This window comes from Peromyscus californicus, unplaced genomic scaffold (assembly GCF_007827085.1).
Source record: "Peromyscus californicus insignis strain IS unplaced genomic scaffold, ASM782708v3 Scaffold_5__1_contigs__length_169319896, whole genome shotgun sequence".
NCBI lineage: Eukaryota > Metazoa > Chordata > Mammalia > Rodentia > Cricetidae > Peromyscus > Peromyscus californicus.
In genome coordinates, this window is record NW_026294573.1 from 128,623,853 (window position 1) to 128,768,031 (window position 144,179).

The 144,179-nt window shown below is 44.4% G+C and overlaps 3 protein-coding genes and 4 non-coding genes across 8 annotated transcripts in view; 5 read left to right on the forward strand and 2 right to left on the reverse strand.

Annotated features, from left to right (window-relative positions):
• The window catches only part of Dnajc5b (DnaJ heat shock protein family (Hsp40) member C5 beta), a 241,546-nt gene extending 202,432 nt beyond the window's left edge, over positions 1 to 39,114 (forward strand). Inside the window, exons 5-7 of the mRNA XM_052717461.1 lie at positions 22,332 to 22,545; positions 25,689 to 25,860; positions 36,788 to 39,114. Coding sequence (XP_052573421.1) covers positions 22,332 to 22,545; positions 25,689 to 25,860; positions 36,788 to 36,882 — 481 coding nt within the window. The 3' untranslated portion in view covers positions 36,883 to 39,114. The remainder of the gene's footprint in view (positions 1 to 22,331; positions 22,546 to 25,688; positions 25,861 to 36,787) is intronic.
• Positions 39,115 to 56,411: 17,297 nt separating this feature from the next.
• Positions 56,412 to 56,484, reverse strand: Trnar-acg (transfer RNA arginine (anticodon ACG)). Its single transcript has one exon. It is a non-coding gene; the product is annotated as a tRNA-Arg (tRNA).
• Positions 56,485 to 56,803: 319 nt separating this feature from the next.
• Positions 56,804 to 56,896, forward strand: Trnay-gua (transfer RNA tyrosine (anticodon GUA)). Its single transcript has 2 exons — positions 56,804 to 56,840; positions 56,861 to 56,896. It is a non-coding gene; the product is annotated as a tRNA-Tyr (tRNA).
• Positions 56,897 to 57,243: 347 nt separating this feature from the next.
• Positions 57,244 to 57,332, forward strand: Trnay-gua (transfer RNA tyrosine (anticodon GUA)). The gene is given in 2 exon segments: positions 57,244 to 57,280; positions 57,297 to 57,332. It is a non-coding gene; the product is annotated as a tRNA-Tyr (tRNA).
• A 121-nt stretch (positions 57,333 to 57,453) lies between these two features.
• On the forward strand, positions 57,454 to 57,526 carry Trnaa-agc (transfer RNA alanine (anticodon AGC)). Its single transcript has one exon. It is a non-coding gene; the product is annotated as a tRNA-Ala (tRNA).
• A 9,314-nt stretch (positions 57,527 to 66,840) lies between these two features.
• On the forward strand, positions 66,841 to 113,004 carry Trim55 (tripartite motif containing 55). 2 transcript variants are annotated; one of them, XM_052716884.1, is made up of 10 exons: positions 66,841 to 67,266; positions 67,774 to 67,946; positions 74,315 to 74,480; positions 76,848 to 76,943; positions 88,300 to 88,533; positions 88,794 to 88,816; positions 88,901 to 89,025; positions 90,383 to 90,627; positions 91,861 to 92,151; positions 112,178 to 113,004. In XM_052716884.1, the coding sequence occupies exons 1-10, from the start codon at positions 67,099 to 67,101 to the stop codon at positions 112,298 to 112,300; spliced, it is 1,644 nt and encodes a 547-aa protein (XP_052572844.1). In that variant the 5' UTR covers positions 66,841 to 67,098; the 3' UTR covers positions 112,301 to 113,004. The 2 variants fall into 2 exon arrangements, with proteins under 2 accessions (XP_052572844.1, XP_052572845.1); XM_052716885.1 differs by lacking the exon at positions 91,861 to 92,151.
• A 1,071-nt stretch (positions 113,005 to 114,075) lies between these two features.
• On the reverse strand, positions 114,076 to 116,962 carry Crh (corticotropin releasing hormone). Its single transcript, XM_052716473.1, has 2 exons — positions 115,837 to 116,962; positions 114,076 to 115,186 (listed from the first exon to the last, which is right to left on the reverse strand). Exon 2 carries the CDS (start codon positions 115,170 to 115,172, stop codon positions 114,594 to 114,596), a length of 579 nt encoding a protein of 192 aa, XP_052572433.1. The 5' UTR covers positions 115,173 to 115,186; positions 115,837 to 116,962; the 3' UTR covers positions 114,076 to 114,593.
• Between the last annotated feature and the right edge of the window lie 27,217 nt (positions 116,963 to 144,179).

The window sequence follows — 144,179 nt, forward strand, 5'->3', positions numbered from 1 at the left end:
CCTCCAGGCCACCATTTGGATCCAGTGTTTAGAAAATGGCGGAGGCTGATTAAGGTCGATGGAGATCTTCTAACACACATTTCACTTGGAGTTCTAGGGACAGAGAAGTCCTTACTGCTTTGTTTACCATAAGAGCTTTAGAAGTGTGCCTAGCAGTGGCACAGCCCATGACTAATGAATGACCTCCTTGGAACATCACTGAATCTCTCCTAAGGTTTCAGGCTAAGCTGGTCTGTGGGGACATTGGCAGTGGGAGTCAGAGCAATTGCATTTGAGGTTTAATAACTACAAAAATGAGGAGTTAAGCTACATCAAACTTCCTTTCCATTCTTAAAGCTCAATTTACAAATATGACTTTTAATTGCCTTTATTAATTTTGGAAGCTGAGATTTCAGGTCATATCCTAATTAAGGCATTAATTATGCTGAGCTGCTTGCAAGTTTAGTAATCACAACATAAAGTCTTTTCATGTAATCAGTGTCTTGCCATTAATTTGGTTTTAATGTCAAACAAATATTATTTTTCAGCTGATTAGGGTACTAGCATGCTGCCCAGAGCATCTACTTCTATCTAAATTAGACATTTGTATTCTGCAAGTAATTCAAAATGTAGGAGCAGGCTGCAAATCCACTGAGAGTATTATTCTTATACTCAGAGATCTGGATTGAAGCAGTGAGAGCATAGTGAAATGAAAGGCCAGTTAAATGTAATAAAATTACCAACTGCTGATCCATATGCTGCTTGACCTCCATTATAATCCTTGGTTGTCCTCTTGAAAACAAGATGGAGTTAGGAAGTTTCTTCTTTTACCTTTATTCTTACTTTTGAATAGATATTAAACAATATATTCATTGAGTTAAAATAAAAACATACATGTTCCAGGTTACCTCCTTGCATACCTTTGTGACGAGACCTAATGCCTATATGAGCACATAGAACTTCTATGTGGGCAAGATGGAGTAGAATTCCCTCTCCCTGCCCTTCCTGATATGCTTGGCTGCAGTTCTTAAGAATGATACAAGAGACAACTAAACAGAACTTTGACAGCTAGAAGGGGTGAACTGGCTGATGACCTCAGGATCAAAGGATTAACACAGCCACGAGCATCCTATGACTCTTCCACTCCTCACCTATCAGAAGATAACCCAGTCAGGGTGTTTTCTCAGTTCCCACCTGTTCTTGCAGCAGAATAAACCCAGGTAGCCTTAATCTTTCTCCAATTGAAGACATCACCCAATAACCCTAGACAATCCCTGCATGATAGAAAGATTGTCAATTAAAAGTCCCTTGACCATAAGGATAGGGAAGCACTTTCATGTCTTATAGCCTGAGGCTCCCTCTTCCACTCAGAGGCTCCGTTTGGCAGAGGACACTAGTGCGAGGACTTCTACAGTAGTCCTGAAGTGTGCCTTTGTCCAAGGAGGTCAGAGATTCCCTTCCCCCACCTAAAAGCAACTCAGCCTAAATGAAGTTCCACTCAGCTTCCCAGGTACTATAGAGAAGGATGCCAAAAGGCTCAAGGAGGGTGGAGAGTTGGCTCAGCAGTTAAGATCACTGCCTGCTCTTCCAGAGGACCCAGGTTATCCAGCATTCACGTGGGAACTCACAATGGCTGTAATTCTAGTTCCAAGTAATCAAATACCCTCTTCTGGCCTCAGCACCCACACCAGGCATATTTCTGGTACACAGACATACAGGCACATACATACACATAAAATATATACATCCATACACATAACAATAAAGATTTAAAAGAAGAAAGGCTCATGGGAGACAAACTAGTAAAACAAAATAGCACCATAAAAGCTCTGAAAATTAGATTCTCATTGGCACTACCCACAAAAGTAGACTGAGACCTACTTGTTAAACCTAAGCGGGTGACTATTTGTTATAATTTTTAAAAAAGTAGAACCCAAATTCTCTTAAAGTTACAGTCAAGATATCCAGACAAGATTTAAATCCCTTTCATAAAATGAACTAAGAAAGTCACAAAGTGAATGAGAAAGGTCACCTGACTCCCATACTGACAGGAGACAGAGACTGAAAGTCAAACCCTGAGGGGGGTGGGGAAGGACTTCACAACAAGCTACAGATGATTATGAAACAAATGAAACTAAAAACCACAGGAAAGAATGCTCACAGCCAAGAACCAAATGGACTTTTCCAACTGAGAGGTAACAGAAGCAATGGTAGCAGGTTGAGCTGGGTAACAGTGGGGAGGACTCAGAACAGAATCCCCAGATTCCAGGGTGAATCAGTAAAATTTACCAGTCTGAACAACAGAGAGAGAAAACAACCAAGGTTTGGGATCCATGGCTCAGTAACAGATTCCTGTGCAGCACTGGAGTCTCGGGTGGAAAGAAGAGAGAGAGCGAACTGAAGGAGTATTTGAAGAATTAATGGCTGAATCTCCCCAAATTTGGAAAAAAAAAAAAAAAAAACAAAAACCCTATGGTTATAAGAACCCAAGTGAACCCAAATAGGCTAACAAAAGGAATCTAACCCAAACACGACATCATTAAACTTCTAAAAACTAAAACCAAGAAAGAGACTTGAAAGAGAATATACTGTCTATGGTGAAGCAGGACCTGGAGTGACAGTCCTGAAGCAACAGTCTGGAAGGACGCGGGCACAGCACTCTTCAAGTGCTGAAGGAGAGCCGCAAATATGGCATCCTGTGACGCTGTATTTCAGCTATCGGGAAATTAAGCAAGTTAAGAAGTCCTCAGACAAAAGACATCCAGAAGAGTTTATCACTAGTAGATCTACTCTTAGGGAATTTCATAAACTTGTGTGTGCCCATACACATGTGAGCACACACATGCACACAATGCATGCCACATACACACATACACACACACACACACACACACACACACACACACACACAAATTTAAAAAGAATTACTTCGAAAAGTTTTTCAAAATACTGGAAATAACAAAATGAATGTCATATCATCAAGAAAAAATGGAGAAAGTTGAAATCAGAGTAAAATAAGACTACCCTCCCTATGAGTTTCCTAAATTATGAACTGTTGGATCAAAAGTTACACTACCACATGACACTTTTGATGGTCCTAGATGGCAGTGAGATTTACACACTTTACTAAAATTAAGAAACACTAATACCAATATAGTCACAGATTATTTGAGGACTCCCACCAAAAACTACTAAGAGAACTATGTAATAACTCTACAAATAATCAACATGTAATCCTGAAAAAATGCTCAGATAGCCCACAAGAAGACAAAAAATAGAAAATGGGAGAGGAAATAGCAAACAGAAAACAAAACAAAGAAAAAAAACAGACTTAATCCTTAACACAAGATGTATATTGTCAGTAGCCAATAACATATATCTCTTTTCTTAAACAAATTCAAATATGCTATCCATCCCAGGTCATTCATTACATTTTAACAATATACCTCAGCAATGATCAGCTCAAAAAGGCTCTTAATCATTTTGTTAACTGCCATGGTACAGATGCCCCATGGCCTCATCAGTTTTCTGTTGACAATTGTGGTTTTGGTGTGACATGTGCCCCATAGTTTCTATGTTCGAAAAGTTGGTACTTAGCTAGCGGCACTGTTTTCGGAGGTCACAGAACTTTTAGGAGGTGGAAGCTTGGTGGAAGAAGTGGATCGTTGGAGGTGGGACTTGAAGTTATGAAGTCTGGCCCTACTTCCTGTCCGCTGACTGCTTCCTAGGTACAGATGCCATGTAACCAACCACCTCACTCTGCCACTGTGCCTTATCTGCCAGGAGGGACTACATTCCACTGTGCTGTAAGCCAAACTAAACCTCTGCTTCCTTAAGTTCCTGTCTGCCAGGTGTTTGCCTGCTACAGCAAAAAAAGGTAACCAATTAGGTGGTTGCCCTTCAAGGCTGTGTTGTTAAACAGTATTTGAGCTTCTCCTAGAGAGAAACCCCATTGTCCCAGAAAATCGGGGAGGGGTAGAAGAAATGAAACAATCTTTGTTTCCGTTCCCTTCCCAGTTATTGTGGGTTCTAATCCCAAACCCCCAAAACAAGGATCCAAAGGATCCAGAAAAACCATTTACTTGCTCAGTCCTGGTTATTTCTGATTAGGGATCTGAAATTATAGCATCCTCACTGCAGATAAACAAGGACATGGGATCTCACTCTCTGGATGGAAGAAGGAGATACGTCCTCTAAGAGGGGTATACGAAATTAGAAAGGAAAGTTTGGGCACCTTTAGTCCTTTATTCCTTTAGAGAATTACCACAAATGACTGCTTCAAAGACCTCTCCAAGCCCCTCCCATACCTGTGGGTAAATCCGTCTCAGGGTCTGAAAAATGCCTTTTCCTCCTAATTTCTGAAATTCAACCCTTCATTAAGTAGCTGATCTAGTAGAGTGCCTTCTCCCTCAAAGACAGCTGTGGGAGGGGACAATAGGAAGGCTTTTACTCTGTCAGACTATCAGTCACCTAAGTAAGCTCTTGCCTTGTTGAGATTTTGTAGAAAGAAATGAGACCATTTTTCTCAAAGTCTGCGGAGCCCTTTGTGAGAAGGCACAGTGGAAATACCAGGTGCCATTGTGATCGAGCGAATCTCCTCGTCATCCTTCTCGGTCTAAAATTAGCCTGCCATTTGGTGCTACTGTTCAAAGACCATTCATCTAGCCAGCACAGGTGAATGCTCGGGCTGCGTCTAAGTGACATATTAGGGAAAGTGAAACCCGTGGCGCGTCTTCTGTCACCCTCAGCAAAGAATAAACTGTCTTTAGCATTGAGGACTTTTATCATTCCAAAGACTTTAGTAGCCGAGGCTCATTTAATCCAATCTTCTTACAGATCGGCGAAAGCATTTCATCTTTGCCAGTGTTTGCAGGAGATGAGCAATGTCTATTTATTCCATCACTTAGAAGTCCTACCACCTACTTAATGTATTGTTGGAAGGAGGCCCTGTGAAAATGCTGATGCCCCCAGAGTGTCAAAGGATAATCTCTCTTCCCCTCATTTGTCCTAACTTTAGCAGGTTTTGCCTTCCCAACTTAGTTTCTCTGAGTCAGTAGAGTTCGTAGGAAGTTCCTGAATGAAGCTGGTGAAAGAGAAGAGAGATGTTAGTGAAAAGTGAGGTGGCCAGACAGCCGGGGACTTAACAGGGACTTGAAATGAGGGACTCGGGTATTTTCAAGTGACCATTTCCGCTAACTCAAGAACCTGAGTTGCAGTTTCTACCACCCAAGTTATTCTCCGGAACCAAAGAACCAGGTCGTTCCCACTCAGCGGTGTCCTCCAAGCCAAGCTTCCACCCTGCCAATGACACCACTTTGCCAACAGCTCAGTGGGTGTGTCTGTGGCCACTGCCTGACTCTGGCTCTGGCCTGCCACTGCCGCTCCACTGCCACTCGGTTAGATACAGCTGCCCTGCATCTGTGTGCGTCGCCCGTGCGTGGCAGACAATGTGGGTGTTCCCTAATAGCCACCTGAGGCTTCAGGTCCTCTGACGACTTCTGGCCCAGAAGTCTCCCCTAGTGTTGAGACCTGAGCCTCTAATCCCTGGTGGTGGGCTGTGACCTGGGGAGGTATGGAGCTGAGTATAGAGACTGATTCCCCCCTCTTCTTATGTGTTCTGTTGAGCTCCCTAAGGGTAGCTCTCATTTCCTATAGGACCTGGATATGTGCTCAAGGATGAGCCAGAGACCAGCAGCAGGGATGCTCTCTTCAGAATCCCAGTCCTCTCTGACAGGTGATGCTCCTAGGTCAAGGTCATCATGCCTCCTTCTTTCTTGTAGATGGATTCTTTTCCACAAGATTTCAGTCCCACACCATGCTCAGATGGGCATCTTCAAGGCTGCCCCACTGGTTCTCCATGTACTCATTTGAAGGAAGCCCTGGGGTTGGCTTAGATTCCTTTCTCAAAGGCTGCTGCCCCGACTTTCCAAACGTGGCCTGATACGTCAGATTTCCAGCAGTGCGTGAGAAGAATGTGTGCAAGGATTCAAAGGTGCCGTCCACCTGTAGTTCTGCAGCCAGGCTACCTTAAATAACTTGAACTGGGTAAACTGGCCAAATTTAACACTTCAGCCCTGCTGCTCCCGCTGCTCAAAAATCCGTCGCTTGTGTGGTTAGAGTCCCCCTTCTCGTTGACACCAATGAGCATATAAGCATTCTCACTCCAAAGCCTCTGGAGTGTTGTTCTGTACCTCACACTGCAACGTATTATAACAGAAGTCAGGAGGGCTGATGGAACTCTTAGAGATCTCAACTAGGTCTAGGGAGTCTCTCTGACAAGAGCAGTAGCTTCATCCAAGCAGGTTTTGTTCATTATCCCATGAGTACTTACCGAGCACCAACTATGTGCTGGACTCTCGTCTAGGTACTGAGAAAATAGCAGTAAGCCAGTTGGATCAAATGCTTGCCTCGTGCAGCCTGTATCTGGGGAGGCTTACTAATAAGCAAGGGAGCCGTGCAGCCCGACAGATGTTAACTGCTGTGGAGAAAAGCAAGGCGTGGCAGGAAGGTGGGCACATTAGGCATGACCTGGAAACTGCCTATCCTCTTCAAAGTGTTCCACATGGATTTTCACACTAAATTCTTCTAAGTATGAAGTAGTGGTTAGGAGTGCAAAGTATGAAGCTACAGAAGCCAGGACTTAACCTCTTTTCCTCAGCCTTATTTTCTTCAAAAAGTAAAGTGGATAAAAAGTACTAACTTGAGATGGCTCCTGAGAATCATAGAAGATGCCAAGTGCCAAGTGGTTCACCCAGGTCAGAGGGAGAGTCAGATAAATAGACCCATTGAACAGAGTCATCAAGCTCGGCCAGGACACGGGACAAGGCAACTCTGCTAGGAGCATATGTGTGATATCATATTTTGAAATATTTAGTTTCCACAGAAGACATTAAAAGATTGGGGGCCGGAAAAGATGGTTCAGAGGCCGAGAGCACTGGCTGCTCTTGCAGAAGGTCCCAGGTTCTGTTCCCAGAATCCATATGGTGGCTCACAGTGTCCACAACTTCAGTTCCAAAGTATCTGACACTCTCTTCTGGCCTCTATGGATACCAGGAATGCATGCAGTGTGGATACGTACACACAGGCAAAACACACATCATCTTTAAAAGATTGCTACAGTTGCTAGGGGTATAACTCAGTGGTGGAGCACTTGCCTAGTAAGTGCAAGATGCCAGTTTGATCCCCTAAACCACAACAAACGCACGAATGAGTAAGTAAATAAGTAAATGTAACTGCTATTTAGCACGCTGGTGCTGACCGTACTGTGAAAATCGCATCCCTTGAACGTTTAACCTTCGCTTTTTTGTACTAAGCTAAAAATGAGTTTCTCAAATTTGTTTTACGGGATTACAAAAGCCAAACAAGTTAGAACTCAATTGAAGGAGTTAGAGAAGAAAAAAGAAGCAAAAGCAAAACTTCAATTGAGGTCTAACTTTTTTTTTTCCAAAAAAAAAGCAAAAGAAAGAAGGGAAGAGAGAGGCAGGAGACTAAACCATGGGGTGCTCAGCAGGTCCCCTTTCCTGCAAGGCGGGGCACTTTCTAAAGGCTCCATGACTTGCTGCTGTCCCTTTGCACCCGGCGCCTGACGCCAGACCGCCTTTTCCTTTTCTGCACCTCCCACTCCGTCAACTTTCTTAAGGGCAGACACGCCCCTCCCACTGAGCTCCCAGCCCCAGCCCCATGCCGACATTTGCCTGATGAAAAACTGAAGCGATCAGCAAGTATATTTTGATTGTGTGGTTCTGCCTGCGCACTCCTTGATTGTGTTTTTATTTTCAGCTCTTCAGAATCGTTTCTCAAATGATATACTTAACCATCTTGCCAGATGAGAAGTAGTCAACTAACCCAGCAAATGTAGATGGGGGCAGAAGGTCAGGGAAAGGCCATGTCTTCTGTTTGGGACACAGTGAGAAGTAAACAGGAGGTGAGGGAAAGGACCCAGAGTCAATTTAGAGAATGTAAGTTTGAAGTGTTCAAAATCTCACATGCTGGTGTGGTTGCTCACACTTGTGTTCCTACTATTTGGCAGCAGGAGGCAGGAAGAAAGGTGTGAATTCAAGGGCAGCCTAAATTCCATAGTGATTTCTAGACCCTGTCTCAAACAACAGCAACAACATCTTATATGTTATATAAATGCTAATTTAAAATGTTTAATTTTTGTGTGGGGTGTGTGTGTGTGTGTGTGTGTGTGTGTGTGTGTGTGTGTGTGTGTGCACGAGTGTATGTATATGCACCATGTGCGTGCAGAAGATTGTGGAGTCAGAAGAGGGCATTGGATGTCTTAGAACTCCAGTTATAGGTGGTTGTGTGCCATCATATTCGTGCTGGAAACCCAGTTCAGGTCTTCTGCAGGAGCAGTAAGTGCTCTTAGCAGCTGAGCCACCTCTCCTGCCATAAATGTTACTTTATATTTACACTAATATTTATACTTTTAAGGTTATACAGAAATAAGATAAAGAAATTGAAAATACTAGGTGTCCATAGCCTGCCTGGTACAAGAGCCTAGCAAATGTCAGCCCACTGATTAAGAAACCACACTAAGATCTCATTCTTTCTTAGCTCCTCGGAGGACAAGGACAGCCAGATGAAAGGAAATTGGTTTCACACATCACTGAAGTCCCCATGCTCTGTGGACCAGTTTAACCTCTTGTTGACAAGGTATCAAGTGTCTTTGTTCACAGAGCAGCAGGGAATTCAAACAATGCTTCTATCTCATTCTCTGTCACATGGAACTTTCTGGAAAAATTATCCCAAATTCGAAGTTGAGAGTCTCCTGAGCGAACCAAAATGAGGCAATGGCTGGTTTCACAAGGAGCAGGAAGAGTGCCATTTCTGTCGCAACTCCAGTCTGTGGTGTTTTTCCCCATCTTTATTAGCAATTACAGGTAAAGAGAGAGGCTGCTCGCGAATAAAGCGTGACTGTCAGGGGAGTGCACAGCTAATAGAAGAATTGTAAATATTTGCAGGGCAGAGTGATGATTCAAGCTCACAAGATTAATTGAAATTAATCTCTATCAGGCACTAATTTGTTTCCTGAGTTCTAAAAACCTTCCACTAAGAAGTATGCAAGGCCATGCTGGAGACAGTTGGGGGGGCGGGGGGGCACGTGACCTGCCTTCTCCTGAATGTCTTCATCTACTCTATCCTCTTGGCTCTTCTGGGAGCACCAACCTGTCCTTCCTCAGCACTGGGAACATTACAATCAACGGCATTTCCACTCACTCAGTATTTATCCCATGTCACATGCTTATGTTATACTGGGGAGCATACTGAATTTTTTGTTAATATGAGGCCTGTGTTTTGTTGTTACCTCTCATCATGGTCTCTCTGATTTTGTTCCTGATTTGCTCATTATGGAATATGTATCTTGCTAAGTTTGTTTCTGCACAGTAAGCTCTTTAAACGGGAGGGACTACATGTCTACATACTCACGGCAGACAGAACACGGGAGCCTTTGGCAATCAGCAGAGACAAACGGAGTTCATATAAATTAAAACCAAGAGCTTCCCATCACTTATTCCTAGCCTCTTCCCATCACTCACTCCTAGCCCCTTCCCATCACTCATTCCTAGCCTCTTCCCATCACTCACTCCTAGCCCCTTCCCATCACTCATTCCTAGCCTCTTCCCATTACTCATTCCTAGCCTCTCCTTCCCATCACTCATTCCTAGCCTCTTCCCATCACTCATTCCTAGCCTCTTCCCATCACTCATTCTTAGTCTCTCCCCATCACTCATTCCTAGCCTATACACTGCTAGATGCTAGAGAGAAAAATCACAGGAAATAGAACTAATAGTTATAGTTGAGTAATAGAAAAAATGAGTAGATTTTTGCTACAAATCAGGAGCTTTGAAGAAGTCTATGACAAAGATGGAGATCTACACGAGATGTTAGAGAAAGCTCCCTGTGAAAGTGAGAGTGGAGGTGTGGGTGGAGGCCGGAGGACAACTGTGAGTGTCATTTATCAGGCATTGCCCCTGCATTTTGATGAAGCAGTCTCTCACTGACCTAGAACATGCCAAGTAAGCTAGTGGGTGAGCTCCAGAGTTTTCCTAGTTCCTGCCTCAAGGCTAGGATTGCTAGTGGGCACCAACCAGACCCAGGTTTTGCTTTTGTTCTGTGTCGGTTCTGGGGTGCATTCAGATTCTCAGCAAGGGAAGCTCTTTGTCAACAGAACTACCACCCCAGCCCTGCAAGAACAGATAAATATTAGTATGGAAAACAATCTTCATCGCATGTCCCCTGTCCTCATCCCATACTTGCTTCCCAGGTCAACAATAGCACTGGAAGAACTGGACGCCATTCCAGTTATCACTAACAATTTGGGTACCAGAATGATCAGGAAATAATCTTACTTGCAAAGAAGTATTCTTGATTGATGTGCCTGGTGGCTTACTGGAAGACTCAAGGACTTACTCAAATCTACTCAATCTAGTTCAGCAATTATAAGGATGGAACATAGTGGTTGTGGAAACATTTGTAGGCAAATGTTTTGTCACTGCATCCTTGGTCAATGGGGAACAGCTCACTAAGAAGCATGGGAGGTTCTATTATGGAAGAATCATGGAATGGTAGAGAATTGGATGGTCTAGGGAATGAGACTTTGGAACAAGTCATGTCATGGCCCTCAGTAGCCAGAAGCCACTCCCATGCCTAAAGTTGTGCTCCCATTTAGAGAAGACCCACGAAGGCCTGGAGTCACTTCTGACTGATTTCAAGCTCTGTGTATGAATGCTAAGGACAGGCAGAACTGTAAACTGTCTAGATGAGTGTCAAAGACATGCCTTAACATACACAAGACCATTTGCAAAGACTATGAAATTTCTGGTGCCAGGTAGACAAAGAATTCCATATCTGATCTTCTAGTTGATTATTAAGCCTATGCATACAAACTTTACAAGTTAGGTCAGAAAAGTGACTTTAACTAACAACTGTAACAACAACAAAAATCACAAGGAAAGAGAGAGTCTGGTTTGTTGAGTTGCTGCAAATATCCAGTTTGAAATGTCTAGTTTTCAAAATAGATGAGGCATGCAAGTAGGGAAGTATGGCTTGTACACAGGGTGAAAAATTGCGACAGAGAATCGGGAGGAGAGCTGTGATACATAGGAGAGCTGTGAAATATTGTCTTCTAGATGGCTGCTGCTCACATACACTCATGACAGCTGTGGTTACCTGTGCAAGACTTGCACAAGGTCAAGCCAGTCAACATTTCTGCATGGATGGGGGAAGGGTTTCTTAAGTGCCAGCCATAGCCCAGGAGCTACTGCCAGTTGATGGATGCTGAGGTAGGAAGAGTCACTTTTTTAGGAGATGTGGCCACTAGAAGGTTGTCCATGCCCACTGGATGCTCCCACACCATGCACATATATAGTCAGCACTAGTTGAACTCAGAGACCTAATAATAGTAATAATTAATAATAATAATAATAATAATAATAATAATAATAATAATAATAATAATAAATGACAACAACAGGGGACATGAAGTTGAGAGAGAGATGGGTTGAAGTGGAGGGTCCTGGGTAGTTCAAAGGAGGTAGTAGATGTGGATGTAGATGTAACCAACCTTCTTATTAAATAAGAAACACAGAACCAATGCAAAGAAGAAAGCCAAGAGGTCAGAGCTAAGAGCTAAAACCTTACCCTTCCTCCTGCAGCTAGCTCAGTTGGTAGAGCATGAGACTCTTAATCTCAGGGTCATGGGTTCGTGCCCCACATTGGGCGCCACGTGGATGCATTTGGAATACATTGTACATATGCATGGAAAAATTAAATTTTCCAAGAGTAAATTTAAAAAATCTTTTTTAAAAATCAAAGAAAGTATACCTTAGAAAGGTCTGACTTGGGACATAACAGCACAGTAAAAACTCTAAATCAGCTAATTCAAATTTACAAAGGCTAATAAGGAAAATGGTGTCTAAAGAATGAATAGAAAGGATGAGAATAATGAATCATCAAACAGAGAATGTCAATAAAGAAACAGAAATCACAAAAGGAATCAAGCAGAAATTCTGGGATTGCAAGTTCAATAACTTCAGTGAAAAGTTTAGTAGAAAGGCATGATGGGAGATTGGAGATGCAGAGGAAATGCTCACTGACCTCAAATGCGGCCTACGATCATCCAAAGTGAAACAGAAAAAGGAAAATTAAGAGTCCAAGAGACTGCTGGGCACCAGGTCTCACAGCAGCACACAGATGTCAAGTGTCTGAACCTGTTTTCTGTCACTCGCCCGTGGGCACACTCTATTTCTTTATGTGGGCTAGGTTTTCCTACAGGAGTCAACTCTGAGCTGGCCACTTCCAAATCAGGTGGACAGCTGAACAGAAAAACAAGTAGCAAGCTGAAGAGAGAGTGCAGGTGGGAAGGGCAGGTGGGCAGGCTACGGGAAGACTCGAAGCAAAAAAGCCACAGGTGTGTCTGCACCCTGCGGTCACGTTAGAGGAGAAATGTACAAGCTGGGAGTGGAGGATGCAGAGCTGGAAGAGCAGCCCAGGACCCGGTGTGGAAGTTTGAAGTGGGAACATAGGTGGACCAATGGCTTTCAGATTGAATATGTCATTAGACCCTTTATCAGGGAAAGCAGGTCATCAATTTTCACATCAGGTTAAACTAGCTTTATGCTACAGTTATAAATCAGAAGATAGATTCTGTATACAAAAATACAACAAAATGAATTTCCAGTAAGATAATAGCAAAATTATAAAACCAATGGTTCTCTGACTTCAGTGTACAGCTGAGTCAGCTGGGTGACTTTACAACCATGAGAAACTCCAGACCTGAAGAACCAGACACTCTAAGATCAGGGCCAGCATGTGTGAGTCTCCTAAACAATACTCCTTCACACATGGTTCTTAGCAATGGATGTTGAAAACTGTCCAGGCCAAGGAGAAATGACAGGCCCGGAAAACTACAGGGACAAAAGATTGCCAGTCTATCCTTGGTCCCTTGTGACAGACAGCCCTCCTCCGGTTTAAGGGTAATGAGCACAAACTTTCTGGGTTCCGTCCACTCTCCAGTCACGGTTCCTGGAATCTGGGCTACCTGATGGTCCATCCTCCTCCTTCCTTCACTCACTTGTAATGCGCTGGCCCCTTGGTACGAAACACCGCTTTTGCCAAACTTGGCAGCAAGAGCCCCTCAAACACCTTGTGCCTGCCTGCCTTTCCCCATCCTAGCCTCTCAAGCCAGGACCAGAAAAGAACTGAAAAGACATTCAGGAAGCCTAGAGAAGAAAGGAGCTGCCATCAAACATTGCAAAAAGGTCAAGTGTAAGAGGGATAAAAATAAGCCTGTGCGTTTTCATCCAGAGTGTCATAGGAGGGAGAGTAAGTTGGGGAGAGAACTGAAAATAGAAATCAGGTTACAGTGGGTTGAAGAGGGAATGAACATCGAAGAGTGACCTTTTGTGTAAACTGTGCTTTGAAGGAGTGTTATGGTAAAGGGGAAGAGAAGAACATTTATAAACAAAGGGAAAGATGAGGAAGCCAGGCCTGATGGCAGGGGTCTGCAATCACAGGAAAACTGAAGTAGGAAGACCATGAGTTCAAGGCCAGCCTGGGATACATAGTGAGTTCAAGGCTAACTTGAGTAAGTTAGTGAAACCATATCTCCGAATACAAAGAAAAATGGGGAACTCTTGGGCTACAGATTGGCAGTACACACTTGCCTAGACTTTAAAACATGACCTAGCAAAGTGTGATTAGTGCCTTGACCTTAAAACGTGACCTAGGCACGTTCTATTACTGAGGAGAAGGGACTGGCAGAGACATTACTGAAAACACTAGAGTTGGGAGTGGGAGCCTAAGATGCTTTAGGATCCACTCAGGTGAGCAGAGGGAGGGCACAGTGGGAGGAGAGGGAGACAGCGGTGTGCTTACTCAGAAGTGCGGAGGCTGAAGAGTGTGGATTGCTTCTTTCTGGTAATCTTTTTATCCTTCCCAAGTCAGAGGTGGGATGCCTGTTGAGAGAGGATGGGGGAATTGGGAATAGAGGCGTGGACATCTCTCTTGAGGCCATGAAATGGAGTTTACTGAAGTTGAACTTTGACAGGCAGGCCTCATGGGAGACCAGCCAAGGGACAGAGTGTATATTTTTACTGCTGGTTGTTCACAGGGTTGTAAAATCTTGTCCAACAATGCTGCGAAGCCTGGAAATAGGAGAGCCAGCCATAGTCATCTTCTTGGGAGTGTGACAGGAAATCATTTGAGGAAGTTGGTAGGATTTGAGGAGGGTTCAAGTGTATGCTTCTGATGTTCAGAAATTAAATCAACAAGACCTCCAGTGTATAAGAAAAAGGTCCTGTTAGGTTTTGAAAGGGAGTTTAGGGGAAAAAAGTTTTAAATGAGAGCTTGACCCACAGATGCATGAGAGGACGATGCTGTGTGTTTACACTGAAGGGCTTTGAAGAGGAGAGACTGACAGGCGTCGTGCGCTGCCAGCTAGGCCAGCTACAGGTGTTACTAGGACCTGCAGGGAGCTATGGGCAGTTCGTGGTCCCTGCAGCTTGATTCAGAAGGGAGCAGCCATCTTGACCTGCTGGGTGCTCTCACTAGGACCAGTGGTGGGAGCTCCAACCGGAAGCAGGAAACAGGTACCAGGCTGAGGAGGAGGTATGACCAGCCATTTCTCCTCCAACCTAGAGCTTTTGTCTCTCAACAGTCACAGTTCAGTAGAGGTGGCCGACCTGAGAAAAGAATGTCTTTTCCCTCTAGAAAACGGTGAAGTTAGAGGCCCAGAAATTGTTGCTGGGGGCTTGCTCCATATGCAGAGGTGGACAAACATACGCAGCCTTCAGACTCTCTGCAAGCTGAGGCAGGAGACATCATATGCAGCATACCAAGATCTTAGTGGTGTCCGAAGTTCAGGGTCTCTTTCTCAGATTAGCATTTGTACAACCAGAATAGAAAGAAGCCTAGAAAAAAATAGAAGCCTAGAGAGTTGGAACATATTTATCTAATATGCTAACGCAGACACTCTAGTGGGTTCCATTTTATCAGGGTTTCATTTTCTCTAGGTCCGGGAAATCCATAGAAGACCATTGCAGCAACCAGGAATCTGAAACACAGTGCCACCAATAGGCATTTGGACTTTTGGAAAGCCTAAGTGTTGATGTGTTTTTAAAACACTCATAATTTTTTTTAAAAATTGAAAAAGTCAAATTCACGAACATCTCTGGTACAGTGGCATCACCATCTCAACTGCCACTAGAGGGCAGCACTTGACTCTTGATGCGGTTCTACAGTGCACAAAGTCTCAGACACAAACGTCTTTGGCTCCTCCCTGTCCTTGTCTCCCGCTCAACAGTCTGAATCGCAAATGTGACTGTGGATCCCACAAAACTAGGAGAACTTCTTTAACAACAGTGGGGGGGACTGCTCAGCTATTGCGTCTGCAGCTGTGGGGAAGTTGCAGGGCTGTGTAGTGTGGCCTTTCGCCTGCCCCCGTGGCTTCTTGGTGCTGAAAACACTTGAGTCATGCATTATGGTAGCAGGTGCTCCAGAAAACAACACACAGCAGGGGTGGATTCAGCATCTGCATCTGCGATGCGAAGCCAAATGGTGTCCTGGCCTTTCTATTTTGTCCTTATGATGTCCTTATACTCTTCTGGCCCCGTGGAGCCTGCTTCCTTGAACACCACAGCATTCTCATTCCAATCTCCTCTCAGCAGCCCACGGAATTAAATCGTCTTGTGTCGAGGGCCGCTGACCAGGGAGCAACATACAATGTAGTTGTACAGGGTTCTGGGAGTTAGAGAACCAAACAAGGGAAGGTATGATCATGATAGGCAGCAAAAGCAGCTGATGACTGCTTGGTACAAGGTTGCACCGGAAACAGTCCCTCCTGCACGAGGTCCACATGCTGACAGCTAGGAGGCACCATACTGAAGGACAAGGGCTAGGGAACCCCAAGAGCAGAGAGGGTCAGCAAAAGCAATACCACTGGGTCCACAGCAGAGTCTGCTCGGAGAACTTCCCCAGGTCTTGCGGCTCAGGGCTGAGACACAGCCCTGTGGGTGTTAATGGCCAGCAGATGCCAATGAGTTCTTGCAGGATGTGTAAAATAGGAAGGTTCCAAGTGACTAAAAAGCTGCTTGTTTGGGCTATTTTTAAAATAATCGGATGTGTAAAAAATTTGCCTTTGGCTTTGGCAGGCTTTGAGCTAATGGGTCTCAGCTGCAGGGAAGGAAGAGCCTGGGGTCAACCAGCAAGCTCATTAGTTGCGCAGGCTAGGAAGCTCGTGAGATTAGCAAAGAGTTGGAAGAGGATAATCCGGAAGTTCCTGGCCATCACTGACTAAGTAATCCCTACTAGTTCTCTTGCCTGTGAGAGAAACAGGAAAAACTGGGAGGAAATAAGTGTCTCAAAAGCACTTGACAGTGAAGAGCTACTGACCGCTCTGCAGTCTGAAGGGAGAGAGGCTGCATGGCTGAGCAGGCTTCTGACAACTCCATAGGAAGGGAGAAAACTGTATAAATGGCCCAAAGATGGGAATTCTGAAGTTGTATTGCGACACTAGAATACCACAACTCAGGACCAAGAGTACCAGAAGCAAATCATCTGTGGCTGGAACACCATTGGCAGACCTCAATAAAGGTGGCCCTATGGTGACCTCTTGAATCAGGGCTGGGGTTCTGAGTCCTTTTCGATAATGTGTCAGAAGTGATGGTGGTACAGGTTTATAATCCCAGAACTTGGGAGGTGGAGGCAGGGAGATCAGGAGTTCAAGGCCATCCTTGGCTACCTATTGAGTTCAGGGTCAGCCTGGGAGACAGGAGAGCCTATCTAAAAACAAACGACCCACCTGCTTCTGTTTTGCATCTGGTTTTACGTGAGCACTGTTTAAGAAATCTGACTTCTCCAGAACATCCTCTTTTGTCCTGTGGGGTAACCACATGGGAGAGGGTACTCAACTGAACTTCCCCAGAAAAGGAAAGTAGTGCTGAGAAAAACCGTTCCCACCTCTTCCTTTCTGACTGTAATATTGTAAGTAAATAAATAAAATGCTATTGTTTTAAAGGCTTTAAGTCTTAAGCTGTGGGCTGTTAGGCATGGGTAACCTCTGGGCTACCACTAAACTTTTAGATACCTGTGTAATGAAGAAAATCTTGGTTCATTATATTGGGTTCAGATGATCCCCCAGACATCTAAAAGTAGGAGATAAATTGCCGTGCAATGTGAGATTACATCTTGATCTTCAAATTGCTACTGGGAATATTAATATTAATTAAACTAATTAATATTATCACACAGAGATTGTGAAAGCCAAGACAGCGGAGTTAGAAGTGAGGCAATAGAACTATGGGAACTTCAAATGTTAGAATTATCAGATGCGGGTTGGGGATTTAGCTCAGTGGTAGAGCACTTGCCTAGCAAGCGCAAGGCCCTGGGTTCGATCCTCAGCTCCGGGTGAAAAAAAAAAGAATTATTAGATGCAGATTTCAAAACAAATATGATTAAAAAGATGAAAGACAAGATTGAGAATTTGCACAGAAAGTCTCTGCAAGTTTTGTGACTATGTGTGAATACATTTACAGGCTAATGCTATCACATTTATACCCAAATGTAGAAGACCCAGCCTGGCCCGAGCTCTTGGTCCTGTGTTGGATGCCGACCCAGGAACTCAGACTTACCTGTCATATACTCTGCAACTCCAGAGCAGAACTTTTTTTTTTTGGGGGGGGGGGCATTGAGACAGGGTTTCTCTGTGTAGTTTTGGTTCTTGTCCTGGCTCTTGCTCTGTAGACCTGGCTAGCCTCGAACTCACAGAGATCTGCCTGGCCCTGCCTCCTGAGTGCTGGGATTAAAGGCGTGCGCCACCACCGCCCAGTGGGACTGTTTTTCTAATTAAACTTTTTTTCATACACTATAGTTTGGTCAGTTTTTCCCCTCTCCCAATCCTCCTCCTAACTTCATGTTTGTGTTCTACCCTCCAACATGCAACACTTTCTCTGTCTCAAAAACTAAATAAATAAACTCCTGTAACACAAAAAGAATCAAACAAACAAAAACCCAACAAGATTTTTTAATGTCAAAATTAAAAGAAACAAAAAGCCCAGTTGGTACTGACTCTAGCCCAGTTGGCTCTGCCATGGGGGTAGTTTTAGAATACAGGAAGAAATCCATGGCTCCATCTTCTTTTCAGCAGCATGCAGGCAGATTTCTGAGAGATCAGAAGGAGCACAAGTTTCATGGTCCAAAAGAAATTAAGGTATCTTTGAAATGGTAGCCACAGAAAGAATCTGAGGAAGGGGGGGGGGGCATGTATTGAGCAGGAGAAAGGCATCTGAAGACACAGCCATGCACAGTGGAATGTGGCTGAGTACGCCCCCAAAATTCTCCTCTGACATTCCAACCTATGGAGGAAGAGCTGGGTGAACCCATCAGGATCTGCCCCAGGAGACTGGAGGCTGGGGAGAGTAGGAAGTAGGTCTGATCCGAGAGTGTTAGCCATGGCCAGTTTATCTCCCTTACGGGACACTTGTGGAAAGCACACAAAGGATTGGAGATGAAGTCCAATTCTAGTTGAATACCATACCATTCGTACGCAGAAAACTAGAAATACCTTTAGCACAAATACCTTTAGCACAAACAAGCGATTGTTCTATTTCAATGTAGTCCAAGCTTCCTCAACCCTTAGGTCGACTCCGTGTTTGCTGGCTCTGGAGATAATCCCCAAGAAGGTGGGACACTCAGTGACTTCACCTGCTTCAGCAGTTGTAAGATTTTGGCATCTGCCCCTGCTTTGCCGTCTGTGCCAAGGAATCTCAGAGCCAAGAGCGTCTGCCAAGAAGAGTCAAAACACCCCTGACAGCCAGGACTTGGCCTTGCTACAAATGGAGGCGTTCCAGCCCTCCAAATCAGCCAACACCATTGTTAGAGGGGTGTGATAAATGGATTGAGTGCATCTGCCCTTGCGAGCTGACGGAGATCCAACAGGGTAAAAAATGACAGGAAGCCAGGCTTCTGGCAGAGTCTGGGTAGGGTGTGTAGTGTCCCACTGAAGCCTGGAAACAAGGCAAGGCCTATCAGAACCATTTTCCAGGGAATCTTTCCCTTCCAGGCAGAGGTCGTAGCCCTTCCATTTGATTGGATGACACGTGGTGTCTTGAGATCTAACCCGGAGAAACACTATGCATGGTGAGAATTCCAGGAGTGTTATGCCATAAAGATACATGTGTTTGAAGAATCCACTTGAGAGGCTGAGACAGTGAACACTGTATTTACTCTGAAGACATTTCTTTAAACTTCTCTAACCCCCTCTGGCTCAGTGACAGGTCATTTAAGGCAGCAAAACCTGAATTTCCAGATGTCCCAAAAGAACAGATTTGTCACCAGAGCTTCAAGATGCTTTGACAAAAACGTATATTTATAATAAGCAAAAATAAAGCAAAGAATCACCTATAATCCTAAGTACTGTTAACTTACTGTTAATAAACACTGTCAATTTTAGTTGTTACCTTCCATTTTCCTATTTCCTACTTTTTTTAACCTTTCTCTCTTTTAGACCTCTCTCTCTCTCTTTCTCTCTCTCTCTCTCTCTCTCTCTCTCTCTCTCTCTCTCTTTGTCTGTCTGTCTCCTGCATGCCTGTGTGTGTGTGTGTGTGTGTGTGTGTGTGTGTGTGTGTGTGTGTGTGTGTATGTCACAAGGATATCAGGTTACTAAATCACCCAGTGGTCAGTTCTGAGTCCCTGGCTTTCACAGCCTCCCTGCATCAGCCTTCTCAGGAATTGCTTGTCTTTTAAATGCTCTTCCCTTGGATCCTAAGACTGTGCACTGTCCAGATTTTTCCTTCTGTTTCATTGATCCTCACTTTTTATTGTTCGTTTTAAAATGTTTTTGATTTCTGAGACAGATTGGCTTTGAACTCAAGAGCCTCCTGCCTTGACCTTTTTGGTCCTGGGATTTTAAGTACGCCCACTCTACATGGCCAGTTTTTCTTCAATCCTATCCCAAGGCTGTCTTTGAACTTTGTGGACTGCTTTCTTTGGACTCTCTTGCAAAGTTTCATGATTGTAAACATCAGCTGCCTACCAAGAACTTCCCAATGTGTGTCTCTTACAGTATCTTCCTTCTGAACTCTGGATTTACAGCTCTCTAGATCCACTGAGAATTTTAATAGGCATCTCAAATGTCCAAAATAGAACTTTTAGACCCCATCAAAACTTTCTCACTACAAAAAGAGTCCCTGCTATCTCATTAACCAGTAATTCCCAACTCTGTTTGCTCGGGCCAAACTTCGCTATCATCCCCTCTTTCTTTCCTCCTCACATCCAAATCATCAGCTGTCACTCAAAGTTTATCAGGAACACACCACGCTTTGTTTCGTCCTCCACCACCACTCGAGATTCTGCCTGGAGCACTAGAAAAGGCCCTAGAAGCAACTGCCCACTTTGGCCTTGGCCAACTTTCGGACTGCACAAGCCTTCTGAAGACAGAGTTGGGTATATTGATGATTGCAGAGTATCCTGGTGGGCTCTCATGTCACACAGACTAAAGCCAAAATTTTGTATTTTAAGACACAATAGAGCAGAATGTAAGAGCATATGACCTAAGAGTCAAATTGCGTGTGTTTCAAGCCTAGATATGACTTTTAGCTGTGTGATATTGGGCAGGATACTTCACTTTTTAGCATCTATGTATTCTCGTGCATGAAATGGGGCCACTGTAATCCCATTCTCATGCTTGTTGTGAGAATATTTAAACCAAGCTCACAAGTGATGGCAGACAGTAAACACTGAAAAAGTTAAAAAATGACAAGGTAAGCATTTGGGCTAGGAGTAAAGACTTCCTTATCAATTCTGAATTTAAAAACCATGACACCAGTAGTTTCAGCTGTAAGAAATTAATGATACTCCAAACATCTCTGAAAGCAAAAAAAAAAAAAAAAAAGCAAAAACAAACAAACAAAAACCAGTTTGGTCAATGAAACTTAAACTAATAAACTCTGATTAGTCTATCCTCTTTCTTTATTCTGAGTTGAGGGTTAGAATGGACTATCGACCTCGGTTTACCTTTCCAAGTATTCTGGTTCTTCTTCAGCATCCTTGATCCTTACCTTGTGTAGACTTCCATCCACTTCTTAATCAGCAAATTCTAATGCCTAAAATAGTGTGATTTTTCGGTTTAGTTTACAGGTTGGCGTTAATATGTGGCACTCTTCTGTTCTGCTCTTGGGCTTTTAGGAAAGCGCTAAAACGAACCATTGTGTCTGACTCAATACGGTACCCAGCAGTGCTTGACACCTATCCACACCCGGGATGGGCTTGCAGGGAAGAACAGTCATGTGGAACTTTAGCTGAGGGTCATATAATTGGCATTTTAGTGGGGAAAGAAAGTGAAGCCTCAACTTTGAACATGGCTTTAATCATTTGAATTGTTTCTTGAGGGAAGTGAGAAAAATGGCCGCTGACTGGGATGCCACATGGCTGACTTGTTAAATCCATTACACAGGTTGCTTTTTATAGCTGAGTATATTTAAGAACAATCCAAGACATCTCCCAACACAGAACACAGACCATATCCTCAGGATCAGCTTTATAATCCCCATGGGAAAGAGGAAGAGCCTTATACCCATAATTATATATGCCCAGACTGTTGGAAGTGGAAAGAACTCTGTAGAAAGAAGTCAATTGTGTACTTAGAAGCAATATAAATCATGGGTTTGTTTAGAAACATAAAAGGTGGAGGAGGTGGGAATGGGAGGTGGGTTAGAGGGGAAAGCTGGGGGGTAGGAAGAAGGAGGACAGGGGAATCCGTGGCTAATATGTGAAATTAAGTTAATTATAAAATAAAAATATTTAAAAAGAGAACTTGATCACAGCACCCAGAAATTTAAAAAAAAAAAAAAGAAAAGAAAAAAACCTAAAAGGTGATAAAGACATGCAGGGGACTTATGAAGGGACCCAAATATTTGTTCATGGTAATATAGATTTAAGAGTTTTTATTTTATTCTTTAACTTTAAGAATATGTAACATTAATTTCTGCCACTGTAGGTAGCTCTACAGGTTCTAAGTGGAATTTTAGTGTAAACCAGAAGTCATAAAGACCTCCATATGTTGGGGTGGACTGCAATCACCTTCATTTGCCAGTAGAAAGCTGTTTCAGGCACAGCTTTTACTTAGTGAGAATTCTTGGAGGATGTGAGGGAGAAAATCGGACTGTTTCTGCACATTGGGAACAAATGACGTCATGTAATGAGAACTTACTTTTTAGGCAAGTGTGAAACTTAGCATCCCACAGTATGTGTGTGAATAAGAGATGTACAAATGAACTCTGCCCCTTATAAAATGTCATTGTAATTTTTGATAAACAGCTAATGCTTTTCCTCCTTACTTTTAATTTTAAAAGAAAATTAGCCCTGAAATACCATCCAGACAAGAATCCAGATGACCCATCTGCTGCTGAGAAGTTTAAAGAAATCAACAACGCCCACACAATCCTCACCGACATGTCAAAGAGAAACATCTATGACAAGTATGGATCGCTGGGACTCTACGTGGCTGAGCAATTTGGAGATGAAAACGTTAACACATACTTCATGCTGTCAAGCTGGTGGGCAAAGGTAAAATCACTTTTTCTTTCTTCAAAAACAATTTCCTGGAAGATCACAGTATTATTCAACCTCTTAGACCCTATCTCAAAGAAAGACCAACCTTCCTTCTATTAAACTCTTGTAAATAAAATGAGACATCACTTCCACTGAAAGCTGTTATTTGGGGACCATTTTTCATCAGTCCATCAATTAATTATGAAATCCAACATGACTTAACAGACTTCTAGACATTAATTATATTTGAGTTTGGAGCTTCAGGTTAATTCTGACTGCTCCCCTCTTCTCCCGTGGTGACTAATTAGGAACTGACTCATTGCTCAAAACCCAAAATAATTTATTAGTGTGACAACTACTTAATAAATGATTATAAGACAAATTTAGCCGTACTTTACTATCTATAGCGTAGGCTCCATCAGCAAAGACAATACCTAGGAGGATGAGGGTAACTGTGTCACAGGCTCAGCTGGAGCCTGCCTTGAGGCAGCAGAGAAGGTGATGAGGGGAGGTGAGAATTAAGTAGTAGAGGACAGAGAATTGGCCAGGGACAGAGAAACTGATAGATACCTGGTTAAGAAAAAGACAATATAAAGGTTTAATAAATCAGAATTTTAGTAGTAATCTTCTTTTCCCCGGAACCCCTAGTATACGTATGTGTGGTGATGGCTTTATATTTCTAAGAATTTTAATATTCCTTCTGATAAAAAGTAATATTTTACATATAGAACATACATATGTTCCATTAAGGTGTTTTGTGGGCAGTTGACATTCACATAAGTTGTGGTAAGTAATACTTTTTTTAAAAGCCCTGTTCTCCAGAAAAGGCAGAATTATGAATTATGAGCAGAATTTTGATTGCCATTTTCTCCCCTTTCCCCTTCCTATATGGAAGAATTTGATAAGCGAGAGCGCATGGTTTTGTAGGTGAGCACAGAGAGGCGGTCTGTACACAGAGCCCCACTTGCCTTCTGCTGACTTCCCTCGATCCCCACTGACCTTTCTCTGTGGGGAACCTGGGAGAAAGAGATGGTGCTAAGTGGATTTGGAGCGCAGAATAAGAAGGAACACTCTGACCACGTCATAGGTGAGGGCAGACTAGTAATCATATAACAAAATGGGCTTTTGAAGGGTTGCCTAGGACCCTTTCTTCCAGGCACGACACTGTTCCCATGGAAAGAATCTACAGACCCACTAACCACACACATTTACCTGATTGAATATTGTACCTTGTCTGCCTAAAGATGAGAATGGATTGCCTCGTCCGGGAAGGTGAAGAAGCTGATTAAAATTCCTATAGATAAGCCTCATCCACTCAGTAGCAAAGACATATGACGCAAAGCAATTAGTCATGGCTCTTTAAAAAGAAGTATATTTTCCTTTTCTGCTGTACCAAAGCTCAGTTGTGTAGTACTCATCAAAGTGGCATTAAGTATGCTCCATATGCATGAATCAATGTACCTTCAAGATGCACATTTAAAAAATACCAGCTACCTGCTTGTATCTAATGGTGTAGTAAATGTGGTAAGGGCTGAAGTAAGGCTGTTTCCCACAAAAGGCAACTTCCCTGGAGAAAGAAACAGGATAGGGATGAAAAGGAGATTTTCAGAAAACAATATGGAAGCTGCACAGTACAAAGAAAGCGGGTAGGTATAGGTGAAGAAAGGCACAGGTCCTTGAGGGCCATGGCTGGGGAATGCTCACAGGAGAGTCTTGGAGGCAAGTAGGGGTTTTAAATTCCCCTGAAATGATGAAATCATACAACATACATAGCAAAGAGACCATGAATGTATGTGATCAAAAGTCCCCCTCTGCAAGCCATCCTCAGGCTCCATCCCATTCCTGGAGCCGGAATGAGTAGATGGGTGCACCACCCCCACTCATTGATTATATAAAATCTGCATTAAGATTTAAGATGTACAAACTTCTTTACGTATTATAATAAATTTGATTTTTCTCAGTTGACAAAAAAAATGGGATTTTTCTTGGAATTTCTGATTGGGAAAGTCAAGAGAAAAATGTTTCCTGTTTAATGAGCAAGGCATTTGTGCTTGTAGGGAATTCTTGGTGCTGTTCCCTGGGAGGAACGAATAATTTGCTTGCCTATTATTTTGTATACTCATTAATTCAGTAGAACTCGGTGTCTGCAACAGGTCAAGTACTAATCCACCAGCCACACGGGGTTGAAGGATGGCTATTGGTTGTAGCCTGGTATAAGGAGACTGACCCTTCAGCTGATCTGTGTTCCTACTGTCAGCAAAAACAGAGTAGAGATCTAAGTTCATACGGCATACAGCTGGGATACGAAGGATAAGGTGGTCATTGTTTCACAGTGGGAAAAGGTACCATAAAGGTGACTTTTGAGGTGTCTTAGACAACAGGTGGGTGTAAACTGAAGAATGGGCGGGGAAGTCTGGCAAGCAAATCCATACGGAGAGTCCAGCCATATGGCAGGAACGGGGTTGTGCCAGTACTGGGAGAGTTAGGCACCCGATGCACGAGTTCCAGAGAACCAGTGTTTTGCATAGTCCACTTCAGCAGCCTCACACAGGGTGAAGTCAAAGGAGGCAGGCGTGGGGGCAGAGCAGCCAACAGGAGGCTTCTAGAGTGACACCAGAGACACTGAGCAGAATCCGCAAAGCCCCCTGACCCACCATAGGGAAGAGAGTGAGGACTTAGGGGTCTTCTGGAGAGGCTATGCAGGATCAGATTACTAACCGGGATGTGGGGTGGCAGGGGAAAGAGCATTTAACCCTGCCATGCTTCTGTGGTGATGATTGACTTCCATTGAACAAGTCAGCGGGGCTTGACCAGCAGATGTTCTGTCCAGTGGCTGGTCTGGTTTTTGTTTTGCTTTGCTCACTCTTAGTATTCACAACAGCCTAAGAAAAAAGAAGAAAGTGTCAAATGTCATTACTTTGACCAAAAGTAACTTCCTCTAGGTCTCATTTGTACAAACGTTTGTGAGAAAACAGTTATTTCTAAGGACCTTAAAAGATGGTTCCTGCAGGGGTAAGGATAAGGGTGAGCATGTGGCATGCAGGGTACTCTGAGATGTCTTTAAGCCTCTGAGGTACAGAGTTACAGGCTTTGTCTCTGGGGTCGTCTTCCTCTCCATGGCGCTCACTCCGGATTTGATCTGCCTCTGCTTGCCCTAGACCCTGTTCATCATCATCGGCCTCTTAACAGGCTGCTACTTCTGCTGCTGCCTTTGCTGCTGCTGCAACTGCTGTTGTGGACGATGTCGGCCCAAATCATCAACAGCAGAAGAGGACTTCTACGTGTCACCAGAGGACCTTGAGGAACAAATCAAGACTGACATGGAAAAAGGTAGGGCAAGTGGAGAGTAGAGGTCATGGGCATCATGTTACGGAGCTGAGTGGGTACTAGGTCTTACTAAGGTAACAGGTCCAATGGCCATACAGGGTCACTCCCCAAGACTATCAGCTTTGGTGGGTATTTGGGAGAAGATGAAGGGCATTGACCTTGACTGAGCATAGAGAAAGGCTAAACTTCACAATATTAGAGAGAAATTATTAAATGCCCATGATGATGTAAAACAAGTATAGTTCTCCTCTTTACAAGAGAAATGGGCTCTGGGTTCAGGAAAGTTAGGGTGAGAGTGTCCAGTGCTGGAGAGCTAAGGTAATTGATTTTTTTAAACTCTTCAGGGGCTACCACCCAGCTCCCAAATAAACACATGGAGACTTATTCTTACTTACAAATGCCTGGCCTTAGCTTCTTAAATTATCCCATCTACCTTTTGCCTCTGGGCTTTTACCTTTCTCTATTCTGTATGTCTGTCTTTATTTCTTACTCTGTTGCTGGCTGTGTGGCTGGGTGACTGGCCCCTGGCATCATCTTCTCTTTCTCCTTTTCTCACTCCTCCCTCTTCTTCTCTTTATTCTCTCTGCCTGGCAGCCCCACCAGATGTTTTAGACAAGCACAGTAACACAGCTTCACAGAGTTAAACAAATGCAACATAAAAGAATGGAACACCTCTTTGCATCATTAAACAAATGTTCCACAACTTAAACAAATGTAGCACATCTTCAAGTGATACTCCACAACCAGCTAAGGTAGAAATTGCTCCTTGGAGATACACGTCAGTCTTTAGGATACCTGTTGAAATACACAGAACTGACAAGTCACAGCCTTGACTTCGTATTGCTGTGTGATGATCTGGGAGTGGAGCAGGAGGTAGACTCCTCCCCTTCCTCAGGATGTAGCTTCTTTGCTCATACGCACATTCACAGATAGCCTCACAGCAGTGTGAAGAATGAACTCTGCTCAGCCACCTCTGTCTGTCCATCCGTGTGCATACAAATCTGGGCTACATTACTTCATTCTTCAAGTTCATACTATCCAGAAAGAAAGAAAAAATCTGTAAAGAAAGAGCTCACAGAATTCAAAACACCAAAGAGATTTTATGTCTTTGGACAATGTCTTTGTTAAGCAATCTAGGGTCGGGCCAGCCATTGTACTGCTCTGCCTTGAGGGCATTCTCACTGTCTTTTTCTCCTGTGAACTACGTTACCATCTTGGGGTGCAGACTTCATCACTAAATCCTACTGCCCAGTCCCCCCAAACAACTGAAGGGATTCCTTGATCATTGAAAGAAGCACGCTGTTTTCAGGGCTGCTGGAACCAGAACGGAGCACTCCTCTGGTTCTCTGGTCACACTGAAACAGAACCTCTTGTGAGGGAGGTACTTAAGAGTTAAGAACAAAATGCCACACTTCGTTTCTGTGGCAACGACTCATTTTCTCTGGCTGTAACTTACCAGGAAAACCAGTAAACTGACCTTGAATGGAACTGAAATGCCAGTTCCTGCAAGGGAAGAGACGGGGTGTGTGGCTGGTCTGTGAGGTGTCTCTGTGGGTGCAGCACTACAATTCCATGTCGGGGACTACTGCGGTGACACATGATCTTTCTCCCTGTTACCCCCATCAGTCGGCCCAATACTCAGCCACAGGCAGCACAGGGAGAGACAGTGAGATGACAGAGTCCGCTGCTGTGGTGACTTTCTTAACGTTCTCATCTTTATTCTTTTTATTCTGGGTAGAATCAATTTTACACTTTTTTGAGTCAGAATGCAAACTAAAGAGTTTCATTGTGGCATCTTCCCACCTGTCACTGCACTTCCAATTCTTCCTTAACTTGTAATTTGTAGTAGGAAAACCTAAATTAGGTGAATTGAACCCAGATCTCCCGAGTCCAGCGTCCACACTTACCTGAAGAGCCTCGCTGCCCCTCCTGTGTTAAGTTGGATAAAAGCTCCAGCAGGTCATTTCAGTAGACCTTGGTGGAAGATCTCTTTTCTGGAACAGAAACTTAGACTAGGTGCCAGGTTCTCCCCAGGGCTTCTCCCTGCTGGGTGATTGGTGATGGATCTCTGTTCCTCTCACTGTTCTGACACTCCAGAACTACCAACTCCATTACAGAGGTCAGATCCTAATCTTTACCACAAAGGAGCGACATTTTCTTATTTAGAAATATTTGAAAGATCTTAGGCTAGGGCGACCCAGGTTTTATGGGTCCTGAAATTTAGGCAATCTCGGCAGGGCTCTTAAACACACACACACACACACACACACACACACACACACACACACACACACACACACACACAGAGTTCTGAACATGAGTATTTGCTTAAAATGACAGAAAGGAATCACAACAAAGTAATGAGCTTAAAAAATGGACAAATACCATGTATGTCACAAAATCAAGGGAAAAAATACAACCATGAGCTACCCAGCTCATCTATATGGTATTTTCCTATGGCTGCATATTCTTTGATTGCATGTTCATGTAACATAAATGTACTATATCATTTTCTGTTGAAAACATAAAAATAATTCTGTCTTTATTGTGCTTGACCAAACTTTACTTTTTTATTATTGATGGATTAGAAAAGTTTCTTCTAGCTTTACAACTCAGGTTGACAGGGTGTGTGAGGTTAGAGATTATTGTCAAATTTGGGAAGCCTGTCTAGTTTATTTAATACATATAAGAATTAAGAATTGGAACAATTTTCCACAGACAACTTCTTTACTCTGTACATTTCAAACCTTGTTAGCGTTACAACACCTAATCCTCCTGCAGTCAGAGCCCAGAGGACACATTCATATGATGTGTCACAGTCTCTGGCGTGGGTTTTAGTGTCCTCCCAGCACATGCATTGACACAGTGAGCTGGAGGAATATTCTTTTTTTTTTTTTAATTTGTATTTTTATTTTGCAATACAATTCAGTTCTACATATCAGCCACGGATTCCCTTGTTCTCCCCCTCCCGCCCCCATCACCTTCCCCCCAGCTCAACCCCCATTCCCATCTCCTCCAGGGCAAAGCCTCCCCCACGGACTGAGATCAACCTGGTAGACTCAGTCCAGGCAGGTTCAGTCCCCTCCTCCCAGGCCGAGCCAAGCAACCCTGCATAGGCCCCAGGTTTCAAACAGCCAACTCATGCAATGAGCACAGGACCTGGTCCCACTGCCTGGATGCCTCCCAAACAGATCAAGCCAATCAACTGTCTCACCCATTCAGAGGGCCTGATCCAGTTGGGGACCCCTCAGCCATTGGTTCATAGTTCATGTGTTTCCATTTGTTTGGCTATTTGTCCCTGTGCTTTATCCAACCTTGGTCTCAACAATTCTAGCTCATATAAACCCTCCTCATTCTCGCTAATCGGACTCCCAGAGATCCACCCGGGGCCTAGCCATGGATCTCTGCATCCAGATTCCTCAGTAGTTGGATGGGGTTTCTAGCACGACAATTAGAGTGTTTGGCCATCCCATCACCAGAGTAGGTCAGTTCGGGCTGTCTCTCGACCATTGCCAGCAGTCTGTTGTGGGGGTGTCTTTGTGGATTTCTGTGGGCCTCTCTAGCACTTTGCTTCTTCCTATTCTCATGTGGTCTTCATTTACCATGGTCTCCTATTCCTTGTTCTCTCTCTCTGTTGTTGATCCAGCTGGGATCTCCCACTCCCCCAAGCTCTCTTTCCCTCGACCCTCTCCCTTCATTACCCCCACTTATGTCCAGGCTGTTCATGTAGATCTCTTCCATTTTGGAGGACTATTCTTTAAGCCAGTCCTACACCTGTTTGGGTAGCAATAACTAGCTAAACCCAGACTTACTGCAAATCACAAAATCAAGTCCCATTGAATTCAAACAGAACTCCTCCTCAATTCAGTTTTCCTTTAACTAAATCTCTTAATAGGTCTTTTGTATCCATTGTCAGAAAGAGATGCCACAAGAAAAGTCAGTGTGGAAAGAGACAGGGCTTTTTCTGACTTTGACAAAATGTCTTTTGAAGTCTGTCTCTGCAAATAGACCCCGAGGTTCTGCATTGGTCTCTGGGGTCGCTGGGCTTAAGTCTTATTAGCTGTGCACTGAACCCAACATTGCTCTCTAGTGCGAACACCTGGGGGGTGAGGCTATGCTTCATTTGTGGCCAGTTGCCATGGTTAGGTTCAGATTCACATTCCAGATAATGTAATTTAATTCAGAGACATGTGTAGCCTACTGACAATTTTAATGCAAATTAAGACTGGTAAGGTGGGAGACTAGACCCTATCTGAGGACTCTGCTTTCTGGTCTGTGGTCCAAATGATGGTGGTACTGAACACATTTCCCTGGGAAGAGGAAGGAACGGGGAGCTAAGATAGAATAGTGCATGGATTGATAGGCTAAGAGGGGTTTATATAACTGTCCATCTAAGTGCTATACATCTGGTCATCCTGTGCTTAGAGATTTGACCCATAAATGAAGGTTATGACTGGAAATTTTTTTGCATGAATACTGAAAGGCAGCATTTCTTTCTCCTGTTAGTTCTTCATCCAGAAATGCTGAAATACGAAATACAATAAAAATTTATATGCGGTTATTCTACTTCCAGAATAAAAGTTAACGACTACTGGGTTTTTCCCCTTATACCTTACTGTACCAACCGAAAGGAGAACAGGAGTTTGCAAGAGTTGGGACTTCATGATCCTTCCCGTGCTCTGTGGTGGGTTTAATCTTGTGCAAGTCTTGTAAGGGCAGCCACAGCCTCTGTGAGTTCAGAGAAGCAATGGCCCTGTGAAGTCCAGAAAACACTGTTTCCCTGCAAAAGTTCACTACTTATGCTCTTAGACTCTTCCCAACCTCCCCTCAGCAATGATCCGGGAGCCTTGGGGAGATGGTATCATGCTCTAGAGCGGTGGTCCTCAACCTTGCGAATACTGCCTCCCTTTAACATAGTTCCTCCTGTTGTGGTGGTGCCCAACCATAAAACTGTTTTTGTTGCTACTTCAGAATGTAGTTTTGCTACTGTTATGAATCATAATGTAAATATCTGTGTTTCCTGATGGTCTTAGGCAACCCCTGTGAAAGGGTCACTTGACACCCCTCCCCAAGGGGTCATGACCTACAGGTTGAGAACTGCTGCTCTAGCAGCTGGACCTGTATTCACGTACATATATGGGAGTACTGTGTGCACTCCATGAGTTGAGAGAGAGAGAAGAGCACACGGAAAGTTGGGAGGGAAAAGCAGGCAGGGAAGGAATGGAAGATTCGATCAAAACACATTATATGCATGTGTGAAATCCTCAAACAGTGAAAAAAGGAATACCACAAAAAGGGAAAAAGGAGTTAACTAGAAAAGTACATTTCTGGTTGAATTAAGTGATTAACCCCTTCTTCAAATTTCACTTTAAAACATATTATAGGATGCTATATTTCTTAATTTGTAAAAATCTAAATTTGAAATATCGAATCTGTTGGCTCATCTTTAAAAACGTTAGAAATGTTAACTGGCTTTGAAATAGTGTAACAAGTCTGATTTTCCACATGCAGCTTTGTCTCTGCGTGTGTGTATGTGTGTGTGTGTGTGTGTGTGTGTGTGTGTGTGTGTGTGCGCGCGCGCGTGCGCGTATGCGTGCGTGTGCGTGTGCGTGTGTGTGTGTGTGTGTGTGTGTGTGTGTGTGTGTGTGTGTGTGTGTGTGTGTGTTTCAGTCACACCTACTGTTTGCTGCTGCTGAATTGTCAGGCGTCTTTGTCACGGTAAACATGGTACAGGTCTCTGCTGGGGTGTGGTGGTGCTGGGTGGGATTTTCAGGCAGAAAGGAGAGAGTTGTTTGGGTTGTTCTGTTTCTTTAGATGATGTTGAAGAATATTACCCAACCTCTATGATTTAAAAAAATGAAGGGTAGGGACTGGAGAGATGGCTCAGTGGTTAAGAACACTGACTGCTCTTCCAGAGGACTCAAGTTCAAGTCCCACCACCCACATGGCAGCTCTCATCTGTCTGGAACTCCAATTCCAGAGGACCTGACACCCATGGCAATACACTAATGCACATAAAATTAAAAAAAAAATGAAGGGCAGACAGTTCCAACAGTGCCGTCCTTCAGTATTTGCTGCCAGTTGGAGAACTCACAATTGGGTTCTCCTATCTTCCTTAAAATACCCTCCCAGTTGGAACCTAGGAGGATTGTAATGCTCTTGGAAATCAGTCAATATCAAAAGAGCTTATCTTGGGTGATTGTTAGTCTTTGAAGAATTAAAACCTAAACAGTGAAATGTTATGTCCCTTACTCTCACATGTTCACATTTAGAAACCCCACTCTGTGGGATTTTGAGAGGCATGATTAAACAGGCCATGCACTCCTTTGACATCTGAAGGCCACAGAGAAACCTGAATTCCATCAGCTGTGATAGAACCATATTCTGTGAAGTTGTTTCTCTCCCCCTCCCTGTGTGTGTTTAACTAAATTCAGGTTTTTTTCCTCTTCTGTGTGGAAACCAATAGAATTAAACCCAACCAGATCTGTCCAGGCAAACATTAACAATTTTTTGTGGATTGATGGCTTCCTTTCTATGGAGAGAGGTGGAGTAGAGAATCTAAAGGAGAGGAGAATTTACAGTACTGACCTTGGGTCTAAGAAAGTATGATTCAGAGCACAGAAAAATGTTGATTGCTTAGTTGTTACTGCCGCTTGCCTGGGTAGGACTCAAAAAAATTCACAGCCGCCGAGCAGAAGCAGCCATATGGCTCTTGTTCTCCGCCAAGATAGAGAGACAGCATCGCACATTGAACGCTGCTCAGCATTCATCACATCTGCCTGCCCAGGGAAAGGGCACAGAGGGAAATGTAAATTCATCCTCTCTCCTTTTGTGCTCCTTACTTAGTCTCCTTCTCCATGCAATGAGGAGCCAGTGTCTAAGAACAGTGCAAGGAAAATAACACTAGAAATCTGTGATGCTTCATACAAAGACATCATTGAGCATTAAGGCAGCAGGCCAGGGCCAGGGCAGTAGGATGGGGGGGCCAGCCCAGAACCGTCCCCAACAAGGCAGTTCAAAGTGCACCTTCGATGTTTGGCTGCCAAGATTCAGTAAGAACTGTGTGTGTGTGTGTGTGTGTGTGTGTGTGTGTGTGTGTGTGTGTGTGTGTCTGTGTGTCTGTGTGTGTGTGTCTGTGTGTGTGTGTGTGAATTGAGATCATCTTTCCATATCAAATATTTATTGTGCATTTGGTATCTGTTAGCAGACCTGGTTCCTGGAATCTTGAGGATTATAATCTAGCAAATAAGATTTAGAGGCAAATATTAAACATAGAAACACAGAGAGCTAGCCCATTTGCAGGCACAATAAATCTACCAGAAGAGAAGCACGGAGGCTGTCAAAGTGAACAGTAAAGGGCTTGACCTGTCTTCAGGCTAGAACAGCTTCCCCAGCAAAGTGACATTTAATGCAGAAACATAGAAGATCAAGATGTGGGAGACTGTGGAGACGGGAAGCCTTTGAATAAACAAATCTTGATACAAGAAATATTTGGTACAGTCCCTCCCTAAGTCCTGCAGATAAGATAGTGAACGGTATCATATACACCAGGCAAGGCAGATAGAATCATATTAGAGGGCTCCACCAAACAGTTTTATCACTGAATTAGTGTGCCGGACTTTGTGAAGGCGGTATTTACAATGCGCTCCAAACTAAGATGTGTTTATACAAGGAAGGGCTCAACACACCAAAATCACCAGGGGCAGCTGGATGCTCAACAGTCTGCCTGAGACGAACAAGAGTTCCAGGAACAGCTAGGAGAGAGGAAAGGGGGTCAAGAGAGAACCGCAGAGGCTCAGAGGGAAGTGCCAGTACACTCTGTAAAGAGACAGACTCAGGGGTGTGGTGCTAAGTGAAAGAAGCTAGGCACAAAAGACAAGCGTGCTGCGATTCCAGTGAGGTAAAAAATATTCAGGAGCGTTGAATTAGTGGAGGAGAAAATAGGTTGGTGGTCCTATTCACCAGGACCTAGAGGAAAGGGAAGAGCAAAGAGCAGTCCCACTGGCTTCCACTTTGGTCCAGGGAGACATTTGGCAACTACATAGAGGTGGTGAATTGTGTGTGTCCATTGTCTGAAAAACTCCCGGTGACAAGAAGCTCCAGGGGTGGAGGGGTGGAGGGGAACAGGCCTAAGCAAAGCAAAATACTAAGTGTGAGATGTGGGAAAGTTATCCCAGCCTTTTGTTGGCTAGTTGAGAGCAGCATACTGCTAGCTGCTGAGGCAGGGGGATGTGTCAGCCCCAATTCTGTGAAATGTGCTTGAGGTTTTTTTTATTTAATTCACTTCTTAGATCTTTTAATTGTCATTGTTTTATTAAACAGATACAAGCACATATTGTGACCTAACTTTTCACATCAGAGAAACCAACATTACTCTGATCTGTGGTGCTCCCTGTTCACTGTTGCTAGAGTTTTCCTGCCTGGCCCACAGTCTGGACAAATCTCTCTCACTCGCCAGTCCCAAGCCGCTCAAACCCGATCAAGTAAACACAGAGACTTATATTGGTTACAAACTGTATGGCCGTGGCAGGCTTCTTGCTAACTGTTCTTACAGCTTAAATTAATCCATTTCTATTAATCTATACCTTGCCACGTGGCTTGTGGCTTACCGGTACTTTACATCTTCCTTATCCTGATGGCGGCTGGTAGTGTCTCCCCGACTCAGCCTTCCACTTCCCCGCCTATTCTCCTCCTTCTCCCGCCTATACTTCCTGCCTGGCCACGGGCCAATCAGTGATTTATTTATTGACCAATCAGCAACACATTTGCCATACAGACCATCCCACAGCAGTTCACTTTTCCCTTCTTAGAAGGAACCGCCTTGAATTGTTGGTCATCCTCCCTACTATTACTTTTGGTATCACAATCGTATTTATATTCCTAATCAGCATACTGCTTGGTTTTCCACATCTTTGAGTTTTAAGTGAATGGTCTTTTTGTATGGTAACATTTTTCTGTAACTTTCTATGCTCCACTCAACACTATACTGCTTAGATTCACTTTGTTGATATGCGTGGCTCTCTCCTGGAACACCTTTCTATTTTCAGTCAGTCTGACTTTGGCTCACACTGAACTTCACTGTCTAAGCCACCAGTCCTTTTATTCTCACTGTTATAATATTCTGAGAAAGCATCCCTTGTTTAGTATCCATTCCACTGGTGATGAACACTGTGTAGGCCCCACTTTATTTGCCATTCCAAACAGCTGATAAGAATGTTCTCGTACTTATATCTCGGTATGTGAGTGCTAGGGGTGTTTGTGTTTACACACAGGACTGGAATTCCTTAGGCATGGTGTATGCAAACCTACAATATATTAAGTAGCACCAAGCAGTTCTGCAAAACTGAGGGATTGATTTACATCCTTACTAAGAGCTAATGTGAGCTTCTGATGCTTCCCATCCTTGCCAACACTTGACAATGCCAACCTGGAAATACGTGTCAGTCTAGTGTGTGGGGTATGGCATAGGGCAGCGGCTCTAATTTTTATCTTTGTGTTTACTAGTAAGGTTGACCGTTTGTGTGTATGTGTGGTATGTGTACGTGTGGTATAGGTTCAGGATATGTGTATGTTCATATGTGTGGAGGCCAAAGGTTGACCTAGGTAAATAAATGGCTCCTAAGGAACAACACCTAAGGTTGTCTTCTGGCCTCCACACATGCATGTATACCCACATAAACAGACACCTGGACACACAAACATACAACACCACCAAGGAGAGAAAGAAGCAAACAAACAAAAAAAAAAGAGATATGACTTTGTAAGAGAATCCAGTTGGTTCTTAGACCTGCGAATTCAAATACTGCTTTCCTACTTCTGTAATTTCATCCTGAAAGGCATATTATTAGGTGTAGGCTAAGTCTTCGCACTGTCCTTCATAGGTTTTCATCTTTTACCACATTTTCTTTTTGTGTCTGTGTTATGTTCTGAATAATCTCTTCAGATATGTCTTCCACTTCATGAAGTCCCTTTTAGCTTTTTGAAGCTCTTTAGTTTTTAAAATGTAATTTCAGGTACTTTAATCATTAGCTCTTTGTTGGTTTCAAAGTCTGATAACTTTAAATACATAATTTTTTATATTTTGTTAGATAAATGCAAAGAACGAAGTCTCTCTGGGTCTTATTTTGTCTTTTGTTGTTACTATAGGTTTTCAGTTTGTGTACATTGTTTCTATGTCTCTTTTTCTATGAGTGTGAGTTGTGTGTGTGTGTGTGTGTGTGTGTGTGTGTGTGTGTGTGTGTGTGTGTATGTGTGTGTGTGTGTGTGTGTGTGTGTGTGTGTATTGACTATGAGCTCAAGTTTCTTACAATTTTATAGGGACTTTTTAGTGCTAGGTGGAATGTGAAGTCATTCATTTCTGCTAGGTTCCTGAGAGTCCACCTTGCGTTGAACAACTTTATGGTGGATGATTTTCTGGGTGTCTTCTAGAAGACACGGGTACTGAAAAGACAAGGGCTGCCAACCTGTGTGCATATTAGTTTGCCATCAGACATTTCTAAGGAAGCTTCTTCAGCCCAGCACCAGAGCAGAACTCCATGGAGACTTGAGAGCAAGCGTGGCTACTTTGCACATGAGCTTTATGTGTTAAACATCCTCTTAGGCGCTCCACCTAAGCAAGCCCTGGGCTTTGACTCCTGGTCCAACAGGAGCCAAGCATGCAGTTATGGACTTCAAAACCCTAGGGCTCATCCTCCATAGGAAAGATATTTTTCATACATGTTGTTGCTTTCATGAAAAATGGAACCTGGAATGTGCAGTGTCCAACCTGGGTTTAGTTATAACCCTGTAAATAGCAGAATTTGAAGACTTCAGACAGTGTCTTGTGAGTTGATTTGCTTGTTATTTCAAGAGAACACCTGCCATGAGCCCATTATCAAAGGAACTTGGTAAAATAGGGTCTGATGGTTGCTTCTTTATGTTTTCCCCCCAGATACGGACTTTCCAGTTGTTCTCCAGCCTACAAATGCAAATGAGAAAACACAGCTAATCAGAGAAGGAGCTCGAAGTTACTGTACAGACTCTTGATGTTGAGCCCACGGAGGGTTCACGGCCCCTCTTCTCAGTTCAGCCATGTCTCTGGGTGGTCATGGGGGGAGGTGGGAACATGAAATGCTGTGAACATATTCACATTTGTATTTTATTTTTAGGTTAAGGGGAGGATGATTGCTACATAATTTTCTCAGACTTTCTCTTTGAGTAGAATTCCTAATGAAAGCATTCAGTTTGATGAATAAAGGCCTGAAGAGTTCTTTTATGCTGCTTGCATGAGGTAAGACTGTGGCAGTGGACAGTCTTTATGAATCCTATTGTAAGGTGAGCCAGACGTTATTCCTCACAGACAAAAGTTGTAGAAGAAAAGACTCTTTTTACCCACTTAACTAAACACAATAGTCACGCTTGCCACACACATCATAAGCAAAACCCTCAGAGGAGTTGAGGGATTTGTGTTTGTGGAGCTCTTTGTCGATATTTAAAATGGTTACAGAAATACGATCTAAGAGAGAAATGGCATTTACTGAAAATTGATGAGTGAAAACAGGAACAGATCGAGTTAGTGCATACTTCTAAACTGGCTTTTAAAAACAGCAGTAATCCTCAACCTGGGTAAACCTTAGAACCGAGCCAAAGGATCAGCATGAGCCTGACCTAGCCCCAAACAGTACATTGACCATTTTCTTCGTAAAATAGTCTGTGTATAACCTGCCCGTATGAGGCAGATAAGGAATAGAGACACACACAAAGTAAGGGATGCATCTCTGATGTCTACAAAGTTACAGTGCAAAGCATAGCACCCGTTTTTGGAAACTTCAGTATATTGAACAGCTCTGCGTGCTGGGCATCCTGAGCTTCAAAGTCACCTCGGTCTATGCTTGTTAGATTCCTTTATCTCCCCATGCTGAAGGGACCACGTGCTACTTCTAAAACGGTATAGCAGCAAGGCGGCTTGTGGCTTTGTCCTGAGCCTTTCTTAGTTCTTTATGTAATCTTCATTTTTCAAGTCCTTGTTACATTTTTGTATAACATTGCATAAAATGCCATCTTCTTTTCCTTTTGTTTCTTCTCCCCACCCCACCAAATTACAGTCAATTGCTGCTAAATATATATTGTAAGTGAAAACTAATGTCACTGCTCTGATAGTTCAGGAGTCGCTGAAACTCTGCTCAAACTGTGCAGCTCCTGGGGTTTCTCCCCCTCCACACTGAAGCAGAAAGAGTTGATTTGGAAGTTCAGAGAACTAGTCCTAACTAGTTGTGACCAGTCCTTGGGTCGCCGGCATAGGGATACAGATGCACACCACACCGGCAGCTTCCCAGAGAGTTCTTTTCAGAGACCTTCAACCAGACACAACAGGGCTCGTGGCTTAGACAGTGGATTTCAGGGTGAGCCAAATGTGAGGCAAAGTCAGACTGATTGAAAACAGAAAGTTGCTCCAGGAGAGGGTCAAGTACACCAACTAGGAGGTGTCAGGCTTCTCTAAGGGAGAGCTGCAATTAGGTTTCTTTACAATAGTTATAGGTGAGATTTGGGTGGCTTTCGAGTCTTATCTACAAAGCTTGCTAAGAAACCACTCCCTCTCTAACATTGCCCAAAGACTTTAATTTGTAACAGGATTAAAAGTCGAAGTATTTTTTTAATCAGTGTCTTAATTAGGGTTTCTCTTGCTGTGAAGAGGCACCATGACCATTGCAGCTCTTATAAAGGAAAATATTTAATTGAGGCTGGCTTACAGGTACAGAGGTTCAGTCTATTATCATCATGGAGAGAAGCACGGTGGCACACGGGCAGACATGGTGCTGGAGAAGGAGCCAAGAGTTCTACATCAGGATCAACAGGCAGCAAGAAGGGGGAGATACTGGGCCTGGCCTAAACATCTGAAACCTCAAAGCAGCCCCTAGTGACATACTTCCTCCAGCAAGGCCACTCCCCCTCCAGCAAGGCCACACTTCCTAATGGTGCCATTCCATATGGGCCTATGAGGGCTACTTTCGTTCAAACCACCACAGTCCACTCCCCGGCCCCCAGAGGCTTGTAGCCATAACATAATGCAGAAATGCATTCAGTCCAACTTCAAAAGTCCCCATAGTCTGTCTCAACCCTGTTTAAAAGTGCAAAGTCTCGCCGGGCGGTGGTGGCGCACGCCTTTAATCCCAGCACTCGGGAGGCAGAGCCAGGCGGATCTCTGTGAGTTCGAGGCCAGCCTGGACTACCAAGTGAGTCCCAGGAAAGGCGCAAAGCTACATAGAGAAACCCTGTCTCACAAAAACAAAAAAAAAAAAAAAAAAAAAAAAGTGCAAAGTCTCTTCAGAGACTCACGACAATCTCTTAACTGTAACCCTGTGCAAAATAAAGATAAAAGATAAAAGATCACTTACTTCCAACATATAATGGCACAGAACATGCATTACTGTTTCAAAAGGGAGGAAAAGGAGCACAGTGAGGAAATACTGGACCAAAGCAAGACCAAAACTCAGCTGGGCAAGCTGCACATCTCCACATCTGATGTCAAAGCGCTCTTCAGATCTCCAACTCCTTTAAGCTTTGTTGACTGCAACACACTTCTCTCTCTTGGGCTGGTTCCACTCCCTGTTAGCAGTTTTCCTTGGCAGGTATACCAGGACTCTGGCATCTCCCACATCTTGGTGTCTACAAGGCAATCCAGGCTTCTACTTAATGGCTTCATGAAAAAGCCTCTCTAGGCCTCCATGGAGGAGATTCCATAACCCCTTTCTTATATCCTTGACTCTAGAGCCAGAACCACATGGCTGAAGCTGCCAATGTCTGCTGCTTGCTGGAGCTGGAACATGGCCCCCTTGTTCAATTACATCTTCACCATCTTTCTGCTTTTGATGGTTTCCCTCACTGCCTAAGCTTGGCTGACCTAAAACTTACTCTGTAGACCAGGCTGGCTTCAAATTCAGAGATCTACCAGCCTCTGTTTTCTGAGTGCTGGGATTAAAGGTGTGCACCACCACACCCAGCCCTAAGCTTTCATGTAATTCCTTTTCACATGTTGGAAGCTTATCTGGGTGGGGTCTTGCTCTGAGGTCATCACTCCCTTTATTCCACTTAGCATCAGGCTTTTCTTTAACTTGTTTACACTTCCTGGTGCCCATTTTCTCCTCAAACTGTACATTTTGTATTTTTTTTTTCTAGCTCTGCTTGCTCCTTTTCATTATAGATCTTCCTAAGTGTGGCCACTAGTAAACGAACAACACAGTCAATACTAGTCTGTCTTGAAATCTCTTCTGCGAAAGCTCTTAATCCATAACTCTTCAATTTTAGCCTCAGGCAGACTTTTTTGGACAAGGGCAGAAAGCAGCCAAATTCTTACCAAGGTATTGTGGAGGCCCAAATTACTCAGGGTCAGAGAACCTGAGCTTGCTTTGCCCAGTAAGGCTGCGTAAGGGGATGATTTGACCACAGGCGTGGTTACCAGGTATCTGGAAGGGTCTACACCTGGCTCTATGATGTGTTTTGATCTTGCAAGGGAGAGGTTTTTTGCCTCTCCCCTTGGCCTGTTATAAAAAGCCTTTTGAATAAACCTTTGAGGCTGTTGGGTATTGATCTAGGCGTTCCCAAAGCTGCTCTGTGTTTCTTTCTTTCTTGTCAACTAGGTCTCTCTATCTAGTATATTTTTTCAATCCCTCTCTCATAAGAACCCTTCAAAAGGTCGGAGCCGGCCTCCCACAGATGGTGCCAGAACGTGGGACTTAGGTACAGAGGGTAAGAGAGGGAGGGGGCACCTTGGAAGCCGGGGGACATGTCCAGTTATGAATTAAAGTTTATGCGGTGGTATCCCATTCTTCAGGAGTAAGACTGTATATATAGAGCAGAATGGCTACAGTAAAGCTGAAGCAAGTAGTTAAAGGTAGGCTGCAGCAAGCATCTCTCTGTGTCTCTATGTCTACGTTTCACTGTTTCTCTCTTTAAAGCTGTAAAAACGTTTGGTGAAGTCTAGTTTGAGAAGTGTAGGCTTAGGTATATTATTAGGGTAGAATAAGCTTTAGGTCTAGGGATACTGTGAAGGTTTAATAAAGTCACTTAGGGTAAGAGCAGATTTTTCCCAAGTGGGACCTGGAGCGCACTAGGCAGGGTCCAGCACTGAGCAGACACTGCGAACCTGGCAGTCTGAAAACGAAAAGCCACTTCAGAGACAGAGCAGCTGCCCCAGGCAGGAATTGGTGGCTGAGACCCATGGGGCATCATAGCTTCCCAGGCAGCAGACAACAAGAGCCAGCCAGCAAAAGTAGAGGGGTTCTGTGTGCTTTCTTCCACGAAGGAGCCGTGCCACCAGAGAGGCAAATGGCAGGCAGCAGCTTGGAGAGACTTGCAGCAGAGACTTTGGACCCCAGCAGCTGGAGCACTGACAGCCAGAGTCCTTGGCTGCAAGTGCCCAGCAGAGACATCAGGGGTAGGAGCGGAAGCAGTTTGACACACAGCTGAGATTGACACAGCCCAAGCTCCGGTGACAGAATGCGGCAGAGCCTTGGGGCTACCCTGGGAGCAGCGTTTGGTTGTGCGAGCAGGGCAGGGTGCTGAGGACCCCTGGTAGAACAGGTAACGGAGCCCGGCGTACAGCAGCTGTGACTGGTTGTAGCTGGGTTTCCTCCTGGAGCCAGAGTTGCTGAATGAGTAGCCTCGACTCTTAGCAGTGGAAGGAACCTTGAGCTTGTATACTGTGAGGCGATTGAAAGCCCTCTAGCCTCAGGACACAGGGGTCCTTGGTGGATGTGCCTGTTATGGGAGGAACAGACGGACAGACTGGGACTGGAAAAAAAAAAAAAGCCATGCAGTTTCTGTTGCTGGCTGTAAGAAGATCTCCTGAAAAGGACTCTACCCCAGCCAGCTAGCAACTTTTGCCCTGGAGCGGTTTTCATCGGGGGAAAGCTAATTGAAAGTGTCTCTGTGGCTGAGAGTGAGGCTTCGGAGATGCTTGTTTTATCTGGATTTCATGCACTGAGGTTTCTGGGACCCAGTGTGCTGAGTGCTGGTGGCCTTACACTCACCGGGCTCCAAGTTTGGCAAGCTGGCTGCCCCGGAGGAGGCAGAGGACAGCCCAGGTGGGCTGAGTAAAAACCTCCGCTTGGGGAGGCCTGGCAAAGACACCAGTCAGCAGTCTGCAATCCTGCGAGCCATAGCCATAGCCCAGCGGCCCTGGAACCTCCCAGATCAGAGGGGCTGAGAGCTGGGACACAGGAGGGAAGGCACCAAGAATATGCTCACTGAGGCTGCTCAGAAAGATAAGGTTGGCGCCTGCCAGCCTGCCCATGGTAAGCAGCATTGGCAGCAGAGGGCCCCTGGCGAGGGCTCAGCAGACCAGCATCAAGTCCCCCAGACCTCAAGGGGACAGCGCTGGGACTCCCAGACCACACGTGGCCACCTCCTCTTTCTCCTCTTTCCCCCGTCCCCCAACCCAGACAGTGGAGGTGGAAGCCACACAGGCTGCAGAGCTGCCTGAGTGTGGCTGGCAAGCCCTCTCCTTTGCCTCAGATTCATTACTAAACATGGGTTTGAACCGAGTTGAGTTGTTGCCTTCAGGAGAGCTGCAACGAATTTTGGTAATGGGACTCCTCATATTTGGAACTGTTTACCTAAGAGTTATTACAACTTGGAAAGTTATATAAAGACTTCAGGGCAGCTGATGAACCAGACTCTGATCTTGGGCTGTCAGTTGAACTTTGAGACTAGTATTAGAACTGACTTTTTGAACTTTTGCAAATCTCAGAAATGGAAATGGAAATGAAATTTTGATTTCAGCTGTATACAGTATCAACTTGATGACTTATGAATTGTTTTGTGTATGCATATATGTTTTGTTAACTGTGGTGACTCATGAACTTTGTAAAAATGGAACCGTTTATGGAACTGTTATATAGGAATGAATAGAACTGGTTTTCTGTAGAAACAGAGAAATTTGTTTTCTCTACCCAAAATGAAGTTTAAAAAATTATAAAGAAAAGACGGAGTCAATATTCCTCAGTCTCTTTAATTTAAAAAAAAATTTCTTGTCTCTTGAGTAGACTAATGTTAATTTGTGTTAATATACCCTATGTCTTGTTAGAAGAAAATGTAAATAGTTCTGTTAAGAGATCACTTTTGGGAGCTGGGCGGTGGTGGCACATACCTTTAATCCCAGCGCTTGGGAGGCAGAGCCAGGCAGATCTCTGTGAGTTCAAGGCCAGCCTGGTCTATAGAGCGAGATCCAGGATAGGCTCCGAAACTACATGGAGAAATAAATAGTTCTATTGAGAGTTTGCTTTTGGATATAAATTTGTGAGAACTGTAATTGTGTATAGTAATATTCATGCTAGAATTATGATGTTAACCTGTTAGTATTAATGGTGATACTAAGGAAGTCTTCAGGTTTGATGCGGTTGCATCAGGCGTTTACTGATTTATTTGATCAGGAGTTTATTGATTTAAAAAAGGGTTTGGTGCAGCTAAGACTGCTATAGACATCTTAAACCCATTCAAAAAGACCATTCCATCTTTATCATCCTCTACTCCTTTACTGGGAGATATGGCAGCCATAGGGAGCAGGAGTATTGCTGTGGTTGTTCCAGCTACTTGCAAGCTCTTAATGGGAGCCTGGTTCAGAGCTGCATAGAGTTAAGCTTTGCACCCCCAATGAGATTTATATTATTAAGAAGAGGGAATTTGTGGAGGCCCAAATAACTCAGGACCAGAGAATCTGAGCTTGTCTTACCCAGTAGGGCTACTTAAAGGGATGATTTGACCACAAGCATGTTTACCAGGTGTTTGAAAGGGTCTACACTTGGCTGGATGGTATGCTTTGACCTAGCAAGAGGGAGGTCTTTTGCCTCTCCCCTTGGCCTGTTATAAAAAACCTTTTGAATAAACCTTTGAGGCTGTTGGGTATTGATCCAGGCCCTCCCAAAGCTATCCTGTGTTTCTGTCTTTCTTTTCATCAGCTAGGTCCCTCTTCCTACCTAGTATTTCTTGGACCTCTCTCCTCCTAAGAACCCTAGAAAAGGTGGAAAAGGTAGGAACTGGACTCCCACAGTCTCCTATAAGGTATCATAAGAACGACCTCTAGGCCACATATTGAAATTATTCTCTTCTGAAACCTCTTGAGCCAGGCCCCCCACAGTTCAAATTATCCTCATCCTCATCGTCTTCCATGTTCCTACTAGTATGGCCCATTAAGCAGCACTTAAAGCATTCGGTTGCTTTCCTAATCCGAAGTCCCCAAATCCACACTCGTCCAAACAAAAGCATGATCAGGCCTACCACAGCAAAATCCCAGTCCCTGCTACCAACTTCTATCTTGGTTAGGGTTTCCATTGCTATGAAGAGACAAAATGACCATGGCAACTGTTATAAAGGAAAACATTTAATTGGGACTGGCTTACAGTTCAGAAGTTTAGTCCTTATCTTCATGGTGGGCACAAGCCAACATGGTGCTGGAAAAGGAGTTAAGAGTTGTACATCTGGATCAACAGGCAGCAGGAAGAGAGAGAGAGAGAGAGAGAGAGAGAGAGAGAGAGAGAGAGAAAGAGAAAGAGAGAGACCTGGCTTGAGGATCTGAAACCTCAAAGCCCACCCCGAGTGGCCACAACAAGGCCACACCTACTCTCAACAAGGCCACACCTACTCCAACAAGGCCACTCCTAGTAGTGCCATTCTCTGTGAGTCTACAGGGTCCATTTTCATGTAAACTATAACAATCAGTAATTAAAATTGTACAGTACATTTATGATGGGACTCATCTAGGTCCAAGAGAAGAGAGAGCTAGGAGCAATACTATTTGTGATGGCTGTTCTTGGTTATCAACTTGACTACATCTGCAATTAACTAAAACTAGGGGGGCACAATTGTGAGGGATCTTTGTTAAATTTAAAGTGGAAAGATCCACTTCTAATCTGGATCTTTGAGGTAGGAAGATACACCTTTAATCTGGATCTTTTGAGCTGGGAAATCTCCCCTCTAATCTGGGCCATGCCTTCTGCTGGAAGCCTATATAAGGACATGGAAGAAGGAAGATTTTGCTTTTTGCCTGCTTGCTCTCACCTTGCTGGCAAGTCTAGTCCTTCACTGGCATTGAAGCCTACTTCTTTGCAACTCCAGTGTCTACTGAAGACCAATTGAGACATCCAGCTTTGTGGACTGAGCAAGTACTGGATTCTTGGACTTTTCATAGCCTGTAAGTTATTCTAATAAATTCTGTAAGTTCTGTTACTCCAGAGAACCCTGACTAATACACCATTACACATCATTTTAGCCCAATTTAGCACAACCTAATCACTGTCCTCAACATCCTTGAGGTCTTTGGGAGCATATCACCTGGCCCTAAGTGAGTAAACTTCATTTATTGCCTTTGTTATATAATACCTTTTGGGAAACACACATGTCTTTGTGGGCCATTTGACACCCCATTAGTAACCTCTGAAGCCTGAAGTTCCTGCTTTTCTGAGCATCAAAAGCAGATGGGGTCTCAGGGCCATAGCCTCCTCCCTTTCCCAGCCTTCTCTCCCTGTGGTACCACAATTTACTGTCTTTCTATCCTGCCTTATCTGTGACCAAGAAAGATGAGAATAAAATGATTAAGTTCTCTTTGACTTCATGTCTCTAAGTTCTGACCTCTAAGTTGCTGGGGACCAGATGCAGCTCCTGCCTTGAAGCAGCTTCTGGAACGTTAAGCATTCAGCAAATGTGAGCTGGTTTTATACAAAGTATGATGTGCCAAAGCAGACAAATGCAGTGTGACTTCTTATGCATATAAACTCTCTCACCCAACAAGACCCATGAAGACTCCCAGTATTAATAGCCCCAATAACTAGCAAGTGCTTGGAACTCTGTGACCAACAAATAAATACTACTTTGCATTTGGAGGAAACAAAAGGCTAAATAGCCCAATCTGTGGGTAATTTGGGCTTGACATTTCCTTCCTGTGTTCTGGCTACAGGAAGGCAGGCCAGGCTTATTCTGGATAGCAAGTTATGACCGCAAAGCTCACCTCTCTCTCTCAGATCTCTTTTTTTCACATGGAATTTTTAACTTCCATTTCCAGCTTGCTCAAGTATTTGGTCCAAAGGTGCTAAAGGTAAGAGCCAGGCATGATTTGGAATCAAAATCAAATTCTCAGAGAGCTTCTGGCCAATACTCTCAACACAGCTTGTTTCTGGCTACAGTGATATGAGGCAAATGCCTCTGAATGAGGGGTGAGTTCTTGAGAATGTGCCTCAGCAGCAGAAATAGGTTGATGCTTCACCTGAGAGGGTGACGTCTGAGAAAAGCGAGATGCTAGCCATCAGCTTTGGCAACGGTCATTCAGAGTCAAGTAGCCTTCTTCAGTGACTTCTGCCCTGGTGCCATGCTACCAGAGTGGGAGATTTCATAGGTGTCTACTTATTTCCTTGCTATTTTTTACCAGAATAGGATCTTTTTAAAAATATTTATTATTTGAGAATTTCATACAACATATTTTGATCATATTCTTTTGCCTCCCAACTTCTCATGATCCTCCCTGTCCTTTCCCATCCAACTTCAAGTTCTTTCTCCCTCTTAAAAAGTACAAAACAAAACAAAAATTTAAATCACAACAGAACTAATAGAATCTGATTTGAGTTGGTCAACTTCTCATGGGGATACTTGCTTATCCATAACCACTGCTGCCAGAAATTGGAAACGGCATAGATGCCCACTAACTGATGAATAGATAATGAAATGTGGTACATTTACATAGTGGAATAATTTATCTAAGAAGCATGAAACTTGCAGGTAAATGAATAGAGCTAGAAACAATCATCCAGAGTTAGGTAACCCAGACCCAGAAAGACAAACATTGCACACATTCTCGTATATGTGGATGTTAGCTTTTGATTGGATAGAACATATATGTATATGTACATTCATGTTTACAAATATATATATCATTGTTTAGAGTAATTGATGTGCTATTTCTATGTTACAAATGGTATGTAGGCTAAAGGCCATTTGGGAGGCTAGCCTGGAAACCCACGTACCTACCTGAAAGGGTACTGCTTGGTCCCTGAATTATGAAGAGGATTCCAGTTAAAGGCACATGATCTCTGTGATATGCATATGCAACCCCACCTCCTGCATATCCTGATTTCTTGCATTTGTGAACATGGCACATTTTATAGCAAAAGGTCCTGGCAGATGTGACCCTATAAACTTTGAGATAAGATTACTGTATATTTTCCAGACAGATCTGGTAAAATCACAGAAATCCTTAAAGTGTAGAAGAATGCTCTGAGAGATGCAGTGGGATCTCAAAGAGTGATCGAAGGCATGCCTTGAAGATGGAGCAAAGAAGCCATGAGCCAAAAAATACAGTTCTAGAATTGGGAAAACAGGTATTCCCTTGGAGACCCCAGAGAGAAACACTGTTAGATCAAAGCTGGGGATTGTGTAGGCCGCATGGGCACTGAGAGAGGTTTTCAGCAAAGAATCTTTTAATGGTTGGTCACAGCAGCAGGGTTCTGAGGTAGAGATCTCAGAAGCAGTCCACGTGACAAAGGATATCACTTACAGGCTTCTGAAGGGATAACGTGCTTGAAGACAATATATGGTCTATACTAAGGGGTAACTGGGGTACCAGGCATGGGAGTAGGATTATAATCTGAGTTTCATCAAGCTGAGCTGGGCAACTGCAGCCAGAAGCTGGATTTGCTTTCACTAGCCTACCCGAGGGTGGAACTTTCTAACTGTCACAGCAGGAAACCAGCCAGTTCTTTCCATGTGCATCTGAACCAAGAGCCAAGAGAGACTGCAGGCACAACCCCCCTCCCCCACCCCAGACACACACATGCACAAAGACAACATATGGAGACCCACCTTGCTCTAACAGACTGACTGTGGCCTGGGTCATACTTCTGCTGTCCTGAACATAGAATAACTTGAATATAGCTGGCATAGTGTGTTTATTCATTATCCTTCCTTCTCCATTTCCCTCCTGTAATTGCTGGTCTCTGACCTCATCTTTTCCTTTGCCCTTTTCCGTTCCTCATTCAGCTCCTGGCCTGGCCTCCTGCCCCCCACTTTCCTCTTTTTTTCCCTATGACCCCCCATTGTCCACTCTGTACCTACACACTTTCTTGTACCCTGTTACACCAGAGTGTTGTGAATCAACCCAAACCACAGGGGACTATTTAGCCAAGAATGACCTTGAACTCCTTAGCTTGACCTTCTCATTCCCCTGCCTTCAGTTCCCATGTGCTTGAACTACAGGTATGCACGCACACCACAGTGCCAGGCATTGTTGGCCCCAGGCTTTCATGTGTACTTGGTAAACACTCTACCAACCCAACCACACATCTCCTGTGTTGTCTGACCCATGCCTGGCCTTCTTCACTAACGCGATGCACCACCCAGGCATCTGTTTAGGAGCCTGAGCTGTTAGAAAGCGGCTGCTGAAGCTTGAGAAGGGGCTGGATCGTTAAGGTCCTTAAAATTCAATGTGGATTTGAGGTATTTGGAGGGCATTCCCATAAGTAGTCCAGACTTGTGACTCTACAGGGAACAGGCCGTGTTCACACGTCATTCGGATGCCTGAGTGACAAGAGTAAGTCACAGCTTCACGGTCCTGCTGAAAGAAGTGGGCCCTCATAGAGTCATACAGGATTAGACATCTAGTCCCCAGTGATAGGAATCCTAGCCACGGCCCCAAGATCGTGCATGCCCGGGCGGGACATTTAGTCATTTCTGCCTAATCATTTCCGGGTCATATGTCCTACGTAACCCATGTGCTGTGTGGTCACATAAATAACACGGTGTAACCACGTGATCTATGCACTTGTGTGGAGTAGTCACATGGGCCTTTGTGCGCATGTGTGGGGTGGTCCTTAAAAGGCGGGCCTCATGTACTCCCCAATCCCTTCTCCCACACGGGTCCTTTCAGCAGGCCTGCACACATTTATCCCTTTTCCTTTTCTCAATAAAACTCTTGCTAGTGGGTTCTGTCACATGGTAAGAGCGCCGCTAAAAACCATCACTCAGAAACAGCCAGGCTAGAGCAGGACAAGGACTGCTAAGTCACCAGAGGACCAAGACATGAACCTCTGCAGACTGCACACCCTAGCAGGGAGAGCTTGGAGCTTCCCTGAGTGAAATGCCATGCTACTCTCTTAGGCTACAGCTCTGAGCTGGAGTTAGATTGAGACCATAGCACAGTTTTGGATTTGGAAGATGAAGATGAATCTTCTAGAGCAGTGGTTCTCAGCCTTCCTAATGCTGAGACCTTTTAATACTGTCCCTCATGTTGTGGTGACCTCCAACCATAAAATTATTTTCATTGCTAGTTCCTAACTGTAATTTTGCTGCTGTTATGAATCAATCCCTGTGAAAGGGTCATTCAACTACCTCCCACACCAAGGAGTCAAAACCCATAGTATGAGAACCGCTGTTCTAGATCTTTTCTTAAGTATCTTCTCTGTGAGCCCTCCTCAGATGTCAGTATGGCCCCTACACCGTTGTTTTTTTTTTTCTCCTTAGAACCTTCCACTAATGTACTATCTCTGCACTTTGAAGATAAGGAATTGTGTCTGTTTTTATGCTTGACACGTAGTAGCTAGTCAGGGAATATTTGTGAAATGAGGATTGAACCTGTGCTGCAGAATGGAGAATTCTCTGTCTACTAGAAATAAAAAGACTGCTACAAGCTTTGCTCCTAAGGAAGCTTAGTGTGCTATTTTTTCCAAATTAATGTTTTGTGATATATTCTGAAATGAAGTAGGATAGAAGAAATATCCACTATCACTCGTCTCCTGGCCTCATGGTTCTAGAGCTGTGTTTTCCAAACACTTGAGTAGTGTGTCTCCCCTCAGTCCTCATCTGTACTTAGAGCTATGTCTGTTTCAAGAACATCATTCTTCTCCAAGCAGAGAAAAGCCATTGAGAAAACCAAATCATCCTGTCCAAACCCCTTTTCAGACTGCACAGATATCTGAGCACCAACAAACCATTGGTCTCCATTCAGTTCCTGGGTGGTTCTCAACTACAGATGGCCAGAATTGAGACCAAGCCCTGAATAACAGGCTCTGCTAAGCAAAGCTACTGCCAAGTTGCACCTGACTCCAAGTACCTGTGACTCCTAGCATTGTATCTCAAATCAGAGTTTATATTTGCATTTCCACGGTGCTAACAATGAAGTAGGAAACTAATGTATACCTGCCTATTGGTTATATCTCCCAGCACATGCCATTTCTGAGAAAAGCCTTTCTCCAAAAGGAGACCTAAATAGGGGTGTGTCCAATGAAAGGGTAAGCATGATGTGACTTTCTGGAATTGTCATGCTGGTCCAAGGCTGTACCCAAGATGCCAAATTATACTCTGAGAATGAAATCAGCAGTCATAAGGCAGCTATTAACATATTCTGCTCACCATTGCCTGCCAGCAGAGATCCTGAATAGCCAAAAATCTGGCCATCAGCTGCTCTAGAGCCTAAAACCCACCAGGCCCAGGCTCATTCTCAGGCCAGAAAGAGTGGTCCAACCTAGCAAGGGCTAGCTGTTCTCTGTTGAGTTGTCAACTCAGATACTGAATCCTCACTTCTAATGTGTCTGGTTGCTAAGTGTCATTTTCTCAGTGTTTATTTAATTATCACATTTTGGGTTTGGTAAAGAGTAATTGTTTTTTCCTGATACAAATTCTCACTCCTTGGATGAAATTGTAGCATTTTCTTATATTAAAAAGTGATCTGCTTGAATATGAATACACTTAACAAGGAATATTATTTCAGAAGCAAGCCTGTGAAGCTAACCTAAGTTTAAAAGCAAAACATAAAAGATACCACACAATGGGGAAAATCAGCATACACACACACACACACACACACACACACACACACATATATATATATATTTAGCATATATATGCTGATTAATTTGCTAGCTTAACTTCCCATTAAAAGACAGAGGATTTGAGGGGCCAACAAGATGATTCAGTGGGTAAAGATGCTTGCCAGGCAGGCCTTACAACCCGAGTTTGACCCATGTAGTTGTGAGAACCAACTGCGTGTCCTCTGACCTCTACACATGTGCCATGGTGTGCACATGCACCCCTCCCCCATCTCTCCTCTCCTCTCCTCTCTCTCGTATAATAGATATAATAAAAATAAATGGGAATTGATGGTGTTGGCTCTGTGATCATGGGTGCAGTTGTATTTTAAAATGATGCTGTATGTATTCAGGTTCTCTAGAGGAACAGAACACATAGAATGAATAAATGGTCCAGTTAGTCCCACAATAGCTGTCTCCTGAAAGAAAGTTCAAGAATCCAAAGGGTGTTCAGTCCATGAGGCTGGATGTCTTAGCTGGTCTTCAGTATATGTCAGAATCCTGAGGAAATGGGCTCTAAGACCACTAACGGGGTGCCTCAGCTGCAGGTACATGACCTGGCCAGCGAGAATGAGAGTAGCGGGCAAAAAGCAGAAGCTGCCTTCTTCCACATCCGTTATCTAGGCTGCCAAGGGTGGATCTTCCCACCTCAAATAATCCAATCAAGATAAACCCATGACAGGTGTGCCAGGCTGCCTGGGGTTTTTAGTTAATTCCACATGTAGTCAAGTTGACCACCAAGAATAGCCACCACAATGTAATTAATTCACATATTAAAAAGAAGTCTTCTGTGTATCGTGTGTGGTATCTGACCCCGACATTTTGAATGGGTTTAACTCAATACTCCCAACACACTAGGAGACAAGGTACTGTCACCACCATCACTTTTTCCTTCAGACTAAGCACAGGAAGGTCATGACGAAGCTTGGGCCCATCCAGCTAACAGGGGTAGGAACAGGCTGGCTGACCACCATAACCCACTGTGTTAAACTGTTCCTCCAGGATGCTCACATCTGCAGCGATATCGGCCAGCCCTCCTTGAAAAACCACCCTACCCTCATGGCCTCGTCCCCAGGGTCCTGTTTTCCTGTCACTGTCTTTAGCATTAACCCATTAACCGTTCTCTTCAACTGCCCTCTGCAGCTCAAGGAGACAACAGTAGGGGTCTCCCTTATTTTCTGGGTCTTCTTCGAGAGGCAATCTGAAGACTCCCCCTCTTCTCTCCCCCTCTCCCATTCCTTGAAGTACCACCTTTCTTGGGAAGTCTTTGTGGCCCCTTAGAGCTAGGTCTTTGTCACATTCTCTGATCAACCAACAGCTATAACAATCTCTGAGTGCATGTTTTATTTGTTTTTTATTTCAAAGGCAATTTTGGGGTCTGGCATGGTGATGCATGCCTTTAGTCTTAGAACTCAAGAAGTAGAGGCAGGCAGATGTCTGTGAGTTTGAAGCCAGCCTGGTCTATACAGCTCCAGGTCAACTAAGACTACAGAGTGGGACCTTGTCTCAAAACAGATTTGTAGTGGTTGGTTATATAGAAATATGGTTCTGGAGGTGTGGTTCAGTGCATGCCTAGAATACACAATATCCTGTCCCTCTCCCCAGCACCAAAAAAATCCTAATGGTTATTTTTAAAATTCTAATTCTAATTTGTATCAAGTTCCTTCCATAATTTCCCAGAACGTTTAGAGGGTGTTAAGAAAACCTGTAAACATTCAAGTTTCAAGCACACTCACCTCTTATCAGTGATTACACTAAGGGCCTGTGTAAGTTGACTGATGCAATCCTCACGGCAACTCTCTGGGTTCAGTACTACAGTTACCATTCCCCAGATGAAAAATTGGGGATCAGAGAGCCGTGAATCACAATAACAGGAAGCCAGCAGTTAGACTAAGGTAATCAGCCTTTAAAGTCTACCTGCTAAAGTACGATATTCCCTGATTGTGAATTCTATAAAGTCAGACACAACTTCTTAATGTGAGACTAGAGCTTGCATTCCATACATCCTGATTTATCCCTCCCCAACTTGAAGTGATTGCCATAGGTCTATAAACCTAACTTAATGTATTCTGCTCCATTATTCTGAGTCCATGAAGTTGGGATGAGAACATTGCTATGACATCTAAAAGTAAGGCATTTCAAAACCACTCAAATAATGAGTTGCAAAATCTTTTCATGACTTTAAATGTTATCTATTCATAATAAAAGCAAAATTATACCCATTTTCTCCATTGTACATAATAAGGTACAAATTGTGAACTTTCCATTAGTAAAAATATATCATCCTCCTGTCAAACTTCCAAATTAGTAATCTTTTATTAGTTTTTCATAATACAAAGGGAATAGAGCTTGGCAAACTTAGTTTTTCTTAACTTTAATGCTTGCCGCCCCTTAGAAGAGGGAATGCATGTGAGTGTGTGTGCACTAATGTACACATGTCACAGCAGCTGGCTTTGCTGCCGGTCATCTGTGTTTACATGGCCTTGTGAGAAGTTCCGCTCCACACTCCAGGTCTCCTGTGGCTCATCTCTCTTTGGCCCTCAGCTCTGTTGAGTGTACAACATGTGTTATCGTCGTCTATCTGTCTCTCCAAACCGTGTGCCCCATCAGGTCAGGGATTTGGGTCTTCTTTCCATCGTTCTGGAGTAGTGCCCAGCAGCTGTTAAATAAGTAGGTGGAGAAAGTGTCCCTGAAGAAAGGTTTCCTGCAGGAGCCTCCTCCCAACCCCCAATCAGACCTGAGGGAACAAAACAAGACAAGGGCCTCACTTTCCCTGAATCTGAAAGACTCAAAGTGAGCATGTGGTGCCCTGGGAGCTGGATGGAGGTCAGTCTAGCCATCTGCCGGAAACCCAAAGGACAAGTTAATCTTCTTGAAGGGTGTGAGAGCTGGGAGCTGTTCTCATTGGGATCTTGTTTGTGTCGTGATTTTACATGTAATTCAGAGTTTAGTTTATCATAACAATACAGCTAATCCTCACTATTCACATCTCACCTTTGTGGAGACAACACACTTCTATACTGATTGTATCATGGGAAATGTGTCCACATGCTCAGGTTCTATGGCTAGACCTTGAAGTCAGTCTGCAGCAGGGACAGGAGAAATGAAAGGAAGTTTATCTAATTCTATGCATGTGTGTCTTCAGAAAGAAAACAAAGACCCAAAAAAGCCATTAGGTGCAAAAGCTTCAGTGCTGCTTTAAATAAAACTGACAAATTGTGGCCATGTGACACATTAAAGAGGCTTGGGCTAGGGTCAGTGAATTGTGTGACAGTCACCTGAAAAAATCTGGGGGCAGGGAACTAACGAAAAGTAAGAGTTATCTTCGTAGGTTCATTCTGATATCCACTCCAAGTCCCCAGTGTTAAGAATGCTCACTTTCTGGTACACTGAGCATCTCTTTCTCTTAGGAAATTTTATGCTTGTTTTTAGGCGGAGCTTCTTTCCTGTCCCTGCTTTCTCAGGTGCCATAAGCTCAAGCAATGTGTCATGGTAGCAGTTTGGGGTTAGCATCTCCTGAATTCTTTCACTTACTTGCTAAAGTTTATTTGTAAACCTGAAACTAGTACAGCCCTTTCCCGTGGTAGGAGAGTGGTAAGCGGTATGGCACGTCAGAGCACGTTGTCCTGGCGATGTTGAGCAAGGTGACACTACCTGTTTCCTGCAGCTTAACTGGAAGCAGCTATCCTTCTATTCTATTGAACGCTGTGGATTTGGCACCTTTGTGCTCTTTGTTCATTTTGCCATTTAAAACGTTCAGACAGAGGTACTGTCTAACACCCCTAAGCACAAGAGGCTTTGCTACAAGAGTCCTTGGAAGGAAAACATCAGGTCCTCAGGCTGTGGTTACAGTGCTCGGGCCTGATCTTTCCGGAAAGGAGGTCCCACACCCTTGTAAGTGCCCTTCACCTACGCTCGCTCGCTCGGTGAGGAAGCCTCATACACCCATTGGTTCTGCCACAGTCAGGTTTGTTGCCGGGACCTTAGGAGAAGGGGTAGGCCTTCAAGACACTGACATTTCATCCTTTGTTTCCTAGGGACGCCCTTCATTATCGCCTCTTGTAGCTCACATGAAATTTTGTCACAAGAGCCAGAATCACACGCTTCCTGGCCTCCTCCTGTTCCGGATAAGCTGTTTAAGGGTGGTGGGTTTGATCGCAGTGCAATAACATAAGAACACTGTACACAAAATAAATAAATAAATAAATTAATTAATTAATTAAATCTTAAAAAAATAATTAGAGGCTCTTTGCTCTTAAATGATTTGGTTTGTCTATGAACTTAGGTAAAGGAGGGCAACACTCCCCCAACTGACACAAAAAGTAACTAAAAAAACAAAAACAAACAAACAAACAAAAAACCCTCTAAGAAACACGAAACACTATACAACTTTAAAGACACCAGCCCCTTCCACGTAAAAACTGACAAGTATCAAGGGGAAATAAAGAGAAAAACTCCCATCATTTTCAAATAACTCTATGCTTCTCCGCCCTCTTAAATCCTAGGTTCTTTTAACCGGCTTTAAGCAGGCCGCTGCACTGCCAATAGAACAATTAAAACAGCTGGCCAAGAAATAAAAGGGGGACACGACTGTTCCTCAGGGGCCGGGGGCTTTACTGTAGCTCTAAAGCAGGAGAGCACAGCCAGAGACATTCTGACAGCGGACGTGGCCTGCAAACCGAACCCGGCCTGTGAGGAGGGCGGGGGGGGGGGGGGGGGGGGGGGGAAGAGCCCCGGCAGCCCCGAGCTGATGGGGGAGAAGTGCAAGGAGCCCGGACCGTGCAGGAGCCCGGACCGTGCAGGAGGCAGGACCGTGCAGGAGGCAGGACGGTGCAGGAGGCAGGACCGTGCAGGAGGCAGGACGGTGCAGGAGGCAGGACCGTGCAGGAGGCAGGACGGTGCAGGAGGCAGGACCGTGCAGGAGGCAGGACGGTGCAGGAGGCAGGACCGTGCAGGAGGCAGGACGGTGCAGGAGGCAGGACCGTGCAGGAGGCAGGACGGTGCAGGAGGCAGGACCGTGCAGGAGGCAGGACGATGCAGGAGGCAGGACGGTGCAGGAGGCAGGACCGTGCAGGAGGCAGGACGGTGCAGGAGGCAGGACCGTGCAGGAGGCAGGACCGTGCAGGAGGCAGGACGGTGCAGGAGGCAGGACCGGGGTCTCCGAGGCCGAGGCCGCTTTGATGGTCAACAGGCGCTCCAGTTAGCCATTGGTCCCTTCTAAACGCCGGACTGTAGAGCGTCGCTGTCATCGGCGTGGTGGTAACATCCACGTAGCTCACTTTGCTCAAACTCACACCCTGCTTGGTGAAAAGACCCAAGTCTGGGTGGATTTTTTTTTTTTTAAATCTCTAACAACTGAAGTGGACACAGTATCATACAAAATGGCGACAAGCACTTAACATTTTACTAACTCACTAGACTTCCCAAGAAATGGCTCACTTGGGGGTAAATACTTTTATGAAAACTTAATTAAGAACCTTATTTAAAAGAAAAAAAAAGACAACTTTGGTATTCTTGGTGAGTTTCCCTGCACTGTGTGTTTGGAGGGGGAGTGATGGAGAGGTTCAGTCTCCACATCAAGGGCTGAGAAGAGCAGAGGCAGGGGCCAGGGCTTTGTACCGACAGCTCTACAGAAATGCAAACTCCACTGCTGCTCTTTGGGGATCGCCTGTTTCCGGGACCTGGGTTTTGTTCAGACGCGTTTGGTTCTAAAAGCCGAGGTGACAAAAACCTCGAACCAGGCAGGAGTCGAACCTACAATCTTCTGATCCGTAGTCAGACGCGTTATCCATTGCGCCACTGGCCCGTCGATGAGAGTAGCCGTGGGGGCTTTCGGGATGACAGCATGAGACAGTCCTCAACTGTCACCTAGGCGACGCGGGGTAAGAAAGGAAAAAGTGCCACAGGCAGGCCACGTGACCGACGAGAACCCGAGCCTAGGCTTCCCGGAGATTGGCAGCTCAGGGGGGCCAGTGAGGCGGAGCTGAGGTTGTGCGCATGCGTAAAACGACGTGCGGCCGGGAAAGTTGCGAGGCCTGGGAAGTGCGCATGCTCAGTTCCGTTTGTTCTTGCCGAACTCCCCACAGACCTGTTCAGTGTCAAGGGGCGAAAATGGCTCTCGTGTCCCTTCGATAGCTCAGCTGGTAGAGCGGAGGACTGTAGCTAACTCCCCGGCAGGAGACATCCTTAGGTCGCTGGTTCGATTCCGGCTCGAAGGAGGCCGTAACGTTTTCTCCAGGGTTTCTATGATCTGCTGGTCCTTGTCAACCATTACCTTCCCCATCCCTCTTGTTAGTTCGAGGACTTTCGCCCCATATCGGGGCTGTCCCCTTCCGCGCTTGCGCAACTTTTGCGACCCACCCCCAGCACCGTGCGAGCGTGCTCACTCGGGTTCCAGAGTGCGGCTGCCCTCCGCCGAGGGTCGCTTCCGTGGGCGCACAGGTCTGCGAGCTCCCAGCTCCAGGCACCGGGACGACTCTCCATCAGCCGGCCGGATCCGCCGCGAGCGCGGCGCGGGGCCGTGACGCGGTGTTATGGAGCCAATCCGCCAGTCAGCTCCCCGCTCCCTTCGATAGCTCAGCTGGTAGAGCGGAGGACTGTAGGTGTGTGCTCGCGGTCATCCTTAGGTCGCTGGTTCGATTCCGGCTCGAAGGAAAGAGCTGAAGTTTTTGGTTTTTCAATTCCAGCAGTAAGGCATGTGCAAACTGAAATTTCTTCGCCCAGCAGTGCTCCCGACCGCCTCTAGAGGAACAGATAAACCGTCATGACCAGCGGTGGGGGATTAGCTCAAATGGTAGAGCGCTCGCTTAGCATGCGAGAGGTAGCGGGATCGATGCCCGCATCCTCCAGTTCTTTTCTTCCTTGCCTCTGCAATTCGGCAGTTCTCCCTTTCCTTTATGGCATCTACCTCAAAGACTGTCCACCAAATTTAGCGAGGTGGCATTTCGACGTCACATTTTGTCTCAAATCCCAATCTACCCGGCGTGAACCTAAAGCTAAGCTGCCCCTCATTTGATGGCATCGCTATGTGGATGTAGCAGGACCTGGACTCGGAGCCATGTAAACCCTGAGGGCGCCAAGGAGGCCAAGGCCTGGGGCTGGTGCCCGGGGGCGCAGGGTCCACTAGCCTCAAAGGGGGAAAAGTGAAAATTTAAAAAAAAAGATATATATATATATATATTTAAAAGTTCGATTTAGGCTCCCCTTGTCAAAAGACAGACATACACACACACACACAGACACACACACACACATCGTACTCTGAAACAAACATTTAGATAGTGACATAACACCCAAAAACCATCATTTTGGTAATCGGTTATCTCTCTCCTATTTTCTAGAATAGACTCTCAACAGAGTTACTAAAGCCAGAAGCCATCTTGCAGTTCTCACAACACGGAGCACTGCTCTTTCAGCCAAGGTCAGAATTATTACCCTTTTGAGGATCACAATAAATCATGATTCATTCGTACACGTTAGAGTCCTGGGCAACTTGTGTGCTTTTGTTTCCAGAGCATTCAACCTGCTGAGATTTACTGCTGCCTTCCACTTTCTAGCTTGCCATTTTTGATCTCACTTTATGATTTTCAATAACATTTTTAATTGAATCTTTGACTCACTTAAATATATCTCCCTACATATAAATTATGCATTTTTTATTTGTAGTGTCTTGAGACCAAGCTTTAGCAACCCAGGCTGGCCTTGAATGGCTTCTGCCTCCGAGTGCTGTGATTAAAGGCCTGTGGCACCACATCCAGCAGGCCTGTATCTCTGGTTGTCTGCCTCCGCTTCCCCAGTACCGGGATTACTGGTGTTCACCACAATGCTCTGCCAATTAATTATTATTTGTGAATGGTGACAATATCCCTTCTGACTGTATGTGATGAAGAGAAAGGAGTGGACAAGTCAGGGACTGGGAAGGACAGCATGTAGGTCAGAATCCAGTCACATCCTGAGGTCAGCAACCCAGACAGGAAAACCACAGAGTTCACAGATGTAAATCGGGAGGCAGCATCACATAGTGGTTGGTCATGTGGACAGTGAGAGCCGATGGCCTGTCCTGCTCTGTAGGACCTTGGACAGGTTGCTCAGCATCTTGGTTATTTCCATTTCATCGTTTGTAAAACACGATGGTCATAACAGCACTTCCTTTCAATTAAGATAGAACTTGGAATCTCTTAGTACAGAGCCTGGTGCACAGTAAACACACTGCTGTTATTAGCAGGAAAGGGGAGATTAGGGGAAGGGAGAGAAAAGAGAAGATGGAGGAAAAGCGGAGGGGGAATGAGAGGCATGAACAGGGCCTGGCATTTTGCTGGCATGTTGCAGAAACTGAGACCGATTTCCACACCTAGGGACCTGGTAAACATACCCCGCCTCCCACAGTAAGGCCCAGAGGATTTACAGGTTTGTATGTGTGCTGCATGAATACAGTGCAGGAAGAGGTGCTTGGATCTCCCGAGCAAGAGAAGTAGAACAAGACTGAACACAGAATGATGGCTAAACACATCCTGGTGTGGCCGTAGAATCGCATCTGTGTAACTACTGACATTCCTACTAAGAACTTGTAAGAACACAGAGGCAGGCGTGGGTGGTTATGGTGGTCCTAAGGAGGGCCTGGAGCCCAGGTGAAGGCTTCAGGTATCTGCCACTTGGGGGACCATCACTGTTTATTTCTAGCACAGAACTTGTGCCAAGAGATGTTCAGAAGAAAGTACAATGTGTAGTTTTTACACCTTTCCTCAGAGATCCTTAGGATGACGTGAAATTTATAAAGAACAGCTGTGAAGCTGGACCAGTTCTCAAGATGAAAGATAGCTCCCAATGAGAAGTTTACAATCAACCTAAGGAAAGAAGTGCCACGGCATACCAGCACGGTTCAAGTTAGTCCCTTCCCGGTGATTTCACCTCCATGAAACGTTATTTCTCATTACAAATTTAAAGTCATGTGTTCAAGCTTCTTATTGCCAGGTAGCAAGAAAAACCGTGAAAGGCCTACAGGTAAAGCGCTTAGCAAGTGTGCCGTAGACGTCCAGAGCCAGGCCCTGGAGCAGGCTGTGGCAGGAATCTATTGCAGGAAAGAGAGCTAGGGGCTGTAGTTTATTTTTCAGTAACTTTTAAGGTAGTTACGTGATGGCAATTTCTTAAGACAAATAGTGATTAGGGGGGCTGCTTCTGTTGTTGCTGGGGGTGAGGGTGCGGGGAGGTTGTGTGGTCCTGGCCTTTACCTTCAACAGGATGTATAGAATATGGCCTTGGGCTCCATGCTCAAGGAAAACAGGCATTCGCAAATCACACAAGGCTAGTGAGGAAGGATTGGCCTTTAGCTAAAACCAGTGTGTGCAGAAACCATCAACCACAAGCTTCCTCCTCCTGGATGTCTGCAGCAATCCTGAGACTGCTCCCCTCCAGGGACCTCCCACTGAAGGTAGGTAGCCCCTCCCCTTTGGGATGTACACAATAAAATTTTGATTGTATAGTAGGTGCCCCCCAAAAGCTTTATGTACTGTCATTTCTTCAACCATATGTCCCCTGAGTCATGTTTCCAGAACCAAGTTGTACAGACCACAGCAGAGCCTGGTACTTGGGACAAAACCAGTTCATCTAAATTTCAAAGAACATACAGCCTTCTTTATGGAACATGTACTTTCCTTACAATCGCAGAGTGTGTTTGTTTATTGTGCTGAAACAGAAGTAAAAGGGATTTTAGAGCCTCCCTTCCCCAGTCCTGAAGATCATATGGGGGTTTTAGTGAATGGTGAAGAATTTAGTACTGGTCCCAACTTCTCTACATTCTCAGAATTTTCTGAGCAATGGGCATGTCTTTGATAACTTATGCTAATTGGATGACTCAGGAAGGGATGGAGAGAGCAGCCCTGTAATTAGAATGCTGGAGTTCTGAAGCATGGAATATCAGTCAGGCTTCTGAGAAACACGGAGAGCTGCAAATATTCAGTCACATGACCAACAATTAATTCCAGCACGCCTATGTGATAGATCTGTACTCAGAAGCATGGGTGAGCATCCCTAGATACGGTTTCTCTGTATGTATGGTCTTGTATCTATATGCCAGGAGGGTGGTAAATCACATATATTCATACACACACACACACACACACACACACACACACACACACACACACACATATCTTATATCAGTTACTTTCCTCATCACTGTGACTGAATTCCTGACAAAGGCTCACTGTTTTAAAGATCCCATTTGACATGGAGGGTAGACACAGCAACAGCTTCTGGATGGCAGGAGTGTGCAGCTGGGACTCCTTGTCTCTTCACATCTTGGCAGAACAGGAAACAGAGAGCAAACAGGAAGTAAGCAGGGCTGGAGCTGGACCTGCAACCTGTGACCCACTTCCTCCAGTGAGTCTCCATCTCCTAGACTTCAAGGTTTCACAACTTTCCAAAGATGCACCACCAGCCAGGAGCCGAGTGCTCAAATGTGCCGGGGGGGGGGGGGGGGGGGGGGGGGGGGCATTTTATATTCAAACTGCATGAAGCTGGAACTTAACTGCAATGCTTTTCTGAATTATGCATCACTAGCAATTTGTCAAACTAAAGATATAGTAAGAATCCCTGAGTAAACAGCCAGTAGATCAGATGTTCAGAGGATCTTGAAACCCACTTTGCTGGTAGAGTCCCAAGTAAGGACAGTTATGTAGAGTCCTGTGCCTGTAATTTGTAAAGTGGGTCTCAGCTTCAGGTGGCTATAATTGGTGTCAGAATTGCCTTGCCCTGGTTCCTGAAGCCTGATTCCATTTGCCCTGGTGCCTAGAGGTAGGAGCATATCATAAACCTTCCTGTGGTCTTCTCCTAATACCAAAGACACTTTGAGGTGCTCACCCAGGGTTTTGAGAACCCAGACTCACTTCAGAAAAGGGGTGTCAGTTTCTCTGGGTTTCAAAACATAGGACTCAACTAGCTTGATGGACTCAGGAAGGAAGAACAGTGATGGCTTCTACCACCACGCTTTCCTGTGTAATCGTCCTGAGGGATTTCATGCTCTGTCTAATGTGTGTGGTGAGACGGAGTGCAGAAGGGGAGGAGGTCGTGACCACCATGCACACAGTCCAGAAGCCCTCCAGGCCACTGTGTTCTATTTACAGCTCCTTGGAGGCCTGAAAGCTGTAATTACAGACTACTCCCAGTCTCCTGGACTTTGAAGAATTTAGGAGTAGGCTAAATGTTCCAGCATCTCTCTAGAGCACACCCCTGTGTTCCACTCCCGACACACAGATCAGCCTCATAGATGGCTGATCTTTGAAAGAAGGCAGGACAAAGAGACAGAAAAAAAAAGACGATGAGGGCAAAGTGAAGATCAGTCAACCCTTGGTTGAATTCCTATGTAATCCTAGCTGGTTTCCATGTGGTCTACGGGGGGGAAAGTTCTAGAAAAAAAGTGGAAGGTGGAGAGCCCCACGAGGCAGAGGGTAGAAAGGGAGAAGGCTGGGAATCAGCTTACATCAAATAATGGAAGTAGGGTTTTCAAACATCAAAAGTAATACTGTTTCTGAGGTATTTTCCCCTTACAAACACTGCTGAGTTATTTATGAACCCTAGTCAGTGGTAGATGACAGACCCTAAATCCAGCTGGGTAAGAGTAATCTCCCAAGAGCACAAGGTGAGGCAGACGAAGAACCCCGAGAGAGTCTGCCTGTTGACGCACGGTAGCATCCCGGGCAGCATCACTGGTCCTCATGCTAGACATCAGAGTCATCACTGTGGACTCTACGTTCATAACCCCAGAGTCCATTTCCTGCCGCCTTTCCCAGTGCTACGGTCCCATGCCAGGGCTTTCTGACCTCTCACCTGGACTATTGGCAACAGTTTCCAATCTTGCCTTTAGCCAGGTCACCTGCACTGTCATCTGTCCCCATCACAACAGGGAGGTTTAATCTACCAGCACACGCGTGAGCTCATGGAAACATTCTTATGAGAAACTTTTAGTGACTTCCTGGTGCCTGATTTAGTAGACATCTAAAAAAACGACCTTTTAGTATAGTATTCATGGAATGGCAATGCATCAGTAGAGAGCTCTTCACTCCAGGCCAAACCACCAAGTGCTCTCAGGATCCCTGTGTGCCTGTGGCTCCATGTCTCTGGAAATAGGTCGTTCCTGAATGGATCCATTCAAAAGCTACCCAACCCATGAAGCCTCTCTCATTCCTACCTGTGGGAGTCTGTGGGAGTTCAGCTCCGACCTATCAAAGGGCTCTTAGGTGGAGGAGAGAGGGATAAGAAATCATCAGATAGAAAGAGAGGCCTAGCCGGGCGGTGGTGGCGCACGCCTTTAATCCCAGCACTCGGGAGGCAGAGGCAGGCGGATCTCTGTGAGTTCGAGGCCAGCCTGGTCTCCAAAGTGAGTACCAGGAAAGGCGCAAAGCTACACAGAGAAACCCTGTCTCGAAAAACAAAACAAAACAAACAAACAAAAAAAAAAAAAAAAAAAAAAAAGAGGCCTAGATGATGAGGAGAAAGACAGAGACACAGGATAGCTTTGGGAAGGCCTGGGTCAATACCCAACAGCCTCAAAGTTTATTCAAAAGGGCTTTTTATAACATGCCTAGGGGAGAGGCAAAAGACCTCCCCCTTGCAAGATCAAAGCACACCGTACAGCCAAGTACAGACCCTTCCAAACACCTGGTAAACACACCCGTGGCCAAATCATCTCCTTATGCAGCCCTGCTGGGTAAAGCAAGCTCAGATTCTCTGACCTTGAGTAATTTGGGCTCCCACACCTACCACTCATTAGCTCTTTCCCACTGTGGCTCTTACATGTGAATGTGTTATCTCCATTATACAGAGCTCCTTGGGGGCAGTAACCTGAGCTTTTATTAGTCTTTGGATTCCCAGAGCTTTGTACAATAGGAACATATGGTAAGTATTCAGTGGATTCTTTTTTAGAAGGAATGGATTGTTTCCACCAAAGGTTCTGCCTCCTCATTGTGCACTCATGTACTGCGTACCAACGTTTCAGTCAATGGTGGAGCGGTGGCATATACCCTCATATATCACTTGGTGATGTCTCTGTGGTCACAATGCCATACATAGTCCATTATGGACATGATTGTAGTGATGCTGCTAGAGGGTCTAGACCAAGGTCGTGTACTTAATTTTCAATTAAAGGTTTAAAGATAAACACAGAAGAGGCTTACATGATGAAGATGTGAACAAAAAAAGTTTACAGCTGTACAGCTGTGTTTAATAAATGGTTATCACACAAAAGGACAAAGTTAAAAGTTTACAAGGTAAAAAGTTATAGTAACAGAACTGGAGAGATGGATCAGCAGTTAAGAGCACTGGCTGTTCTTCCACAGGATCCAGGTTTGATTGCCAGCATCCACAGAGTGGCAAATAATTGTCTTAACCCCAGTTCCAGGGGATCTGACGCCTTCTTCTGGCCTCCGAGCTATCATATGTATAGATAAACAAACATACGTAAGCAAAAAATGCCCATACACATAAAAGAGAAATAAAATATCTCAAAAAAATAAAATTATGGTAAGCTAATGTCAAATGATCACTGAAGAAGTAACTTTTATTTATTCATTATTTATAAATTGAACAGTCCTGTGCACAGCTCTGGAAGAGTCTGCAGCAGTCTGCAGTCCTGTCCCAGGCCTTCACACTAGCTCACCGTCTTGTCCAGAGCAGCTTCCAGTCTTCTTATCCTTTACATCATCTGTTCACTGTATTTCGGATGCAGCACAAATGCTCACCACTATCCATAACTGCCTGCAGCATCCCACACTAGAGCACGCTGTGCCAGTTTGTAGTCTAGGAGCCATAAGACACGCCGAAGAGCCCAAGCACATCGTCACCTATACCAGCTAGGCTTGTGTGACTCTGATGGCCGCACACTGCTGGAGTTGCCTAAGGAGGCAGTTCTCGGGGTGGAGCCCTGGTGACAGATGAGTCATGACTATGTTATTAGTTAAAGACCATAGTGGTTAATCTTTGTTGTTAACTTGATTAAAGACACCTAGCAAATTTGCAGAGGACCTTCTGGGTGTGGTCGTGAGGCTATCTCTAGAGTCAATTCATATGTCCATCTTCAAACTGATTAGGAGAGCCACTCTGAGTGTGGGCAGCTGGAACCTAGGAATATGAAGAGGAAAGAGGGGGTGTCCATATTTGTGTGCACACCGGGTTCTTTTCAGGTGGCTCGGTGTTTGCTGCTGTTGCCATCCCTGGACGTCAGAGATGCCTTTGAACATGGACTCCTGTCAATGACTCTTCAGGGGCTTCCTGGCCTTCTGCCTCAGACTAAGGCTCTATCACTGCTCTCTTGTTCTGAGACGTCCAGCTTCTTGAATTAAGAAGTTATTGGTTTCTGCAGATCTCTAGTCTTCAGAGGCCACTGTGGGACTATACAGCCTTTGGTAATGTGTTCCGATCTGGTCAACATACATACATACATATATGTATATACACACATACATACATACATATGTGTGTGTATATATATATATATATATATATATATATATATATATATATATATATATATAAAATCTACTGATCCTGACTAATAAGTGCTTTTCTTTAGATAGCAAGGTCGTTTACTTCTGCAGTAGAAACTCCCTGGAACTCATCTCCTATGCTGAGCTCAGAGCTCTATTGCTAAGGTAATGATAAACAGACTCTAACTGCTGACGTGAGTTGACAGGGAAACGGCATCAACTCTCTCCTTTGATGCAGTCGCTAAACAAGTACCGAAAGTTTTGAGAGAATCCTTCAAGATCCCCACCCCCTGATGTTTATGCATTTGTGTGCTTTTTTATTAGATCACCGAGCTTACAAATTGCAAATAAGCTGTCTCTACAGATAGAACAAGACTGTGCCCAACCAATCCCAAGGACCTGCCCTTTATTGTAACTGGGTGCACACTGTGGATTTTTGTGTTCTCTTTGGGATTTTTGAAATCATAGAGAAATAAGACAAAAATTCATCACTTAAAAAATGACATGGATTTCTTTTGCTTTCTATGTGATTTAAAGTTTTATGTGCAATACATATCAATTACAATTTTTACAAATCCCTGGCAAATGTCAGAACCTGTGTTTATTATGCAAGAGCAGACCAAGAATATCAGAAATTATTAGGGATACTATCATTTTAAAAAAGGACCTTGGATGAAGGGCAAAATACCCAGGCATTTTAGGAGCAGCCTGGGCGGTATATAGTACTCTGTCTTCACTCCAGCTATAGAAGGCACTGACATCTTCCTCCAACACATGGCGGAATGCAATTATAGCATGCCATCCACATGCCAGCTGCTATCCCACTGAGGATTACTGTTGTAAACCAAGCTAAACTTTTTAAAGACTGTCACAAGTTTTCTTTGTGTTTTGTGCTGTATGTGGGGTGAGAGGTACAGGATAAAAGTGGGAAGGAGAGCAGCATACTCAACAGTTTGGTCATCTGGGGAGATAGCTTAGTGGATAAAATACTTGCTACACAAGGGTCTGCTGGATGTGGCTGCCTACTCATAGTTCCATGGAAAATAGAGGAATCCCCTGAGCAAGATGTCTCGCCAGACTAGTCCTATCAGCCAACTTTGGCTTCAATTGATAGATTCTGTCTCTGCAAATAAGATGGAGAGCGATGGAGGAAGCCAGCCATATGCCTCCCCACACATGCGTGTGCACAACACGTTCACCCCCACACACCTGAACATGCATGCATACACATAGACATGCACAAAAAGAAAAAGATTTTGTAGATACTTTTGTGGTAATAGGGTCTTAAATTCAGCTTTTAAACTGGAATCTTGGCCAAATGAAAAATTTAATAACAAGAATGGCTTTTTTTTTTTTTTTAAACACGACTGCCCTGTGAGATCAGGATGGAGTTCTGCTTGCTTCCACCTAAGAAGTTGCCATCCTTTTACTTCGGGTGGCTTGTTTCCTGAAGTCCCAAGAACAGTGTTTCTTATACAGTTACACTGTAGGGCTGCATTCTGAAGCAGCCTGTCACCAAGTTCTTTTCCAAGCGCTCACCGAGGGCAAGGCTCAGAGACCAGGCATGCACATTTGCATTTGTTGTTGACAACTGTGGGCTTTAGACCGCCCTCCCTTCATAACCCCTGCTAAATGGGACTTGTAATCCCCTTCCCACCCACTCTCTTACTCCCTAGGGCAAGAATGTGGACTCCTGCTCTCTGTCACCTGTCAGAATCCATCCTCCTGTCACTGGCTTATATGGACAAGTCAGTCCAGGGTCACGTGACCTTGGGTTTCTAAAAACAGCTCCATCACCCACTCTGAACCAGGGCCTGAAGCAATGTCTTCCGTAGAGAGAAACATAAAGGACACTTAATCGCACAGTCCTTGGAATTATTTCCAGGAAACACTTGCAGAAGCCATTTGGGAGTCCTGGCGGCACAGTCAGGGGCGGCCAGGAAATGAGCGCTTCTTTGAACTACAAGTCTTTCTCCAAAGAGCAGCAGACCATGGATAACTTGGAGAAACAATTGATCTGTCCCATCTGCCTAGAGATGTTCACGAAGCCTGTAGTCATTCTCCCCTGCCAGCACAACCTGTGCAGGAAATGTGCCAGTGACATCTTCCAGGTAGGTTTGTTTGGAATTTGGAGGGTGTGGAGTGTCCCTCCATCCTGCATCAAGTGTTTGAAACCAAAGCCGGTCGGTCCCCTTAGCGAGCTCTCTGAGGCTGTTTTCAATGGGCTTGAATCATTTCCCTGGGTTTGGCTATCAACTTCCTCCTCACTTCCAAATCCAGTTGTGTCTTAATTCTAAGAACCTGTTTGTCCTTAGTAAAACAAAACAGATGCGTTGAATCTGTTTAAAAGTTGAAAATGAGCTACTGGCCAGGGTATGAGCATTGGAGCTTCTGGTTGAAACTCTGAGTTATGAAAATACCGGACAGAAAAACACTTCTTGCTGAGGAGGGTGTACTGTAGGTCTGGCTGTGGATCAGGGGAGGCTCCGTGTTCCAGACCGCTTGCAGGAAGCCCTGAGGAGTCCATATTGTGCATGGTGTCAGAGAGTGAAAATAGTCTCCAAAAAACTCCCGTGGCATTACTCAGTTCCTTTTTTTTCCTTGCTGGGCAAGAACAGGCCTCTAACCCGTACTTACCCACAAGAGGAGGCACCACTGTGGCATCAGGGGGTCGATTCCGCTGTCCCTCCTGCAGACACGAGGTGGTGTTAGACAGACATGGGGTTTATGGACTTCAGAGGAACCTGCTCGTGGAAAACATCATTGACATCTACAAGCAGGAATCCACCAGGTAAGAGCTGCTCTCAGAGCCAGACCTACTGGAGGCTTCGTCTGCTTGTTTTCAGCTTAATGGGTCGATGCACTACATGTTTGTTACCAGTCACAGGTTAATTGTTCCTTAAAAGGCTTTCCATGTCAGTCCTTCCCAATGAGACAGAGTTACTCACGAGGGAAGAAGGGAGCAGTTTGCATGCTTCTGTGCCATCAAAGGTAGCTATGTTGAAAGAGGTGTGATGCCACCCCACAGCCTTGTATTCCATTCATTTTAGACATGTTGACACATGTAGGTTCCTTGTAAGTCCAGATCCTATGTTATAGAAAAACTCTAGTGCAATCATGTATATAAGGTAAGAAACATCACTGTCCAAAATACCCCAAATTCCCAGTTGTCTTGCCTTAAAATTGTCTAAACAGCAGTAATACTTATAATTTAAAAACACTCTGACATCATTGCTTGTCCTAATATTGACCCTATGGCACGTTCAAGGCAAGATACAATGCTGATTTTCAGGAACTTCATTTACAGAAATGGGAGAGGAAATGCATTTCAGGCTGTTTCCCTATGACTTCATACTCTTAGCACCCACTTGCTGATTGAGGTATGTCATATGCATTCATTCATTAAAACATTTTTAAAGGCTTCTTATTATCATCACACCACATAAGTCATGCAGTTCCTTTCCTAGAGATGAAACTGCAGAGTTTATTCCTAGAAGGCACAGTGTGAAGAGCCCTGTCTCCATTCTGCACAGGTCATTTGAGTTCAAAATCTTGGTTTCCATATGGAGATCATGTAGAAATGGACCCATTGTGATCCTTATTACAAGGGGCATGTGCTTACGGAACATCTGCAAGGCTGTAAATGCCTTGCACTCTTTGCAGGAAAGTAGTTCCATTAATCTAACATGTAATTATTGTGATTATTATACCCATTAGTTTCTGCTCAAGATTCAGAGCTAAATTAGATAGCACCAGGCTATAGAGAGAATTGAGGAAGAATTGCTGATGACATATTGCAGCCACCTGTTTCCCTTGCTTCCAAATCTACTGCCAAGAAGGACAGTGTTACCAGAGTTACAGACCTGACTGCACTGTATTGCATCGTGTATCCCAATGGATACATCTATACAATGTCCCCACTCCCAGGGCTCAGGGGACATTGCAGAAGAAGGGGAGGAAAGACTCAGAGTCAGCCGATCAGGGAGTTTGCTGTGAGACTGTGTCAGCTGCCCCCATAACTGCCCCCCCCCCCAATGCGACTGCCTAAGTGTGAGCTGAACAAGGACAATAGACATGCCAGAGTGGACAGGGACAGAGCTCGAGGCTTCAAACCACAAAGAACTACAGGCGACAAAGGAATGTTGAGATCAGGAGAAATAGTCTTCCCCAGCAAAGAGCACACCAACTGGTTATCCGATTCCAAATGGTCAGTCCTGAAAACATAACAAGAGTAACATTGAGTAGACTGAGCAGGTTTTATTTAGAAATATATGTATATACATATATGCACTTAATAACAATTTAAAAAGAGGCTGTGAATTTGAAAGGGAGAAAGCGGGGGTAGATGGGAGGGCTTGGAGGGAGGAAAGAGAAGGTAGAAATGATGTAATTATAATCTCAAAAATAAAAAAATTCATCTGCACATTGTTTCCTTAAGAGATTACCCTGCCAACTGATGACCAACCAATTATTAAAGGCATTTATGTGACTGTGGTTTCAGTATCAAATACAGCACCTTTCCAGAACAGGGGCTCCACAATGCTAGCTCCATACGCAGCTCAAGGAAATGCAGCACCAATAGTCTTCTGGGTTCTGTTTATTACAGTTGTCTTTCCTTCTTAACACTCACCTAGTGTTTTCAAACTTCAAACATGAACATAATAGTATTTACTATGAAACCTAGAGGTCAGGAAATGTTAAAACTTGTAGTGTTTGTACAACTAAGAGACATAGCCTTGCCTTAACCATGAAGTCAGCCTAGTGCCTCTTCAGAGGATGAGGAACAAATTGTACAAAAACAATGATCCAAATACCCATCACTAAAGCAAGAGCTGACTGGAATAGGGATAATAGGGATTTTGTGATTATGAAAATCATACATTCTTTCTTAAACTCAAGTCACTTGGGGTATTTCTACATGGTAGTTGCCTAGAAGGGCTTAGTCACATCAAATTAGCTGTTCCTGAAGTTGGGCAGTCATACCAGCCCTCAACCCCACACCTCAGGATATATTAGATGACCTTAAAATACCTTAGGTATGCAGAATAAGCTAACCCCAGCTCTAGTCTTTGGCCGTGTCCACAGAGAGGGAAAAGGCTGCTGGGATCGACTTTGAAGTATCATTCAACCCTGGCCTCTCACAGAACAGCTGGAGTCTTGACAAACCCTGGCCTTATCTGTCATTCTGCATGGTGATGCACTATCCACAGTTTGGCTTGGGCAAGAGAAGGCACTAACTCGGTTAATATTATTGAGCATCGTGATTAATTTATTGACCTAATAAGCAAAATGGCTTTGTGTTGCGTGCTAGACCTGTTCAGGAGCTTCACCTGTGAATCAGGTGTGATTCCGTGATGCTCCCAATAGTCCTCTGAGGTGGGTTTTATTATCACCCTATCAAAATTTTTGAATGCTTATGTGTCTGTGTGTGTGTGAGATACGCATGTATGTGTGTTCATGTGTGGGCAGGTGTGTGTCCACATGTGTGTGGAGGCCAGTGGTTGACCAGATGTTCTGCTCTGTTGCACTCTACTTCATTATTAAAAGACAGGGCCTGTCTCTGAAACAGGAGCACCGCTGGCCGGCAAGCTCCAGGGGTTCTCGTTAGTGTCATGTGTTAGGATCACAGACACACACCACCACACTCTGTTTTTAAAGATGCTTAGAATCAAATTCAGGTCCCCATGCTTGCATGGCAAGAACTTTACTGACTAAGACATTTCCCCAGCCCTGATTAAGTGCTGCAAGGGGAATGAAATACACGAATACTTTCATTTTAAAGAGTCCTAAGCAGGACTACGAGGCCTCCAGTGAGAAGGGTTGCCCACCTTTCTGTCTCACACTCTGTCACTCCCCAAATGCAATAACTTTCAATTCTCCTAGCTGCTTCCTGCTGTTTATCACCAACGGTAATTGTGTTACTGGTTTGTTTTTTAACAACATTTTTAGATTTATTTATTTTATGTGTATGAGTGTTCTGCCTGCGTGCATGGATGTGTACTATGTATATGCCTGATGCCTGTGGAGGTCAGAAGAGGGTGTCTAGAACTGGAGTTATACATGGTTATGAGCAACCACGTGGATGCTGGGAACCGAACTCTGGTCCTGTGCAAGAGCATCGTGTGCTTTTAACCACTGAGCCAATTCTCCCAGCCATGTGTATGTTGCTGTTATGTTTCTATCTCTTGGTTTTGTTTTTCAGTGTTAGGGGTAGGGTGAACCCTCTCAGTGCTGAATTCTGCTCTCAACTTGGGAATTCCTTCCCCCTTGGAGCTGTGTCTTATCTGTTGGCTTATGGTATTGCTTCTATGGACCACATCTCCATATGTAATCTCTTAAAATGTCCACTGAGTCCTCTTCTTTGTAGCCTGCCTTCACAATATCCCATAGAGCTTCTGCTAAAGATTTTGGCTTCAGTTCTAGAAACTTCCTAGGAATCTCAGCTTCTTGTAGGCTTCTGCGCCGCAGGCCATCAGCAGTAATGCAGCAGAAGGAAGTCACTTGGCTTTTGTCAAGATGTTTCCAACTTCAGCCTTTGGTCGACCGCTCCTATTTGTTGCCATCTCACCTTTTGTGTTTATTATTTTTATATATTTTTATTTCCTTGATCTCAAGAGTTTCCCCCTGGAAACATAAATAACTGCCTCTGCTCATTCTGTCTCATTTAATTATTCCTAGATGAGTGAAAACTGACGTCAAAGGTTTAGTAATATATTTATCATTATATCAACACATGCAGAAGTTGAGCTGGAATTAAGCTTCAGATCCCTTTAACTCTAGCAGGACTAACTGATCTTCCTCACCAGGACTTAATGCTCACTCCTCAGTAAACACTATGGTAGCCCCAGCAACCCAGGGGATCAGAGAGAACAAGCTACAGGTGCCCGCAGTACTGAACAGTGAGAGGCCACTTCCAGCATGCTGCTCTGAGCCTTGAACAGCAACGGTGTGACCAGCCACCCTCACCTACCTACTAGGAAGGGTTTGCATCCTCAATTCTCTATGCCCAACTTGTTTCAGGTCTGTTATTTGGTGTAAGTTGTCCACAGGTTTTTCTCATGCACTTACTAAAAGAGATTGGTGCCTCTAGGCCCATGCAGCGCCTAAACAAAGCAAAAAACAAAACAACATCAAAAACTACTAATAAATAAAGGGTATTATGGAAAAAATGAGTAAGTTGAATCACAAAAGTAAAATATAAACTTCTGGCTGTTTCCACATGTTCAACATCTGTGTTTCCTGTATCGCTTGAGCTGACACTGTCTCTGCTTGTATCTGCTGCCATCACAGCCGCCCAAGCGGGCGGCGGCGCCCTCGGGACGTGTGTAGGGAAGATAAGCTACATTAGCATGCCTGTGCTGTGTTGTCTCCAGTGGCCAACCTCCAGACTCCAGCAAAGCCCAAGTTAACATAATGTGCAGATGGCTTGGAGCAGGCAGAGGCCACCTTGTGACTCCTACTCTCCAGATAGCCCCCAAGTCCCAACCGATCCTGGATTTTCCCACTTCATTTTGATTTTATCATCCATTCATTCAACAAACATTTCGGCAGCACTCCTCTCTGTGTGGAGCACTGCTCTAGGCACAGGGTATACAGCAAAGAGGACCACAGACGTGGCTCACATTCTGGTGGAGACAGGCCTGGGAAGGGAAAACGATCTTCCCATTCACGGCCACACTTCCTCTCTTGAGTCTCAAATAAACGGGGGAATCAGGAGGCCGCAGATTTCATGAACGCATACAGCTTCAGGACCAGACAGAGATTCCTCTTGCAAACACCAGATTCCAAAATCTTGAACCCGGAAGCTCGTGAAACTTCCTTATGAGACCTAGAGCTTTCCCCGTATTTATTTCTGCCAGTGTCAAGTACAGGACTTCTACCCAGTACCATAGAGATCTATCACCACGCCCCCTGCCTTCTGGATCTGGTACTGCAGCTGCATAATCCCACACACCAAGCCCAGGGTTTCTAAACCCTTGGACGCATGACTCCCAGGAGAGAGTGTGTTTTACATCACACTGCATCTTTACACATCTGAATGATATAAAATACATATTTTGGTTTCGCATATGCATATTTACATCACACAGTGTACATATGTAATCCACACAGATACTTGAAGCAACACTTTCACGTTTAATTCTTGTAATTCCTACCACAGGTAATTCACGGTTTGGCTGCTCTACTTCATTTTGATTTTAGAAACACCGTCTCTTACTTGCTAAATGGGTTCCTTGTCCATACAACCCTGTGGTTTTTAAGAAGGAGATCTCATCAGCAACCGAAAAAAAAAAAAGTAGTGGCTGAAGTGAGATGTTTCTAAATAACTACATTTGGGACTATGAGAAACTTGTGAATTTGGATTTATTTTCAAACCTTTCTAACAGTCTGAGTCTTAACTTTTAAAATGTTACATGTATTTATTTATGGTGCGTGTGGGGGGTGGGGCGGGGTGTGCTCATGAGGAAGACAATTCACAGCAGCCAGTTCTCTCCTTCCACCATGCAGGTCCTGGATGGAGGGTAGCAAGTGCTGGTACCCACTGACCCATCTTGCTGCTCCCAGGCTCTGTCTTTATGTGGGATAAATCCAATTTCTGGGTTTTATATAAGGAGGCGACACCTATAGCAAACTGATTCTATTTCTCCTTGGCTCTTCAGTTATCAGACTTGTAGGTAGGAAAGGTTTTCTGGGGCCAGAGGCTGGAGGGGTGACACTGAGCAATCCCACCAGCCTATCTAAACTGGAGATGGAGCTCACCCCCAACTTCCTCTCCATCCATAGTAAGGTTTCCAGAAACCTGTGAGCTTGTCTGTGGGCACAGAGCTGGAATGAGCTCCAAATGGCTGGCCAGGGTCCAGGGCTGAACTTTCAGGAATTTCACGTGGCAGTTTTTAAATTTTGAACTGATGTGAACACACCATAAAATTTGACAAATACTACCTGACAAATGAGTGTCTGTGGTCCTGAGTCTCAGCTCAGGCAGACAGAGATTTGTCAGCACCAAATTGAACATGAAAAGCTCTGGGAGTCTTCTGGTTAGGGTTGGGAGGTGGGGTAGAGGGTGGTGGTCTGGGCCAGTCAGTTCGCAAAGCTTACCACCCCTCTGCTCTGCTCCGGTAGATGTTGATACATATGTATCTTCCTACCTCCTCCCAGGCCAGAAAAAAAGTCCGACCAGCCCATGTGTGAAGAGCATGAAGATGAACGCATTAACATCTACTGTCTGAACTGTGAGGTGCCCACCTGCTCCTTGTGCAAAGTGTTTGGCGCCCACAAGGACTGCCAGGTGGCTCCCCTTACCCATGTGTTCCAGAGGCAGAAGGTAGGAACTTCAATTCCCCTCCTCCTCAGCCCCTTCTAAGCACTAGCCAAGCAGCTCCCTGTGGCCAAAAGGGGGAGCCCAGCAAAAGGAAGGCTGTATGTGGAAGGCCCACAGTCTTGCAGTTGTTCTCAAGTTGATTCTGTCCAAGGCTGTGGAGTTGGCCAGAGAGGGAGAATGCTAAGGTTCAGAAAACGGTGCAGAAGGGCTAGGTCACTTTCTGTGACCTTTGGAGGTTGCCGAAGATACCTAGTGTTAAGGGGGCTGGTCAAGGGCCAGCTGCTGAAGATGACTCAGCGTTCAACACAGACAAGAATTAGATGGTCTTCGATTCCCCTTCCAGACCTAGAATAATTTTTGTCGCTCATCAGTAAAATGTCCCCCTGCTCTCTCCCACTTTCCTTACCTGCTCCTTGTGAGGGAGAGTCAACCATGGCACACAGTTACAGAACAACTTGAAGACTGGCCCTCCGGCTGGCCTTCAAGTCGCCTACGCCAGATGCCAAAAGGCACCCTTGAGTGTAGTCCATGTCCCTCTCCCCAGGGACTGAATCTGGGCCTCCCCATTCTGACTCTGGTCCTCCCCAGCTCATCGGCCCTGCATCCTGCTGCAGCAGCCCAGAAGTCATGCTTCTATGAAAATGAAAGGGGTGCACATGTCGGGATGTCAGCCTCATGGCTGTGTCTTCCACTTACAGCCATTGATTCCAGTTTTACCTCAGGGACCAGAGTTGAAATCAATTTGGAAGCCAAACTTTTGTAACATCTGTCCCAATCAATAACCATGATTTGCGTTTGTTGCTATTACTTATTTTCAACTTACTTTTTTGTTAACTTTGATCCCTCCTCTCCTTGTCCCCAAAGCCTAGCACAGTATAGAGCTGTATGGTATCCACTTTTGACTACTTCCCTCAGAGGCCTGGAAATTCATGGGATGGGGAGTAGGACTCCTATGCCTTTCCTTTTCAGTCAGAGTCCCTTCACATTTACTAATAGGTTTCCATAGTAACGTCGACGTGTATTGATGACTGCAGGGTTTTGTTTGTTTGTTTGTTTCTTTTTTTGGTTGTTGTTGTTTCAAGACAAGGTTTCTCTGTGTAGCCCCGGTTATTCTGGAACTCATTTTGTAGACCAGGCTGCCTCGAACTCATGTAGATTCAACTCCAGTTTTCAAATGCTTTACAACCAGTTTTACTGGGTTTTGGACTGGACCTCTCCTTTTAAATATGAGAAAATTCAGATTCAAATTGGTTACACGTGTTGCTCAATAACCTGGAGAAATTCAGGCCAAAGGGAGATTAGAGCTAGATTTCCCAAGTCTCCATTCAGCACTCCTTGTGGCCCCCTGTCCAATTTGGGAGGAGGGTAAATAGGAAGAGAACATTACTTCTTGGGCTAAAAGAACACAGGAATTTTAAGGTTGTAATAGCTCTGCTAAAGCCAGCCCCATGTGACAGTTTCAAGTTTGTGTGACAGTCTGGTGAACATTTGTATGTATCTGCACTATATTAGCATAATAGGATTGAAATATACATATGCCCAATAGATAAATATTTACTGCATTTATTGCTCAGGTAAAATTAGCCCTGAGCCGCACTGGACAATTCATTTTGAGCTCCCTTGTCACATCTCTGAGTCCGTCACATTGTTCCACTTATGAACAATGTTCAGAATTCTCCAGCTTCAATGTACTATTATTTATTGATGGCTTATAATTGGGTGTTCTTCACGTTTTCAACAGAATCCAGGTCTTCAGCAATAATGTGATAAAAACTATGGAACCTTGTCGCACACAAAGTCAAAGTTGGCTTGCAAAATCAAGAGGCTCCAAGGTTTCCCATGACTAGCCCCCACCTCAGTCTTTAGATGGGATTAATCACATTTCCTGGGTTTTATATAAGGAGGCTACACCCACACCTACCTCTTACAGTGACTTAACTCACACCTAAATTAATAATGACAGAACATTCTGGCTTTCCTTGGCCACCTTCACCCTCAGACTTGTTTTCTGGGGCCAGAGTGGCATCACTGAGCAACCCCACCAGCCTAAACGGAGATGGAGTTCACCAGCAGTCTCCTCTTCTTCACCCACAGTAAGGACATGTCTCAGGAGAAATCCACCGGCTTGTTTGTGGGCTTGTTTACTCCTTAGGGATTAAATCCACCGCTACCCCCGGAGGATAGTGGTGTGACCAGCTCATGATCATCCATGGCTAGGAAAACTCTATTATCTCAAGTCCTGTTTTCTCTTCATTAGTCAGAACTCAGTGACGGCATTGCCATACTTGTGGGAAGCATGGTGTGACCAGCTCATGATCATCCATGGCTAGGAAAGCCCTAACATCTCCAGTCCTGTTTTCTCTTCATTAGTCAGAACTCAGTGACGGCATTGCCATACTTGTGGGAAGCAACGACCGAGTCCAGGGGGTGATCAGCCAGCTGGAGGACACCTGTAAAACAATCGAGGTAAGTCAGTTGGCACACAGGGACACAAAACCAATCCTAATACTCCTAGGGCCCAGTGGTTGTCTCAGTGACACACTAAAAGTCCCATCCCAATGTTCCATTCTTTCCTTAGAGAATGGGCTCCTTCCTGGTGTGTCTCAAATACTTCCTGGCACTTCAGAGAAGTTACCTCACAGTTTGGTGAGGTAGACTTTTACTACAGTTGCTCAGGCAGTTATTATGTGTGTGTCCTTCCTCAGTCAACTCCTTCTGAAAGATTAGCAACAAGACAAGTCAGTTGCCAGCAATGGAAGTGAGCACTATTGCTATTATTTAATAAGATTTCTTGGCGGAAGCCTGGACAGCCTTCAGAAATGCTGATGGTGCTTCAGGAAGTCTTGTGAAGGTGTCGCCTGCACACCTGGGCTCTCATAACAGCCATCATGGGGGACCCTGAGGAGGAGAAAGGTCTCCCCAGCTGTGGCTAACAGGCTGGGGTATTAACCACTCAGCTTCCGGTACACTGTTCTCGTTGTTGTGTGCAAGACCCCTCTTATAAACTATTATTTCCTCTTGTCCCCCTTTCCTCAAGATAAGAGTTCTAACATGTTGGATGGTCTCTGTGTGTCCATTCACATAAAATATGTATTGAGGATTTTGTTTGTTTGTTTGTTTGTTTTTGTTGTTGTTGTTTTTTTTGGGGGGGGGGTTTGAGACAGGGTTTCTCTGTAGCTTTGGAGCCTGTCCTGGACTAGCTCTGTAGACCAGGCTGGCCTCAAACTCACAGAGATCCACCTGCCTCTGCCTCCCGAGTGCTGGGATTACAGGCGTGTGCCACCACCGCCCGGCTCATGTATTGTTTTTTAATGTATGTGTCTTAGTTACTTTTCTATTATTATGAAGACACACCATGTCCAAAACAACTTATAAAAGACAGCATTTAACTGGGGGCTTGCTTCCAGATTCAGAGGTTGAGTCCATGACGATCATTGTGGGGAGCATGGCAGCAGGCAGGTATGGCGCGATAGTAGTAGCTGAGAGCTTACATCTTGTCTGTTTGGAAGCAGGGGGAGAGAGAGACAGAGACAGAGAGAAAGAGACAGAAAGAGAGACACAGAGACAGAGAGAGAGACAGAGAAAGAGAGAGAGACTGGGCCTGATGTGGGCTTTTGAAACTTCAAAGCCTACCCCCAATGACACTCCTCCCCCAACAAGGCCATACCTCCTAATTCTTGTCAAAACAGTTTCACCAACTAGGGACCAAGCATTCAAATATATGAGCGTATGGGGTCACTCTCATGCAAACCACCATGGTATGCATGCCTTTTAATTTTACAATTGCTACTGCATTATAGCTTCTTTGTGTTTTGAACCAAGCATTATGTTTTTAAGATCCATCCATGTTACTATAAGCATGAAAGGGGACAATCTCCCTTATTCTGCAGAGCTTACAGGCAATGAAGTGTGTGGTCTCATTACTTTCCTATTACCAAGGCAAAATCTATTATTACAAATCGAAGGCCAGGTCCTAGGGGATGGCTTCAAGACTTCATTAGTTATCATTTCCCGTCTTAGATTTACACATCACTAAAATCGATTTCCTTTCTTCTCCACACTCATATTACTGAAAAGACCTTTGGTACATGGAGATTCACTTACAGAAGAAATATTTTTTCTTGGTAAAGAGCCTAAGAGATTCAGAAATGGGCAATATAAACTGTTTTCTCTCTACTTACTTACAGTGAAGACCAGTCAGTCACTGGCCATGAATCAGCACTCCGATATGGGGCTCCGTTGGGTCTGGCGTTTATAAATAGCCTGTTGCTTGTGTTGAGTGAGGCTGTCTCTAGCCATCTCCTGGGACTGTGAAACCTCCCTAGAGATGTCTTTGTGGAGAGGCTGGCTTCCTGTCTGGGATAAAGACATCAAAAGATGTGTGGAAAGTCCTGTGGGCCACTGAAGTCTTGGGAAACAACTTGACTCGACTGTGTTTGGGAAGGACAAGGGGCATCTGTCACTGAGGCTAGCCAGAGTCTCAGCAGGAAGCAGCGGTCTCTAGTTACACTTGAGAACAAGCCAAGAAAGTACAGGTTTAAAGCTAATTCAGCAGAAAGGGTTTAGTTAGGGACAGTATGGAGAGCAGCCGAGGTCAGGATCATCACTCTTTTCTTACTGGTAATGTCACCACCCAGCATGGTACACTCTTATAAGTATTTCCACAAAGTCCTGGAAAGGTATGCTATCACTCCTTCTGAGTCATTAAGCTATTGGTCGTCTTTAAAGTGCTCCTATTTACACCAGGCTCGGTGATGGACACCTATAATTCCAGCTACTCGGGAGGGTGAGGCAGGGGGATTAGAATTTCTAGACTAACCTATATAAAAATAAAATAAAAATAAAAAGGGATAAAGAGTGATTTCTAGCATACAAAGACGCTGAGTCCAACCCCAGTTCTTTGAGGAAAAATTAATCTACCCACGTTCACATGTTTATTTCAGTCATTGGGCTTATTGGGAAATAAGATTTTTTTTTTTTTAAAAGCACCATGAGCATAGGGTTCTGCATATTATATAGGATATACAGATTCATACCCGACCATTTTGAATGTCTACATTCATATCTAATCAGTACTTTCATGGGAGGGAAATGCTAAAGGGCTAGGACCTTTGAACAGCACAACTGGGGTTGGGAGTTTTGTTGTTCGTTTGTGATAGGTTCTCCCTCTAGCCCAGACTGGCCTTGAACTCATGGTTTTTATGTCCTTTCTCAGCTTCCTGAATGCTGGGATTAGCGACACAAGCCATCATGTCTGGCGATTTTCAATGCCTTACTTACGTATTCCTGCACTTCCCACCTTTGTAAAGTGAGTCGATGTTTTTATAGCTGGTAACACCAGGCGGGAATGAGCAGATGTGGTAACACCAGGCGGGAGTGAGCAGATGTGGTAACACCAGGTGGGAATGAGCAGATATGGTATCACCAGGAGGGAGTGAGCAGATGTGGTAACACCAGGCGGGAATGAGCAGATGTGGTGTGCATAAGCATGGCTCTTTCTTGTCAGTTTGGGTGTTTCATGTGGAGATGGAGGGGCTGCCTCAGAGCCACACGGAGATCTTTAACTATGATTCCTGTGCTCTGCTTCAAAAGGCCTGAGGTCAGGCAAGCATCCACCTGGTTCGCCTCTAACTCCTACAGGGTGGTGGATGAAGGAACAACTTAAATTCTTTGTCCTTCAACTTCCTCAGCTTTAGAGTGGGCTGATAGCCCGAGACACATTGCTGCGATGATAAAGGGGTAAGAGACACATTCAAGGAGCTTACTATTACATCATGCCTTCCCTGAATCAGCATGGAGCACGCACACTTGTCTGGTGATACGAGTGAACCATCAGCTGATTGACTGGAAACCGTTGTCAATGGTGTAAGAAGATTATCAGGGCCCTGCTTAGTCAAAATGGCAAAACTGAGCAGCTCCCTCCAGAGCGAAAATGGCAAGTGAACGGGAAGTCAGCATTCACTCTATTCTTGTGAGAACCCCAAATACTGCCGAGGAAGGGAGAATGAACACCTCTGGGGTGCACGCTGTCTTCTGCAGAGTATAGTGAGCTACACATATACTCAGGGAGCCACATGGCTTTCCTGAACCTGCACCCACCTGCCCTCAGGCTTCAACAGCGTTTACCCAAGAGGAATTTAAATGGTCTGGATTGGCCCAGAAAAGCTCTAATGCCAAGGCTATAAACAGCAAGCATTATTTAAATGCCACACATCACTTCACTATCCTCACATGTGAGCATCAGCTGGGAGACCCCAGAACCCCGGCCAGTACAGAGTTGTTTTGATGAGCAAGGGCCCAGGCCGAGAGGGCAGGGGCTGAAGCCCAGCCTGGGCCCAAAGGTCCAATTTGTTCTTTCACTAGAAACATTCTAGTCTGTGTTCATGGGACTTCTCCAAGCATTTATAACTGGAGCCTTGCAAATGAATGCTTGGGCTTACTAACCTCACTCCTTAAGATGGTTCTTTGTTCAGTGTTACTAACTTGATGTCTGTTTTTCTATTTCTTCTTGGGGGGAGAGCGGAATGGGGCTTTTGAAGTACTGAATCTCACATGCAGTCGCATTTCTGCACAAGTGTGTCCAGATGAATGCTGGAGGAATGTGGAGGAGACGAATGGGTGGTAGAGTCACAGGTGCTCAGCGACAAGTGGCCAGGCTGAGGCTTTATCTTCAGGCTATTTTGGACACAGAGCTATGCTCCTTACATGGCGAAAGCAGCAGTCATAATCACTTTAGAATTTCCCTGTCGTGCCTATGGCACATGCCTAAACTGGGTCTGACGTTTTGTCTTACTTCTGTACATGACACTCTGAAACTGGCTGGGAATGGAGAGAGGAATGTTGTAGCCTGAAGGACATCAGAGACATCTCCACATTTCTAAGTCGGAGTCTTGGAGCTGTAGAGTCAGAGACATCATCAGTTATCAATCTGGACTGTCACTACTATGCACATCATCTTTTAAAAATTGTCCAGAGAGTAAGTGGGTTCCATAACTTTGAATAGTTGTGTTCAGTGTTTCTTTTCGAGGAGTAGATCAAGTAGAGATTTGGAATATACATTTAAGTATTTATTTCCCTGGGACAGGATAAAGTGGAAGCTTTTGAATGGAGTCAAATATTTATACATGCAAATCATTTGATCATCTTCTAAACCCCCACATTCCAAGAGGTTATTGAATGTTTCATTGTGTTCACATAATGCTGGGGGAGAACTATGTCCTAAATATTTTTTTTAATTCTTTGGGAGACCTGCCACCTAGCTCCCAAATAAATACATGCAGACTTATTCTACCTTATGAACGCCCGGCCTTAGCTTGGCATGTTTCTAGCCAACTTTTCTAACTTAATTTAAATTATCCCATTTCCCTTTAACTATGCTTTGCCTCTGGGCTTTTTACCTTTCTTTATGCTGTATATCTCTTTCCTTCTTACTCTGTGGCTGGCTGTGTGGCTGGTGGCTGCCCCCCGGCATCCTCTTCTCCTTTTCTCACTCCTCTCTCTTCTCATTTCTCACTCTTCTTTTATCAAGCCTAGATTCCTCCTCTTATTTATTCTTTCTGTCTGGCCGACCCACCTATCCTTTCTCCTGCCTTGCTATTGGCCATTCAGAGTTTTATTAGACCAATCAGGTGTTTTAAGCAGGCAAAGTAACACAGCTTTACAGAGTTAAACAGATGCCACATGAAAGAATGCAACACATCTTTGCATCATTAAACAAATATTCCACAGCATAAACAAATGTAACACATCTTAAACTAATATTCCACAACAGTACTGAATTTGGGCAAATGTTTATTCTAGTAGAGGATTTAGATAGTTAATCAAATGTGTAATATTAATTTTGTAGAAAAATAAGTACCTAGGAAGGAAAAACGAACCAATAAAAATCCAACTATTAAGGACGGGGAGACAGCTCATTTGGTAAAGGGTATGTCATGCAAGCCTGAAGACCCAAGTTTGATAGTCAGAACCTATGGAAGAAAATCCTGGAATGGCGGTACATGCTAGTGATCATAGCACCAGGGCATGCAGGGACACGTATGTTCTTGGGCTTGCTTGCCCATTAGTATAATCATTCTATTATTTTTCCATACAAAGCTTCTTTTTGCAATTGCATGTCCTTTTAAAGCAATTGTATGTGTGTGTGATATGCTTATGTGTGTAGTTTACATGGGTGTGTTTGTGTGTTCTTATGTGTGGGGGTGTATGTGTGAACATGTATATGTAGAGGGCTGAGGTCAATTATCAGTTATCTTCAGCAATTGTTCTACCTTGTATACTGAGGCAAGGTCTCTCATTGAGCCCAGAGTTCACCATTCTGCTTAGTCTGACAAGCTTAAATTCTCCAGGGAGTCCTTGTCTCTGCTTCCCACACTGGGATTACAGATGGGCCGGCATGCCTGCCCAGCTTTTGCTGGGTTCTGGGCACACAAACCCTTGTCTTTATGCTTGTGGGGCATTTTCCCCACTGAGCCATCTCCACAGCCCTGTACATCTTGTTTTGTATTGTTGCTACTAATTATAAAGATGGCTAAAAACAGCCTCTCCATCTTGGCATTTCTTTAAAGGCTACAGTCAGTTAATGGCTTTAGGTCAATATTGAAGACAACCTACCTACTTCTATGGGAATAGCTGAGTACCTGATTTGCTTTTCTTTTTCTTTGAGGTTTCAACCTTGGTTAGAAACACATATTCTACCTGTCTGCATCTTACCATGTCAATGTGCACAGGATAGTCTTCCCTTTATGAAATAACACCTTTGTTGCATCCATGCTTGGTTCTCCTTGGCAGTGGGGTGAATTATACTTTTATTAAAGTATTATAGACAACTTTAATTTATTCTTCTAAGAAGCCAGAATACAACAGTTCTGGCAGACACAGGAGAAGAGTCACCCTGCAGCCAGGGGCTTGTCATCAGTAGGCACCTGTCTACTACATCAGAGGACAGTGGCTAGTGCATTTGAAGTGGATTAGTTCACTGGCTAAGCACACACATGCAGGTGCAAGGTGTAAGCTCGCTCTCTCTCTCTCTCTCTCTCTCTCTCTCTCTCTCTCTCTCTCTCTCTCTCTCTCTCTCTCACACACACACACACACACACACACACACACACACACACACACACACACAGCATAGAAACCAGAGACACCAAAAAGAAAAAAATGGAAGCTATGTGAAAAATAAGCTTACATAGTTTATTTCACGAACTATGTATCTCAATTCAGTTACTACCTAGAGAAGCAGGAGAGGAAGGATGGGAAATTGGCCTTAGTCTATTTATTGAAATAGATAAAGTACTGTGATTAAAAAGCAAGGAGAAATCTCTGAAGAGAATAAGGTTTTGTGGAGAAGAGAGAAATACAGTGGTGATCATGCTTTTTCAGGTAATAACTGCCCTTCAAAGTTTCCTATCTGCAGACACATAGATGCAAAGAAATCTGCGTTTTCCCCACAAAGTCTACATTTTTCCCCCTTCTACTTTTCAGGTTACTACACGGTCACCATTGAAAGTATCACAGGTTCATATTTACAGAGACACTGGAAGGATTGGATTCAAAATGATTGACTCTTTATTTTATTGGGGAGCACAGGCCTGCTGCTTAATTAAACTAAGCACCTCAGTAGCCGGAGGTGTTCGTTAATGGTTGACAGCATTCTTGAGATCCTGCTCCTGAGAAAGATAGAAAGGCACCAAGTCAGAGGGGACAGAACGGCTAAGTGAGGCTTGTTCTTCCAGAGCATTTTCCATGTGAACCATCGGGTTTACCTGAAAACCATAATTTATCAATCTTAGGACTCCAGAGGAGAAGGCTGGATTTCCACATTTCAGGGCAGATCTGTCTCATATCACAGTCTGCGGAGAATTATCTTAAAGGCCAAACAAGCAAGAGAAGAACATGGCTCTTTTCTGTTAGAAATTAGAAAATGTAATCATTTTGTTTTGCATTCATCATTTATTATGAATTTTATATTCACCATTTCCTGAACACTGAGAAATTATGGCAGGGTTTTGGGTTGTGTGATGCCTGGTAGATAGTAAGCAGTTAATTTTATTGAAACAATGAACTAAGGGATATACATCTAAAACATTTTGAGAGTTCTTGCCTTTTAAAGCCCTCCTTCAGCATAGTAGATCTGATAAATGGCCTATATTCAGTTCATAAACTTTTTTTGTTATTTTGGTTTTTCAAGACAGGGTTTCTCTGTGTAGCTTTGCACCTTTCCTGGATCTCGCTCTGTGGACCAGGCTGGCTTCGAACTCACAAAGATCCGCCTGCCTCTGCCTCCCAAGTGCTGGAATTAAAGGCATGCGCCACCACCGCCCGGCACATTTTGTGTAAGTTTTAAGTTTTTTATTATTTGGACTGAGCATGGTGGCACATGCCTTTAATCCCAGCAGTCCAGAGGCAGGTGGGTCTCTGTGAGTTCGAGGCTAGCCTGGTCTAAGCAGCGAGTTCCAGGACAGGCAGGGCTGTAGAGAGAAAACTTGTCTCAAAAAAACCTTTATTCTTTAGCAGTTTCATACATGTATATAATGTATTCTGATATCTGCCTTCCCATATCACTCTCTCTGGATGTTTTCTTCTTCCCAACACCTTCTCTGACTTTCTGTTCTTATATGAATATATCTAGTTAGGTTACTTGCATGAACTAGGTATGGGGTTATTTACAAAAAAAAAAATTGACCCTCACCTCCAGCAACCATTAACTGCCAACAGCTCTGAAGCTAGGGGTGAGAACTCACGCGCCCTCCTCCCCATACAGGGATGTTGGCAGCTCAGTCTTGTGCAGGTCTTGGCAAGTAGCCACAGTGTCTATGAGTTAAGGAGAGCAATGGCCACGCCATGTCCAGAACACAGCATTTTCTAGCTTTCTTCCCAGCCTCTGACTCTTGCGTTCTTTCTGTCCCCTCCTCCTCTGCAATGTCTCTTGAGCCTTAAGGGAGGGAGGTGATATTGATGTCCCATTTAGGGCCCGGCAATCAATCATCACGGATTCTCAGCAATTTGACTTGTTATGAGTACCTGCTCGAACTACTGCCCAGTACAATCTAATCTATGGATATGAACATGCAGATGTAGATGGCAGTTAGACAACATGCCCATTCTGTAAACAATAATAGAATAGTGGATTTCCACCTGGGTCCTGTGCCCTCCCCGGACATGACCCTTAGACCAGGTTTACAGGACCAGTCATAAGTTCCCTTAAAATCTAACAAGAAAATGGTTGGTTATTCTCAATAGCACCACTATTGCCCGTGTGGACACAGCTTGCCTTCCAGGTCAACCATAGCATGCAGGGTCCACCAATGGGTAAGGCTGCTGATGGCCTTTCTTTCCCAACAGCGTTCACAGCACCTATAAAAACTACCCAGCAGGGAGGGAGGTTCCAGCTCAGTTATAGCTTGATTATGTCCTGCACCCCAAGCATATGATATCTTTAGCAACAGGATCTTACCATCTAGCTCTGGTGGGCGATCAAGAGCAATGGCATTGGCCTGTATTGTCTTAGGAGCCTCTGAGGCCTCCCTGACAATACATAGAGGGGTGTACCACACGTGGCATGAAGATTTTTATTTAATAAGCTATGATCCTACTTCTAAGAGCAGCATTAGCCACCCATTAGGATACTTCTGCCTAGACTCCGTTTTGATTATATTTTAAATTTAACTGACAAAGCAGTGGTTTCCATAAGTTTTTTCACACACCCCGAGTTTCTGTTGATGTTTTTCCCAACTCCCACCCCATCCCCCATCCCCCATCCTTAAGCCTAAACCTTACCATTCCCAGTACCCTTCTTCTCCTCCATACATGCTCTATTATCCTCTCCCCTGTTCAGCCCCCTTCTCCTCTCATGGGCCTTTTAGACTTCCCAGCCTCTACAGACATTCCCAATTAAACATACAAAACCTACAGATTCAAAACCAGGATCCAAGGACGAGAAAGAATGTGGTGTCTCTCCCTGTGGTTTCCTCACTTTACGTAAATTCTGTCAAGCTACTTACAACAATGGCCGCAGCTGGGAGACGACTGTGAGTTCAGAGTTCTCGGCTCCAGGCCAGGCACCAAGAATGGATGGTAGAAAGTCCTTTAATGTGACATGTCTGTTGAGTTTTCGTTTCCATGGGAGTGAGTTCATCTGTAGCAGGTTACTTCTAACATCCACACAGTTTCAAGATCACATCACTGAAGGAGTCAAGCTAAGGGGTTTGCCTATATTGGAAGAATAATGACATCATTCTTATTGTGGGCCCAGTACAATTATAAGAGCTTTCCAAAGCATCAGTGATATAATAACTACAGTTAGAGCATAGATCAAACATGTAGTAGTACTTCCCACACTGTAAGGTGTAAATGAATGAGGATTGCTGTTAAAATGAGAAAAGTGTGATTAAAGTCCAATCTGTGAAAATGACTTAAAAGCCAAAATAGAATAAAAGAATATTCATAGTTGAAAATAACACAAATGCAATTAGTTATTTTATTTAAGCCACCAAGTACGTTTATTTGATTGAAGGAAGGGTTGTACTCTTTATTTGGTTTGAGAAACTATACTAGGCTCTCATTACAAATGATTTAGCCTCCACTGTCGTACACTGGAGTGTTCTCCCATCTATGAAGTGACAGAGAAGAAAACTGCTGAAAGGCAGGCGTTCTATCAGGTCGCATCTCAGTCTACCAGGCGCTGTTTGTGTTGCTGGGGCACAATTCACAGAGGGACAAGCTGGCCACCGTCCTACATTCCTGGTAAGCAGTGGCACTTCTAAATATCAGAGAGACAAGTTTCAGGCCCACACTGGGCACGTGGTTGCCTGTAAGCTTTGGACGAAAGGTACTACAGTAAGAGACAGCTTGACTGGAAAGCTAGCAGCAGGCTTCAGTTCCCTAACTGTGGTAACAGTCCAGATTTGGAGCGAAGGAGCTGAAAATTCATGCAACTTTGGCAAGCCCCATAATGTCTGTCTAAGAGGGCCCTTTGTCTGATTACTTTGACACACCACTCTAAATTCTGTCTCCTCCTTCCCCACCTTCATTCCTTACTCTGACCTCACTTGACCTCACTATGACCTTTGTCTCTTACCACTTCTAGAAAGTCGTCCCTGAGCCAAAACTTTTGGTTCCTTTGAATATCCGGTCTACACTAAGGGTTGAGTTAATGTTCTACATCTGTGCTGCTTGAAGACGTGCTATGAATCTCTAGCATGTTCCCTTTGTTCAGCCTCTTCTATTCCATCACACTATTGGTCCTCAGTTCCCTTTGGTAAACTGTAAGCTACTGAAGAACAGGAACTATGTTTTATTCAGTTTTGCATCTCTGGACTCTTGCAGGACTCACACAAAACAATCAGGCACAGCAAAGTGACCTGTAACCCCAACACTGAAGAGGCAGAGACACTGTCTTAAAAATACGGTGGACAGAAATTAAAAAAAAAAAAAACCACAAAGCCTCGATCTCTGGCTTCCACACACATGTACACATACTTACACATGCATTGGAACACATATGTCCACACACGTGGATATGAACCCGCACACACAGGGAAGAGAGAGAGAGAGAGAGAGAGAGAGAGAGAGAGAGAGAGAGAGATCATTGATTCATTTAGCCAATATGATTGAATATTAGTTGTCTACCTAAATATCAAACTGTTAAAAATGAGGCTTTCAAAGTTCTACCACAGTGTCTGTACCTACAGAGACAGCTGAAAGGGGAAAAAAACTACAAATCTTCCAAAGGTAGATGCTCTTGTTTCCTAAAATGTCCGGGCGATTTTTCCACTAGACTTTCTCACAGACCGTTTCTAACACTGGCTAACCCAACAAACAGGAATGCTGCCGAAAGCAGAAACAAGACCTGTGTGAGAAGTTTGATTACCTCTACGGCATCCTGGAAGAGAGGAAGACTGAAATGACCCAAGCCATCACCCGAACACAGGAGGAGAAACTGGAGCACGTCAGAGCCCTTATCAGAAAGTATTCTGATCACTTGGAGAACGTATCAAAGTTGGTGGAGTCGGGAATCCAGTTCATGGATGAGCCGGAAATGGCCGTGTTTCTGCAGGTAATACTTTTTGGCACCAAGGACACAGACCCACATGGTGGGTGCTGAGAGCTAACTCTGACCACATTTTCAGTATTTTATTCACATATCATTTAAAAATCTATGTTATTAACTAAAAGGTCATCCATTTGGTGTTGTTTAAGTAGAGAGGGTAGCATTTGGAAGTCCAGCTAGGAGATTCTGAGTCACAAGTGGAGGGATTAAAGCTCACCAACGTCATGGAAACAAGCCAAGTAAGCTTATCTTTCTTGCTTTTGCAGAATGCCAAGACCCTGTTACAAAAGTGAGTACTTTCACATTTTTTGTTTTTACCCAAGGCTATCAGACGTTAACCAGTGGCAGGAAATGACAAGTGTCTTTGCTGCAGGATCGCGGAAGCATCCAAGGCATTTCAGATGGAGAAAGTTGAACAGGGTTATGAGATCATGAGCCACTTCACAGTCAACCTCAATAGAGAAGAGAAAATTATACGTGAAATTGATTTTTACCGAGGTGTGTTATTTCTTTGACTCTGTTTCGAATTGCATTGTGGGAAAGCTGTTGGGTGAGAGGAATGTGTGTGTGTGTGTGTGTGTGTGTGTGTGTGTGTGTGTGTGTGTGTGTGCAGACCCCTCCAGAACAGACATCTATAACTTCACAGGGACCACAAACCAATGTGATTCTCAGTCTCACCACATGATCACATAGCTTTTGACTGTTGGTTTTTATAGTGTTTTAATGCCATTATCAAAATTTTGACTCGGGTTATGAAATCCTTAATAATTGACATAAATGGTGATAACTCAACTTCAACTCTATCCCAGAGTATGAATCATAGTGGTGTAAAGGAAAAATGTTAACGATAAGTCGAAAAGAGAACAGAGAAGACATCTGGGCTAGGTATGGCAGCACATTGACTTGATCGAACATCAAAGATGAGATGGTCTCAAGTCACAGGGTCAGTCACAGCGTGGAAATAGGACAGAGTTCATGAGCTATGACTGTGTCTTTCACTTTGGGCTCTGTGGCAGATCAGCCACCACTTTTACAACCCAGGGTACTCTTGAGTAGGGAAAAGTGAGAAATATTAACTAGAAAGAGATACCTAGACGATGAGAGGAAAGACAGAAAAACAGGAGAGCCTCGGGAGGGCCTGGGTCCTTATCCATCGGCCCAGAACTTTATTCAAAAGGGTTTTTTTTTTTTTTATGACAATGCCAAGGGGAGGAGCAAAGGACCTCCCTCTTGCTAGATACAGCCGAGTATAGACCCTTACAAATACCTGGTACCCAGGCCCATGGTTCAGTCAACCTCTTATGCAGTCCTGCTGGGCATAGCCACTAGGAAACCTCGGTGGGCTCCAACAGGGCTCAGAATTCCCCCTCTTAGAACTATCCTGATGAAAGGGAGACAATAACTCTGGAGCTGACCCCAACTCTGACTGCCTTGACTCCTAGTAGATCTAAAAGAGAGACGGACACAGCGGTGGGCTAGACCACTTGCTATGCCATGAAATCGAACTAGCCTCACACACACAAGCTTAGAGGCAGGCACATCTTCACAAAGGATTATTATGACCTGGAAAGGAGCTTGCAGATATAATGGCCATGGCAGAAATTGAGCAGGCTCTGTGAGTGGGGATGTGTGGGGGGCAGGGGACAACTTGGTACCGGAGATGAAAGCAAGTCGGTGATTCCTTCACACTTGCCCTGCCGGGGTGAACGTGAGGAGCACATGGTTTCAGCATGGTCCACCTGGACCAGTGCCAAGTGTCAGTGGACGTGACTTCTGTAGCCCTGGGCTGTAGGTGCTATGTTTCCATGGCTACCATGGTAGTCATAAAAAGTTTAAAAAGATCTTATCTCCCTAGAAGAGGAAGATGAAGAGGATGCAGGAGAAACAGAAGAAGAAGGAGGAGAAGGAGAGGACGCAGCGGAAGTAGAAGAGGTAGAAAATGTTCAGATAGAGTCATCAGGGGAAGAGGAACGCCCGGAAAAAGCCTCAGAGCCCCCGCAGCTCACCTCAGAGCTCCAGGCTGCCCCGGGGCCACTTCTTGCTTCCTCTCCAGAGCCACCGTCACCCATGCCACCTGCTGCAGATGTCCTGGTAACCCAGGTAACCATTCACAGTCCCTTCCTGCCAAACTGCCTCATTGCCAACTACTGTAAACAACGGATTCTACTATAAGACAAGAGGAGGTCAGGACAGTCACAACACCGGGGAGAAACGCCCTCCAGCTCATTCAGGGGGTTCATCCCCATTACAGCTGGTTGGCAAGACTTAATTTAATGCCACATTTATATCAACAACACTCTCGGATCTGAGGCAATCTCTGTCAAGAAAGTGTGTGTGTGTGTGTGTGTGTGTGTGTGTGTGTGTGTGTGTGTGTGTGTGTGTGTGTGTGAAATAAGAGCTGCTCTTGGGACAGTAGTCTACCTTTTGTTGCATAGTCAATGAAAGCACAGAGTATTTTGCAGAAATTATATAAGGTGAGAAATGAAAGTGATTCTACTTCAGAACATTGACTCTCCTACACAGAATAGAGGAAGTAAATAGAGAAACCACAGGAGTTCACGTAGCTTACCCTGAAACACAACTTCATCTTTCCTTCGGTGGACAAGCAAATCCAGCTTGGTTTTCCAATGTTTGTCATTTGAAAAAAGTGTGGTTAGAGGTGTCTTAGGAAAGCAGTGACTGGCCAGCTTCCCTGGGCTTCTAGAAGGCCACTGTTAGTTTGGGGGCTTTTGTGTTGACTTCCAGGGCATGCCAATGCACAGAATTCCCGTTCCTGGGTGTGTGGGAAAAGCAGGCTCATCAAAGAGGGGTCCTGGTTCTGCTTCTGTGGGTTGAGATTGTTGACAGAGCCAAAACGCCACAGTGAACCCGGACATGGAATTGCATTCTGTATTCTGTCTCTGTAGGAATCCAGGATAACACGCTTTTTATTTCCCAGGACCTTGACCTTCTGAACATCCCAGCCGCACTGGCATTGAGAGGAGGGCAGACATTAATGGGGGTTGGGTTTGATCAATTAGGTCAGTATTGCTTTCTAAAAATCAGATTTGGGGACCCATGCATAATGCCAGAGTTAATTTTGGTCAATAACTTGCCATGTGTGGTATTCCATAAGCAACTTTTCACCCAAAGCTTCAGCCCCTCTCGGTGCTCCCATCTAGTGGAAGGCAAGCTGGGAAGCATGTAGATGATGTCATCAGAGGCACAGCACTGGGGTGAGCATTCAGCCCCAGCATCCCCAGAGAGCTCAGGGTCTTCAAACCCAAAGGGAAATAACACCAACCGCTTTTCCTCTTCTTTTTTACTTTGTGACCCCCATCTGTTCTGATTAAGGGGGAGGTGGTGCCCATTGGCTCTCAGCAGACCACACAGTCTGAAACTACTCCAGGCCCTTCATCAGCGGAAACCGCGGATCCCTTGTTTTACCCTAGTTGGTATAAAGGCCAAAACCGGAAAATCATCTCCAACCCACCTTGCACCCCTGGGAGTGAAGGTCCGGGGCAAGTAGGGCGTCCTGCTGCTGAGGATTCCAGTGTGCAGTCTGCAGAAGTGGCAGAAGCCGCAGCCAATGAGCAGGCAGCAGTGAGTGGTAAGGAATCTAGTTCACCTGCAGCTACCTCTCAGGTTAGTGTTGAAGCTCTTCTATCTGAATGCTTCCCCACACCTGCTACCACCCTGCTGGACTAGGCACAGCCAGAGAGCAGGGCTTTCTAAGGAGCAGAGGGAAGCCACTGCCCTGGGGGAAATGCCGCAACATCTTGTCCTCCAATGCTGGCTTGCACTTAAGCATTCTACCCAAGAATAAACAAAGACTCAAACAATCTGAACTCCCTTTGCCCATGTGACCTCATCCCAGGCTTTCCAGGGGATGCGGTGCAAGCAAGTCTAGCCCTTAGGCATGCTGTGCAAAGCTGTTTTTCTCTGCAGTGACTGGCTGGCTGACTCTCTGGTTCTTTGTGAAATTCACTTGCCCTTACTTGGCCTTTCCAATCTCCCCCTTGGGCTTCCAAAGACTAATCGCCTGCCTTGGAGTCATTCCTAGCAATCACCAAGGAGCACATTTGAATTGGTTTAAATTTGCTCTGTGAAATAATCTGGGATTCATGTCTTCCAGGAATGTGCTTGCAGTGGCTAGATAGTCTTGGCTCGATGAAAACTGTGCTTCCTAAGCTTGGGTTCCTGGGGCAGGAACACAGGTTTCCTCCACTTTTATAGGCGGCTCTTGATAACTTAAAACAATTGATAATGTAGCTTGATAAACTTTTGTTTTTATAATGAACATTTGAAGTCCAAATCTTCCTTCTATTGCTTAGTTAGATGTTTGCATGTTTCCAAGAGCCCCCAGAACATATCTGCAGTTTCTCTCCGAGGAAGAATGTCAGTCATTCTAGACTCGGGATTCCTAAATAAGGTGTGGGGAGTGAGTGTTGCCTGGATGATAAGCTGTCACTCAGCACCCATGGGTCTGTACTCCTGGGTCATCAGGTGACAGTGGACAGCAAACAGCATGATTTTATTGTATCTGCCCAAGTGGACCCCAGTCTCTCCAGGTAACAAAAGGATATCATTTTGGAGAGTTAGGCGTACCGGGTTTTTAAACCTGATCTTTATTCACAGATACAAAACGACAAAAGTAAATGTTTATAAAGCAACCTTTCCAGGGCTAGTTTCAGGTTAAAAACCAAAGCCAATGGATGGACTGATTATTTCTAGAAACTTTATGGAGATGTCTATATTTGAGGAGGAAGAGGTATTTCCATTAGCAGCGCAGTTTCCCCCCCCCCCCCCCCGCCCCCAAGGAACACATTGTAGTTTTCCCACTCAACACATTTGTCTAAATGCTATGGAAGAAATGATTTGTGATGATGTCAGTGAAGATTTCTTCTTGTTTTCTCGCAGGAGTTAGCAATCTGCCTAGCACTCCTGGCTTTTCTTATTCTCCACTACATCTGGAGTCAGATTCAGTGCTTGATTTTTGCTCTAATGGGTAGGAAACATTTTCTTTTCCGTTTACTAACACCTCATGTATTTTCTCTCATAGTGTTCCTCTTCTTTAGTCCCAGAGATGCTTTTCCCACAAGCCTTGAGGTTCAGTCATCTAAAACCATGTTCACTCAGGGCCACAAGCTCCCTCCCTACAGTAGAGGTGCCCATGCACCTTCTGAAGGGAGCTCATTTTATGATATATTCCTGCATGGAGAACCTTGACCCAGAACAGTGACTCCGTGGGCAATTATTCAGTAATCCAGTAGGCATAGACCCTCCATTGGGGGAGTACACCTGCACAAGGTGTGCTCAGCCCTGTGAGGACTCTGTTCTTATAGTAGAGGGAGTCATAGCAAAGAACCCATTCAGGAGCATGCAGGGCTGCTGTGGGTTTGAGAGCAGGATTCCCTGTTTACCGAAAGAGGCCCAGGAGAGGAGGTAGCTGCTGTCAGGAATGCTGTCTAGGGCAGCCTCTGCACTAGACTATGACTAGGTTGTCTTCAGACCCTCATTCTCTTCAGAGTCTTCCCCTGGAGAGGAGGTCTCTGAGACAAAGATGCTACAGTGGAGCAGCCATTAGATACACTGAATAAAGAGCTAGGCATTAATGTGCACACAGCAACCATAAGAATCTAAATCAGAGGCCGGGCAGTGGTGGCGCACGCCTTTAATCCCAGCACTCGGGAGGCAGAGCCAGGTGGATCTCTGTGAGTTCGAGGCCAGCCTGGGCTACCAAGTGAGTTCCAGGAAAGGCGCAAAGCTACACAGAGAAACCCTGTCTCGAAAAACCAAAAAAAAAAAAAAAAAAAAAAAAAAAGAATCTAAATCAGAGAAAAGCCACTATTTTGTTCAACAGTCCCTGCCTTTTGTTTCAAGTTACATTTCTCATAGTTAAGCTATGAGGTTTGCTTTGGGCTCAATGAATTCCTGGCCTCAATGAATCTTACCTTTTGGGTAATCTTTTGAAAACTACCCATTTAATTAGCAATATTTGAAGCGCATGAACTCAAGCACATGAACTTTTGAGTGAAGGGCCCTACTGGCCTAAACCCTTCCTCTCTTTCCCTTAGCCAAAAAGCAGTCCAGGATCCCTGGTGCTAAAAGGCAGCAGCTATTTCTGGTTCCCTAACCTCCCATGATAGGCCTCTTTTCTCCCTCATTAGCCATCTGCTCTGCAATGGCTGTAGGATCTCTGTGGGTACCAGCTGCGTCTATAACCGTGTGAGCAGAAGCCCCACCCACCTTGTGTCTAACAGTCAGCTGTGACCTTGCGCACACTCAAATATCCTGAGCATGCACATGGTATTTCAGCTGCCTGGCTCCTCCTTCCACATTATTTGTGGTGAAACGGAATCATAGGCAATGGGTTCAGGGACAAAAATAGGGAGAGAAAACAACATGGTTATTGGAAGCAGGACCTAATTGTGGATCTGAATAATTGTCTAAAGAGTTCCGTTTACCTTCCAAGAATGTGGGTTTGAAACCTTGTCACCATACCTCCTTACAATATCCTCCGAGGCTGTAAGGAGAGTGTCATGCTTCATGGCTGCCAGTCACCAAGCTCATGTCGTTGTATGCTGACATTCATCCGCCTGTGTGGGGAGACGAGCAGGAGGGGTGGGGTTGGATGAAGTGGATTGTTACTTGTTGTTGCAAAGCACCTTGATTGTGTGGTTTTGTGTTTGAGAAAAGCCATTTTCACATAGCAAAGCTAACCCGATCACAATCGGAACCACTCCCACCAAGCCCCATCAGTCCCGCAGCCCACTTATAAAATAAATGCACAGACTCTTATATTATTTAAACTGTTTGGCCTAATGGCTCAGGCTTCTAGTTATCTAGTTCTTACATCTTAAATTAACCCATTTCTATAAATCTATACCTTGCCACATGGCTCGTGGCTTACCAGTATCTTACATGTTGGTACTCATGGCAGCAGCTGGCAGCATCTCCTGACTCAGCCTTCCTGTTCCCAGAATTCTCTTCTCTGCTTGTCCCGCCTATACTTCCTGCCTGGCTACTGGCCAATCAGCATTTTATTTATACAGAGCGATGTCCACAGCAACTCTTGAAGTAGGATATGAATAGAGTTGTAAAGACCGCACAACGGTAGTAAATTCCTGGCCTCAATGAATTTTTGTGTCTGGTGCAACTTCGACACTCAGAGCCCGAGCCACCAGATAACTGTTTGTCCAGTGTACATTCAGCAATGTCTCCCTGAACTACTGTTCTTCCCTTGAACGTCATGTATGGGATACCAGGCCTTTAAAAATTCACCGATGTCATTACTAAATAGTTCCAGGTCAGGGTGGCATCATTGCCTTAGAAGCTCAAACATCACAAGCTAGACTGCTCACCTCCAAGCTCACCTCAGCCCCAATGGCGGAGCTGCAAACCCTTTCGGATGGTCTATCCTCAGGTGCTTGCCACATATCCTTTGACACGGTAAAACCCACCCGTGACCCCAGAACACAGGCACATCATGCTTCCATAATCTGGTCATGGAAAAAAACAGCCATCAGCTCCCTCTGCACTGGGGGATGAAGGGGCTACTTTTTAATAAATCAGAGGTGGATTGTCACCATCCTCATCCTCATCTCCTATGAAAATAATTGCTTTTAAAAAAATTGGGATTTATCCCAGTTGTCAGTTTATCTCTTTAAAGATGCTAGTTCCCACCCTCTACAGGATGAACTTTGAACCTTTTCTTAACCTTATTCCTGCCAAAAAAAACTGTACAGAGACCGAAAGTTTGACCAGGCTGCCAGAGGCAGATTGTCCCTGTGTGTACCACCCTTCTGGATCATGTTTATTATATGCTTAGCTGATGCAAAGGGAATTTAGTAGATATAACATTTGATGCTTTTCATGTATTTAACTTAAATATTTAAAAAATATGGTTAAGAGTATTTTTAGAGTTTTATGCAATGTATTTTGGTCGTATTCACCACTCTCTCAACTCTTCCCCAATTCTCACACCCCGTTCCCTACCCACCCAACTTTGTGTGCATGTCTCTCTCTTTTATAAATCCTTCATGACTGATTTGTGCTCCCCAAATATTCTTGGATGTGTGGTCTTCTACTGGAGAGTGGTCAACCTGCACTTAGGGAACTCTTAGGGAACACACACTCTCTCTCTCCTAACAGGCAGCGTCGCCAACAGCTCCGTGATCTGGGGTGGGATTGTGTGCCCAGCTCCTTCGTCCTCACTGGGATCTGCTCTGGTTTGGGCTTGCACAGGTTTTGTGCATGCCATCACAACCACCCTGAGTTCATATATGAAGCTGCCCTGCTGTGTCCAGAAGAGAATGTTTCCTTCTAGTCATCTAATGGTTCCGACTTTTATAGTCTTTCAGGACCCTCTTCCATGAACACTTACCATATGAGTTTTGAGATTAAGTTCTCATCAGAATCATAACAACTGCCTGTAGATGAATTTCTAAGTGGTCTTATTAAATAAAAAACACAGAGCCAAATATAGGAGTGAAAGCCTTAGATTAGGGAAACAGTGAGATCCACCAGCCAACCTACCTCACCAGCTCCGCAGCTTCCGAATGCCACGACTTCCTGTCTGCACAGGCTTTTATTGCCTTGCTGTTCTGCCCTCTCATTGGCTATCTTAGCCCAGCTACCTCACTTCCTCTTCCTACACAGGTCTGTCACTTTCTCTTTGTCTGTACAGACCTCCAGGTTTCTATGGTTGGTACTGAAATTAAAGGCGTGTGTCACTACACTTAGCTCTGTTCCCTAGTGTGGCCTTGAACACACAGAGACCCTGCCTGCTAAGTGATAGGATTAAGGACGTGTACTGCCACTGCCTAATTTTTGTGTTTACTTAAAATGGCTTTCTATTTCCTCTGATCTCCAGGCAAATTTTATTTATTAACATACAAATAAAATATCACCACATTTCCACACAACTGCCCTTAGTCAAACATCTTGTATATGGTCAATTCACTACATATTTATGTTGCATTGCACCATTTCCAGGTCTAACATGCTTCCACCCACTGCCCTTGTTACAAGTTACCCAAAGTCCCCCCCCCCCCCCCGGCCGCCCCCAGTGCTAACATGAGGCTGCCCCCATCCTTGTCCTCTCCAAGTGAGCATTTTATTGTGAATATGTGTGGCGATTAAATATTTTGGGGACAAGGTCTCCCAATATAGTCCTGGCTGGCCCGTCACAGTGATCTCCTGCTTCTGCCTCCCAAGTGCTAGGGTTAAAGGCGTGCGCCACCACACCTCACTCAGCAATGCGGTTTTCCCAGAGGTGGGAGCAGCAGGAGGGAATGCTGCCTCTGTTCCTCTTCCTCCCCTCTTAGTGTTACTTAATGCCCTCCCATGGAAGAATCCATCCACAACACTTAACTGGAGCTGTACAGGGAAGGGAGTAACTGGAGCTGTACAGGGAAGGGAGTTTCCGGAAAATTGTCTCTGTCGGTGGTGGTGAATTCAGCAGCTGCTCTGGCTGATACTTGAGCTGGGCACAGCAGGTGCTTCAAGGTCAGAGACACCCCCCCCCCTTTCCACTACTGCATGTGAGTGTGCTTGCACTTGCACACACACACACACACACACACACAGAGAGAGAGAGAGAGAGAGAGAGAGAGAGAGAGAGAGAGAGAGAGAGAGAGAGAGAAGCACTGTGAAGAAACTTTCTGCTTTTCCTGTCAACTATCTCTCTAGAAGATAAAGCTATAGTGACAAGAGATGAAAACTTTACCGTATTATAGCTATTTGCCGTTCCGAGAATAGACTATCCACTTTTCCATTCTCTAAGCCTGAGAATAGATACTCAGATCATGTAGAAATTCTGCCAAGGCTCCTGGGAATGCACAGATCAGTGTAATTCAGGGAAAGGACTTCAGTTCTAGCTATGTCTGACTGATCATTCCATTTGTTTGAGCCTCGGTTTCCTCTCTGGGAAAGTAAGGGGACTGAATGAGTTGATTCATTTATTTAGACAACTTTAGAAAGTGAAGGCCTAGTACTGAGGAGTTTGGGATGTATATGTTTCAGAATGTTTTCAAGGGGGAGCTACAGACTTGGGCTGGACACAAGCCATTCAGAGTAACATAGTGAGACTAGGTGCCCAGGGAATGGACAATCCTTTGCATTTCTCAGATGGCATTTACTGTTGCTAAGTTCTCACAGAGACCACGCCCCCTTGCTTCCCATGCTGATTTACAGGCATCTCCTGGGTACCTATGTATAGCTCGGCAGTCACACAGGTGTTCCTCCATTCGATCTGAGTTGACTGCACCCTGAAGTCCATGAAAGCGTTTTTTTTGTTTTGTTTGTTTTTTTTTGTTTTTTTTTTTTTTTAAGCGTTCTTAAAGATCCTCTGCGGCTCAGTAGAACCAAGGCAAGACGGACACATTAGAGGCAGGCAGTCCTAATGTAAGGCGGGTGAAGATGTGTGACTTTTAAAGTCAGCTTTATTGAGCTATCCATACACTGAAACTCACCCCGTGTAAGCGTACAGTTTATTGAGTTGTGACAAATTCGTGTCCTTTTGCAGCTATCAGTACGGTTATTTAAAATGTTTTGGTCGCCTCCCAAATTTCCCTAGTCTTTAACAGTATTGCTTTGAAGTGTAAATCTACCTTCGGCTTTATTAACTCTAACTTATCACTTTCCCTTTACGGTTTCTGCGTTGTGTTGTTCTATTGAAGAACTATTTTCTATCCTTTTAGCTCTTCAGTTCTAGTGTAATTGTGCTGTTTGAATATGAAAAGTGAGGTGGAAGGTGTTCTTTCCTCCCTTGGTTTCATATACTTGTCCACTTGATCCACCAACACATTCTTCTTCTCTTTGTTGAAAAGACGCCCCGCTGTCTGGAAAAGTAGTGGGCCGTACCTGTGTGGGTCTATTTCTCAATTCTGTTTTGTGTCACTGTTCTGCGTTTTCTACCGGCTGATTATTACAGTTTTATAAAACCTTCAAGCGAATAAGCTTTGATCTGCTTTCAAAATGGCTTTTCCTATTTACTATTTTTACTAATCTTTTGAAGAATTAACTTTCGGTTTTATCATTTTTCTTCATTTTTGGTCTGTTTTCCGTTTTACTTGTTTCTATTATTTATTGTTTGTCTCCGTGTGTTTACTTTTTCTTATCTTCCTTTTTTTTTTTTTTATGAAGTTCTTTGATATGAATGTTCCACGCCATAGGGCTCATTGCTTTGGCATTTTCCACATGCTTTCGTGTGTTGTTGTATTTTCTTTTCATTTTATTAAAAACATTTGTTGATTAGTGTCCTGATTTCTTCACTGGTGAATGGTTTATTTAGATGAGGATTGCTAACGTTTGAGACATTTGGGGATTTTTTTCCCAGATTTTTTTCTGTTTGACTTCTAATTTGATCCTATTATGGAAACAGAATTACTCCCTACGCTCCCACCCTTCTGAGTTTATTAAGTTCTACAGCCTAGAATGTGACTCAACTTGGCAAACATTAAAGTCTTCCGGGAAATACAGGACTTTCTGTTGTGACTGGCATTTTCTGTGAATACCAGTTACAGATTCATGATGCTGTTCTGATCTGCAGCACTCATTCTGATCTTCTCTTAGCAGTTCTATCGATGGCTGAGAAAGGAATTTTGAGATCATTTACTATACTTAAGAATTTACTGAGACAGACCTTGCAGATCTGGGGGGGGGGGTTGCTGCATATATTTTGAAACTTTATTTAGGTACTTTCATACTCAACATTGTTATGTTTTCCTCAAGGAATTCCAAGATGAAGTATTTCTAAATAGCCACACTCATCTCTTCTCCTCTCGTACCTGCGTGCTTGGAGGTGTCTACAGATGGTCCTCATTCACATATACAGGTTGTAGCTGCCATGATTTGTTGAAACCATAGGTGGTGGTGCAAGGGAGGAGCCTGGAGGAGAATGGTGTCGAATCCTTAGGTGTTGTTCCCGATAGCAGCCCTCAGGGAAAGCATCATGGCCTGGATCCAGCACACCTGGTGTCCATTCTTCCCTCAGCCATACACAGGGCCAAGGGCAGCAAGTACCGGGATGGTTGAGACACTTGAGTACCTGAGCTGAACTTCTTGATTTCATGATCCGTTCTGTAGGACTGCTTTTAGTTTTGATTGCAGCTGATTTATCAGCTAAGACCTCTGAGCATTTTCATGACGTACCTTCGCCCACGGCTGTCCCTTAAGTAACTTTGAGTAAGTACCTAGGAATGGAGCTGTGAGGCTGTATGTTGTTGTGTAACTAACTTCACTAGCAGTTGTGAATCTGTTTTTCCATAGTCGATGGGTATTGTTTTTCCACTAAGAATGTAGGCATTCCAGCTCCTCTACATATTAGCTGAGGGGACACTGCGTCGTGCTTTATATGTCAGCCATTCTAATGCATGTGTGTGATCTTTCCTACGGTTTCATTCACAAGTCCTTGTCAATGAATTCTATTTAGCATCGTCTCATGTGCACATGCTGAAGTGTGGCATAGAACTGCGGAGGCCACTCTGTCATGAGCGGGTACTTCAAGCACTCAGTGGCCTGTTTTCTGAGAAGGACTGATCCAAGTGTCCAAAGAAGATGTGGTGGTCTGTTCTGTGTCCCCAGCTCCCTTCTACCTGGCTTATCATCTTCTCAGACATAGAGTCTCAGTAGCAATGTGGGTCCCCCACGCCTTGAGGATCCTCACCCTCATGTAGAAGGGGTTATGTGCAGGTTAAATTCGGTGGCTTATTACAGACAGAAGCAATGGGGAAGTGTTACAAAGAAATGCAGCTCACAGCTGTCTTAGTTATCATCCAGGATCTAAAAATGTACATGTTATAAAGATGCTCCCCGAGGAAAAAAATCAATTAAGCTGATGAAAGAAGAGAGAAATGAAAAGACATTGGAAGGGTCTGGAGGAAGAAGAAAGAAAGAGCATGATTGGAAAGATGAGTAGAGGCCTGTGCTCGTAGCTAGTCTTTAGTTCTTAGGCTCTCGGAGCAGTGTGTTTCCAGATCTGAACCCCTATCAAGTATCATGCCACCCAATGTTCCCATTTCCCTAGGCCAGCATGAGCAACCGGCCAAAGTTCCAAAGCTAACTACCAGTGTGAAGCTCTGTATCTCCAACCGGTGCTACATGAAAAAAAAAAAAGTCATTTTTTTATACAAATGACCTGTGAGACTAACCCATCCACTATGGCTTCAAACATAAACATTCCCTCAACTGCCACTGGAGAGTGAGAGGCAAGAGGGCCAGAGAGCTTCTACATGTGAGATGAATCTCACAAGGTAGTCATTGTGTTCAAAAACATGAAAGAAGAAAGCAAACACAAGCAGGAGACTGAGAACATGATTTCCCTTGAGTGTGACTGTATGTCTTGTGTTCTTTGAAACGATCTATTTAATTTTCCAAACAAACGGAAGTGAATAAAAATTTAACTGTGTTTCCTAAATTTAATGGAGGGACCCAGGGTATCAAGTTATTTTCAAGCAGAAACCCCTACTGAGATCGATTGCTCGGTGCTGCACAAGAAGCAAGCTTACACGTCACCGTTCTGTGGGGGCCCTAGTGCTGGAATTCCCACTGTGAGAAAGCAAGTGCAAGCTGATGGCGTTCAGGAAGGGCCTCCATCTACAGATAACATCGTCAGGATTTAGAAATCCTAGCAGTTATGGGATGTGATGGTGAGATGCTGTCCCTTTTATATAGAAGACTGTTGTAAGCAGAAATAAGGTTTTTCTTAGCAAGTAAGTCTCAAGGAGACCATTCCATTAATACTGCTTTTGAATCGGTATCTTACAACACTACAACTGTATTTATTTTTGTACTTTCCCCCCCCACCCCCGCTCTGCTGAGAAAGTGACATTCTAATAATTATCAATTTGATTGTTTTACTGAAAGGTCAAATAGACAAACCAATCCTGAAATTATAGGCTCTGTTTTACAGGAGCAAATAGTAAATGTCACTTTAGGAGAGAGAAATAAATTAGATGTATCCATTTTTTAAAAAGCCAAATACTATGTAAACTGTTTGCAGGCATGTGGTGAATTCATTTCCCCAGATTTTTTGAGTGGGCAGTAGGGATGACTCTCTGGGGGAGCTGGTCACTGAGGAGGGCACTCTGGAGAGCTGGTCACTGGGGGGCACTCTGGAGAGCTGGGCACTGGGGAGGGCACTCTAGAGAGCTGGGCACTGGGGAGGGCGCTCTGGAGAGCTGGGCACTGGGGAGGGCACTCTGGAGAGCTGGGCACTGGGGGGCACTCTGGAGAGCTAGGCACTGGGGGGCACTCTGGAGAGCTGGGCACTGGGGGGCACTCTGGAGAGCTGGGCACTGGGGGGGCACTCTGGAGAGCTGGGCACTGGGGAGGGCGCTCTGGAGAGCTGGGCACTGGGGAGGGCACTCTGGAGAGCTGGGCACTGGGGGGCACTCTGGAGAGCTGGGCACTGGGGAGGGCACTCTGGAGAGCTGGGCACTGGGGAAGATGCTCTGGAGAGCTGGTCACTGGGGAGGGCACTCTGGAGAGCTGGGCACTGGGGAGGATGCTCTGGAGAGCTGGTCACTGGGGAGAGCGCTCTGGAGAGCTGGGCACTGGGGCGGGCACTCTGGAGAGCTGGGCACTGGGGGGTTCTCTGGGGAGCTGGTCACTGGGGAGGGCACTCTGGAGAGCTGGGCACTGGGGAAGATGCTCTGGAGAGCTGGGCACTGGGGAGGGCACTCTGGAGAGCTGGGCACTGGGGAGGATGCTCTGGAGAGCTGGTCACTGGGGAGAGCGCTCTGGGGAGCTGGGCACTGGGGAGGGCACTCTGGAGAGCTGGGCACTGGGGGGTTCTCTGGGGAGCTGGTCACTGGGGAGGGCACTCTGGAGAGCTGGGAACTGGGGGGCACTCTGGAGAGCTGGGAACTGGGGAAGATGCTCTGGAGAGCTGGGCACTGGGGGGCACTCTGGAGAGCTGGGCACTGGGGGGTGCTCTGGGGAGCTGTTAAGACAGAGATGGTGAGTTTGCTTCCTAACCTTTCAAGTATTTTTTGTTCTGATTTGACCTCAGACCCTTGCTAGTGCTGTCCATCCTGCTTGTTATTTTGTCTTCATTTGTGTGTCTCAGTGATTTCCATGAAGTACATTTTTCTCACACTGCCAGCAAAGTATGGCATTGTCTAATACACCCCAAACTCCATGGCAAATCCTGGGGCCTGTAGTGTGTGTGTGCCTTGCTTCTTCTCATGCATAGAGTCTTCTACTTGATCCCCAGATCAGCTCCACATCATCTCTGTACAGAAGTAAGGACCCTGAGGACTTGCTCGGGATCACACAGCAGTTGGGAGGGCATTGGTTTTTTCTACGCCCTTCACCTCAGAGTGTGGTGTGCAGTGTCATGGAGGCCACCCCAGCGTTTAGAAGAGTGGATGAATCTCTCCGCATTGGTATCCATGCAGCTGAGAGGTCCCCTGCTTTGACTCACCACTCGTGATGGGTTGCACAGCTTTGCGAAGCGCCAGGGGGCGATCGAGGCCTCCGCTTCTGTCCAAATGACTGAGCCAATCCTTGAGTTCTGTTTAAACTAAGATCTCCTGTCTTCTAGTGTTGAGTTAGCCCCATCTTGAATCTCATATTTGATCCGTTTGCTTAGTACAATGTAGAGAAACGGTTGTGTGAAAAACGTGACTGGTCCTCAGTGAGAATGAGAGTACACATGGACACCACACAGACAGAGCTATCAGATCCACACCTGGGAAGAAGGCTGGCTGTGTATCAACTTCGATAATCTGTTGTTCACTCTGACCCTGCCAATACCTAGGAACCATGTCTGAAACAGGCAAAGCAGGACACACCCCAGCATCCTCCTCAGGGTTAAGAAAGTGTGAGTAACTTAATGTTGTCTGACGTGCCTGAGAACGTTGCTCTGGCTCTGGTATTCACTTCCCAAGAAAGGTCCGCTCATGACAATAAGGCCCCCAAGTCACCTCTCTCCATCCCTCACCTCATCACTCAGTGTGTGGGAACACAAAACCTCTCAAGAAGAGATGTTCTTTAGTGAATGTGTTCTTTTCTGGCCTGTTTAGAGAATCCCTATTTTTCCTTCCCTAACATTCATGAAGACTGGGTAAATTTTTCCCAGCTCCATGCCTCATGATAACACATGCTGCTTGCTTGGTTCTAAGCAGAAATGCCTATATTCTTGTGAAAGACGTGCTTCTGATGCTCCCAAGGCTTAGAGCCGCAGGACTTCAGTTACTTTTACCATTAGTGGGCTAAGGACTTAGGCTGTCCTCATCTTCCCACTCTGAGAGTATAACAGTTAAACTACCCAAGGTTCAGAAATGCTAAGCAGACCAAGTCTTGGGTTTGTTCTTTTTGAATAAGCATTCTAAATACTCAAGATTTCTGCTCACACCTGTTTCGAACATCAGGCTTTGATTCTCTGATCCAGCCTAGCAGGTGCAGGACGGAGGCCGGATGGCTGCGCATTTGGAAACCTCAAGTCTAGCCTTATTCTTCCTACCCACATTCATCAAGGCAAGCAGATTTTGTTATAGCTGGGCAAAGGGTTTTTTTGAACTGACCTAAAAGGAATGGCATTTATCACGCAGCAGTAATCAGATTCTGTCAGGTTAGATTTCTCATTGGCATCCACGGCCGCTCTCAGACACTGAGATGTGGAAGTCTGAGTGTGGGCACTTGGATCAACCCCCCTGCCAACTCCAGCATCCCTTCAATGGCCCGGTATCATTGATCTCTTGCAGTAAGATACTGACATTCTCAAGTAATACGTTATCTGGGAGTGCACATTAAGTTGTCACCATCCATTGATGATTTTATTGAAGTGCATTTGATCACTTGAAGAGTAGAACCAGGCTAAGATAAATTGAAATGGGGCACCATCATGGGTGACATAGAGAATGAGCATTTGGAAAAGGGCTAAGTATGGGGATGCTATGCACACCCTGGGAAGCCGGCAGGCAGCTGGGGTTGCTCATTGCTAGTGGGAATGTGTTCACTTTTCTGCTTTGGGCCAGCTTAAAAGAATGTCCTCCCTAAGTGTGGCTTCAGACACTTGTGTCTGAGTGAAAGCCAGGACAGCCCCTGCTCAGTTTTGTTGATCCGGTGGAGTATGTGAGCCAGAGGCATTTAGGGAAAGGGGACTGCTGACCTGACCCCCCAGGCCAGCCTCGTGGGTGCTCCCTACTACACTCAACTAGAACCCCACGATCAGCACCCAGGGGCTGCTTTGCTCTCAAGTGAATCTGACAACAGTGTCATGATTTCATTGCCAAGAACCTTGCCACAGATTCACTTTGGCTCCCCCAGGCCTGAATTCATCACACTGAACATAGAAATCCACCTAAAATCTGCACTGAGCATTTTTACTTTTTTTGTAAACAATTTCCTATCAAAAAATAACCCAATAAGAGCTGTGAGCTGGGTCTGGGGTGTAGATCTGGGGCAGAACTGATGGTTAGTGTGTACAATGAGGCCCTGTGTGCCAACTTCAGCCCCACTCAAAACAAAGTCCGCTACAAGCTGTGTACCTTTATCAACAAAGCAGTATTAGTGACAAAATAGGCCCAGATGACAGACACGTGTTGACAGAAGCATAAATACAAGATGGAGTCCCCTGTCCTCTCACCTCCACTTCAACCATAGCGAGTGTGCAAGCTTCCTGACAGGCTCAATGGATGCTCACGGCTACAGCAGGAAGGCAAGGTGCTTCCATTTTGCAAGAGAAGGAAGTGAATCGCAGGCACTTGGTAGGAGGGAACACAATCCATCCAGGGCCTGGGACTCCTCGACTCGGCATGCCAATCATGTACGCACACTCCTTCTTTGTTCACAAGAATTTATAAGTGCAGATTTTTCTATTAGGCCACTTTTGAAAAAGGGTTGTGTTGGGGACAAAGGAAGGAGAACATAAAATTTATCAACGTCACCATGTCTTATTGTACATGTCAGCAATGTTAACTGTATTCATATTTTGTGACTAATCCTGGAGAGTTTTCATCTTGCAGAAATGAAATGTAATACCCATTAAACAAAAACTTCCAATCCTGCCTCCTCTGGCCCCAGGCCCTGGCAAACCACCCTCTCTTTCTATGAATTTGGCTGCTGTATAGGTCCCTTACTTTTTTAAGCCGAGCAATATTCATTACGTCCATGGCGTAGTTAATTTATTCCTTCCTCTAAGGATGCACCGTAGACTTGCTTCTGTTTCTTGGCTGTTATGAATCACATTGCTCTGGCATGGTGTGAATGTGCAAATTCTTTCTCTCAGTTCTTCTGAGCGTATACACAGATGTGGAATTGTTGGACCACATAGTATCTGTTTAATTTTCAAAATATTTGTATTGCATTTACTTCAGGGGAGGACCTGGGAGATGACGTATGTGTAGGTCAGGAAAACTTGTGGGAGTCAGTTCCCTCCTTCTACCATGTGGGTCCTGGAGAGTCAAACTGCATTAGTCAGGCTTTGATGGCGGTGAGCACATGTACCCTCTGGGCCACTCAGCTGGCCCACATTTAATTTTGTGAGTCTCCCCGATGCTGTGTCCTCTAATGACTGTACCATTTTACATTCCCACCAACAGTCAACAGTAGCTTTCTCTTTGTACCTTCACTCCTGAATTTTTGATGTTTACAACTAGTTCATGTGTGTATGTTTGTTTGCTTGTTTGTTTGTTTGAACTACTGTACACCATCCATGACCTGGAGCTGACCTGCTAAGATTCTGCTGCCCATCAGCCTTGGCAAGATGCATGTTCCTTAATCTCCATCAGCAAGAAGTGATTCTAGGTGACACGGGGGCGGGTGTCAAGGATGATGCCTACATAGCACATGTCTCTGAAAGGGAATGCCTCGCTTTACCCGGCTCTCCAGTGGAGCGAGGCCATACCCCAATGCGGTAAGCAGACACTCACTTACCCCTTCTCAAGGTTCATTTGATGCAGTAGTAAGGCAATAACAAAGGAGAAGAAAGCACTCTGTCCCTTGAGAGTCTCGTCTTACGAATAGCCTAAGCAGAATGTTTGAGGAAAAGGACATCGTTTCCTGCTCCTGCATGTGTCTGTGAATTTTGACCAAATCCCGTTAAGAGTTGAGACAAAGTTAATGCTGCCTCTTTCTTCCACTTCCTGGGTTCTTTTTATGATGAAAATTTGTATTTGTCAAATTATCTGTATTCCAGGGCTTGAGAGATGGCTCAATGGTTAAGAGCACTTGCAGAGGACCTGGGTTCAGTTCCTAGCACACACAAGGCTGCTTACAACTGTAACTCCAGTTCCGGGGGATCAAATTATCTGTATTCCTGTGGCCTTCGAGCACAGTGTCAAATGATGGCTATACAGTTTTGCTACAGTGTTAGATGCTTTTCCTGTCACTTTGACAGATTCTTGACAGAAGGCAGGCAGGCAGGCAGGGAGGGAGGGAGGAAGGGAGGCAGGGAGGGAGAGTACATTGTGGCTCCCAGTTTGAGGCCACAGTCCATCATGGCGAGGGAGGCATGTGTCAGGAACACAGGGCAGCTGGTCACATTGTATCCTCAGTCAGGAAACAGAGAGGTGAATGCTGGGGCTCAGCAGGCTTCCTCCTTTCTCTGCTTTTTATTCAGTCTGGGACCACAACCCACAAATGCTTCTGCCTACATTCACAGTTTGTCTTAGATCCTCAGTGAAAGTGCTCTGGAAAGGACCTCACAGGCGTGCCCTGGTGCATCTCTTAGGCAACTGAAAATTCAGTCTAGGTGACAGTGAAGAGTATGCATCACGGCCACCTAAGGAGATATTAAAACCTACAAGTGATGTGGGACCAGAAGTCCCTGGTTTTCATTTTCATACAGACCAAAGCTAGCCACAGTCAACACTTTGTTCTTCTCTATGGCATCCACCTTGCCAAAGAATGTTTGAGAGAGCACAAAGCACAGGATTCCATTTAAAAAGGGCCAGGCGGATCTCTGTGAGTTCGAGGCCAGCCTGGTCTCCAAAGCGAGTTCCAGGAAAGGCGCAAAGCTACACAGAGAAACCCTGTCTTGAAAAACAAAAAAAAAAAAAAAAAGGGAAAACAACAGGAAGAATATATGCTTTTGGTTTGCTGGGTGGTGGTTTCTATCCATCCTGAGATAACATACAGAGAGCTGGATCACTTGAGATATATAGAAGAGCATCATAGATGACCATGATTACCACATGTCAAAAGAGTCATATCATATAAATTGCCTCTGCTTCTGGGAAGGTGAGGATGCAAATACAATTACCATACAATTGTCTTTCCTCATTGGAGGTTATTGACACTATATAATTTCACCAGAAATGGCCCGTGATTCATTCTGTGTGACAGAGGCGCCTCTCCACTGTAGTGAGGAAGAAGAGGAGGTAGAGGGGAGTAGAAGGAGAAAGGGAACAGAGAGGGAGGAATGACTGACTAGGAAGTAGGCGTGTGCAAAGTGTCTCATGTCCGTTACTTTATTCAATCCTCATAACGCAGGATTTCTTTTCTGTGTCACAGAAGAGAACACTGAGCTCAGAACGGCTAAGTAACTTGCCCAAGTCACACCCCTGGTTAGCAGTTGGTCTGGTGTTCTAGTTAGCTTCTCTGTCACTGTGATAAGACAGCGACCAAAGCCAACTTGAGGTGGGAGGGTTTTGTTTGACTTAAAGGTTATACTCCAGCCTCCAGGGAAGTTAAGGCTGGAGATCAAAGCAGGAACCTGAAGCAGGAATCAGTAGATGCTGCTTACTGGTTGGCTCAGCTATTTTTCTTACACAGCTGTGGTAGTTTGAATGTAATTGGCCCCCATAATCTCATAGGGAGTAGCACTATTAGGAGGTGTGGCTTTGTTGGAGTGGGTATGGCCCTGTTGGAGGAAGTGTGCCACTGTGGGAGCAGGCTTGGAGGTTTCCTGTGCTCAAGATACCATCCAGTGAGTCAGTTGACTTCCTGTTGCCTGTAAGATGTAGGACTCTCAGCTCTAGCACCATGTCTGCCTGTGTGCCACCATGCTCCCCACCATGATGACAATGGACTGAACCTCTGAAACTGTAAACAAGCCACCCTCCATTAAATGTTTTCTTTATAAGAGTCGCTGTGGTCATGGTGTCTCTTCACAGCTGTTAAAACCTTAACTAAGACAACATCCCAGATTTATCTACCTAGGAATAGTAGCACCCACAGTGGGCCAGGTCCTCACACAGCAGTAAGCAATAAGAAAATGTCCCACAGATATGCCCACAAGTCAGTCAGAGGCAGTCAGTTTCTTAATTGCAGTTCCCTCTTCCTGGGTGTGTCAAGTTAACAACCGAAGCTAACCTGGCATCTGAGATTCAAATCTCAGCTAAGTGGCCACGGGTTTTCCTGCTGAGATGGTTGGTAAGTCCCCAGCCCAAAGAGATAGCATGAACACTGAAGACACTCCAGACAATCTCTGCTCTCAACCGCTTTTCTGTTACTTTCTTTTCTGAAAGTGAGAATATCGGTCCATATTGTTTGGAGAGGAAAAAAAATGCCTGGAACCATCCATGGTGGGTGTATGATCGACAAACTCAAATGATTTAATCTGGTTTTGACAACCAGCAGTACCAGCAGCTAAATATTTAAACAGGGAGTAGATTTTAATACTTGGTCCAGAAAAGCTTTTATAAGCCAGCAAATTCCAAAAGCAACCCCAAACAGCATATCAGCCACCCACCCTTGCCTAAACATGATAATCCTCTGCAGGAAATAGCTAGCCCGATTGGTGTCACCTGTGAGCTGTTTCCAGCTGTCACAGAAACAATGGCTCTGGAGTAGGCACTGCCTTCCAAGAAAAGACAGGTTGTCCAGGCAGAATACCCTGTCCTCTCATCCAAAGTGATCAGAAGAAACAGTGTCGCGTCCTCTGACGTTGGGCTGTTTGGGTTTAGCATTAGGGGTAGTTGACTCTGCTGGGCCAGAGAAGGTGTGGTACAATCAGCCCCGGGACTCTGAAGATAACATCTACTCCACCTCAATCTTTTTCTTTTTGGGGTCAGAATCTCAAGTAGCCCAGACTAGCCTTAAGTCACTATGTAGCTAAAGGTGACCTTGAACTCCTGTTCCTCTTGCCTTTACCATGTGCCTCCACACCTGGCTCCACCTCAGGATCAGGGGACATCTAACTCATTACCAAGAAAACCTACTTCACTTGACATTCCAACTTTTTAATTTTTTTTTTCAGAAAACAGTGTGCTTCACTTTTAATCTAACACGACCTCATAGCCCTTATTAACTTCTACCAAGAAGCAATTTGGTATCAAAAAAGAGAATCCGAAAACCAAATAACCCACTATGATTGTGCTGTTTTTTTAAATGTCACCCCAAACCTACATTTATGGTTATATATAACTGGGAAGGTGCTTGCCAGGCACTCATTTTCCTCTAAAAACTACTACGAATAGCAGTAATATACTCATACTTACCAGAGTTCTGCTTTGTATGGCATCCTCGCAGCCCCACCCCCACCCCGGGGACTTCTGCACCGAGAACGTGTGCTCCCTCACCACTTCAAAGCCTTTGGCATTTCGGTACTGCAGAGTTTGCCAGAGAAGCGTGAGAACATACTTGACCATTTTCCCTGGGCAAAACCAGGTTCGTCATGGTGCCTTTACAGCTTGAGTGAATACAATCCAATTGCAAGTCTTTTTATATGTATGTCTGTTGTTCCACTATGCTGTGACTTTCAAAAGTCAAGACAACATGGAGTTCATTTATAAGACTGAATCGGTCAGCAAATCTACCACCCATATCATTCAGATATTTATCAGAATTATCTTTTTAGAAGTTTTGATATTAGATTTGGTTTTGTATAATCAGATTTTAATGCCTAGAGAAATTCCCTTCAGGATTTGCTCAAGATTAATCCTTCAGCTTTGCAAAACTGGGGTGGGGTGGGGTGTGTGCAAAGCTGAAGGGGTATATAAATGTATAAATGTATGCAAAATAATGTTTTTGTCAGTGATGTCCCCGTGTATGATTCTTTTAGACAGTATGGTTTGCTGATATTGTCTCATCTTGGTATGTGTGCATGCACACTGGTGTCCACACAGCAGTGACGTCACCTAATGGTGCATTGTTAGAAGCATACCCCTATTAGGTGGCACATGAGTGTAATCTGGTAGAGACTTCTAACTTCAGCAGTGGAGAGATTATGTGAATATGAATCCATCCTGCAGTATCATGATACAGCAACACCATTTAAATTAGACCTCTCCCCTCTCTTCTCCCCTCCCCTCTCTCTTCCCTCCCTTGCCCTCTCTCTGTCCACATTGGGGATGGAACTCGGGTCCTACAGATGCTGAGAAAGCACTCGGTCACTGAGCTGAGTTACAAATCCAGAAGGATTTTAATCAGTTCCGCAGATTTTTGTGAACCTAGATACCTGTTTGTGTGAATGAGCCTGTCATGTCAGTAAATCATGCTCAGCTGAACTTGGGAAAACATTTGGGCAGCCTGACCTGTTTCCATCAAGTGTCCTTCCACTGCATGTGTTATTGCTATTCCCTTTGAATCATGAGTGTGAATCACTTTCATGGCTCTTGACCATAGCTGAGATAACCTGAGCTTGCTTTCTGTCCCTAATAATAATTATGCTTCATATAATTATTATTATCATCCTCTCTCCTCGATAGAACGATGCCTGGACCAACTCCCCAAAGGTCTACTCTCTGCTTTCTTTCATCCACATTTTCTTCTTTTGCAGATTGGCTTTGAAGCACCTTCTCCCCAGGGACAGGCCTCAGCCTCGGGGAGTGGGGGTGGGGCTGATTCTGAACCAGCTCGCCACGTCTTCTCCTTCTCCTGGTTGAATTCCCTGAATGAATGATATTTATTCTGGCGGCCCCTGGCGGTCCGGGTGAGATGCACAACAGGCAGTGGGTGAAATTCACCATGATGCATATGAATGGGACCTCTGCACAGGATTTCTGAAAGAAAGCAATAAACCTTTAATTCCAGATGACTTACCTAACTTGTCGAGAAAATGAATGTGCTCAGAACAAAGTTTCAGCAAACACTGGTATAAAGAAACTTGATCTTATGCAAATCTTTCATTATGTAGGAAACATTCTGAAGGGCTGTGTAGGTGTGGTACATGTGTGCCCATCAGCTATAAGTGGCAAGTGTTGACATAGTGGGCGCTACACTCCCATCTCTCATGGGCACCGGCTTCTTGTTATTTTTAGCGCAGGTGTGTTTTTTTTTCTTCTTCTTTTCTCCTTAGCATTCAGTATCAGTTCAGAACCGACCGATTTATCAAAATGTAGGCATGCGATCGATCACTGACCAAGGCTAAGAAGGGCTCTACAAAGGTTCCTCATTTCTACACCTGTCATTGGATGTGCAGCCGGAAGTAGTCTTTGAATTTGGCCACACTTCTGTAGTCCAAAAGGCCAAAGATCTAGGGCATTTCTTTTGACATTTTTCTAATCTTAATCACATATCTCATAATCTTATATTCATATATCAGGCATTCTAATTGAAGACTTTCTGGGAGAAACAGTCTACTTTCTTATGTGTCCACCCTAGCAGCAATTTAATAAACTAACTGTGGAATTGCATGTATTGAAATATATACACAATTCTCCATCTATCTATCTATCTATCTATCTATCTATCTATCTATCTATCTATCTATCATCTATCATCTGTCTATCACTGTGATGCCTTCCTCACATAAGTGTAACTTTAAATGAACTCTTAAATAAATGTCATTTTTTAAAAACCTTAGTCTCCAAACGATTTATTTAACTGCTCATATTATATTATTAAGCCATTAGTCAAGCATATTTCAAGGGCCTCCAGAGAAGTACTATCTTCATACATATAAATTAATTCTAAAGTATTAATCATGGGACTGAGATTTTTTTAAAGCTGTAACTAAACTACTAAAGGCAAATATATTGTCAAACTAATTAGATGTGCTGTTTAATTTTAGAAGCAAATAATACAGTCCTGCAAGTAACAGTTATTAGGATTGCAATAGAGACAATATGAAGGGTATTTGTGCAGTTATTAAAGTCAAAATGTTTTTTTTAAGAAAAAATTTCCCAAGTGCCCCTTTCAGCAAATCTGTTTAAGTTACTTGAAGTGTTTGTGTTATTAAGTTTCTCCTGTCTAAGGCTGGTGAGGTAGTTCAGTGCGTAAAGGTATTTGCCTCTGGGCCTGAAGACCTGAGTTCAGTCCCTAGGACTCATGTGGTAGGAAGGACTGACTCCTGCCAATCATCCTCTGACCTCTACACATTTGCCATGGTGCACACTTATACACACACACACACACACACACACACACACACACACACACACACACACAAATTATGTTTGCATGTTAATTTCCACTGTAACTGATCTTCCAGTTGCAAAATTATCAGATTTTAGAGGTGAGAGGAACCTCTACAATTATTTAACTCAATCTCAAAGAGAAACGTGAAGTACAGAGAAAAGCCCAGGGTCTGTGTGAGCTACTTAACAAACATTGGCGGGTTTAGGAGAAAATAAAATGTAGGAGGTTTTGTGGAGTTTTGTTTGTTGTGTTGTTTTTATTTCCCTGTGCTGGGGGCCATTTCTGTATACACACTAAAGAGGAAACATAAAAGCACAATAACCTTTGCAGATTTTATTAAAAATATAAATGTTCAGCATTCTCTTACACAACCAAATTGACCAAGGATTGGACAGATGTTTTATTATTGAAACGTTTACAAGAAAATGTTGATTCGAAGAGCTTGCAATCTTGTCCTGGCCACCCCTTGAGAATGAATTCTTTTCTGCTGTGACCCCCCAAAACAACCAGTGACTTCCATATTCTTCTCAAAAAACCTTCTTCCGTGGGTCCACGTTTTCTTTAAGATACAGCTATAAAGACACTTATTTGCACACGGAAAACTAAGCACGGGCAATTCAAATCACACTGTTTTGCTACTGCACAGAAATACACTTTGTGCATGCTGATCAAATAATAATTATATAGGCTCTCTCCCTGTACATAGTCTTATGCTTCAAGCTCTATAAAAATAAATAAACAATATCAGAGCTGCGATATGGTACAGAATACTGTTTTAAACTTTTTGTTTTCACTGTTGCGCTAAATGCAGAATCGCCTTGGCCAAACGCACCATTTCATTTCCCAGCCATCTCCAACAGTTTCCTGTTTTTGTGAGCTTGCTTCACTAACTGGTCTGCCTTGACTATTTCCAAGACTTCCCGCAGAAGGTGGAAGGTGAGATCCAGAGAGATGGCCGGTTCGGCCCGCTTCACCCTCTCCCGCGCCCCCTGGTGGTCGCCGAGGGTGTCCTCGGCGCCGCGCTCCGCCGGCCCCGCGCGGCTGTCGAGCGAGAACTGAGGCATCTGCTGCTGCTGCTGTTGCTGCTGCTGCTGCAGCAACACGCGGAAAAAGTTAGCGGCTGCCTGGTCCTGCGAGGGGCGGCTGTCGCGACCCGCGGAGAGGGGCGAGGAGTCGGGCGACAGCCGAGCAGTGGGGCCCCTGTTGAGGTTCCCCAGGCGGAGGAAGTATTCTTCTCCCATGCGGATCAGAACCGGCTGAGGCTGCTGGGGCTCTTCTGGCTGCAGGAAATTCAGGGGCTGCGGGGACCGCGGAGCGCCTGGGACGGGTCCCCTGCTCAGCTGGGCCCCGCACGGAGGGCTGGGTGACAGAGCCATCAGCAGGATGCCCGCGGACACCAGCAGTCGCAGCCTCATGTTAGGGGCGCTCGCTGCAGCACAGAGGTGGAGGAGGGCGGAAGAGAGAAGGTGGGGAAGAGAGGGAGGACTGGTTAGAGTTTAGCTCAGCTGGGAGGTGCACCCAAGCTTCCCATCTGACACCCACAGACAAGCCCGGCTCTGGGCACCGTTGGCACTGTCCGCGGTGCTGAAGCCAAGTGCCCCGTAAGGCTCATCTGCTAGCCAGCAGGTGACTCGTCTTTGGAGACCTAGAAGGGACAACCCCTGACTCCTCTTCTTCCTAAGGATCTCCCAAACGTATTCTCAAAACAGACTTCCCTGAGCCCGAAGAAGCGCCACAGGTTTAAGCTATCGCCCGCCCTGATCGCCCCCTTTCGGACAGCCTTTTCTTCCAAATTGAGAACTACTCCTCTGTCTCCATCCCTGCCCTTGCTCCCTTTGCTTGGGGGTCGGGATGGACGCGGGACGCGATGGGGGAGCCATTCTTTACACAGACTGTGAGCGGTAAGTGGCAGATTGGGTGGATAAAGATGAGCAGCCGTCTAACTTTGCTTTTTGCCACATCACCGCTGCCGCTGGAATTTTAAGGCACAGTTAGGGACACACAGACATGCACGCACAGGCACAGGCACTCCCGCACAGGCAGCACAAAGTTGGTGGCGCCCGTCTAGGCGCTGCCTACCTTCTCCTCCCTTGGCAAGTGAGCCTGCTGCTGCTGCCTCTGCAGAGGAACCTCTCCCAGGATGTCTCTTGCAGGATCTCTTGCAGGATCTCTTCCTCTTCGCCTTTCTCTTCTCCTTTCTTTGCCTCTTCCCTTTCTCTTCAGTCTCTCAACGTACTTGGGCTCTGAGTTTCTCCACACCAGAGCCTGGAGTGAGGTTTTATAACGTCGACCCTCTTCAGAAAGCACGCAGCATTTGCCTAATAAGCTGACGCTCTCTTGACAGCTCGATTGCGTGCTGCCTCTGCTCCTGCATAAATCATAGGGCCCTGCCAAGGAGCGAGGGACAGAGTTCTGCTATTTCAACACTGAATCTCACATCCAATTATATCAACAGATATTTATCGCCTCCTTGGTGACGTCAACGAGCTCTAAAATGGAATGGCTTCTTATGACTTGTCCATTGACAAAAATTCTTGAATGAGATTATCCAAGTGTGGAAAATATACTGACCTCTTACTATGATAGGCCAGATAAGGACCAGAAAAGAAACAGAGATCGGGAGAGGAGTGAAGAAGAGTGGGGAGAGAGGTCCATCAGTGCAGTGCTGCTGAGAAGGTAGCCAGGATGAAGAGGGCAGATCTGGGCATCCCCTGGTGCTTCACTGCCCCACCTAACTTTTATGTCAGGTTGTCTTCTCAAGAAATAGCTCAGTATCTGAAATACATCTTTACTATGGCCCCACCATCTTTCTGCCTGAAGGAGAATGAAGAACTAGGGGAGGTTGATGCAGAGACAAGCAGGTTTTGGCTTTTATCCACTTATTCCTCCCCACAGCAGATAAAGGAATCATGGATCTGAAGACAAGACCAATACTTTTTTTTGAAACACAGATCAATGTTCTTCTTAACAAGAAAAGAGCTATTCCAATGATGAAGGGCATAAACACAGATTCTAACAAAGACCTCAGGTTCAATTCAATCTCAGGCCTCCTATGCATCTCCTCTCAGAATCAAAAGTTAATCAGGACTTTTCTCTTCCCCTAAGAAGACCGTGGAGAGCTGTGTGGATTAAACAATCTATTCTGAGTCTGTACTACACACCCGAGGAGGGAGGCATCCATTCTAACTCCTGTGTCGAGAGCCTGAAAAAATAAAATCAGTTACAGAGTCTGTAAAGAGATCTTTCCTTTCATCTCCACATCCTCTGAAATCATGACAGTATGTATAGCAAAGCACTCAAGTTCTTTGTTTTTTTTTCTATTTCTTTCTCCAAATTTAAATGTGCACCACAAATGTCATCAATAATTGCTTTCTGACACTATTACCGAATAGAATACCATGTCTACAAATCCACTCTCAATGTTTGAGCTAAATGGATAGTTTATCTAAGTGGGGAGCAGTTACCTTTGATCCTGCAATTCAAAACGCTGTTACAAGCTCTGGTGCCTGTGATTCAGTTCAGCTACTACATAACTACCACTGTTGTTTATCCAAAATCCTCTGTTCCTTGTCTCTGGGTATCTCTGCCATTTTCTCTGTAACTAATGTGACAGATAATGCAATGCAGATTTCAACCCCTATTTGGGGGGCCTGTACTAATTGACAGCTGATCTAGAAACAAGAGGAAGGCAGGGAGACACTGAGGGTTTCCAGAGAAGTCAGCTCATAGCTGGAGTGATGCACTGTGGGATTTACTTCTGATAGAAGAGAACAGAGAAAGAATCCTGTCAACTGGGAAAACGCAAGTTGTTAATAAATCATGATTAAATAGTGCTTTGGAGAAAAGCTGTGTTTGCTTTGATAGGGAGGCCTCCAAAACCTTCATTATTGTTACTTGGGGCTTTTTAGAAGTTGAAATTCATCACAAATGCAGTGGACATTCTCTAGCTGTTGAATGAATGCAGTGGACACTCTCTAGTCTATTGAATGAATGCACTGGACACTCTCTAGCCTGTTGAATGAATGCAGTAGACACTCTCTAGACTGTTGAATGAATGCACTGGACATTCTCTAGCTGTTGAATGAATGCAGTAGACACTCTCTAGCCTGTTGAATGAATGCAGTGGACACTCTCCAGCCTGTTGAATGAATGCAGTGGACACTCTCTAGCCTGTTGAATGAATGCAGTGGATACTCTCTAGCCTGTTGAATGAATGCAGTGGACACTCTCCAGCCTGTTGAATGAATGCAGTGGACACTCTCCAGCCTGTTGAATGAATGCAGAGGACACTCTCTAGCCTGTTGAATGAATGCAGTGGACACTCTCCAGCCTGTTGAATGAATGCAGTGGACACTCTCCAGCCTGTTGAATGAATGCAGTGGACACTCTCCAGCCTGTTGAATGAATGCAGTGGACACTCTCTAGCCTGTTGAATGAATGCAGTGGACACTCTCTAGCCTGTTGAATGAATATAGCAGACAGTTCCTAGCCTGTTGAATGGATTCAGCATATACTTCTTAGCCTTCTGAATGAATGTAGTGGTCACTTCATAACCTACGTGGATACTCCATAGTCCAGTGAATGAACTCAGGACAGAAAGTTCATCTAGAAGTCCACCATCCCAAAATAACTAAATAGCACAACTGTATTCTATAATTTTCCCCTTTCCACTTAAAAATATGATACAAACATTTCTCTCTGGCCTAATTTTACTGAATTACCTCTTTAAAGGCCATTTCTTGAAATTCAGTCCATTCTAAGATTTGGGGGGTTAGAATTTCAATATGTGAAGACACAGCTTAGCCCCCAGCAATAGATTTTATAAAATCTTACTTATTTGCTTTTGGCATAACAGGCAGACATCTGAATGTCTTGCCTTCGCAGAGGATGAGGGAGCTTGAATCTTGCACACCTAGAATTCCAGTTATCTGCCCTAGGTTCTGTCCCTCTTCCGGCGGACTCCCAGAATGCCTTCACTTTCACCTGCCTGCCAGACCCTTTTCCTTGGGGCTCACCTCCCACCCCTGAGCAGCACTTCACATCTGTGTCTTCATTTTGCTTCCTCAGACATTACTTCATTTTTTTCCTGATCTTATTTCAGAAGCATGTCAAACTTTCTACACATACATGGTTCTTTACCAGGGATTATGCTTCTGTTGTACCTTGCTGGGATAGTACTGTCATTTTAGTGGGCCTCAGAGACAGGGGCGATAAATGCAAATGCATTCTGAATGCGGTGTAGCAAATGAATTGGGGGACATATACTTTCTGCCTACTAGGATTGCTCACCTACAAAGCTGCCATCAAGTATTTAAGGGTGATAGAAGTTACAGAAGGCAAAGTGGGGATCCAGAGAACCCAGAACACTCCACCTGTGGACACCCAAACCATACTGTCCAGATTTATGTGGACATAGGGCTTCATCTCATTTCCCACTAGCCCTTCTCTCAGCTTCCAGGAGTCATTCCTGGATGCCTTATCTCCTTTCCTCAGAAAACAGCAAGGACATTATCACCTAGCCCTCTGACTTTCCAGAAGCTAAGAAGTAACTGACCCTGGGGAAATGACCCAGGGTGTCAGGACAGGGACAGACCTGCTTCTCTGACAAGTCCCAGTCCTCTGGTCATGATAGACATGACTGACCTTTCCATTTACACCGTAATGCATTGACGTTTCTGTTCGAGGCTCAGATAATGAATGGAGGGTGGTGAACTTTCTGTCAAGAGGGGCGATTTGCAGGAACTAATCACCTTACAATAGTTGGCCACAAGAAAGAAATCCAGCGGAGCATCCTGAGCAGACATTTATATTCATAAACATTACTAAGCTCCGAGGAAAAAGTTCTCCAATAAGGCTCCTAGGGACGTTACTAGTTTTACAAAAAGGGAAGGGCAGAGTTAGAGCAAATTTGAACATATATTTTACTGAATAATTTTTACTGTTTTTACACTTTTATTCTGTAGTGTCCTAAATCCCAAGTCTTCAGAATCTTTAGACTGACTTGCCCACACAGCCTGTTAGAGTGAGGCTACCTGGGAACAGAGTGACCCTAGCAGCAGTCTGGAATCTGCCTCCATTTCCTTTCTTTGGCACCTACAATTTAAGCCAACAATTAAACCTGCTACTTATTTTTAGCATTTCTTGGAGAAAAATGGCATATTTTGCTCTAGAAGAGCATCTCGGGGTATGATGACCCATGCAGTTTTAGGGTGTTCAGAATTTCTTGCCCTTGAAAGGATCAGCTTACAGCGGGAGACTGCCGAACCCTCATTAGCCACTGTTAGGGTGATTGAGTCTGTTTGTGGCTTTCTTGGTCAGGTGAAGGTGTTGGTTTCCTTGGTGCAGGTCTCTGGGCTTGGCTCTCCGAGGAAGTAATCTAGACAGAGCTGATTGCAGTGAGAGGCTGTCTTCATTTTCTGTAAATTTGGTTACCCAGGGTGCAGTAAACAATGAGGTAAGCCACATTCAGGATCTGGGGGTTTCAAAGATGTTTCCCTAGATCTGGGTTTTTGACTGTTGTGAACTTTGGAACAAGCTTTTTGTTTTTTCTTCTCCAAGGCTTCTTTGATCCATATGTAGAAAACGGGATCTTACCTTCCATCATGAAAGCTGCAGTTGTTTCATGGACACACTCCTTTGACTCTTAGCTTGAACTTGTCTCCCGTTCCTTCACAGTCTGAGACTTAATGCACAGCTCACACGTGGTGAGTATTGGCTATGGAGGTTGACCGTGGGTGTCCTATTTAGCAGAAAGGCCACATGGGCCCTATAGTTCTGACGGCCAATGAACACTTGAAACGGGGCTGTGGGAACCCATGTCTGGAGTAAGGATTGTCTGATTGGCCACATTTGCTCTCCCCTTTTGAATAAATTTTAGGAGTAATCTGAACAATAACATCCCTAGGATAGTAGAAAAAGACTTGATGGCCATAAGCAGCAGTCAGTTTAATGGTGTTATTCATATGAGGTTAAATACAGAGACATCTCTGAGTTGCACCTAATTTCCCAACTTGTTTTCTTTGTGCTCTAATTCTTAGCTCTAAAATTCCACCATGGGCTTTAGCGCTTTTAGCTTCCCAGAAACAATAGTAATTGCAAAGATGGGATTTTTTTTATTTGAATGGAGAACTATAATTACATAACTTGATAGGTTTCTTCTGTAAAAAGTCCTGCTCAGCTTTTGAAGAAGAATTACTCTATGTAATGAAAATTTTTGTGCCCCCCCCCCCCGAATTCCTACATCAAAGTCTCATTCCATTGTGATAAGATTTGGAGGTGGGACCTTTGTGAGATAACTAGAACATGAATATAGACACAGCCTGAGTGGGACTGGTGCTCTCAAAACAGAGACATGAACGATGGCCTCTCTTCCCCTCCCATCCTTCGTCATCAGAAAGCAAGAGGGTCCTCAGCAGACACTGTATCCACTTGGTCTTGAACTTCACATTCTCCAGAACTGAAAAATCAATCAATATTCATCGTTTAAGCCATCTATTCCATGAGCACACTAAAACAAATGACTTTTTTTTTTTTATGGAAGTCGTCACAGTATCTTTGCTTAATGAGTTTCTTAAGTACAAAACTCTTCAAATAACTTTTCGAACATTTCCTGAAGGGGTCCTCTGAGATGGCAGTTGCCAACTGTTGTACTGTACTTCTGACTTTGTTACTTCCTAGCTGGGTGACCTGGACCAGATCTCAATTGCATTCCCAAAGCAAGGTCAGGGACATGCATTCCACATCACCTTCTCCAGCACAGGGAACTTTTTTGGGTAAAGGACTAGGCTAAGAGCCAAGAATAAGTCCGTGAACCAACATGAGCTCTAGCTGAACATTAGTGTCGGATGGGTTATGAAATATTAAAAGATCACCTTAGGATCCCCTAGAACATTATCAGGAATCCTCTATGGGGAACTTCCTGGGCTGAAGAACTTCTCAGAAGCTGGACAGACATTTCTGCTAAGAAATGTGGGGCTCTGCAGCTCCCTCCTCTGGGGCCAGGAAAAGTACAATAATAGCTTCCTTTGTCTGTGCTTCTTCCAGAAGCTCTGCTTTTGTGCCTCTCATCCTTTATTCCAGAACCCTGCTGGGAAGTAGGAATTATTATCCACATTACAGAGACGAATAAGCAGAGGCCCAGAATGGGTGGGCGAATTGCTTCACATCTCCCAGCAGGTATGTGGAAGGAGCTGGAATTCTCTCATCTCTCCCTCTCCTTCCTATCATTCAAGTCCCCTGGGGCTCTGGGTAGGGGTATGGCAGTCCCATGGTTTCAAAGGAACAGACCCAATAGATGTGCCAGGCTTCCAGGATGTCTCTTTCCTCATCATTAACCACAAGGTGTGATGATGAAAAATTCCACACTGTTTGTACTCGTCCTACAAGAGAAGACTCCAGCAGCCTGCTTAACACAGCACTCCTTAATCATTCGGCTGCTTACAACCATGTCCCTTCTTGAATTTGAATCCTCCTTCCTCCTCTGTATAAACCGTGCTGAGCACCCCATTCTGCCCATTTCCAGCAGCCACTGAGGGGCCATGGTTACAAGCCATTAACAAATGTGCTTACAGAGAGCTTTAAGACAGATCCCAGTCTCCCAGTCCGCATCTCTGTCCTTCAAAAGACTTGCAGCGTCTCATTCTGCCATAGGTATATGCTGCTGTTTGTGCCTCACCCTGGTTTCTAAATTCCTATTTGCTGTATAGAAAGCTGCTAATTAATGTGTACCTTTGCTAAAATTTCAAATCAACTATTTGAAATGGAAGGGAAGCAGAAAGCAACTTGTAAATTCTGTGCATAATGAAGTAAAGAACAAGCACACATAATGAAGGCAAACAATCTCACAGCCTCCGTGTAATTCTTTTATCTTAGAAGACAAAACGGAGGGAGCTGATTAGTGCTCAGCCTTGGGGAAAAGACCGGCTTCTCTTTCTTCCCTGTGCTGTTTGGTAGGGTCCTTGAAGGCACATTTCAGGTCACAATGCTTTCCAAAATTTTTGTTGTTGTTTTCATCCTAGCCTGAAATGGGTAATTCTGTGTGGTTGTCTCTAGGAAGCAGCTGTTACGTATGTGTCCAACAGAATACCCTACATCCGGCTCAGACCACTGGACTCCAACAGACAGAGAGTACTAAAAACTAAAATATTGACTATGCCTCAGTCCCTGTGCTCGATGGTGTAGATAAAAACAAAGAAGAAAAAGAATATTCACTACCCTTGAGATATCCACTGCTCACGGAGAAGACATGTTAGAAAACAACATTCGTGATGCGCAATCTGTGTATGGGCAGAGAGGACTTCTGCCCATATGCAGGAAAGGCGGTAGGTCTGAGAAGAGCTCTACGGAGGAGGAGGAGGAGAAGGCAATACTGAGATGAGACAAGAAGGAAGGAGAAGAAGCAGTAGAAGGAGGCTATCCTCAGAAAGCGACCTCAGATTGGAAGATGCAAGCCTGGGGCATTGCGTCAGACAGGGTTTCAGGAACTGCACATGGTTTCCCGCAGTGCTGGAGGTGTGAAGGTGTACAGAGAAGGAAAACCTGGGAGGCAAAGGTGGAATAGTCATCAGAGGCCAACTCTAAAGGGCTGGGCCGATGAGGAATAAGTGGGAATGATACAGCAGATTCAGACTTTAGAGGGTGAACTCCAGTTGATTGGACGATGGCAGGAAGCAGTGATGGTGATGAACACTTCCATGCTGACTATGTGAGGCCCGAGGCTGAGGATCCTAAGCCTAGAAATGCCCAGCAGAAACCTTCAAGTGGATTAAGGCAATCAGGGAACGACCAAGTTATCTGAGAACCGGTCAAACAGAAGGTTGTGATCTGCCATTATAGATCCAAATCCCAGCTCTGTGGGTCATCATATACGTAACTAGGCAGGCCGTGTGACATTCTGCTTATTGATTTCTTCATAAGAGCGAAGATAGGATCCTCTTCTTAGTTACTGCTGTAAGGATTGAATGACTTGATTACATAAAGCCCTTAGCGCTGCCTTTGGTACGTGTCACGTTTTATAAGGCCAGTTCTCATATGAACTACGATATGGAGGAGGCAGGAGCTGGAGCCTGGTGGGGCAGACGAAGCTGCTGTCCAAAGGAATCCTGTTGTTTTGTCTTGGGCATCGCGGCAGATGGTGGGCACAGGAGGCGAGCAGTGAATAAGGAGGAGGATGTGGATTGATATGGGAGCCATTGAGAGTGGGAAGCCCAAGGAACAGGCCAATGGAACTATCCTTCTTGCCGCCATCGAAAGAGTGTGAGTCTTGAAGACCAGACTGAACGGTTAGAGAGCTGGCGTTCTCAGTGAGCAACTCAAGTGCTGACTCTGAGGGCCGGCCGGGGAAGATAGAGGAAAGGTGGGAAAGGCCAGGGAGGCAGTCTGGGGAGAGCCTAGATGGCTGAAGGAAGAGGTCAGCCCTAGGGAGACTGTTTGAGAATAAGAAGGAAAACCGGGAAAGAACAGATCGTGAGGCCATGGGAGAGCAGCTGGAAATGTTAAACGGGGCATGGAAAGGCTGTGGAATGAGGAATAAGAGATGACATCCATTTGATTGGGCAATATGCACATTCGGTGACTGTACTATCAGTCAGTCTGGATAACCGCAGTGGTTCCACTTGCTTACTTCACAAAGAAACTTAACATAGAATTAGGAAAAACAAGAATTGGAGAACTGGAAAAGAAAAGAGAACAGAGAAAGGAACAACTCCCTCCTTGAGGGCCAGGAAGCAAAGACAGGCTGGAGTCTCAGGAGTGGCTCCCCCTCTGGGTCGGGGGTGCTTCCCACCTGACTCTGATACCTCCAGCTCAGAGAAAGAAGGGCCTTAGGGAGCTGAGAGTCAGGGAAGGAAACTCAGCTCAAGCGGAGCTGCTGCCCTGGAAGCTTGGAAGGTGAACTCAAAAGAACAGAGGTTAAACCTGCAGGTAGTTCCAGGTGGGGGGGAGGGGCGGGGGGGGGGGGGGGAATGCAGGTGAGAGCCAGAGATTGACACAGCATTGTTACTGAGTCACACCAGCAGGCAAACAGGAAGCAGAAGCCTGTTCTTACCTCTTTTTGCTTGTATTCCCCGGCTTACTCCGGATGGGGCTTGCAGGTGTGGCCATCATGAGTGGAGCAAATCCACAACATCTGAAGGACTCCCTGGAAGCTGATACTCAGAGGGTCCTGATGGATGATGCAAGCAGAGTCTAATAGATGGTATCACAAAAACAACACAGGCACGTGGATATGCATCAGAGACCACATGTTCCCAAGAACTTGACCTTATGACATAAAAATGTTGCTACTCTTTTGTGGTACAAGTACAAAATTATCCAAGACTGGTGCGGTTGCCAATTGTGTTTAGACACCATGAAGAGTCTTTATATATACTCACAAGACAGTAAATATTATTACCTCATCTCTATTCATTATTCTAAATTGTTTGCAACAAAATACTGTATCCCAATATGGCCCCATGAGTGATATAATGCTTTTATATTTGTAATTTTAAAAAATAATTTATTCTTTAAGATAGGGTTTTGCCAAGAGGGAAATACAAAAATAAGTGAAAAATTTCCTCAAAATCATATGACAGAGACACAATCCTGATTACATCATTGTGGATATCTTTTCCAGTAAGTACACAGAATAAAGGTGGGAAATCAGGATTACTTTTAGAGAAATAGTTCTATAATAGATTATAATTAAAATATATACAAATAAGATTACACATAAATAACTTAAATGTACTTGAATTTAACATAATCTGATGTTAAACTTTAAAAACCAGTAAACTTCAATAAAATTTGTTGCCACACACACAGCATACATAGCATGAACTGGAGTAAATACTTTCTAGTACACCCTAACTCAGCTGGTGGGGTCACTTCTTTGCCCTTAAAATGAAAGCTTTCTAATTATAAAAGGTATATGTAAGGTTTTTCTGTGTACCCTAAGATTGCCTCAAACTCATCATACTCAAGCCTCAGTTTCCTAAAGTGCCATGATCACAGATGAGTACTACCATGCCCAATGGATTATAATACTCTTCTAATCAAATAAATTCTCTAGAAAGAAGCCTTAAAATTGTCTAAGTTTCCATGCACATTGGAATACTCCTGTTTATAGGAAAGGGAGAATGTACTCCAGTCCATTAAGTGTTTCCAGAAAAAGTAACTCAAGATCCAGGAAACATGATATTCAACACAGGAAATGAAGAGTCGAGTCCAAGGGTAACAAATATAGAAATCAACTAACATAGATCTAAAGAGAAGAATGGAGAGTCCTGGCAGAGGGATCCTTGATAATAGCCTGGATAGTTTTCAACTTCTGAGATGACCAAATGATAACAGAAAAATTATGATGAAAAATAGGCAATTTAAACTCACGGAAAAACAAAAATCTGTGTAAGTAAAGTAATATAATCATTCATTGTCTTTCACTGATTCCATAAATTTCATTTACGTAACCACTTCTGTAAATATTGACTATTGATATTAAGCTTTTGTGTACAGCTTATAAACAAATCATTTGATAATTAAGGTCATACAGAAGAGTGTTATGTCATTGACTTTAGCAGCACGGAGGTAGATTGAAATGACAGAAATGGGTGAGGGAACTGTGATGAAGGTTCCGAGGGCTCATGGAAGGACCCGAGAGACCTGCTTTAGTGGTTGGCAGGGTCAAGTATAAAGAGAAGGGCAGAGAGCTAGCAGCCTTGTCTTTCAAAGTGTGGACAGGATTATGAACTGATGACAATAAATTTCAAAATAAAAGTATATACATGTAGATATAGATATATGCTGATGTTCCCAAGCTACCCTAGAAAGACACTGAACCTAGTGAGGACTGCTTTGGGAGGACAGGTAGGAGACTGGCACGATGAATTAGATATCTATGCTAATGTTGGGTGGTAGATGCTAGATAACAAGTAAGACTGAATTCATCAAGTCATCACCTTTTTGATTTGAGGGGCAATTGTGTAAGAAACTTGCTTTTTATTAGAAATATTTTATTTTAAAGCTACATTCTCAACTGTTATTTCTTTACTAAAAATTAAATTCTAAGTTTTAAAAAGTTCAGAATGCATCTGGGCAGGATGATTTTGAAGGCACCCTTCATGTCTGTCTGAAACTCACATAAACTGCTCCTGAAGCTCACCTCACCCTGCAGGAGCCCTGGAACTTTCCCTTCCTCAAAGCCTGGCATATATCCAAGCTATTATCTTATCAGAAGCCAGTCAGGTCAGGCCACTGGGAACCTCTTGAACACTATTTTAATAAATGTCAAGTTTTCACTCTTGACCTTATTTTGTCTTCTCAGCATCTCTATTAAGTAATTATTCCAATCATCTGCATCTCAAAGATGAGGTTCAATGAAACTAATTAATTGCCCTGAGTGGCATGGGCTTCAGATTACTACAACGCATTTGAACATATGGACTCATTCAGTCCTTTTCCCTGCAGCTAAGGCGTGAGGACACACAGCAAGGTGTTCTCCTCAAGTGCTAAGCTGTCTGAAAATGCAATGCCCTCCATTACAGGCTAGCACTTTGGGGAATCTGATGGAGGTTGGAAACTGTAGCTGCCTTCTCACTCTTGAGCTCATGAATGCCAGTGATCTGAGAGAACACTCACCAAGGTTCTCATTAGAGGACCCAGAAGACTTACCCTGCCAGTTAGTACCGACTTAGTGTACAACATCTGGAAGGCACTGGTACAACCATTTGGGGCCTCACAGCAGCATCTGTCTTCTATCTTGACTTTTTTGCAAGTCCCACATCATAGTGAACTACCCCTGCATTTCTCATTCGGACTTTGGGAAGAGGAATGCTTCCAGGACAAGTCGTCTTGGGGAGTGGGGAACCCAGGGAATGTTCTAAATAGGATTCCACTTAGGCCTACCAGAGAAAACATCTGCCTTTCCAGCGAGTGCTGGCCCACATAGGCTGCCTACAACGAATTCATTTTTGGTGCATAGGGCTGCAGCATTTTTAATGAAAATGTTTCAAAGGAGTATAAGCCAGAATTCTTGGCTTATAGAAATTCCACAGGACACTGAAGAAAGCTTATGTAAATTCTTGATGGAAATATTGCCTACTGAGAGTGACTGCCAAACTGGCCATCTCAACCTCACAAAATCTTTATTTGGCCTTCTTGGTCCCCCATGCCCTTCACACACAGTGAAACCTATGTGGCAGGCTATAGTCCTGTGGTTCTATTGTACAAATCTGGGATATTTTTTCTTAGCTCCCTACCTATCTCTCAATTTTATGTTTTAATATTGCTTCAGCTTTATAGTCAAGTCTCACTGGTCTCAGTAAGGCCCACTTTATCCAAGTTATACTATCCAGTGAAATAGACTCAGTATTGCTAGAAACCATTCCTTATGCCCTCCAAAAAAGTATATAAAGTCTCTTGATATGTGAATTTATATTTTTAATTCACATTTTTAAAAATACTCAAATGAGACATAATCAGAATACTTTTAAGGACTCAAATTCAGACAGGGAAAATAAGAAATAAAAAGATAGCAAAATAAGTATTAAGAAAAGAGAAACTAACATAAATCTCCTGGGACCCATTTTTATTAGATTTTTTTTCAAATGAGAAAGAAATTGTCATGCTTCAAATAACGGGGGGCTTCTTCCTCTTCCTCTTTTTCATAGGTCAGATACATAAACTTAGCCTAAATTTCTTGAGTAGATAGCCAATAAACCATTTATAACATCACTTTCTCCTAGTTAACTTATGACTAATCCTAAATAATTAAGAGAGCCTGATGGCTGGGTATATATACAGAAGCAAACTTCTCAAATAAGGGTCATTTCTGCCTGAAACCCAAAGCCTGGGTCCTGCAGAACCGTGGTTACCACATTACAATAGCTACTGATGGGATACATGAGCGAATCCTAGAATCCTGTGGCCAAAAGTGAAGTTAGGAGGAGGGTGCTTCAGATCTGGATAGCAGGGTCACTACGAAGGGGAGCACCTGGGCATCAGTCAAGGCCTAACTGGTGACTTTTAGCTATCTACACTTCATGAAACTCTTCCATATGGACTCTTACCTGGAAAATTTGGGAAACAAAACCCAGTTACCACTTTCTGCCGCTTCTGTGTGACACCCACATTGCAAAACTCTCTCGTCTCCCTCCAGATGAATCTTTTGTACAGCAGGGCTGCCCCCAAAGCCTATCATTTTACCAACACTTAAAAATATTTTCTCAACATTCTCAGCTAGTGCTCAAAATTGGCCTGATATATATAGAGCCTCCTTTGTGGAATAACAAGATTATTTTTATCGTTTTCCGATTCTCTAAGGCCCGACCTGTCACCAAAGAACTTCTAAAAATACCAGGATGATAATGATCTCCTTCGTCATCCCCCTCTGTGCTTATGGCTTCATTAGGAGGGTTGGGGTTTTATTTATTTTCTGAGAGGTCTCTCTAATCATGACACACATTTCATTGCTTCAAGAACACCTAGGATAGATGTTGTCGCCATCCTGGGAAGGTGGTTGGTTTTGTTTCCACCTTCATAGGAAAGCGTTTTCGTGAAGCATTCGATTTGATTCATTCTCGGCTTGTTTTTTTTTTGAATTGCACCTTTGAGTTGCAAGTGTATCGTGATGGAGTCTGGAAGACAAATGCTCACCGAGGAGAATAATTTTGTTCGTTTGGTAAATCATTCAACTCAGCAGCAGCAGCAGCAGCAGCGAGCACCTACTATGTGCTAGGAATGGAAGGATGAATGCAGAGCTCTTTGCCCTCAGGTGTCTTATTGCTTACCAGGGTAGACAGTCTCATGAAGGGGTAACAACAACACACTGTAATTAGGGCTATAAAACATTGCCATTTGTAAAAGCATACAAGGACAGGTACATCAAAAAAGGGGCACCTGGGCTAGCAAAATGATTCACAGGTAAAGGTACTTGCAGTCAAGCCTGACTACCTGAGTTCAATTCCAAGGACCCACATGGTAGAAGGAGAGAATTGACTCCCCAAAGCCATCCTCTGACCTAAGCTGGACCTGACCTAAAAGCCTCCTCCCTGGGGACTAGCTTTAATGGTACCAAAAGGTGACATTCAACTTCTAAATTAAGGAAGCAACCAATAGTCCTACCCAACTAGGATGTCTATGAACCACAAAAACAACCAGCATAGCACAATGACCCTAAAGGTTCAGTAATGCCGTGCATAACTTGGCAGTAACCAACAGCTCTCTAATTGGATATAGGACTCATTCAACAAGAAAAAAAATCATGCCCGGTACTGGAAACCTAGCCATCTCCCCAGGGCTAGGGAAGTTACACGTCTTGGAGGAAAGCCTACAGCTGCCACTTACTAAGCCAACATAATCCCTAACATTTATCCTTATACACACAGGCATGTGCAGTCCGCTTTCACCCTTCATCAGGGAAACTTCTCTTTGCAACAGATGGAGGCCACTGCAGAAAACCACAACCAATCAAAATGCAGAGCTGTGGAGTCCAGTGCCAACAGACACGTCGACAACACAAACTCCTGCACCTAAGGCTCAGGGACCACTGAAGGAGAGGCAGAAAGACTGTACAGAGGGTCAGGAAGTTTGCTGTGAGACTGTCTCCTAGAAATGTCAGAGAAGCTGTACCCATAAAGTCTCACCAACATGGCTGCCTAAACATGAGCTGAACAAGGACAACACCAATAAACAGGCTAACATGGATGGGGGAAAGCTCATGAGGCCTCAACTCTAGACAAAACCCCAAGGAAGAGCACACCAATTGATTATCCGATGATCAGCCCTAAAAACATATATATACAAGAAACATTATATGGACTGAGTAGGTTGTATTTATGTATTTAGGAATACACACACACACACACACACACACACACACACACACACAACTACATCAACAATTTAAGAAAAAGAGGCCAGGAAATTGAATGAGAGCAGAGTGGGTACATGAGAGGAATTGATAGGAGGAAAGGAAAGGGGGTAATGATGTAATTATATGATAATCTTAAAAATTATATATAATGGTTCTCTGAGTTCCGTATGTATGCCATAGCATATGTATGTGCAATATATGTGCCATATGTATGTGCCACATGTACACACACACACACACACACACACACACACACTAAATAAAAAAATACAGGGAGCTAGAAAAATGGCTCAGGAGTCAAGAGCACTGGCTGTTCTTCCAGTGGACCCAAGTTTGGTTCCCAGCACCCATGTGGAGGCTTACAACTGTCTCCAATTCCAGGGAATCCAATATCCTCTCCTGGCCTCTGGGACACTAGGCACACATACAATGTACATACATTATATGCAGACAAAACAATTACAGACATAAAATAAAAACAAGCAAATCATCTAAAGTGAGACCAACAAATCCTGCCTAACTAAATCAGAAAGGAAATACAACAAGAAATAAACAATGTTTTCGGTAGATTCTGACACTGTCATGTTGCTCAGAGATGAGACTGTATTGAGATTGTACATCACTCTTTGTGTATCTTTGGTTGAAATAAAGAGGCTTATTTTAGAAAGTTGTTGGGAGCATCTGCTCCTGGAGTAGAATTTAGAATATATTCTTGGGAGTAGGCTCTTCAACATTTATTCTTGGCTGTTGGCTTTGGTGAGTCTTTTTCAGCCACACATATATAGAAGTGCCTACTTATTCACCCTGCAGGAACCCTGAATAGAAAGTGTCCTAACTGTAGACGCACCAAATGGAGGGTGCCCATTACTCTAACAATGACATTCTATCATTTCATGGCATAAGGTGAAATAATTATGTCAACTATCATATTGTCTATTCCTTTGACAATAATTTTTCCTTTATTTTGAATATCTACTTTGTGAAGAAAAAGACAGCATATGCTTGAAAATGTTATGAAGCTATGACATCAGATTCAGTGTGTATTATCAGCTTTAGCGGACATGTTCGATACTGCTCAGATTCTCACACCAGATGATTTAGCATTGAGTTGTAGCTCTGCCTAGCTGTGTTTTTCAGAACACCAATTTAGCCTCTCTGAACTGCAGTTTCAGAGTCTGAAGAAAGACACCCAACATACAAACATAGTTTGAGCACAACTGAGACACTGTAATTTGCTTAGTCTGGAGGAAGGACTTAATAAAAAGTCATTTATCTGCTTACCTAAGTCAGAAGCATGCTTGAGGAAATACTCAGTGAATAAACTAGGGACATGGACATCGAGAATGCGTGTAAGCAAACTGTTAGATGGCTGACGTCTTCCATCTTTTGAAGTAGCACTCAGTTCCCAGGCTTGGCCCCTCAACAGCTGTACTGGTCATGGGGGAAGAGCAGGAATCTCCTCATCACCACCTCACTTCACTGTGCCATGGTCTGCACTGCTGGGGTGTCCACGGGATTGCCTGTGACTGCCTGTATTCCCACCACTGCTATATATAAATCAGCAAAGCTCCAAGTTTATATAGTTCAGAAGAAATCTTGAACTTGCTGTGGAAGACTCCTGAGGATAAACGGTGCTGTAAGAAGAGCGTTTTTCATGTCTCCTAATATCCAAATTCTATGAACAACAATTCAAAAGCCAATGGATGTTCCTGAAGCATGAACACAGCTGTGATTAGATTAGGCTCCTTGACATCCTTGGTGTTCAAGTCCTAGTCACACACAATGGATCCAAACATCCTGAATTCCTGGATAGTCGATGGCACAGACTCGTTTTATTTCTTCATTATTGTCACCTAAATTGTCCTTTTCCTAGAGACAAGTGCATCTCAGGAAGGAAGTCATACTGACTTTCGAAGACTCAGCAGGAAGGGAGCCATCAAAGTGTCCCAGAGAAGAGGATCCTTGGAGGGATGGGAGGTGTAGAATTGAGCTCCAGTTCAGTCCCATTGCTGAAGGAAACCTTTAGGTGAATTTGTAGTTGTTTTTATTTTTTCTGGTTTAGTGAGAATGTAAAGACCAGATTATCATGACAGAGGGTCGGGTTTTCTCTCTGGAATGTTTTAAGCATCCTGATGTCTCTATAAATCTAGTAGGAATGAACTAAACTGATAGAATCCTATGACTAATAGGGAAGTCAAGTGGAATCTTTGGGATGAAGACCACTTGATTATGGTGGATTGTCTTTTTGATGTGTTCTTGGATTCAGTTTGCAAGTATTTTCTTGAGTATTTTTACATCTGTGTTCATAAGGGAAATTGATCTGCAATTCTCTTCTTTGTTGGGTCTTTACAGGGTAACTGTGGCTTTGTAAAAACAATTGGGCAATGTTCCTTTTTTATTTTGTGGAATAATTTGAGGAGTATTGGCATTAATTCTCTTTTGAAGGTCTGATAGAATTTTGACCTAAAAGTATCTGGTCCTGGGTTTTCTGGTTGGGAGTCTTTCCATGACTGCTTCTATTTCACTGGGGGGTTATAGGTCTGTTTAAATTGCTTATCTGATCTTGATTTAACTTTGGTAGGTCGTATGTATCAAGAAAATTATCCATTTCTTTTAGATATTCCAGTTTGATGGAGTCTTTAAAGTATGTCCTTATGATTTCTGGATTTCCTCAGTGTCTGTTGTTACGTCCCCTTTCCATCTCTAATTTTGTTAATTTGGGTATTTTCTGTCTGCTTCTTAGTTAATTTAGGTAAGGGTTTGTCGATCGTACTGATTTTTTCCCAAAGGACTAACTTTATTTCATTGATTATTAGTATTGTTTTTGTTGTTGTTTCTATTTTATTGACTTCAGCCCCAAGTTAATTATTTCTTGCCATCTACTTCTTCTGGATGTTATTTCTTCTCTTTGTTCTAACTCTTTCAGGTGTGCTGTTAAGTTACTACTATGAGATCTCCTCATTTTCTATGAGGCACTCAGTGCTATAAAATCACCTCTTAGAACTACCTTCATTATGTCCCATAAGTTTTGGGTATGTTTTGTATTCATTTCCATTCAATTCTGGGAAGTGTTTGATTTCTTTCTTAATTTCTGTCATTCAGTAACGAGTTGTTCAGTTCCTCTGAGTTTGTAAGCTTCCTGTTGTTTCTTGATAACCAGCTTTAATTCGTGGTGGTCAGATAGGATGCAGAGTGTTGTTCCAATTTTCTTGTATCTGTTGAGACTTGCTTTGTGTCCAAGTATGTGGTCTATTTTGGAGAATGTTCCATGAGGTGCTGAGAAGAAAGTAAAGCCTTTTGTGTTGTTTGGATGAAATGTTCTGTGCATATTTATTAGGTCCATTTGGTTTCAGAGTTTCTGTTTAGTTTTTGTCTGGATGATCTGTCTAGTGGTGAGCGTAGGGATTGAAGTCTCCACTATCCCTGTGTGAGGGTCAGCATGTGATCTAAGCCGCAGTTGTGTTTCTTTTATGAACTTGGGTGCCCTTGTGTTTGGTGCATAGATGTTAAGAATTGCAATGGCCTCTTGAGTTACTTTTCATATGGTGAGTATAAAGTGTCCTTCCTTATCTTTTCTGATTAATTTTGGTTTGATGTCTGTGTCTTTTGATTGGGGAATTGAGACCATTGATGTTGAGAGTTGTCAATGAACAGTGTTTGTTGATTCCTGCTGTTGTATTGTTCTGTTGTAGGTTTTTCCTCCCTCTTTAGATTTGATGATCTGAGATGATTTATTTTTGTGTTTTCTTGGGTGTGGTTAACCTCTTCAGGTTGTTTTCCTTCTAGCACCTTCTGTAGAGCTAGTCTTAGAGATAGTACTTAAATTTGGTTTATCTTGGAATGTTTTCTTTCTACATCTATTGTGACTGAAAGTTTTGCTGGGTATAGCAGTCTGGGCTGACATCTGTGGTCTCAGAGTCTGCAGCACATCTTTCCAGGCACTTCTGGCTTTTAGAGTCTCCATTGAGAAATCAGGTGCAATTTTTATAGGTCTGCCTTTATATGTTGCTTAGTCTTTTTCCATCTCAGCTTTTAATATTCTTTCTTTGTTCTGTATGTTTAGTGTTTTGCTTATTATGTGCTAAGGGGACTTTCTTTTATGGTCCAGTCTATCTGGTGTTTTGTAAGCTTCTTATACATTTATAGGCACCTCCTTCTTTAGGTTAGGAAAATTTTCTTCTATGATTTTGTTGAAAATATTTTCTGTGCTTTTACCTGGGTTTCTTCTTCTTCTATTCCTATTAATCAAAGTTCATAGTGTCTTAGATTTCCTGTATATTTTGTGCCTGGATTTTTTTTAATTTAGTGTTTTCTTTGACTGGGTATCTATTTCTATCTTATCTTCAATGCCTGAAGTTCTTTCTTCCATTTCTTGTATTCTGTTGGTGAGACTTACCTCTAAGATTTTTCTTTGACTTCCTAAATTTTTCAGTACCAGTTTTACCTATATTTGAGTTTTCTTTAGTGATTTGATATTTACTTTCATATCTTGAACTGTATTCTTTAATTCATTCCACTGTTTGTGTTTTCATAGATTCTATTAATGGGCGTATTCATAGCCTCTTCAATGTCCTTGATCACATTCATAATAGCTGTTTTGAGGTCCCTTCTTGGGCTTCAGCTGTATTGCACTTCTCTGGGCCTACTATATTACGGTTTCTGGGTTCTGGTAGAGACATTTTGTCCTGGCTGTCATTGTGTTTCTATGCTGGTGTCTAGACTTCTGGAGTTGGGATGATTGTAATTCTAGGTGCTGATATCTTGTCAGTTCCCTGGTTTCTGTTGGAGAGTGTGGTGGCTGTGCTTCCTGGCAGGTAGTACTCCTGAGTCCAGCCAGGAGTGGCCCTGGGGGTCCTAAGAGTAGAATGTGATTCTAGGTATAGGGAGTTGACATGAAGAAATGGGGATGGGCTAGAAGGGGCGTGGCTGAAAGGGTCACAGGAAGGAGATAACCTGGGACCGCAACAAGGGGTCTGCAGAGTCTCCAGGGAACAGAGGCAGAGAGGGAAGACAAGCCTGCTTCAGGGCTGGGGATGAGACGGGAGAGTTGGAAATGGAGAAAAGCAAGGGTGAAGATAGCCTCCCTGATTCCCAGGGCAGCTGGGCCAGCAGGTTGCCGACAGAGAGTGCCTCGGGGTGTTGGCAGCTGAGGTGAAGGGACAGGGTGAAGAAGGAAGGCTGTCATATAAGATCTGCAGACCCCCTGGGAATGGGGGGCAGAGAGGAAGGAGCGGCCCCAGAGGTGGTCTGCTACAAAGCTGGGGATAAAACTGGGGAATCAGGATTGGAGGCCCAGAAGGGGGGTGAAGACAGCGTGCTTGCTTCCCAGGCCGGTGAGGCCATGGATTTCTAGGTAGAGTGCGCTTCCAGGTTTGGAGGGTCTGGCAAAAATCATCTCATCGCCCATCAGAGTGCAAAAAGCTGCTGATGCCAGTTTCCTTGTTAGTAACCAGTCTGCTTGCTCAGGTGGTGCCTCACAGTTTGTATCAAGTACAAACACCGCTCTCTGAGAAGAGACAAACTGTGGAACTGTGGAGCCAAGGCTGAAGATTTTGGACATGGTCCCACCGGCTTAACATAAATGTGCTACTCACCTACCAAGTTATGGGAAGCAAAGCTACTCTAACCACTGGAACATTCCTGCAGTGTCTGGGAGGACATTTCTCTGTGGCTATACTCAAGGAATCACCAGCTCAATGCCTGACTTATGACTATTTCCCTATATTGTATGCATTTGGGATACAGTTTTTTTTTTTCCCCAAGGTAACTGATGTCACCTTAACAAGATAACAAAGTCTGCTGCTTTTCTGTGGTGGTGTGGAAAATCCACCATGTGCCATACACACCCCAACCTGTGTCTCTTGCTTCCTGGAAAGATTAGGAGGCCGTTTAAAAACTTGGTTGGTTGCTGTGGCCATTAGCCCACTGGGCACAGATACCCAAAGCAAAGCATGAATGTAACCTAACACAAAACCATAACTTTACTTATGTTTTAAAACATAATGAAATCTGTTTTTAGTAACTGGACTGTCCATTGTGACATCGTGTCTTAATGTCAAAAGGTGGGACACATCTGAGTAAGGCTTCTGCACAGACGAGCCTCAGTGAAACTTGCCAAGCAGTGGTTTAGTCCGGTAGAGAACACAAAAAAGGCGGGACACAAAAATGAGAAGAAGTTACACAGAGCTGCAGATCTAGAGGGCAATAAGTGGGTGGTGGGAGGTGCCACAGCGGAGAAACGGAACACACAAACCAGACATTTAGAACTCTGGGTGATGGCAGCCAAAGAATCCAGGATCAGAGAGACCAGGAGACGGGGTGGGGTGGTGCAGAGCTTGTCTTCCCCGTCACCGTCACAGCCCCGTCACCGTCACAGCCCCGTCACCGTCACAGCCCCGTCACCGTCACAGCCCCGTCACCGTCACAGCCTCTTCCTGTCTTCCTGGTGCCCAGATAATGGATGCAGTTCACTTGTTCTGAATTCCTGGCTCCCTCAAACCAGAACAAAAGTTGTGATCTGTCTCCAACAAACCGACTATCTTCTTTCCCTTTAGGCAAGGGGCGACACTGAATTACCTGGTTAGAGATACAAGTGACAGTACCTACTTCACTGTTCATATAAAACTAATTTGCTTTATTAAGACCAGAAAGGCTAGAACAATCACGCATTTAGACACAGGCTTCACCAGTCCAAGATTAGAAGAGTCCTTGTATTTTTCTCTGAATTATCTATTTTTTTGTAATAGCCTAGTCATTATTTAAATGTAAATACTTTGTTTTTAATTTTTTAACTGAAGCAAAATATACATGAGAAAAAATGCTTTTGTCAAGTTCATAGTCTTACATGCCAAATATACCCATGCAGACAGCACTTAGCTCTAAAGCAGGAAGTCACCAGAAGTCCCTCCCTCTTGCCTCCCCCAGTCATTCTTCCTCCAGAGTAACTATTTTCTAGCTTATGAGAGTGCAAATATATTTTTCTGTGTGTATCTTACGTGACTGAAATAATACAGCCTTCTGTCTGTTTTCTTTCAACACTATTCATGAAAGCCATCATACTGCTGTATGTAAGTTCAGATCCTCCTCCTCCCTGTACAGTTCCCACAAAGAACAACACACTACAGTGCACCCATTTTCATGTACAGGGTACCCTGTAACTTCCAGCTAAAAGGAGCTACTTCAAATGTACACTGTGCACATCTTCATGCATGATTTTGATATGTACGAAACACATCATAAAATTAGTAACATCTGACTTGAAGGCAAATGACCATGAATATTTCTTTGTTTCCTAGGTTCCACAGGAGCAAGCTCAGTAAGAAAATGTGTTCTGAGCATATTTAGGAATCCATCTAAAAAAAAAAAAAAAGCAATAAAAGAGAAAATAAGATGATTTGACATTCATATCATCTCATCACAATATTTTGGCAGTTTGCTCCCTAAACCCAAGCAGCAACAGCTAAGCTTCCACACAGCTTGGATTCTCAAAGCTGTGAGGTCACAGCTTTCTCACCAACACCCTCTGCCTGCCTCCCGACAACTTGCGATCACCTCAGTCATGTCTATTCTCAGCTCATATAGAATTTTTTTTTCCTCAAAAATACTTTCTCCTAGTCTATTTTTCCTCTTTGAAGTTCTCTGGTGATTTGAAAATGAAACTATACAGATACTCCAGTCTACTTGCCTGTCTTCAAAAGGCCACTGGAAATGGCAATGAGAGGAGAATGAGCTTCTGAGTTCTTCCCAGATCCTTCCACTATGGGTGGTGGTGGGAGACGAGAGGGGGGAAGAAGACATGGGCCCTGAAACCCGGATCATCTAAAGGAAGAATAAGGATGGTCTGTGGGTGGCTGACAGATTGTATCGCAGGCTAGACTGGGTTGGGGATGGCTGTGGGTCTGTGGGATGTCCGCTTCTTTGGGAATACATTTTCTAGGGTTCACCTGCACACCAGATGCCAAATGTACTGGTAGTCCAGACACTGGCCAACCAAGCCTTTCCATCCTGGCCCCAGATGCTGTTCAGGAGGTTCTTGCCCTGCCCAGTTCCTGCCCCCACAGAACATAAGAGCTAATACAGTGGTGGTGTCTTTGTGTTCCACATGCACACTGTGGCATGCATGGACACATGCATGGACAAATGCATGGTAACTAACCAACTAACTAACTAACCAACCAACCAAACAGATATGATAAAAGAAGAGAATGGCACCTCTCAAGATGCCCATTCAGGGAAGAAGAGGTCTGGCAGGAACCCCAGATTTCTCAAGACTTTCTTTCACATACTGTACCTGTGACCCTGTGAGCCGTGGAGAGTCTGAAACTACTAACAGCCAAATTTCCTGGTTTCTGCTCACCAGGAAGCAATTTATTATCTACTGCCTTCAGAGAGAGAGCTTCATTTCTGGAAGAACACATGTATCTTCCTTTAAGAACCTTTCTTCACCTCTGCTAACCCAGGGCAGCCCATAGGAATGGAGCTGGGACCACAGCCTTAGCAGCCTCAGCATGGCTTCAGAATCCTTGTTCTCACAGAGATGGACTCGAACACTGTCAGCTGTGTTCGTTCTTTCTGGGGCTGGAGAAGGAGAGAAACAGAAAGTTGGCTAGAAGAAGTCTCTAGTCTCCTGTCACACACAACGCAGGGGTGTTAACAGCTGAGACACAGTCCTTACCTTCTCACCCCTCAGTCTAGTTACCTTTGGTGTGTGAAAGGCATTGTGTTTAGCAGTTGAGGCAGATTCCGGACCAAGCCCGGTGCTAGTTTAGAACTCAGGCTCTGCAGTTTACTAGCTGTGTGACGTTGAACAATTGCTAACCCTCCTTAAGACTCCTTTCTTCATTTGTGAAGACCCCTTCATAGGAAAGACCCTTTCACAGGAAAGACCCTTTAGCAACTATGCCATAATGTGTTTGCAGTATTAGTGTAGGAAAGGAGCTATAGAAAGGGTAAAGAAAGACAACACAATTGTATTCAGAGCCCCTGAAAGACAGAAGCCAATCCCAGGCACTGGAGGCTTCTTCCTATACCGCTTAATCATCCACACCCAAGATGCTTCTCCTGACCATGTACAAAGTACATTCAACAGCGGGGAAGACCTTTCATCTTGTTCTTGAGTCACCGGAAACCGTAAGAAGATGCAGAGTAGCCGGGCGGTGGTGGCGCACGCCTTTAATCCCAGCACTCGGGAGGCAGAGCCAGGCGGATCTCTGTGAGTTCGAGGCCAGCCTGGACTACCAAGTGAGTTCCAGGAAAGGCACAAAGCTACACAGAGAAACCCTGTCTCGAAAAAAAAAAAAAGAAGATGCAGAGTAGGGCTATCTACATTCCTGTATAAGTTCTCTGCACCTGGTTGACAAGCTGCCCTGTGATGATCTGGGGGGTCGATAATCGAGGATTATGTTAAAAAATATTGGGAAGGAAAACATATCAAGAGGTGAGTAGGGTTGACTGAATTTTCCTCCCTGCCAAATTGTTTAAGGAAATGTACAGTAACGGAGGAGTGAGTAAGAGGGGCAGAACTGTAAGGGCGCGTTCCACTTCTGAGCCAGGTCCACCCTTTCTCCATTGGTGTTTTCCTTAGTGGTGTGACTAAGTTCTTATAGCACAATCTTTCACACACCACCCTTGCTTAAACATGATTAAATAAATGGATATATGATACATTATATATGCATGTGTGCACATATACAGATATATTATGGATAATATTTCCCTTGACACATAAGTGCAAGGATATCAGAAACAGACATACATAGATACTGATAGACAAATACAAATTTGCTCTGATACCTAATCCATTTGATGGATGAGAATCTAGTTCTTCACAAAACCTTAAGTTCTTAATTATGGAAATTTCTGGATTTCACCCAAATCAGTTTTCTGTACAGGCATAGGCTTCATGTGCATATCATTACGACACAATTGTCTTTCCAATTTCCACGAAAATTTTATCTCTCACTTGATGAGCAATTTTATGAGAGCTGAGACATCAGCTCAAACTGCTTTACAAAGCACTGCTTTATTTCAGCGGCGAGGATGTGATGAGCTGCCCGTGTTCGCAGAAGCACACCGCTGCTGGGCTTCCACTCCTTGCTTCGCCTAAACTTCTCATTTCTAGCCAAGCTTTCCAGCTCCTCTTAACCTCCACTCTTCAGCTGTTCCTCTTAGCAACACTAGCTCACTTCCTTGTCCATCTCTTTTCATCTCAGAAAATGTTTTTCTCTGGGCCTGGGTCCTGAAGACAGGACTCTCTGGCTAGGAGAGGAGAGCCTTTTCTCTACTGGGGGTGAGGGGAGGTGCAATAGATGGTAGGGGATGGGGGATGGGAACATAGGGGAATGGGATGATCGAGCTGGGACAGGGACAGATTGGGAGAGCAATGAAGGAGATATCTTGATAGAGGGAAACATCAAGGGAATAGGGATAAACCTGGTTCTAGGGAAGTGCCCAGGAATCCCCAAGGATGACCCCAGCTTAGACCAGTAGCAGCAGTGGAAGGGGTGCCTGAGCTGGCCTACCCCAGTGATCAGATTGGTGACTACCCTACCTGTCATCATAGAGCCTTCATCCAGTAACTGATGGAAACATGCAGAGAGCCACGGCCAAGCACCAGGCCGAGCTCCAAGAGTCCAGTGGAAGAGAGGGAAGAGGGATTCTATGAGCAAGGGGCATCAAGACCATGATGGGGAAACTTACAGAGATAACTGAACCAAGCTAGTGGGAAATCATGAACTTTGGACCAACAGCTGTGGAGCCTGCGTGGGACTGGACTGGGCCCTCTGCATGGGCGAGACAGTTGTGTAGCTTGCTCTGTGTGAGGGGCCCCTGACAGTGGGAATAGGATCCATCCCTGGTGTATGAACTGGCTTTTTGAAGCCCATTGTCTATGGTAGGACACCTTACACAGCCTTGATGCAGGGGGAGGGGCTTGAACCTGCCTCAGCTTCGCTGACTCCCCATGGGAGGCCATATCTCTTTGAAGGAGGGGATGGGGAGTGGGCTGGGGGAGTAAGGCTGGGGGGGAGGGAGGGTTGAGAGAGGGATCTGTGGTTGGTATGTGGAATGAATAAAAAATGTCTTAATAAAAAAGAAAGAAAGAAAATGTTTTTCATGAATGCCACTGTTTGTTAGCTGTGAGGTGTGGGGCAGTCTGCTGGGGGAACCCGCTGCCTAATGTACAGGTCTCTGGGAACACAGCTAGTCCTGCTCAGCTTTAGTTCCTGCAACACATAAGGCCTCAGTGTTCCCCCACTTACACTTGAGACTTTTCTCAGAGGACATTTAAGTGACAATCCAGTCTCACATGTCTATTCCCTAAAGAGTGACTTCTGTCATCGACATCTTGAAATGTTATCTATAAGTAAGACCATGAACAGATTTGAAGGGTTTTGGTTCTCTGGATGTTTTAGGTAGTTGGTCTTCATTTTTCCTGGTAACATAATGGTTTCTATGAGCTATAGCAACATTCATTCAGATGTGAGGTGAAGGAATTTTTTTTAATAAGGAGTAATGTCAATTATGACATGCCATGAAGTGATGTGTGCAGCTCAAAAGTGTGTGTCCTTGATCTTTGCATTTCCTCTCAGTTCCTGTCCCAAGAGTTCAATGTGTAACCTGTTAGACTTCTGAGCTTGATTTGAAGGGCTGAGCAGATACAGTATGTACTGTGCTCTTCTGTACTTTTTGGGCATTACATCTTGTAAAGTACCCTAAGTGTAGTCTTCTAGTGTGAATCTACCTGAATATTTAGACATAGTGGAGATCTCTAGACAGTTTCAGAAATTGGTTGAGCTTAAATTTTGCTTCCTCTTGACAATCCCTTCGAGTCCACCCTTGTAGAACAGAAGCTACTCCTTGGCTGAGGATTCTCTTTTCTATGTTGATTCTTTTTCTTATCTAAATTTACATTTTATTTTGCTGTATAAGCATTTTTCCTGCATAAATGCTCATGTACCACACACACACACACACACACACACACACACACACACACACACACACACATGTCTGTTACCCACAAAGGCCAGAAAAGCTCAGATCCCTTGGAACTGGAGTTACATATGCTTGTGAGCTACAATGTAGTATTTCATCTTGGTCTCAGCCCAGCCTGTGTCTCATTAAAATTACGTTTCCTCATGGACTGATGAATGGAAAGAAAAGAGGGGTCATATTAAAGAACCTCCCTTCTGAGGATCGCAGCACCACAAAAGACAAACTTCACTTGTACCAATGCTCGGCTTTGGAGCAACACTTTAGCTTTTCAAGCTCTAAGTTCCACAGGCAGCCACCCTTTCCTTGGAGAACTCTAAGGGAGCTGGCTGTCCCATTGAAATGCTTGTAATTATTTGCTAGGGCTTCTCGCCTAGTATGAGACAATCCTGAAAACTTCATTCAGGGTATAAGATGTAGCAAGGTTTCTAATGACCACGCTAGTAAGCTTTGAAACACATTGAAAATTTGCACTGGACTTGACCAAGATCAGGTGTCCAGAGCCCATGCAGAGACACAGCTCTCAGTGTGGCTGCTCTGACCTAGCTCTAGCTAGACAAAGGTTCAATTTATCCACAGGGCTGTAACTTAACTCCCAAGAAGCAATTTAGACTTTTTCTACTTCCACAGTATTTGTCAAATTCTGTATTTCTCACAGGTGTGTGTGTGTGTGTGTGTGTGTGTGTGTGTGTGTGTGCTCATGTGTGGGCATTTGTGTGTCACATGTAGAGGTCAGAGGACAGCTTTCGGTGTTAGTTCTTGCCTCCCACCTTGGTTTTGAGGTAAACTATCTATGTCCTCTAGGCTATCTGACCTCAAAGCTTCAGGCTCATTATCCAACAGTGCTGTGTTTATGGATAGGTGCCACGGCGTCTGGCTTTTTCTGTAGGTTCTGTGGATCAAACTCAGGTCTTCAGAGTTGCATGGTAAGTGCTTTTACCATGGAGTCATCTTTCTGCCCCCTCTCCCAAGCCTTTGAAACGGGTAGGAAGTAAGAAATGATACCATGAAACATCAAAAGTAGATTCACATTCCTTTGGAGAAATGAGGGTTTTTTTAATCTATTTTTAAAAAAGATTGTTAGAGAAGACTGAACTTTGATGGAGCAATCTCCCTTCCCATTCCAAAGCCTGGTGTCTACACGAGGCCTCCTTCACTCAGCCCATGTTGAGGGCCTCCAGATCTCGTCCCTGGTGGCTCAAGGGTTCTCTTCCACATGGAGACTTCACTTCTAAACATGATAGGTTTGTTGCTAAAGATATTTGGAAGAGACTCGGGGTCAACAAACACAGCAAAACTAAAACTGGGTAAGTTCCCACCATTGTTAACGTCCAGCTCTACCTCATTCCCGTCTTTTGGTTCTGACTTGTCTACCTCATGGAAGAGGTTGCCGGTAAAGCATTGGAGACTGTTGTGATGTCTCACAATGCTTCAGGGTTCAGTATCACCTTCTTTGCATCTTCATGGACTGAATTCTTTGTTCATAGTTCTCTCGCTGTTTGTTCTCTAAGGACTCTGCAATAGGAGAGGTCCAGACTCAGACACTGGGTAAGGTTGTGATGTGGCTCTTTGCCATGGTGAA

What these genes read in the sequence shown, in the direction of transcription:
- Trim55 (XM_052716884.1), top strand. Translation starts at nt 67,099, where the DNA reads ATGAGCGCTTCTTTGAACTACAAGTCTTTCTCCAAAGAGCAGCAGACC. An exon ending in AAATGGCCGTGTTTCTGCAG is followed by an intron (nt 88,534 to 88,793) that starts GTAATACTTTTT and finishes TTGCTTTTGCAG; the next exon opens with AATGCCAAGACCCTGTTACA. An exon ending in CAGATGTCCTGGTAACCCAG is followed by an intron (nt 90,628 to 91,860) that starts GTAACCATTCAC and finishes GTTCTGATTAAG; the next exon opens with GGGGAGGTGGTGCCCATTGG.
- Crh (XM_052716473.1), bottom strand. Translation starts at nt 115,172, where the DNA reads ATGAGGCTGCGACTGCTGGTGTCCGCGGGCATCCTGCTGATGGCTCTG.